General features: G+C 41.3%; 4 protein-coding genes across 7 annotated transcripts in view; 2 read left to right on the forward strand and 2 right to left on the reverse strand.

Moving 5' to 3' along the window:
* LOC104933862 (A disintegrin and metalloproteinase with thrombospondin motifs 20) overlaps positions 1-4,074 on the forward strand; it is a 78,959-nt gene extending 74,885 nt beyond the window's left edge. For both annotated transcript variants that reach the window (XM_019272658.2, XM_010749396.3), the window contains exons 37-39: positions 793-884; positions 1,060-1,164; positions 1,445-4,074. In XM_019272658.2, coding sequence (XP_019128203.2) covers positions 793-884; positions 1,060-1,164; positions 1,445-1,534 — 287 coding nt within the window. In that variant the 3' untranslated portion in view covers positions 1,535-4,074. The remainder of the gene's footprint in view (positions 1-792; positions 885-1,059; positions 1,165-1,444) is intronic.
* Positions 4,075-21,310: 17,236 nt separating this feature from the next.
* Positions 21,311-23,067, reverse strand: LOC104933863 (uncharacterized). Its single transcript, XM_010749397.3, has one exon. It carries the CDS (start codon positions 22,877-22,879, stop codon positions 22,049-22,051), a length of 831 nt encoding a protein of 276 aa, XP_010747699.3. The 5' UTR covers positions 22,880-23,067; the 3' UTR covers positions 21,311-22,048.
* A 44,046-nt stretch (positions 23,068-67,113) lies between these two features.
* On the forward strand, positions 67,114-92,182 carry LOC104925408 (prickle-like protein 1). 2 transcript variants are annotated; one of them, XM_010739021.3, is made up of 8 exons: positions 67,114-67,461; positions 85,420-85,623; positions 87,416-87,529; positions 88,346-88,486; positions 89,324-89,527; positions 89,754-89,940; positions 90,025-90,894; positions 91,016-92,182. In XM_010739021.3, exons 2-8 carry the CDS (start codon positions 85,435-85,437, stop codon positions 91,879-91,881), a joined length of 2,571 nt encoding a protein of 856 aa, XP_010737323.1. In that variant the 5' UTR covers positions 67,114-67,461; positions 85,420-85,434; the 3' UTR covers positions 91,882-92,182. The 2 variants fall into 2 exon arrangements, with proteins under 2 accessions (XP_010737323.1, XP_010737324.1); XM_010739022.3 differs by lacking the exon at positions 67,114-67,461 and adding an exon at positions 79,503-80,051.
* Positions 92,183-95,129: 2,947 nt separating this feature from the next.
* On the reverse strand, positions 95,130-111,549 carry LOC104925409 (periphilin-1). 2 transcript variants are annotated; one of them, XM_019272614.2, is made up of 10 exons: positions 111,451-111,549; positions 110,268-110,315; positions 109,324-109,397; positions 108,719-108,946; positions 108,333-108,394; positions 105,404-105,466; positions 104,911-105,074; positions 102,662-102,738; positions 102,097-102,231; positions 95,130-96,503 (listed from the first exon to the last, which is right to left on the reverse strand). In XM_019272614.2, coding segments are annotated over exons 2-10 (999 nt in total). In that variant the 5' UTR covers positions 110,269-110,315; positions 111,451-111,549; the 3' UTR covers positions 95,130-96,308. The 2 variants fall into 2 exon arrangements, with proteins under 2 accessions (XP_019128159.1, XP_019128158.1); XM_019272613.2 differs by having other exon boundaries at positions 111,316-111,510.
* Positions 111,550-113,356: the final 1,807 nt, after the last annotated feature.

The following is a 113,356-nucleotide window of genomic DNA, read 5'->3' on the forward strand; positions in this document are numbered from 1 at the left end:
CCCAGACCCATCAAGACGTTTGACATTGTGGAGAAAAGGCCTGAGGTAAGCAGATTTTATTTTTTATTTTTTAGAAATTTGAAAAATGTCTAAACAAAAACAGGTGCTCTAATTAATCCACACCCCAAATGACCAGACCGACCAGGAGACAAAAAGATAAACGGGCTAAAAGCAACAGCCTGCACTCATTTTCATCTGGATTAAAATACATTATATATGTTGGAAAATAGTTGCAGAAAACATGTGAAAAGACTTTGAATGATATATTACTGAAATGTGGAGAAATATGTCACCAGTTTTTACTTAAGGATTTTGTGGGCGGTCCTTAAAGGGTGGCTCGATGACACACTGAGGCCACCCTGAGCACATGGCTTCAGCGCAGACATGCCCTCACAGTCCTGGAGCTGAGAATACTGCTAATTTTTACCTGATTTTGACCCCTAATTTCATAAACTTGTCAATATTTTTAATCATTCAAATTTGGCTGGGTGGTTAAGGTTATTTGTTGTAAAACTTTTTATTATAATGAACTAATTTGATTGGGGATTGTAATATTTCAGAGTTGATGAGCAAATTAATTGCTGGATTTAAATTCAAATCCCCTTTTTAATGTCTTAACATCTGCTGATGTGACAGTGAAGCGACTTGAACCCCGCAGTGAAATGTAGTTGCATAAACTGTAATTGCTGAGGCCCCGTGTGGTTATTTACCTTAGAGCAGCTGTCTTCCGTCTATGTTTACTTCTGCTGTTGCACATTGTGACTCCAGATTTGTATCTTTGCTGTTTACCAGTCACAGACCTCCAGTTTTCCCAGACTCTCCTTGGTCGACCTGTTCCCTTTGCTACAGCGGGAGATTGTTATAGTGCAGCCAAGTGTCCACAGGTTGGTGAAATACATTGTGGAAATGTTTAATGGTGTATTTTTTCTGGCATATGTATTTTAGTAATTCTGCGGGGTATATGCCCTCGACCTAGGCAATAACTTCCAACAAGTCTATCACTCTGTAGTAGTTTGTGCTCCCTGCTCAGAAATGACTCAGTCTGATGTGTGTTTTCAGGGCCAGTTCAGCATTAATCTGATCGGCACTGGCCTCAAAGTGGCTGAGGCCACCAAGTGGACATCTCAGGGCAACTATGTTTCTGTCAAAGTCCACAGATCTGAGGTAAGCAGCTATCAAAAACTGTATAAATCTCTTTTTGTATGATTATATTTGGCTCTTTAGGAATGGATTATGTCAGAATACATACAACTGTGAATTTACTGCTTTATGTTGGGCGATGAAGTGAGATCGTTTGCTCTGAAATGTCATCTGAATTACCATGCCGTGTTTCTGTCTGATTCACACAAGAGGAATCCCCTCTGACATTTATGAAGCTTCTATTTTCCGCATAAAGAGCTGCCCTTTGCCCACTCTTTCCTCTCTCGTTTGTCTTTGTCTGTAGGACGGAACAAGAATCTACGGCCGCTGCGGTGGTTTCTGTGGGAAGTGCATTCCCCAAGCTCACAACGGCCTACTCCTTCAAGTCCACTGAGAGAGCATGCAGAGACCAAACCTCTAAATCTATCTGGAAGACAGTAGCCCAGGAACATGCAATAACCGTGATTTGTTGGACCCCGTAGTCACCTGTGAGTGTGGTGGAGGAGCATTTAACAGTAATCATCCTACAGTAACATCCCCAGTTCCCAAAAGGCAGCTAAAACATACAAGACACTACGTACTGTGCAGTGCTACAGGCCCACTGTTAGGGTTCTTCATCCTTACTGATATCATTGAAGGAGAGCCAGCTATTTTGGCTTGCTGATAGTGTTGCAATCACTTCTTATGCATCTTTTAGCATCATACAAAGGGATACGATACTTCAAAACAATAAGAAAGCAATTATTCTCTCGGTTCAAGAAAGAAATTCTCACATTTTTTCTTCCGGTATTCTGTGAAGTGAGAAAAAAAAAGGTCAAATGGCTACACTAAGCATTTAATAACCACTTATCTAACTGACTTGCAATCAATGATCACGATGCAATCAATATACTGTACATATCTAATAATCGTTGCAATCCTCTGGTGACAAAGAAGCACTGCAGACACACACTGAAATAGTATGTGAGGGAGGGTTGTGTTATTGTTTTATGAAAGCCGTTAGAAGAAGTAATACAAAACACAGTATTTATGTGCGACTACTAAATGGGCTACACTGGACATCATCTTAGCCTTATATAAGTTTAAAGACATAGGTCAACATTTCCGCTTATTCACTTTCTTGTTGAGAGTTCGATGAGAAGATCAACATCACTCACATGTGCGCAGTAAATATGAAGTTATGACCAGCGGTTAGTACTCCTACTACTGACATGCTCTATCCCATTTGTTTAATCTGCACAAAAAAAAGGTTTATGAGCCAGCCAGTTTCTCGATTTCTTCTTGGCATTAACTTCCTGGAGTCACTCAGAGGTTGCCAGGCAAACAGCAGCATCTTTAGGGCCTTTATTCAATCTGTTTCCAGTCTTTCTGCTAAGCTGCGCCAAGTTGCTGTTGGCTGACTAACTGCATATTTACCATCCAAAACATGACAGCGGTGATGATCTTCTCATCTAACTCTACCCAAAATAAGTGAATTTCCCAAAATGTTAAACTATTTTTGCAACTAACTAACGATATCCATCCAGACCTGCCTTACATCCGAGGTCAAACTTTAGGAGAACACGAGGAGCCTTTAGAACAACTACTGATCATTTTTGTTTTCATATTGTGTATTTCTAAAGCCTGTCTGCTGTCACCTGCGGCCAGGTATTTCACACAACTACTTAAACCTGCACAGTCCACTGACTCACGTCAGGTGAGGACAGGATATCACTGTGAGGAAAATAGAAGGTATATTTCTTGGTGTTTAATTACAGTATAAACGTTTTTGGTGGCTTTTTTTTTTTTTTTTTTTTTTAAACACGAGGATGTGTTTTTCTTTAATCATGCCACACAGCCACAAGTTCTCATCTGTTACGCCGTGACACAGTATCAGGTGTGATGATCTCGCGTCACACCCTCCATTGGGCCTACTGTAGGTACCTGCAACCCCTACCTCTCACAAACATCCATACTCTACTGAGATATGTGTTGTAATATATTTATGTTTGACCATATTTATTCTGTAATGACTGTAGATATGTTCTGTCTGATGGTTTTGTTTTGTTTTTGTCTTTTGTCTGCTTTGCTTAAAAAAAAAAAAAAAAAAGGTATTAGCTATTATTTGTAGTGTATAACCACTAACCGTTAATGAGGATCTTTCGAATGGTGCTTTTGAAATACTGGAAATACCTCGGATCTTGAGAAGAAAAACACTGGATTGTGGCTCTTTAGCAGATGGTGATCTGCCTATAATGCGTGTCATGGTCATCTCGTTCAAAAATCGAGCTGCAAGGTTGCCAGATAAACCACATCACGTGAAGCACTGAGGAAATCTGCCCTTTGAGTAGTGCTTAACTCATCATAAATGACTTTCACTATGACCACTACTACAACTACCAAGTAACCTAACATGCCGGTACTCTGACGTTAAGCTTTAACCAAAGTTAGAAGATAGATGCAGATTTTTTTTTTCTTCTCAGACAGTGCAGCTTCTTTTGATTTTAAGAATGCCTGAAAAAATAAATAAAGTCAATGAGCAGCTAGAAAACCTTTGGCCATTATTCATTTTTATGATGGTCAATTGTTCTATGAGGTCTGTATCAGAAAGTTAAAGAATACTTGATGCACTATGTGCCATAAATTTTGTAGAAATGTAATCCTGTTGTGTGTTTTGTAATAACCGTTAAGATTTGTAACTTATGATATATGTGTATTTTTAATATTCATACTTGAATTGTGCTAAATATTGAATGGGCATTGGTACTGAATAGAGTGTTCTTGTTTCCCATGCTTTATCCAAAGATGTTTTTAAGAATCATATGTACCTACAGTATGTATGTAGCCTGTATAAAAGATATGAATGGTGATGATGATGATGAGTTGATTCTGGTGCTGACTACTAATTGTACCAATACTGTATGTCTTGCTACTATACTAACGCTGTAAAAAAAATAAGTAATAATAAAGATGCTTTTCAGCTGACCCACAAGTTGATTGTATACATTTAACAAAAATAATTTAAAATGTTGATGGTTGCTTCATGAGAATCCATTTTAAGTTAGCGGTATGGCTCTATGGATCACAATGTTAGCCTATCTGTAAACCCCTTTAGTCAAGAGTGAAATATCTCAATCCAAAAACTGCAGTTCCTCAAATGGCCACTTGAGGCTGGCCACAGAACAATCTCCATAAGCCCCTATGTTAAAATGTACAGTTTTGCAGCAGAAATAAACATGTTTACAGCCTGGTGCAAAACACAGTTTTGGTCTCTATAGCTAATTTCCCTGTTCATGACAACTTAGTTATACAAAAGTTGTGCAAATTATATTCTAGTTTAAAGATATGCATATTTAACAGTGTGGCTGTTTTATTAACATGTAGGTGCAATCACAATTGGTTTCTTTGAGCACCCAGGCTTCATTCAGCTCGCCTCAAATCCACCGATGATCCACATGTTTGCCGATTTTTAGATAAACCGGGATACAGAAGAGTCAGGACTGCCAACATGGCGGCGGCTTAAGAAACACTCTGAGCCTCGAAATGGCTCTTTAGAAACCTGTTGGTAACGTCACAGATTCATCGTCCAGTGACATAAGTACAGCCTTGCAGAGCTGCTATCATGGCTGTTGTTCCCCTCAAGTGTGTTTTAAAAAATATAGAAATATTTTTGAATTTAGATATGTTTCTCTCACGGGAGACAACACACGTATGTAATTTGGGTCTCGGATTACAACTGGCTTCCAAACCAGTTATGATGTCATAAAATCATGCTCGTATGGGCACGTCTTAAACTATAAGCATACTCATAGATAACCGCAGAGAAAATTTCCCCCTTTGGCTCATGAAAAAAGCTGCATTTAGTGTCAAACTCCGCACATACATCATTCTGCACAGCGAAGGTCAAACATGCGAGTGACGTAAGGAAAAATGCATTCTTAAATGGGAGGAGACACACACATCCACACACACAATAAAAATGTCTTAAAACAATATTTTTTCCGTAAAGACTCAAATCTTTGTTATCGCCATTTCTCTACACTACAAAGAGGCCATGTGGATTCACTTAGTGGTGCAGGTTGCATTTCCACAACATGACTTTCTAAAGTTCACTTCCACTTAAGAGACACATAAACAGAGCAAATACCTTTAAATCCATTTCTCACTGAAGTGCACATACTCCTGGGTTCTGGAAACAGCTGAGGATGTCAACTGTGCGATGACTCATCGCAATGTTAACTCAAATCAAAGAATGAGGTAAGTTCCCAAGCTCTGAAAACTTTACCAAGAGGTGGAACGCACCATTTTTGAGGAATTATGTCACCAAAATGACTCGATAATAAAAGGTGCTTCAGTTAAAGGCAAACTGTTTATATACACAATCACTTTTCTAGGGCTCATTGCACAGAGATAGCTTTTTACATTAAATGAAAACAGATACTTTGGTCCCTCAAGGACCGCTTTGATTTCTTGCCAGAAGCCTGCCTTGTTTCCTAAAATCTAATCTAAGGATTTGGAGGAGTCCCGAAGCACGACAACAACTCCCCTCAAAAGCAGTTTTCCAGTGAAACATATAGACTCTCCAGGCTATGGACAAGTTAGGAAAAAATCTTGCCTGGCTTGCTTGCTGTGAGCATAAACCAGACATCTTTAATGACTGAGGCAAAAAAACAACAAAAAAACACAAACCTGCACAGAGAATCCTCATAAAAAACACTAATGGTTGATGTTTACCATGTCTGCTTTAAAGCAACAGCGTAGGCCTTCCAGTACAATCTGCAGCTGTAACCTGTATCCAGATAAAGCTTCAGGTGGTTTCACAAAATTTAAGTGAACTACAGATATTTTTGACAGGTCTAACTGATGAATATTGAGCACATCTCACTACTTTAAAAGGGATATTTCAGGTGAATTATGTTCCATCTAACTAGTTACCCAAGAAATTTCTACCCTTAAACTGAGCAAACAGTGACCCCTACTGGATCAAATAAGATCTTACAATCTCTGCCCCTGTTGGAAACATCCATCCTATCCCAGCTGTCTGGGCACATAGAGACAAACAACTATTCACACTCACATTCACACATACGGCCAATTTAGAGTCACCAATTTACCTTTTGACTGTGGGAGGAAGCCGGAGTACTCAGAGAGAACCCACGCAGACAGGGGAGAATATGCAAACTCCACACAGAAAGGCCCCAGCCGAGGTTCAAACCAGGAACCTGCCTGCTGTCCAGCTTCTGTGTGCTCTCCTTCCTTCAAGTAGCAGTTTGTTTGAGTAGGTCATTTTAGGTTGATTATTTAGTTAGTCAGTTTGTTTGTTAATTTGCTTTTAGCCAACTGAAGGGTTAGGGTTAGGGTTAGTAATCTGCAATCTTTGTTATTGGATCTCATTGAGTTTGATGTTGCACATAGGTTTTCTGAGACATAACAGAACAAGTGAAGTTACTTCTAGGCACCATTAGCTCACCATCAAGAACTTAGGAATATAGCAGGAAAGAGTATCTGCTGCTTGCAGAACATCAACAATTAGCACAATAACAGCAACGGTCTTCATTGAGTTGTCTTCTGGAACGTAATGTTGACTGATGAACCTATTGAACAGTGATTAAAAAGCCTGAAACATTTGTATGTACTTTCATCCCAACTGTTATTTTATTCGCGTACAGGGCAGGATTGCGGTGCAGTGGTTAGCCTCACATCAAGAAGGTTCCTGATTCGAACCCTAATTGGGGCCTTTCTGTGTGGAGTTTGCATGTTCTCATAAGTTAATTGGTGACTCTAAATTGCCCATAGTTGTAAATGGTTGTTTGTCTCTATGGCAACCTGTCCAGAGTGTACCCCGTCTGGATGGATGTTGTTAGATTTGGAGCATGAAGACTTGTCGCTGTAGGAAAAGCACACATATTACTAATGCTGCATTCAGGTGCCCCAATGATTCATGTCAGCTGAATGGAATTCATCTATCAATAACTGTATTATTTACACTTCTTCTTCTACAATCATGTCAAAATGTGTTTTTTGTATAAAGACTCAGGGTGAATCTTCAATATGCAGGAAAAGACTTGATTTGTGAGTAAATAGATTTGTTGACTTGCATAAAATGCCTCTAAAAGCGAATATACTTGTAATCAGGTTTATCTCTTTATTGCAGTTTATAATCTAACACATCATCAATCTAATGCAGTACGTTTTCTGTAAACATTGCAATGCATCTTTGTTACTGACCAGTAGATGGTGGTAAAGCATCACACAACCACTGGCTGAATTACTTCCATGCTTTCCCATAGAGGCTCATGCAACATCAACTTTGTGTCGACTCGGCTGTCTCTGCCTTTGTGGTGTTTGTGACGTCCTGTTGTGTGTTGGTAGAAACTTGCAGCTGTTCATTAGTCTGCATACACATACTGTCATGTGTGAGTTCTGTGTGTGTTCTGTAGGTAATTTCATTCATTGAAGTAATCTGGTGATTGGATATCAGGTCCAGTTTTGTCAGATTTTTTTTCCTACAGAACCATCGGGCTTCCAAGCTCAGCTGTTCGCAAAACAGTTTTCACAGTGAGAGTTGTTGCAGTAGGAGGACGTTGTTGTAAGCAAGCTCAAATCTTCCTTCACTAACACACCACCTATCCATCCTATAGTGGAACAATTGGCCTTGAACGGTATCAGTTTCATCTTTTGATGCACCATGTCTGCTTCAAAATCCATGAAAACCACACACGATTACACAGTTATCTCCCCTGCCAACTGGCCTATCAGTAGTTTTGGGGGTAGAAGCCGTTGGCACTCTGCCTCACGGGTATTATAGACTGTACTGTCAGCCTAGCTGCCAGTGCTTTTGAAGGAAATCCTGTCAGCTTTGACTTTAACTGGCTGAGACTGAATGAGGTCATAATTCACAAGTCACATTAGGTATTACGTTACATGTCTAGTGTCCATTTTGTAACAGCTGCATGCAATGTGTGGTGGACTGCAGCCTCAGTCCAAAGCTGACCACCTATTCACATGTACATGGCTGGGTGGTATGCTGTCGGAGAGAGGCCTGGTCCAAGTGGAAGAGGTATGAAGGGGGTGGGGGGCGGTTGGTGTTGGGCCCCCTGGGGTCTTGCATGTATGTGCCAATAGACCACATGCACATGTGGCGTGGTGAAAAATTGACTCGCATTGTTTTGATCCATGAATTTGAGACTCTGGCGTGAATCACACATTAAGGCTAGCTGTGAGCAGAAGACATTCACTGAAGGATTTTCATATTTGCTCATGAGTAATACCTCAAGATATCTTTTGAGTCACATTCTGTGGCCATTGAGGTTCAAGTAGTCTATTCGTTGCACAAACAGAGCTGTAGTATTCACAATGAACAACACTCATAAAAGCCTGCTGACAGTCATTTAGGAAATGCACACATTATGACCAGTGGCAGTGTTTTCGTAGCAGAAAATACTTTCCCATTGTAAAACTGTAGGCTGTTAAGCAGCCTGGAAAATGTTGCCCCATGTCAGCATAGTTAGATGAATGAAGCGAAGGCCAGACATAGCTATAGCTGTGAGCTGTGGCCGGCCTTTTGTGTCTGAAACTAGCAGGCAAGACACTGGATAACAGGAGATGGAGAGGAGGGTGGGGTGGGTGGGAAGCTAATTATTTTTAACAACTTAACACTCCAATCAAATAAGCTCTCTGCAGATTTTTAAGCGCCATTGTGGCTCACGTCACCAGGGTATATTAAACCTCTTAACAGAATGTCGCCTTTGTGCGCCTGCATTTCACACTAACAAGAGGCCTATGAGGTATATACAGTACAATCCGGTTACTCACCCACACACACCCTGTCATGTGATGACACAGACAACAGGCCGTATAAGCCTGAAATCCTCCCCACCAAAAAAAAAATCCCATATTTTCTGTCTTGTGGCTTCATCATTTTGGGGGGTTTTCATATTGTGTGCGAAAAAGAAGCGACATGCCGCATGTGTTCAGTGGAAAAGTTTGCGAAGCTTATGAAAAAGACGTTAGCGGTCATGAGGGAATTCTTGTCAAGGTAGCTCAGAATAGATTATGTCCATTTTTCCTTACTCAATTGTTTTCTTGCTGCAGAGGACCAGACTAGAGGGGATGCATCAAACTTAAGACAACAACATTGACAGTGTTACTAAATAGCATGAAGCATTGGCTCTGTTTATGGTCTCAGGGACTCCAAGTCCTCTTAAACAACGCCACAATAATACTTTACATTGTTTTATCACCATGATACCTTCAGGAAATTTTTACCAGTTTTACGAGTACTACATAAAAAAATATGAATTTGAACTTGTGATTTCAGGAATCCGCTTCAGAAAATGATTGCATTACATCTGTTTGCGATTTCAGCTATAATAGAAACACAGCAGATGTTCATCTGTGATTGATGTTGACAGATTTTTTTTTGTGCAATCTAACCCCCCCAGGATCCAAATTAATCTATTGAAGTTCAGTTATTGCAGAACAGCTTGTTCATAAGAGGTCTAACATTGTACAATATCTCTGACTTTTTTTGGCAGCATATCTGTGAGCCCCTAACATAAAGGAAGTGAAACCAATGTCAACATAAACAGAGTCCAGTGATTTGAAACAGATACTTTTGTTGTCAAATGCGATACATTTTCCTCCTGCCAAAAAAAAAAAAAATGCTGTCCTTGCTTTGTCTCAACTAAGGGGGGCACTGTTGTCCTCAAGTGTGCCCTAAACTAATGTCTGATATTTTACTGCTAGTATAAAACCCCCTAAAATAGTGGAGTAATAAAGAGATATTCTGGACATTTGTAGAGGCAACAGGGAGAGCAAAGAGTGTATCAGTCTGATCTAACAGTGGTAGGTAAAACCATTTGGAAGTGATTTATGTCCTGTTTTGCGCTGATCCATAACCCCACATTTGACAGGGTTAACTCACATCAGTCACTTCTCTCTGAAAGTCCTCTGCTCTCAGAAGCCACTTTTTTTAAATAATAGGTTCTGGTTTCTTGCACCCAAGAGACATGTAGACTAGCCCTCCTCTGTCATAGGAAGATACAATCTCTGCACCAAAGAAAAATGGGAAATTCCTAGACACTTAAATATTTGGTTGCGCACTCTATCACCGGGACTCAATGAAAATAACTTCTGTTGTGATTATCAATCATTCTTTCTTTGCATGCGGGTTGTGATCGTATTTAACCCACAAGAAAGCCCCACTATTGTCCAAGTGTTCATATTCATTCTTCAAAAGGGCCCTCAAACCCCCAACAGTGTACTTCCCCCTTCAAAACATCTCCACCCCTCTGTCTACCTGCTCTAATTAAGAGCCAGTCTAAGGGCTGCACTCTTGTGTTGAGCATGTCTCTCTGTCTGAACAGTGCAGTGTGTGTGTGTCTGGCTATCTCTGCGTCTATTTGTTTGATTGTGTGTGTGTTAGAAGCACACACACATACACACACACACACAGCAAGTCTATAAGTGTGGTAAGAGGGGCGCTCATTACAGTCTGTCTCGTGTAGTGCTACTCAAACACAGACAAAGCCACTTCAATAGACCAGTACAAAAGCCAATGAAAAGCTTTTATCACACTATTGGCCCTAACAAAACACTCCAGCCTCCATTTGCCTTCTGAGGATGTTCTCATTTTATAATGGAGCATATTCAAACTGTACTTATATTAATTCAAAGTACTTCTTTAGCCATTCACTTAGTGTCTGTACTGAGCCTTGAGAGGAGGATTTAGGTAAGGAATAACTGTTTTAAGAACTTAAGTGAAGGAGTAACAGAGACAGTGCACTGAAAATGAAGAGGGGCTGCCTTAAGAGTCTAGATTAGATGGACACAAATACACACCTGTGCTTTACATGTCTCTGTGTTTAAAGCAGATTTTGTCTCTCCTTCTCTAAGCGTTGCATCACTGATAGCAGGTAAGTCCAGTTGGACCTGGACATCAAGAACAGGCTCCAGCTCTGGGGACTCATTGGAACGAGGTTCTTCACTCATGTCAATTATCGTAGACAAGAAGCCCACAGAGCCTCCATCAGTGTCCAACCAAGGCTCTTTCAGACTCCAAACTGCAGTCTGGCTCTAACTTGATCCACATGTCTGTTCCACTTCCAATGATCACAGTATATGATAGTAGACCTGATGAGCTTTGGATGACAAGAGGGATCCATTTAGGACTGAAGGAGTAGTTTCTGAAGAGAACGTAGCCCAAGAAACTTCTGTTTTCTGTTTGTGTCATGGGTCTGTTTTGATTTGAGTTTCTTTTGTTGCACTTTTGATTTCACATCTGGAGTAAGCAGGTTAAGAGCAAATCTCTGTGGCATCATCAACCCTGCAGGCCATCTCTAGAAACATATATTTGCATATGAATGCAGATTCTGTAGGCAATGGACAAGATTTGGGCCGTTTTAAAATCTGTTGACCATATGCACCTATCTGTTTATAGAGAATAGCAGCAATGTGTCTTCCTCATGATCCTTGAGCATCAAGTGGCTACTCCAGTGGCTGCAATGGAAGCCTAGAAACACTGGCCATTGCCCCAGAGGCTAAATTGTGAGACGATAGCTAGATAGACGATTGCTCTCGTCACACCTGTAGTCGCATGAGGAGTGATACAATAACTTAACAGGAATCTTGACAATGTATTTCTTATTTTTCTTTAGATAACGTGACTTTGATTGCCCAATGTTAACCTTTCCTGTTCGGCAGTACAGGGAAGACAACGTCCTCCTGGGTCAGAGTTTGCACCGATAACTGAAGCTCACATATTGTATACTGTTGCTTCTGGCTGCACTCGAGTGTAATTGGCTGTCTTGCAACAACTGCATTAGCATTGTTGTCCTTGTGAGCTAATGTTCTTCGGCAGGCAGGATTGATCTGGAATGTCTTTAAAGAAACAAAACAATATTCTTGAGGTCAGACTCTGTCTGCTGGGACAAATGCGTTCTCTAAGCCGGGAGTAAATCAAAACGGTGGCTGTATTCTTAACATTCACATCAGAATACTCCTGATCCATCATCTTTCTGCTGGCACTCCAAAAAATGAACTATGTAACCACGTTCTGTGCTGAAGTTTCCCTGTATTGCCTTCAAAGCAACCTCAAATTCAAGCCTCATGCCTTAACCCTTTAGCATTGTTCCCATTTTGCATATGGGCATCACAGACAACGTTGAATGAAATATAACATGCCCCCGTAAGAAAGATTCATGAGCGCTTTACGTGCCATGATGGCAGCGGGATTTTTTTTTTATTCAGTTTTAGCAGTCCATATGGTACCACAGCTCAGCAACGTACTACCCAGCTGCTTGTGACACATTTACTGGCACAAAGTGAAGCATCAGTGGCCACGTTGATCAGCCTGTCTGTCTGCTGCCATAAGGTCAAGCTTCGACTCATATTAATTGGCCCAGAAGACTTGTTAGACACGCGATTAGATTTCTTCTAATTAGACGATCATGCTTGATATAATATTAACCCTTGCATACTGATTTGTAGATGAAGCCACCAATCTTATAGTAGTGTATAATATGTGTTATTCTGATATATCAATGTGTTTTTTCTTCCTTTCTTTGATTATAACTTGTTATAAACGGCTCATACTTTGTACCTGTTGTTGCTGCGTTTATGAATATGAAAGGTTAATTGCAAATTGCATGTGTCTCATGTAGCAATTTAATCTTTAACCTCTCTTTTAGAGATATTTTAATGTCTGCTGTTTGCCTTGATTAACTTGAATTTGTGTGTTTACTTTTGTCTGGGCAATTCACTCAACCGGTTTGTCTCCATGGCAGCAATAAATAAACTGCAAACACATCCCCCCCCCTCCAAAGCTCTTATCTATTTTGTTGATAAAGTACTTTTCAAGGCAATTTTCCTGTACGAGGTCACTGCAAAGAGCAGAGTACCTTTCAAAGATATTTGAAGAAACCAAGGCCACACAGAGAGACCATTGGAGTGCTGTGTTAATGCTTAGATAGATAGGCACGGCATAGCCAAAGCAAAAACCTTGTGTTGTTAGCCCTCTGTCGCACCTTTACGCCTCTCTCATCTTGAACTATTGTTGTATGGCCCTTCACTGACGTGCTATTATCCCTGCATGAATCCACACACACAATAAGGCTTAAAGGGATCCTTTTCTCTGAGAGGAGATAGGCCCAGAGACCAAGACAAAGGCTTCAAACTATCCAAATTATCTCTTCTGGGTGTTCCTCTAAAGGTATTATACATATCTGGGAGAATCATCTTAAATGCCTTTGCTCAACATGTCAAATCAAAAAGTCTAATTGTGCAAAATGCACATCATAAGCTGTGGCATGTATGTATTTTTATTTATTTTTTTGCCAAGTTGTAATTTTGTGTTGCCACACACATGCAATATATCTCCCAGAAATGTTTGATCTTTGCATGGATGTTGAGTCTGTGCACAGAAGATGCTTATTAGAGCAAGAGGTGGAATTTTTCTTCCATCTGATTTATATCAGGTGCAAGACCATGGATGGGTAATTTGGCTGATAGAAGCATTTTTATTACAGAGCTGTGTTTGTAGTGGAAATGATAGGCCAGCTTCATAGCATTCGTGCACTGGAGTTTACCCTCATTCTTTTGTCTACAGCTGATTCTCCTGGAATGTTTGTTCAGGCTCATCCCCTAAATCCGAGCTTCACCTGGAATTCGTATCAGCGCCCAAAGATGACAACAAGCTGTGAGATACACCTGGTTAGGGATAACAACAGAGGAGATTAAACGGCATCATTTAACCACTGCAGACATCTCACACAAGTTGCTGTCACATTTCCAGTTTATTTAGAAAGATAAAAAAAAGAGGCATACGGCTAAAAACATGGACAGCAAAGCCGAGTAAATACAGGTAAACATATCACATGATCTAAACAAAGGTTGTTCTAATAGAATTGGATTAGTAAACTCTAATGTAAGGAAAAGTATAGACACAAGACTGGCTGCATTATAAAGGATAATGATTCAGTTTTAAATGTGTTTATCCAGCTGGTTTCCATTCTGGCTGTAACTGAGAACGACTGCAGAATCACATTTTTAGATTTGTACAAAATGATAAGAAATGTGCACCTAACAGCAACAGACAGTTTCGAGTTGCCGCATGCTCATAAAACCAAAACGAATAGGATTAGAGAAGTTATGAAGAGAATTGCTTCTATAGAGTTTAAGATGATTTCATTATGCACTTGGGAATGTAAGACGAGCAGGATTTAGATGATTTAGACTTAAAGGAGCTTGGTTGTTTGCATTAATATCTAAAAGATACAGTATATTCACTTTTCTATTTGGCAACGCATGTCAGATTTCTCACTTGGCAGAGAGCTGTTCCTGCCACCAAAAATATGTTGTGAGCTACACGCGCTCTGTGGTGATTCACATCCTGAAATGTGGAACTCGTGGTTTGAGGGAAGGAGGTTCTCCTTTTTCTCATGTTGACAAAAACGGCTATTATTTTACTGATGTAAGGAATAATAAAAACAGAAAAAGAATCCCGAAATCTATTGTTTTTTTAACCAGTGACTACGCAATAAACCGCATTACAGCAGTTCTTTGCTCCACTGAACTATTTTTAAAGTATATGCCGAGAGCCGTGATGTTCTGTATCGTGTCTGTAGACCTTGGTTCTGTCGCATTCCTTCACTGGATACAAATGGCAGCAGCGCTCCTGTCTGTCAGTCTGTGTTTGACAAAGGGCTGTTTTCCCAGCCTTTTCTCTTCTCGCACACCAGCCTCTTTGGCTCGGAGCAGCTGCAGAGGCATTAGAATGAAATTATGGGAATATTTGTTCTACTCGCTGTCAATTACAGTCTGAAACATTGATTCAGTCCATCTCTTCTTCCTGTGTGACCCCCGTATCTCATGTCATGGATATATGATATGGTATCAAAGTGATTTATACACGCATTCCTAACCACTGCAGATGCCAAATTTGAGAGTCAGCCAGCTATTTCTCATTACAAAGTTGGTTTTAAGGTGATAATTGGGAATTTGCCCCTCAGAAAGGGGAGGCGGTAGCCAGATATCTCCTCCGTGACCCCAGTAAACTCATGAACTCTATTTTAATGAACCATTGTTTTAAAAGTGCAGACATTAGTAAGGCCTGAGCATAAATTAATCCAAAAACATGTCAAACCTTTCAAGGGATTATATACCCTTTCCCATTTTCCTTCCAACGCCTTGTTAAAAACATGTGCTCTCTGCAACTTTAAGTCATCCATGAAGAAAATTGTGATTTTTTTAGGCTGTAGATCAGAGACATGCTGGAAGCCTATTTGTCATGGGTTTACATGGAATCAACCTCTGCAGGAGTCTCTTCTACTATGTCAAAGTAGACAACTATGGAGTATTTGGCAAGAGTGCGAGGAACAAACTGAGAAACTAGTCTGCTAAGGAAATCCGGTAAAAAAAAAAAAGAATCCTTTTATAAACAGAGATTCAACAAGCTGTCCTTGTGTAACCATGACAAAGAAGCACACACAACAGTCAAACTTTCAAAGGACAGGATGTGTTGTCATACAAGCTTTTTGGTTTATACTTTATTTCATCTGAAATGTCAGGTGACCTCCTTTCCAATGAGGATACTCAGCCTGTGCACAATTAACACAAGCAACGTGTAATACTTTTCAGGCTCTTTTAGGACTGTACCAAAGGGTCCTCTAGCTGGGGAGTCCTGGCTTTAATCACCAATGATTCCATGTGTCTATACCAGTGATGAAGACACTGGAAAACCCCTTCTACAGCACATCTCTCTTCAATTTTTATTTCCTTTCCTGGAACTTATTTATTTTAAAGACTTACTGTAAGGTCGCATGAACTATCAACCCGCTGCAGCTCTGCCAAGTTGTAATGTGGTTTGTGCATATTATTCTTTGGCGAAGCAGCGCTGAATTAATAACCAAACCATTTCATATAGTATAGATAGGAGGCGCTTGAACCCGCTAAGTTCAAACTTAGCCTCTAAGGTAAGTATTTATTGAGTACATTTAGACATTGTTAAATGAAACCAGGTTGCACTTATGGGTGTATTGTAGAAATTGGATACCAGACTTAAAGATGGCACTCACTCACTTGAATTAAAACTGCATGCCTGGCACACAAGCTTTTCAAGCTTTGGCATACTAGCTACTGCACATGTGCATTAGTGTTTTCCCCACCGGGCTTGCCCACATGTACCTGCTTGGCCCCTACAGACTTAACTTTGGGATGATGCCACGCCGATACAATTTAACTCATTTTTTTAGCCTGCAACCTTACTGTTTCAGTGAACCCTCAACTTTCATGATCTCTATTTTTAGTGCCCATAAAAGCCCATCACAGACTATCTGCTTATCACCAACTAGTAGGCTGGTTAGAGACAGGAAAACGCTGGTGAACATTGTGGGAGCCAAAAACAGAGTTAGAGAGTGAGACCTACATTTGTGAGGTGGACAGAAACACAATTCCAATGTTGCCAACGATAATGTTGCTCTGTAACTGCTGGAAGTTCACCATATCAACTCGAAAGGTGACGGCATGTCACTGTTCACAGCTTGTTCCTGCTGTCCACGAGTGGCCACAAGAGAAGATTAATTATTGCAGGTTCAACGATTGTTTGGCCTCTCAAAAAAACAGTTGCTTTTGGAAGTTATATTTCGGCTTGTGATGCTGCATTTACTTGCTACTAAATGCTTTGATACAATCTATTAACAAGCCATATTGGAGTCGTGAGATGTTAAAAAGCTCCAGCTCACTGAGCGTTGCCTTGTCTTCAGACATCCAAAGTCTGTGAGGTGCTAAATCATGCTGAGGTCTGGAAAGTATTCTGCCTCCATTAAAAATCAGCTCAGCCTCAGTTTGTGAAATTGATTTGGTGTGTTGCAGACAGCCACAGACTGAGCCACAGCCAGTCCACAAATTGCATATGTGGTGTGAAAAAAAAGTGTGTGAAACAAAGTGTGAGGTGGACAGATGGAGGAGAGCAAATAAATAGGAGCGGTGCGTTGACAGATACTGTGAATTTGATTCTTGTGGGGCATTTAAAAAGGGATTTAACACCATTTTAATAAACGCAATGATGTGTTCAACAAGACCACAACCTAAGCTTTCCACTCGTTTTCCACATTAAATGACTTTTAAAGGGTTTTAAAGTCATTCTATCTCTGTTTCATTTTCAAAAGTACACACATTTTCAATAAACTGGGGTCTGATTGGAGGATCGTGGCTTCAGCCAAGTCACTGCTTTAAGTTTCAAGAAAAAAGACTGAGGTCAAAGAGTGCTACGTTGGCTCAAGAATGCTAATAGGTCATAATCATCTCTGTATTTTCAGGCAAATCTGATGAAAAAGGCCACGGCGCTGGCTGACCTCTGATTTTCTGATTTGGTTTGTACTTTCCCCAGACTTGGCAACCCGTGACAACGAGAGAACTGTAATACGAATTATCTGACATGAGCATAAATACTTTCCACGGGTAATTGACCCTTTTCCTGGACACACACACTCTAAGATCAAAAGGGTATATCCTCTAGACTCCAAGAGCCACTGATTAAACACATTTCAGAAGTATTTCCCTTCCATTTCCAGGGCAGATCTGGCAAAGGCATATGAGATGTGTTTCATTATGCCGTATAATGTCCTGTGTGTGTGTAAGTGTACTGTACATGAGAATATGGTATGTCTATGTATGTGCATGCCTGCCTCTGTCTGTCTATGTATACGGTGCACATTTTTAGCTGGTGAGGGGAAGTGACGAGGCGCGTTGCCAGCCGAGTCTCAGTGTTTCTCAAGAAAGACAAATGGCATTGTTCCAGGAGCAGATACCAGCTTTACTGCCAAATCCCTGCCGGCTGGACTGAAATTTCAGCCATGTAAAGAGAGCAGGAGTGGAGTGGGGACTGACAAAAGATGACATTGGCCTGTAAGTTTTAGGCGATGACGCTCAGGGGGATTCCATTATGTGGCTGTCACACAGCATTAGGCGAGACAGCAAACACTTTCATGTGTGGATTACCATTTACCCATTGGAGATAATAGATATTTGCCTTAGCTAATCCGTTCCTCTATTGATTTTTTTTCCCCTTTAATAACTTCTTGCAAGCAAGCAAATTTTAATAAGTGCAAGAATGCTGACATGTAAGAAGCTTTAACAAAGAGCTGTGTTTGTAGTTTTTTAATGTAGTTTTCCACACAAATATGAGATGAAAGATTATCTTTGACAACTTTATTTCAAACCAGATATATGTAAACATACAGTGTGATTACATAAAACTCCACGTAACGCCACGTAAAGTGAATGCAATTATCAGCTGAGCTGCTTAATCCAATAAAATGCTTACACGAAGAATAAGATGATGATGAATATCTGTGACTCAGACAGAAGACATCAAAATTTCACAATTTTTTTTCATTGTGACACAATATTTTTTATGACATACAAATTAATATTTAAAAAAACAAAACTAAAAAAAAAAAGCAATGTTCAGCAATATTTGATATTTCTATTATTGTCAACTAAACTTTTCTTTAAAAGATTTTTTTTAAGTATAAACAAGTATTCTTTGTGTCTCCAAAGCCTAATATAACTTTTCTGTGCCATATATCACCATTAATGTCCCAAAACTATAAAGCACACCAGTCAGCCACACTGTCACATGTTCCTTCATTATCATGAAGAGTCAGCCTCTCTCACATCCTCATGCTATAAATAACTGCTATAGCACCAAATGTAGATTAATTCCCAGCTGAAATTTGTCCCCAACTGTGTTGTGTTTAACAGGTACTAGATTGTGTCAGCCTTACCCTTTAATCTAATATTACACAAATTTTCTATTTTGTAATCTATTATTTTTCACATTTGTTCACTGGGCATTGCTCAATTTATAAAACAGACGTACATTAGCTCAATAATCCATAATACAACAGATAAGCACATATGTAACATTAACGCCAACCGTTTCTTATATCGTAATATGAACAACTCTTAACGCTGCCACAATAACTCCTAAATTTTGAACATTAACCACAAAACTTCAACATAGATAAGCCATAAAATCACATTTAAAGTTGCTGTCATGATTAATTCTGTTGATGCCATTTTAAAATGTGTTTTTCTTCGCTTTGTCGCAGTTGCATTTTTTCAAGCTTAAATGTGTCTTTTTGTCTTTGTTCCTCTTCTTTATCCGGTTCTTAGTTCCTCATTCAGACATTTGGTGTCTGGGGGCTCTTCGTCCTCGGCTTTGGCACTGGTGAAGGTTGTACTCCTTCAGCAGCTGTGGATAGCTGTGAAGGCTTGTTTTCAGGCTGAGCTTCAGGCTGAGAAACAGTCTCGTAGTCCTCAGTCGGGTGCATGGTCTCATAGACTCGGCTGGTGGAGTCCGGCTCTCGTTTGCTTAAAGAAAGCATCCTGAGCCCCCCTTTATCCTTGAGGCTTGTTTTGTTGCGTTTGTAGCAGCAACATAATGCAATAATAATGATGACTAAAAGCAAAATCAGAGCAGCTCCTCCTGCAGCCACCGCCACAACAGTTTTGGATGGAAAACAAAGCAAAGTTGGACTTTTACAAGTTGGACGAACAGTGTTGCTCTTCTCCTTGCTGACTTTGTTTGCCACACTGCATGTAAAGCTCCTCTGCCCTAAAAGCTGTGCCAGTGATATGCTCAGTTTTTGTTTTGTTTCACTTATTAAGGTATTTTCATCGAGTGTCCATGAGAACACCAAACCCTGAGGATCGGCTACATAGCAATTTAGATTAACAGCATTTGAGTCACAGGTATAAGTGACTTGAGGTTTTGATACCTTGTCCATTATGCAGAGCTCACCAATCCACGTTTTAGCCAGTGTACCATTGGAATGCAGCACGGTTGCTTCGTAAGTCCCTGCACTTGAGGATTGGATGTTCTTCAGGAGAGGAGATCCGGTTGCAGAAATGACCAATGAATTTCCGACAGACACTTTGCCTTTCTCTCTGTAGAAAATTAGTTTTTTATTATGAGTCCATCTCAGCACATGTAAGTTTGTCAGTCCATTGTAGACAAAAGGCAAAGTCAGACTCTGTCCAATAGCAGCATAGAGGTCACAGGTATCCTTTGCTGCCGGGAGCTGGATGAATCCACACAGAATGATAACGCCAAGTGTGACAGCCAAACACGCCATAATATACTTGAGCGTTCCCTTAGTCCCTAATTTATAAACTCTGACTGAGAAGCAGTCCTGCCAAGCTGAGCCACAATAAATCTGGCACACTGACTTCCCACCTCAAGCCCTTTTAAAAAGAAGTTGACCTTCAGTGGGAAGGAAACTCTGTTAGTCAAGAGTCTACTCTCAGTTCTCTAAATATGGCAGAAACAAAAAAGGATTGACGAAAAATGCGGGACAACTAACATTTTCCGCTCACATGAATAATTCACATTGATATAAATATATGCGACTTGTGTCGTAATTCAATGCAATCACTCCATGACCTAACAAAACAATTGTTGTGAACACATTGCTAGGTGAATCATAGCAGCACATGTTCGTTCTTCTATTTTGGAATTAAATTAGTCATAACTAACTCTCAGTTGAGAATAGGTTTTTACCATATATATATGTTTTCAGTTCGTGATTTTGGAGTAACTGGAAGAACATTTCAACAACGCATATACAGACAATGAGGAGAGAAGAACAGGGTTAGAAAATGTAGCATGTAAGGGGTCGGGTTAGGCTGAAGTCAGAGTAATGTGTGTATTTGAAAGATTGCTGTCAATAAAAGAATAAAGAGCACGGAAAATTGGATTTAATTGAAAAGATAGAGTCAGAGTCAGGGTTTGGCTGAAATCAGGTTAGATATTGTTAACAACTCTTCCTGCTGTCAGAGGCAACTGGCTGTCACTCAAAACTCCGCCTGCCGGTCTAACTGTCGTGGCAGACCCATCCAACACAGTGACAGATGTCCATCTGTTGACTACACTTTGTTAGCCAGCTGCCGAGGGCGAGTAACTCAAACCCACTCATACTTCAACTTGTAGTATGTATAACCACTAGTATGACCATGTAGACCATGTGTTTGTGTTTGAATCAACAAAAGATAAAAGGTAAATATGTAATGTGATTTCATAAAATTCAATTGTTAATCTTTAATTTTTTAAATAAAATTCTTAGATGAAAAATAGGATAATGATGGATGTTTGTAACTCAGACAGAAGAGGACATATTTAGTATGATAGAACAGTTTTAATACAATATCAATTAATATTTACAAAAAACTTAGACTTAAAGTAATATAATCCCCAACTAATAAACAATTTTCTCAATTTATTGTTTGACAAAATAGATACTAGATTGTTTTTGTTTGTGTTTATTGTCAGCCGTACCCTTTTATCTATTATTACACAGTCATATGCATTTTCACCGGATATTGCTTCATTTATAACACAGACGTACAGTGGCTCAATAAGTCATAATAAAAACAGATAAGAACATTAGTACGTAAACAAATTAGAATCTTACATGCATGATCCGCCCATGTCTGCATTGGTTCTCTCCGGGTACTCTGGCTTCCTCCCATTGTCCAAAGAAACTTAAAAGGTTAATTGGTGACTCTAAATTGCTTGTAGTGAAGTGAATGTGAGGGTAAATGGTTGTTTGTGTCCTGCGATAGCTGGCGATTTGTACAGGGTGTAAATCGGGTGGGATAGGCTAACCCACCCACCATAACTTCTAAATTTTAAACATTAACCAGAAAACATAGATAAGCCATGAAATCACATTTAATGTCGTTGATGCGTCGTGATGAATTCTGTTGATGCCATTTTAAAATGTGTTTTTCTTCATTTTGTTACAAGCTAAAATGTGTCTTTTTGTCTTTGTTCCTCTTCTGGTTTTTAGTTCCTCATTCATTGTGTTGTGTCCGGCTTTGGCACTGGTGAAGTCAGTCGGTCTGATCTTCAGACTGAGAAAACAGTTTAGTAACATTGTCCGGGTGAAGACTCGAGGCTCAGGGGTGGAGGGTTCTCAATCGGGTGCATTATCTCATACTCTGGGTTGATTAAAGAATCCATCCTGAGCTCCCTGTCATCTCCAAGACACGTTTTGTTGCGTCTGTGGTAGTAACATAATGCAATGATAATGATGAGCGAAAGCAGATTCAGACCAGCTCCTCCTGCAACCACCGCCACAACAGTTTTGGATGGAAAACAAAGCAAAGTTGGACTTTTACAAGTTGGACGAACAGTGTCACTCTTCTCCTTGCTGACTTTGTTTGCCACACTGCATGTAAAGTTCCTCTGCCCTTTAAGCTGTGCCAGTGATCTGCTCAGATTTTGTTTTGTTTCACTTATTAAGGCATTTTCATCGAGTGTCCATGAGAACACCAAACCCTGAGCATCGGCTACATAGCAATTTAGATTAACAGCATTTGAGTCACAGGTATAAGTGAGCTGAGGTTTTGATACCTTGTCCATCATACAGAGCCGGCCAGTCCACGTATCAATGAAATTCACAGTTGCTTCGTAAGTCCCTGCACTTGAGAATTGGAGGTTCTTCAGCAATAGAGATCCGGTTGCAGAAATGTCCTTTGAATTTCCAACATACACTGAACCCCAACGACTGTAGAAAATGATTGTATCATTATGAGTCCATCTGAGCGTTTTGAAGTTTGTCAGTCCATCGTAGACAAAAGGCAGAGTCAAATTCTGTCCAACAGCAGCATAGAGGTCACAGGTATCCTTTGCTACTGGGAGGCTGATGAATCCACACAGAATGATAACACCAAGTGCTACAGCAAAGCACACCATGTTATACTCGAGAATGTTATATTATTTCCTTTGTCCTTAATTGAATCTGTTGATTTTTAATCCCTGATCGAGAAGCAGTCCTGTCAAGATCTGATAAGTTTTCTATCCGCAATATAGCACAATAATGACTCAAACCTCAAACTTCAAGCCCTTTAAAAGAAGTGATTCTTCAGTAGGAACTCGAATTAGTCAAGAGTCATCTCCCTAATTCTCTGAATATGACCAAAAAAAGGATGTCAAAGGCGCGTGGCAACTATTGTCTTCCGTTGACACAAATAACAGGAACATAATGATATTTGACTTATGACGTAATTCAACCCCCACTTGAGTAGGTTTTACTATTTCTTCCAAATATTCAATTTTTAGCTCCTTAATTGTAGTAGTAAGGCCCACATCAAAGAAAAGTTTTATAAATAACTCCTTGTATGTGGTCAGACTTAAAAAGGTCAAGTGAGTAACATTTAGAAGAGGGGGATCTATCAGAAGAAAATAAATGAAAAAAATAATATTCATAACTGTGTTATCACCTATCAATTTAGAAGAGCTCATTATATCTAAAGAGGGAGTAGGTCCTCTTGTTGTACCACCATGTTTCTACAGGAGTGTAGACCAAACGAACAAAGCACCTTCTCTTGATAGGGACTTTTTGTGTTTTTTATGCCCACTGTAGTATCTCAGAGTATTCAGTCGGTTGCAATAAACAACGCCTTTAAGAGCAAATACTGATTTGTGAGGCCTGTGGGGTGTGTTTCTCTAAATCACAAAATGCAATTTTAATTCTCAAAAAGTTAAGCAAGATATACCATAACTCAACATTTATGTACAATATGAATCCGTGCTCATTTTGAATAAACATGGAACATGAATAATCTTGTCAGATTATTGCTCCGCACACAGGATGCAACCAGAAATATACAGTTTAATATTTTAAGCAAGTTAAGATAGGATATTAACTTATTGTAATATTATGAAAGGAGTTCAGAGATTTATCATCAGCCTGATATTTCCCTGCTGGCTTTTGCATTATTTATCCTGGTTATTGGTTTTTGCTTGTCAAAGAAAACAAATGACTTATTTGTCTGTCCTAAATTGGTTTAGTTGGTGGTGCCTTTTCTGATAAATCAGCTGAATAATGGGAGGCCACCGCCTCATGTAAATATCTGTTTCAAATGCTTTTGTTGTGGTGCCATCGGATGAGCGGCTCAGCCATAGAGTGTGTGTATTTTGCAATTAGGGACGGTTGCCACGTTTAAAATTAAATTGAATCATTCCAATAAATCATCTCTTGAGAGAAGAGCTCCCACGACAATCCTCTTTCTTTTTAACAAACAATAACAGACGCTCCAGCCAAATCCAGGAATATTCTGACCACATTTGACTCAGTGGATTTAATCCAACAAATCTCCAAGTGGCACATTTTCCTTTGGCTTTTAATTTGGAGGATCCCAAAGTCTTAGTTGGAATTTTTTTATGTTATTAAATTAAAAAAACTTGCTTTTGAAATATACCCCAATCACCATAATCAAGTGGGCTTTCTGTAAATCCCCTACAGCATTTCCAGTAAACCAGAGTCATTGTTCAGCTAACATCTAGAAATACCCATGTCATTCTATAATTCATGACATCTACAGCCCTCCGAAGCACTGCTACAACTGTTGGCTCGAGCTGCACTAGAATGAGTCCATTTTGCAGCCTACAACTATAATTTCATGCAATTAGCAGTGATTCACAATCTTTCTGTAACTCTCAGCACCTTCAAAGATACCCTTAGCAAGAAGAACACCTGTTTCTTTTAGTTTCACCATCATTACACTTTTTCCTACCCCGAGGGAATAGATTGATGTAAAATGTCAGCTATTCAAGGGGGGTGTTCTGAGAGCTGAATGCAATGAATTCCTTGTTACAAATGTTGTAAAGATTATATCTCCAAGAATTTTCCCTGCCAGCTCACAAATAGGAACATGTGTGTAAATGTGGATGGGAATTTGTGGTTCACAGACGCAGGCAAAAAGCACGGCGAACACATGGTATGCTTATGTTTTATATCATAGCACACATGATCCAAAGGAGGTGTAAAATCCCAGCTCACCACCTTTGTGATCAGTTTCTGCAATTCTGTACCTGGCAAGAAAAACGTACGCAGAAATGCACTGATGGTTGTCAGCTGGAAGACCTTACTGATCCAGCTTTGTACGCAGTTGTGCTGTGCACAGCAAATCAATCATCATCTATCCATTGGGAAAACAGTAGATCTTGTCTGTTTTTCGTCATATTAAATGTATGCCTGTGGATCTCAATTCTCATAAATCAAACACCTTTCACTAAATTACTGCTTCCAATTAGGATAAAAGATTTACTTTATTGATCGCTCAATAGGAAACGTCTATTTTCCACTAAAACTCACATATATAGGCCCAAAATACAACCACACACACAAAGACACGCGAATGTGGAGAGATGGTGGAGTGATGGGCATCCACATATCCCTGGTAGCAGTTAGGGGTTTGGTACCTTGCTCAAGGGCACCTCTCCAGCTACTTGTCCACGTTTCACCCTCCGGTTCCCAAGCCCAAGTCCATATAGACTGAGCTACTGCCGCCCCCATTTAAGAGAAAAGTCTTAGTGACTGTAAAGAAGCTGAATCATCAGCCGAAATAGTTCACAAGGTAGGAAATTTGTGTCCATTCTATATAAACCTCTCTCCACTCTCTCCAACATGAAAAGCACTTCAGCCACACGGCGAGTGTTTCATTTCAAATTCAGTGTGCTGGACCAAAGCCAGACCAGTGAAGAGCATCACTGTCCAAATACTTGCAGCCCGCACAGTATGTAGATACATGCTGGCTATATTATTTGGGGACACTTACAGCACCATTTCATAAAAGCGCTGTCTGCAACTTGTTAAGCTACAAATGATTTTTCCCATTCACAATCTAGAAAGCTAGAGTTTTCAACCTAACAGCTCTATAAAAGTCCATTTAACAACAACAACTAGAGATAAAATGACTATGATCATGTTTCTTGACAGGAAAATAAATAATCAGGCCTCTTTTTATTGTATAACACCACACTATGGTGTTGAACTGGCGGTGTGTGATTGGGCCATCTGTTACAATGGTAAAAGGAAGCAACTGACCTAATTCTGTCATGCAATGTGACATCTTCGTCTTATTTCAGGAAGTATTTTATCATACAAGAGATGAAGAAGAGGAAGTGGGCTGCGCTGAAGGTGTCCTGTGTCTGATGACATAATGTGTGAAAAGTTTCAAAATTTTCCATCTTCAGTGTACAATGACTCAAAGAAAAGAGACACTGACGCAAATATTGTTGGTGCTCTTGGAGCTTTACGGAAACAAAAGCTGAAGTTGACCCAGTTCTTATTGATGACTGTCCAGGGTATTCTGAACGTGTTGACTTTGCCTATGATGGCTGCAATCATAACCACAAAGTGCTCCCCTTCAGTCACTATGATTTTATGCAAACGGCACCCTGTGTGCCTGATGTCAAATCAAGCCCAACCGTTTTATTATCCCTTTTGATCCCCTTCTGTAATATGCCCTTTTAATTGGCTACAAAGTAAGGTCTGAATAGACTGGGCATGGGTTAATTGGCCCCAGTTCCTGATCCCTCAAGCTTTCAGGCAGGGAGCCCGTCTGCCTTAGCTGATGTTTAATTCAAGGGCCCAGATGGAGGCGTAACAGCCTGGCTGTGAGATCCTTGACTCACGCTTCCACCAGACGTGGCTGTGGCTCTGGATTTCCCCAAGGGAAGAGGGGGTCTTTGTGGCCCCTCCTGTTCTCCCAAAGTCAATATAATTGGGGACAGTGTTGTCACTCTTAAAACTAGATGGATAGATGATTCCCATGCGCCACGGTCACGCTAACATTTATGATGTGCTTGATTGTAATAGAGCAAAACTTCTGTGGGCTGCAAATCCTCTTAACAGCGTTGTCATTTAAGGTACTTGAGAGACACCGGAGAGGTGGAATCTACCATTGCTTTATTATGTTTGCTGTACTATAAACTGTACAGAAGATGAAGGTTTGTGTGTAGTTTGTAGTACAAATGCATCACTTTAATAAACTTAACAGTTAATTGTCTGCACTAATGTGGCAGGCTAGTGTTAAGATGCTGTCCGCTATCTATCAAATTACTGGTAAGCTTGCAGCGGGTATGTCTCTAAGATAAGCATTAAGGATAAACGGCCAAATATAACTCCTAATCTTTTGAATGGATGTGCACTCCAGTCAGATCAGCCAAAGTGTGTGTGGGGTTAATTATAGGAGGAGGTGTTCTTCTGAATTAACTTTAGATTGAGAAGCTACAGGTCAGAGGTTAACTGAGTTGGGATCCTCCCAGTCCATAGACATGCAAGTTAGGTTAACTGCATTCTCTAAATTGCTCGTGAGTGTGAATGGTTGTTTGTCTCCATGTGTCAGTCCTGTGATGATCTGGTGATCTGTCCAGGGTGGAACCCACTTCTTGTCCAATGTCAGCTGGGATCGGCTCCAACTCCCTGTGAGGCTGCAAAGGATGAACGGTTATAGATGATGGATGGACCATTCGACACTAAAAGTAATCTCATTAGCCTACAGTGTGTGCACCCAATAATCATATTAGCTCTTTTTACATAATCCTCACACAGCTCTATCCCATTAACCTTGTAATTTTGTTTGGATTATATAGGAACCTCAGTGTTAATGGACAAAACGTTTATTCTCCTCAAATCCTGACTGAAGTAGAGATTTAGGGGAACAAAGAAGAAATAGTAGAAGTAAATATCTCAAGTCTGTTGTTCCTGGCGACCTCTGAAGTTGGATCCTTGCTTCCCCCGTGTCATTAAGGCCAAGAGCACTGTAACCTTAATCCAAAAGGGAAATCCCATGAAAATGTTTACCTCTTCCTTGGGTACAGTCCAGGAAAATTTCCTCATTTAAAAAAAAAGATTTTCTGTCCTTATGCAAGGTTTGCATCAGCTGCAGCCTGTCCTGTTTTGCTCGGTATGAGTCATTTCAGAAGCATCTTTGTTTAGCGGTTGCATCTGTGTTATATCAGAAGTTGTACTGAAGTAACCTGTGAGATGTTAAGAGCTCCTTTAGTTGTTTGTGTATAAGCATGTTGCAGAGTATTGGTGATGATGGCTGATGTAAAATGAACTCTTCATATCTTCCGCGCAGGCATCAGAAGAACAAGGAAACAATTTGTCAGATGTTTAACTCAAGAGTGGGATCTTTTCATATGTACATCATTTTAATGTCTAGTCATAATCCTGCATATCTCTGTTTCCGTCCCCCGTTCTTCCTTACTCACATTAAGGCATGTTTGAATGCTTTCACAGATTGCAGTCCCTGCAAGTTAAAGTCACTCCCACTACTTCCCCAAAATGGTTGTAGAGAGAAAAGCCAGACATTTTCTTTTGACAGGGTTCAAGAGATCACAGTTTATATTTCCTCTTGCATTACATGGGTCTCTAAATTGTCTGGTTTTGGTGGTAGTGGAGGATACTGTGCTTCAAACACAATATAGGCTGGGGCTTATCATAGTTGACTGCTCTGGTGCCGCCGCAGAGGAGGAAGCCGCTTATATCATCTTTGTTTTGCTCTGGCCCAGCTGTTTTTGCTCACCGGGTTAACCAGCTATCTGCCAATGTTGAGGACCTTTGATGTGCGCAGGGAGGATCTGCATAGAGAGGAATCACTCCTAAACCTACCTCCCATCAGACTATTGGAGTTCAAGTTTAAACAACTCAGAGAGATTGTTTTTGTTCCCATTTTTCCTTTTTTTTGAAGGGGCATCTGTTCTGTGGTGCCTTACTAGCCAATGAAAACTGAGTAGGTTATTTAAGTGGGACATTTTGTGGCTGACCATAAGCTCTGGACATGAATGACTCCATTAAGTTAATATAGTTGTGTATAATTAAGTCCAATCAGAAAAGCTACATTCCCTACAAGTGTAACTTTATATCAAAACAATCCCTCAACAATTATTTATTGGTTTATATAAAAAGAAGATTTGTAGGCTCTTCAAAGCCAACTTTTAGGAATTCTGTTAAAGCAAAGTTTGTTCGACAGCTGGGTAGAATGAACAAACACTTGTCTGCTGAGATTTCTTCACAGATTATACCATTTGTACATGCCTGAAGGTCATCCTTTGGTCTACACTTTGCTTTTATGACTAATGAACACTTAATCCTCTACAGATGAATCACCCCACTTCCAGGGCCTTTCCTTTTGTTTTCTGAGCAATGCTGCCAAACCTGACCGTTTTAATAAAGGCCATTCTTCTGCTCTGTGATTTTCACTTTTGTTCCTTTTATCCTATCCCTTTGTCTTGTGCAACAAGTTTCCTAAGTATAAATCTAAACTAACAATCTTGTCTTCCCCTTAATTACTGTTGTTGCAACTGGGTTTTTCATATATGTGGCTTCTCTGCTTATTTTTATGGCTTACTTTATATTGTACATGACACTTTTTAAAACTGTTTACTACAATATGCATACCATCTTTCATTTTCGATTTCCTTCCTGCAGACGAATACTACCAAGCTGTGGAACGTTCAGCTCTCGGTGATGTGAAATGTGGAGGGTTTTGGACAAAGGCCTGTAAATGCTCATGTTTCTGCATAGATGACAGTGTTGAACAAGCTTAAATACAGTGTGCGACAGACAGGTCATAATAGACACAGTACCAAGTTGTAAATCATTGTACAGCTGGAGGTGAGAAATTGCAGCCTGCCTAAGTGCAATGAAAAATGGACAATTTCATCGTGTTGACAACCCACAAGAACACATCGTCAGTTTTATCTATGGTTGAGGTCTATTGAAGTCAAGGGTCTGAGACTACTTCTTTGTCAAGCAGACAAGTTGAGGATTTCCATCAGAATTTAACCGTGGTACTTTATACAGTTTGTACAATCTAAGTTTGGAAACATGATGCCATGTGTTGACATTTCTAGTGGAGTGCCAGGTCTTGGTGCACTTTAAAAAGGAAAGGTAATTAAAAGTCAAAGTGATTTAGGTAGCCCTACATCTCGCCTGACTTTCCCTTTCTTATTAAATAATGCTAAGCAAAATAGTTTTGCAGTTTCATTATTTAAAACATGTCTGATGAGTCACACCTGGTGTTTTGATTTCAAACACCTGCCCACTAATCATGAGTGGAGTTTATAAAGGAGGGTAGACTTACAGTAGCTTTTCTTTTCTGTGGGAGGCCCGAGAGAGCATGGGCCTCGCCTTTGAAAGATTTTTTACTCCTAAAGAGTTACAAGTTTGTAAGAATTTGGGAAGATATATATGTTTGGTCACTGATAAATCGTCACTGATAGATGAAACTCTATATGATTTAGTGACTTCTAGCAGTGAGGCTGCAGAATGAATAAATACTCTTTGCCTAAACCTTCCCCCCTAAGCACACAGGAGAAACTATGCTGAGACAGTTTGGTTTGTCTGTTCTGGGCTACTAGCAATGTAACACGGAGGACTCTGTGGAAGAGAACCTACTCCCTCTGTAGATATGAAGGGCTGATTGTAATGTAACAAAAATGCAATAACTCTCTAAATAACTCCACATTTCAGTAATATATTGTTCAGTCTTTTCACATGTTTTCAGAAACTATTTTCCAACATATTTAATGTATTTTGACAGAAATCTCGGGATTGTCTTTTATCTAAGTTATGAATCTGCATGAACATGAAGTAAAAATGTAGACTCGGAAATATGTACTGAAGCTTCAGAAGGGCGCAGATCAGAAAATGCACACTCTGGGCACAAGACAAACAAAAAAAGTGGCTGTAATATAGCACAGTGACAGATTCTTAAACAAAGGGTCTGAACACAGTGCTGGAGTACACAAGCTTCATAGTACTCCAGGTCTGGCAATGCCACGAGCTACGTCTGTATGTCAGGCCATCTATCAGTCTTCATTCCTCTCTTCTGCTTCCTCCTGGCTTAGATTAGCTCACATGAAGACAGGATGCCATATTCTCCACCTTCTTTGAATAGCTTAAATCCTTTGATGTGGGTTCAAATGTGAGAAAAGATCAAGAGATCAAAAACCTACTCGCATCCAAGAGATAAAGCTGTGGGTCATGTCTGTCAGTTGAATCTGACAGAGCAATAGAAAGGATGTGTTCATGGTTTGGTGATAAGGTTCCAGGGATTTTCACGAGTGAGACTAGACAGTTTTATAATAGGGTGTGGTCCAAACTGATCAAATCCGCGCAAACATTTTATTTACATACAAGAAATTCCTCAGCAAAGGGGATAAGCCAAAAGGAAACCAGTAATTCTGAAAGTGATTGTTCTCCTCCCAGTGCTTTGAAGTGTTTGGCCAGTGTCTGCTAATGTCTTTAATGTGAGGACAACACGGATGGAGCCTTTCCAGAGATTAGCCTGTATCTGGTTCAACATCGTCCAACGCTTTCAATCTCGCTGCTGAAAGACATACAGGCTTTCATGGTTTTTGTTTTGGCAAAGTGACAGCACAAAATGTAATATTTTGAATGTTCCATGTAATCAGATATGAAGGGATAAAAACAGACATGCTGAAGGACATGTTTGCATGTACAAAATTATAGCTTTTACCTTCAACCTGGGGCATTTTTTCGTGGGTATAAACCTTTTGAATGAAGAAAACTCCCCTTGACTTGGTAACACATTATCATTTCCACAGACATTTAAAAAGCTCCAGAAAATCCAAATTACTTTTCAGAAATGACTGCCTGAAAAATGTGAAGTATTCCCAGAACTCAGATTCCGAGAAAACAGATTTCAGGATAATTAAATGCTGAGGTTGAGTTTGTCTAACATTGGGAACAAAAGGCAATCTTCTTCCCTCACATACTTTCGTTTGCCAAAATGTACTCACAGAGTTCATAAAAATGTATCTTGTCTTGGATGGAGCTAATCTGCCTGCAAATACAGTTTTAGTATATAAAGTTTATCACCAAAAAGGCTGTCAAAAGGCCTCCTGTAGAGTGTGTCTTATCTTTGCAGACCAGAGATTGACTTAACACAGAGCTTAACTTCAAATGATTTTTAAGAAGGATATGGTGACCAGAAAGAAGAGGTCATCCTTTCTATTTAGCCGTGACACTTTCATGTAGGTTAAAGAGCTTACAGCACCCCTGGTATGGTGCCCTGCCCTTGGCAGCATAGACTTGGCTGTCTGTGGATACAAAGAGACAGAAAAGGGGGCTAATGCAGGAAGAAGGCTATTCTGTCAGTTCCTTGTAATCCTTGTGCTCCTTAATTCATGGGTTTTAATCAGGCTGTATAGCATCAACCTCGCCAAAACATTCCTTGAATACTGAAGCTTCTGTGTTGTAAAGTTAAAAGAGAGAGGAAGAGCCAGTTGGCTGCATAAATGGCTCGAAAGAAGATAGTTTGTTGGTTCTTGGCCCAGAAGAAAAAAGAACAGTAAGATTTCCCATTTGTCTCTTACAGTACATGAACAAACTGCTTTTGTTCTCAGGGCTGAACATCACTTCAGTCAATAAAGTCTTTTACTGGAGAAGGATACACACCTTCAGAACAAACAATGATCTCAACATGAATTGATTTTGCAGTGATTCCATTGGGAGTATTTGATTTCCCTGTAAATTCTCAGTTTTAGACACCAGTGTAACCAAGTCTTTACTCTGACTACAATCCAAGTATATTTAAATCCTCTGAAAAACGTTTGCTTGATCACTGCAGTGAACAGAGCACAAACTGTACACATGTCTGCAACAATAAAGGACCCTCATTCACAGCTGATCCAAGGCCATTTTTAACATTTTGTGTGGGAAGCACTGAAGCTGTGTACCCTTCTATTGTGTTTGTTTAATTACAATCAGAAAATAGTTGCTCTCAGTTTTGGATATGCACCAGTGCATACATAAAATTGCTTCTTGCTCCAAAAGGTAGATTTTCTCAATCGGACATCAGTACAATCAGTAAAACGCTCTGCCTGTTAATCAGTCTAATGAGTTAAACTGAAGAAACGCTGGCATGTTTTATACTGCTAGGAAAAATAAAAGATGTTTTCACTGACAGGGGAGTGCAAAAGTGAACACGGAGCATATTCCTCAACATATTTCAGCTATGCCAGAAGGAGCCGAGGTAAATAGGGGGAAATTTCAAAGTGGGTTGTACCTACAAATCATGGAGATAGTGGGCGCAATAGTAAATCTTGTCAATGGAGAGTTTAAAAATGCGACTTTGTCTGCCCCGCAGTGGAATGCAGCGTTGTCTCTGATAAGAGAGAGGACTCGTTGTAAAGCCTGAACATGCCATGGAAGCAGACGCTTTCGAATCATTGCTGATCTAATGATATGCTACACTTTTACTTTGCATGTCTGCCAAAAGAGAGCGATCGAGAGGGAGGGAAGGTATGAAAAAGAGAAACCCCCTGTTTAAAGCTGCATTTTATACTGTAGAAACATCACTGCAGCATCTTTGAATATTTTAGCTAATAATATGTCTTGTGGCACAATTGTTTTTAACTGGAGCTGCAGACACAAAAGAGCCTCAGTTTATTTTGGAGTAAACTTTGGATCTCATGAGCCCATGGCCTTAAATCTCAACAGAGATTCTGGGAACGTTACCTGCCATTTCTAGTCAAAACTAATAATTTACAGAAAATGAATGAAATCCCTCTCTTATCTGTAAAAATAATGAACTAAAGGCCAACAATGTGTGTCATACTGTATGACCTATCTTCATGACAGCCATAGCTGCCAAGTGTAGTTTAGCAGCCACAGGTAACACAGAGTTCAAAGATAATCTGGGGGTAGCAGAGGTCTTATGAACTCTCAGTGTGCTGTGTTTGTGATAACATTCCCAAAAGCCTTTAAAAAAAAAAAATGTCGCCCATGTTTCCAAAATTATCCGAGAGCGATTTAAAGTAAATTGGTGTTTTTCTTTGGACAATGGCAAAGACTGCTGCTCTCAGGATACTCAAAATGCAATCAAATTTGGCATGTTTGTAAATGCTGTTGTTGGATATTACATTGCAAATTAAGGTCTCTGCACTCGCTATGACTCAGGTTCTTTCCATGCGGTGGTGTCTAGAGCAGAGTTGCGTAAATCCCCCTAAGTTCTGCTGAGTAACCTGGCATTTAAATCTCAATGCTTGTTTTGGTTAGAAACCCACCATTTTGGCTGGTTTAATGCGAGATTTGGTATAAATTCGCACATGGTATCATAACAGGAAAAAAATGTGCACAAACAAATCATTTTTAACTCCATCTATTCAAATTAAGTATAATCTTTTCTTGCCTGCACTTTTTAAACGAAACAGGAACTGTTAACATTCTGTTGTCTAGTTAAGCTGCTTGAAGCCAAGGACTTCTTAATTTTCTGCATGAAAAAGTCACTCCAATTATATGTACAGTGTCCTTCTGCATGAAAAAGTCACTCCAATTATATGTACAGTGTCCTTCCGTCCATCTTCTCCCGCTTATCCGGTTACGGGTCGCGGGGGCAGCAGCTTCAGCAGGGAAGCCCAGACTTCCCTCTCCCCAGCCACTTCTGCTAAATGCGTTCCTAGGCCAGCCGAGAGACATAGTCCCTCCAGCGTGCCCTGGGTCTTCCCCGGGGCTGCCTCCCGGAGGGACATGCCCGGGACATCTCACCAGGGAGACGTCCAGGAGGCATCCTCACGAGATGCCCGAGCCACCTTAACTGGATCCTCTCAATGCGGAGCAGCAGCGGTTCTACTCTGAGCTCCTCACGGATGGCCGAGCTTCTCACCCTATCTCTAAGGGAGAGCCCAGCCACCCTGCGAAGGAAGCTCATTTCGGCCGCTTGTATTCGCGATCTCATTCTTTCGGTCACTACCCAAAGCTCGTGACCATAGGTGAGGGTAGGAACATAGATCGACTAGTAAATCGAGAGCTTCGTCTTTCGGCTCAGCTCCTTCTTCACCACGACGGACCGGTGCAGAGTCCGCATCACTGCAGAAGCCGCACCGATCCGTACACAAAAGATTAATAAAAAGGTTTGAACAGGTTTAGACAGAATTGTGAGATGCAGTCACTCTGGTTGTACTGTTGGACTTGAGGTTTCTAATTTCTAGTTGACTCTGTACTGTCAAAATGCCACTCTGAAGGATTGAGCATGCTTGAAATGAACCGCTGTTAGCAGCTGTTCCGAATGGGCACGCTTGAAGGCGGCCTGAAATGTCTGCCGTCATCGAAGAAAGCACGGTGCGATGAATTGCACAAATGGGGATGAAGACATCTTCAGTCTTAAGAAATTCATAGTGTTGCGCTCAGTTGCACACACAAATGTAACTAATCTATGGTGTGAGGAAATTGACGTGTCTGCACCTATTCCGCATTGAAAGGTGTGCAAGGATAGGGTTTCACAGATCGTTCAAAGATCCAGCAAACATGTTGAAGCAAACCTCAATTGAATGCGCCTAAAATCCCCTATTTTTCAACAAACATGACAACTATTACAATAAAACTCATGCAGCTGCTGATGAACCGCAACAACAGAACACTTTATTTATCTCCAAACTGTCAGCCTTTTTGGCTTCTATTGGAGACATGGAGCTATTATTTACACATTTCCTGCCAGTCATGCTAGTTGTTGAACTTAACTAAAAAACTTTGGGTCTGTACAATATATAGACACTTCTTGGGGATCAATAGTGCTCGACCAGCTGAAAGCAATAACACCAGAGTGAGTGAAAAACACCGTAAGGACTGAGTAATTTTTGTGGCATAATCAGACCCAAAGGGAGTGTTGTTGATTATGTCAGTGTTGCTTATTCGCTGACAAACACTGCTGAGTTGGATTTTTGCTGGGGCGACTCAGAGATTTATGGGTCTACATATCTTACACAAGCATATTTAACAGAAGAAGCATGCTCTGTAAGCTAGTTGATTAGGAAAACTGGCAGGGTGTCTTGAACTCAGAACAGCTGGTGGCAGTTTAGGATCCAGTCCACTACACTTTGTACAAACTAATCTTGAAGCTCAAATAGATAGCCGAGTTTTTCCTCGGTTTTCAACGTGCTGAGCCAGTGAATTAAGATTAAGAGCCAGTGTAAGAGTGACCTGACCGTCACCAATCTAATAAAAGTCAAGTGTTATCAGGCTCTCAACATAAGCTTACCCTTGCGATCCTTTCTACTTCTCTCTTTACAGGTACGTTGACCCGGCTCTGACCTTGCAGCCATTTGGTGAGCAGCTCTAGTTTACATTAGGATCAGGGTCAAGAAGGGAGAAAGGACCATGTACTGTAGGTCAAATGTCAGCCTGTTGATTTCATGCTCTTAATTTCGACTGTCACACACATTAAAACTGGAGACGACCAGAGAGTTAACTTAAAGCACAGTTGTCTTTGATTCTTTTACTTAACAAAGCCGAGAATTTCCTGCAGCCTATCATGGGTGTAACTGTAGCTTACAGCGAAGCAAAACAATTGGGTCTGAAAATCTGCTAGCACAAGATACCACAGGTGTGATGTTAATCTGATCTGCTGAACCATTTGCTATCCTCTACATCTATATGTTCTGACCTGCGTACCTCCATATACACATTAATGGGAATGTGAAGAGTGTGGAGGCTGAAGAACAAAGCCTAGAATAAGAATACATGCATGAATCAAGGTGGAGTAAATACTGATGTATTTATTTTACACACGGGATATAGATTTCTAAACGATTCTGGAACATTTCTTGAAATCAAGCTGCAAACGAAGGCACAAGGCAGAACACTCAGTAATCTTTGTATTCAATTCAATCAATTTTATCGAAAAAGTGTTTCACTTTAATTTCCATGGCTATGTTCTCTCAAAAAGAGAAGTATATCACTTTAAGGTTTACTTTTTGCTTTACAAGGATTTGCCTGTCACGGCGTGCATTGAACTAGGTAGATGGATACACATTTGTCAAAGTTGAGCATAATATAAATAATAATTCACTATTCATAGCCACAGACAAGAAGGTCTGAAACTGGATATAGTTGGAGTTGCGGCGTGGCTGTGGAGCCAAATATCTGCCATCAGCTACAATGTAGGTAACGTGTATTTCAGAAATGGAATTACCTGTTGGAGACAATGGAACAAAAGCAGTCTTGTATTGAAGATGAGATTGTCGCTGTCTATCACAAAATGAATGAATGACTCCAACTCTAACAGTGGGGTAAATGAAGCACACCCTGATCATCACCAAATATTTGTGTACTGTACAGCACTACAGTAGTGCTATCGAGGTCATTCTGCAATCTGATGCTGAACTATGAATCAAAACCTAGGTAGGTATTGTGATAAGACTGAGGTTTACCAATAAATCCAGTTTTAGTTATGTTATGTTCCTCTTAATATGGCCTAATGTTTTCATGTAAACATTTAAAGTTGCATGTTATAATTTATATATTGCTACATTGAATCCATCTATCTAACTCGACATGTCTAATAAATAAAAGTTTGTTTCTATTTATTTTATGAATAAGGATGAATTGAATTGATAACACTATTTTTAAAATGCCTTGACTCATGCTGGGTCTCTAAGGAGATGACAATAAATGTAATAAAACCAGAATAACACTGCCCAACCTGTGCCTATTTTAGGTGAATTGAGTGTCCCCTGGGAAAATAATAATAACCAAACAAAATTAGGCAGAGCGCAGCCAAGTGATAGCATCACATTTTACCCGGATCTGAGCAGTTCTCCATGGACCTAACCACCCAGAGGCAGCAGCCCTTCACTGTGGCCCACCCTGGAAACTTCCTGTTGGGTGACTCCTCTCTTCTTTAGTTGTGGGGAATGCTGAATCTCAGTGGAGAGTTTGCATTAGGCAGCCTTTTTTAGTGCCAAAGCTTGGAGGAGTGGAGGTGGGTTTGATGTTATCAAAAGTGCTGGTTGGTCACGGTTGGTGGGGGGTGGGGGGTCGTCTGGAACATGGGCAGCAGCCCTCTGTCTAATGACCCTCTGTCGGCTGGTAATTGTTGCCTTGGCTTATGTTCAAGCCTTTGTGCGTTCCAGGAGCCAGCAGTCATGATCAAAGTTGTTCTTAACCTAGCAATACCTTAATCCCTTCAGTAATAAACATGGCTCGGTGACAGAGGCCGCCCTGATATCACCGTAGATTAAAGCAGCCCTCCAAAGCTCCGGCTTCGTTATTGATATCATGCATTGTGCCTTTAGTCAGATAGAAAGGTAGAATTTGCTCAGCCCAATCAACAATCAAGTCCCACCTGGATCTGAGCCACGTTGGTACTGTTGGTTTGCCACTGACGTCCTAATGATACTCTGCTCAGTAGAAGGGCTTCTCACACAGAATCCTTCTCATTGACAAGATGAATGGAGCCATTCTTTATATGAATATCTTGACTGAGATCTTTACTGAGTGGGATTACAGATGGATCAAGGCGATTTCATAAGAACTTCAACGAGCCGTTTAGCAATTCCATAGATTCCAATGATACCTGGAGGTGATATGGCATGATATATAGTGTTTCCCAGTGAGCGGCTGTGAGTTTGGCTTTGCTCAGGCAGGCACAAATGCTTCATAATTGGACTGTTCATGAATAAATGAGTCAAATACTGACTACTGACTAAGAGGAATTATGATTAATACAGGGATGTATGCTAATACATACAGTGATCGCTCAAGGCGCTGACATTCAGCTATGAAGATCACACATACCTTAACATTTAGGGCAACATACAGAGAATGGCTTTATTCATCTTTAGTGTTGGTGTTATAGTTGGTGCCATTAAAAGATGTGATTTATGTTCCTGCATAGAGTAAACCATACCTAGATCATTACATTGATTTAAAGTTATTATTCAGTATAGTGCTGGGTTTTTTGGAGTAGTAGAGTTGGTTGTGAACATCTTTTGTCGAACAATAAGATTCCAGTACAATCCTATGAAGTCAGTGGTCAATGCGAAAATTGGTGTGAGATGTGATCTTACCAGACCTTTTTAGCCCGCTCCTTAGCTTTACTTGTGGCTAGTGGTTTGAGGCTACATTAACCGCTACAAGCATAACACAAATAACAACTCAAGTTGTATTTTACCATTTTTAAGTGTTCATCATGAGTCAGATTGCGATGCTAAATCAGTGGACTGCTCTTTACACACTCCTTTGCGTCATACTTCGCTGTGGATTACAATGCAGTGGTGTGTGAGGAAGTTACAAAGAGAGTGCCATGGCATTGAAGCAGTGTAAACTCTCCTGTCTGTCTCTTGGGTACCCTCTTGGGGGCCCTCAACACAGTGAAATAACCTTCAACTGCTTCAGCAGAGCTGCCTATTGGACAACAGAGGAGCATCTGGTTGTACCAGGCAGTTCCCAGATGGAAACATTTGCAACTGTGAATGAAGAATAAAGCAGTGCTGATAGGCAACATTCACATTCATTCCAAAGCTTTTCTTTTGTGAATAACGTATCTGTAACTGTATCTTTGCTGCATTTGATTATCTAACTCTGTAAACTCAGCGATCACAAATCTTTCAGTGTCCTCCAGGACACAAGCCTGTTTTCTGTAGAAACCCAGTACATTTTCCCTCCCACAGTGTAAACATGTTATTGTGGCAGACAGTGTTTCAGCAAACACATGCTCACTCAACTGGTCATCGGATATGACTGACAGCGGTGGTGTGAGCCCAGGCGCCAATTTACGACTCTGAATGTCACACAAATATGCCACAATACTCTGAGTGTCGCCACACTATTTCTCTGTGGAATATGTGGTCTATCTTTGTCCCATAAACCAAATTTGGCTATTGTAAACATAATTTTTTAATATCTCCCATGATACCAAATTTCCCAAAACTTTTATTCATTAAGTAGAGAGCATGTGGACTACAGTGGAAGCAATAATAGAGTTACAGATAGATAAAGATAGATGATATGAGAAACTCACCACATGTATGGATACAGACATACTGTAGACAGTGTATGTCTCCATACCAGCCACAGCACCGGACACCTGTTTTCACTTACACAACATACCAGTATCCACTTGCTTAAGCCAATAAACAGTTTGAGTGAATTATTGTACTGTAAAAAGTAAAAGTAAGCAGTCAGCACTCAGTTTTCCTTTTAGTGTTTGCAAATGTTAACAATTTTCCACCTCTCTGATTAAAAATCTTCAGATGTGAAGCTCCTCGCAACCTCTGTGGATTTACGGTGTATATACATATAAATAACACAGCGGGGGGGGCAGGGGAGGAGACCTACTTCTTTCTCATTTGCACAGTCGATGCAGCGCCAGGCAATCCTTGGTGTCCAAACCAAAGATTTCTAAACTTGAGTTTACCTCTTGCAAAACAGTCAGTCGCCGTTTCTTTCTTCTGCTTTTTTGGTTAAAATTAGAACTGAACTCGAAACAGTTTTGAAACATCAACAAAGTGATTCATTCTGAGATTAACAAATGAAAACACATAAAAAGATCATGTGGACATCATTCCCAGCAGCTACTCTGGATTTTTTATTATTTTTTTTTAATACAACACTGTCCAGCCTACAGTAAATGCGTTGTTGTGTCATGAGTGGTGCTCTCCTTTCATTCCATGTGCTGCAGAGCGTGGACGCTCCATATAGAGCCCTGAAGTTCTTGGTGGGTTTTGTCCCGTCTCACGAGCCCGCTGTCACGACTATCATCGCTCCAGAACAAAAGGCATAAACAGCAAGCTCTTTGGTATATTTCTGTGTTTGAATTCTTATGATTTATTATCCAGCTGCCCTCAAATATGTTCCAACTTGGCAGCGACTTCTGCTGAGGATTAACAGCAGCCGTGGCTAACAGGCAATTGAATATTTATATACTGCTGAGCAGCAGCAAACAAACCCCCTTTTTGAGGGTCAGCAGTGTGAGCTGTGAAATCGTTCTATTTATGCGCTTGTTTACACAACGCTCACAATATTTTCGTGCTGAATGGATGCAAATTCTATCTCGGTCATGACCTGGCTCAGGGGTTAAGTGGTGACGAAATGCATACGCATAAAGTGTAGAGGGACAAGTCAAACAATCTGCTCTTTCTGCATAAAGGGCTTTGAAATAGGGGTGGTCACCCTCTGGTCAAAATGGCCTTTGGTACCGACTTCAGCCAATGAGGGCAGTAAAGGCTGCGTGTTGTCTGGAAACAGTGGCCAGGCTTAGCAGCCGCAGAGCAGGGATCTCTCAAGTCCCTAACCTGAAGGTGTGCGTATTAACTTCTTGTCTGGCTAATCCTTATGCCATAGAGAATAGGAGGAGGATTAAGACTTTAACCCCTTCAGAAAGAGAGTCTCATTCTCGATCAGAAAGGGCCCTTGGCCAGCGTCTCTCTGCTGGAGCTCCTCTTGGACTCATTGTCCCGTCACGAAGGCCAGCTGTCAGTGTCCTTGGGATGACGAGATGAATGAGAAGCCCTTGAGCAATGTGTCTGCTCCCTCTGTTTACTGAGGGACCTCTTGCTGTGTTAGATCATGACTTCTTTTTGTTGTTTTTTTTCTTCTTTCAGATTTCTCAAATTAAACAAGGGAATATTATTTTCGGTTGAACTCATCTCGGCCAGTAAACAAAATGGTAAACGCATGTAATGGTTGTGGCTTTGTTGTAATTCACACAATATGAGCATTTAAGTGTTCACACATTATTCTACCCTTGAAGGCACACCAGATTAATCAGGTAACATTGTTATCTGGTGTTTATTTAGGCGTCCGTTAACAAGTGAAACAGATAAACAAGCACCGCCTAACCCTATCAGGTGTCAGGAGTGTCCAGTACTTCCAAGTTAATGTGGATTTTCCCACTCAGCTGATTATAATTATGGTCTGAACAAGGTAACGTGAACGTAGGATAACTGGTCACAAGCAATAGAGGTTAGAGAACACTGCTCTTTACCTATACATCGTACATGGGGGTAATTTCAGGGCTTAAATAGAGATGTGTAAAGACAGAAGGAGAGCTGATTGCTATGTGTTGCTACACCTGCACTGTTTATGAATGACTGGGAATGTTCAACAGTGAGTTCTCTCAGCTCAGGCTGTAGGTGGTCTGGTCCAGCCCTGCCAGCCACACAGCTGCAGCACAGCAACTGTCACTCACTTCACACCATGTCTTAACAGTGTTTCTGCATCACAGGTATTCACCCCCTTGGGCTTATATCATGTGGAACCTGAGTGACTGAGTGATCAGTGATCAAAATACAAACTCGCTGATAAGGCTGCTGGGTCACCAAACCGAATCCCTCCTCTGGATTGCTTCAATGTAAGGCCAGTCAGTGAACCAACAGAGCTAATGTGTAATGTTTCGCTTCACCGCTGTGCAATTGGTGGTCTTCCCTCCCCTCACCTCCTACCTCCTACATATCTTGCTTGACTTTTCTCGCTGTTTCACATTGGGGCACCTGAGACCCCGCATGCACCTGCATGATCAGACTTCTCACTGTCAATCTCTGGGGTTCAACACACGGCCAAGAAGAAATACCACCAATGGGAGGATTTCACACAAACAGATGTCCTGAGAAATCCCTCACGTAGGCTTTTTCATAGTCACCCTACAATCATCCAGGACTGTCAAAGCTCCCATTGATGGTGTAATCTTGAGATAACAGTAAACTGTCTGGGACTGTGGTTGGCGGTAAGAGGAGTGTTCATTACATGTAGTTGACTCAGCTCTTGCTAAGCGGGATGAGTAACGGAGGATGGTGGAACCCAAAGACCAGCTGTTTTCCCTGATGGTTACCGCAAAGGTCTGGACCCTATGCGTGATCCCCATCCTGACCTGGAAGTCAGTTCTGCTGTCAACAGCTCTTGGGAATGAACATGTTCACCCCTTTCATCTCGAAGTCTCAGTGACACTGGCAGCACCCTCTCATCCCAGCAGCTTCCAGGCCTTAGAGTGAATCAGCAACTGTTGCCTGAGGCGGCAGAGTAAGTTGATCCTGCATGTTACAAAGTCAGCTGAGAAAGATTCGAGATTTTCATTGATATTTTTCCTTGAACTTTCTTTTCACATTAACAGAGAAATAATTACTATTTTCATTTATGACTGTATAATAAAGATGTTCTTCTAAATGCAGTCACCCGTCCATACATATAGACTTACTGGAAAAGCGCCTCAAGAAATGTCAGTGATATCTGCAGGATGGTTAACCATGATAGCTCCTCCTCCCCCCAAAACCGCCTGCCCACTGTTTCCAGTGCAAGTGCTCTCCATTTGTCTCTGTGGATCAAATGTCCCAGCGACTGCTCTGTTGATCAGCAAGCCTCCTTATAAGGTCGGAGCAGAGCGAGCTAAGCCTTGAGAGAGCTCTACCAGCCTTTTCCCTTTATTTACACAGACTCTGGGTGCACACACAAGCACAGAAAAAAAACCCCAGTCTATCAGACTTTCTGCAAACTCCAGGAATATCTTGTTAAAGACTACTTATATGGCACAAGCAATCGCTGCAAACTTATTTCTTTGCATGTCCTCTCAGATTTTTATACCAGAGGAGAGGATGGATACGATTTACAGTTATGTTTAACCTTTTAAACAGGCTGTGCAAAGTTGACATTTTTTTTCATTGCCATCCCATTAAAACGAGCTGTAAATGTATATGTGTGGTTCAGTATTTTAGCCATATATGAAATGGTTATGTGTCTGACATGTTGCCAAACGCCATAACTCCCCCCCCATCTGTAAGACTTCAGTGACCGATTTCATTTCATATCCCTTAAATTTATAGATTATATAGGCTGAGGTCGTTACAGCACAGATCAAAATTCATAATGTGGCTCGTGCAGAAATGACAGAGTCCCTCATAGCATGTGAAACAGGAATTTCCTGCGCTGGAGGGCTGTTAACCTGAATCGTAGGGTTAATCTGTCTGGAAAACGGTAATATGACTTTTTTTTTTTTCCTGCTTAGATTTGGACATGTGACTGGTTGAGTAAACATGTATTCAGAGAGGGCCTTACATGAACAGTACCTGCATTCAGCTCAGCCGTCTCCCTTAGTCCCCTTTTTAAACCACTTGCTTCAACACGTGGTGACGCAGCTTTGTACTGTGAAAATGAGTCTGAAGAGTCTTTAAGCGGGTTTTTAAGTTTTAGACAAACTTTTTTTAAATGCAAAACATACAAAGAATTAAACTTGATTTTTTTTTTCACCGCAGCTGCTATTGATTTTTGTCTCTCTCTCTCTCTCCCTTTTTTTTTTTAACCACTAGACATTTTTCCAGATCCTCCGCAGATAGTTAACATGCTTAAAGTCTCGCACATGCTTAGTTTATTAGTAAACCACTAATGGAACTTAAGGTAACAGGATTGTCAGACTTTGTTGCCACAGCAGCTCATTTGCCAGGACTTTACATTCTAATTATCACAAGTTGCAGTCTACCCCAGCCAATTAAAAATGATGTATGGTTTTTATGTTAAGACGAGTGCTTGGCTCTCAGGAAACACACATCCATCAAGCTAACAACACATTCATTTACCATTTAGGCTGAACATCGGGCCGCTGGTGATTGGCTGGAATGGCTGCTGTGCTGAGACAGCTTAAATCTGAAGGAAAATTCTGTGTGAGAGGGATGTTGTTGTTATTGTAATGGGGTCTCAAGTTGCATTTAATTGAAAGGTTTACATTATGCCACCATTTTTCCCTTCACCTTTATTTTTTCATGTTTTAATTTATCCTTTGCAACATTTTGTCTTGCAGCCATTGTCAATACATTAAGTCACTGATATTAAATTAGCAGATTATTCAAATTATTATTATTATTTTTTTTTTTTGAGGACAGTGCTTTGCCAAAAACATAAATCCTCTGTGCTTTTTAAAACAAAGACTCTTTCACCATTGTCTCTTCAGGTTCATTCAACCTTTGTTTTAAACCCCCACTGTGAATCATCTGCTCAAGGGGTGTCACAATCTTGCACACGCAGACATGTGGAATCATCACCATACATGTAGCTACAGGCAATGTGCATGGGTGTGTGTGTGTGTGTGTGTGTGTGCGTGGGGGGGCATGTATGGGAAAGAGTCCTAAAAAAATTAATGAAAGGTAAATTTTTATACTTACATTACAAACTTTGCACAACATGTTGTAAATTTGCTTTATTGGCATTCCAATAAGGCAAATTTGTATCAACGGACATTCCTAGTACTCAATATAATACTCCTTCTTGTAATTTTTTTCTCCAAATTTAATAAACATCGGAACGGGATCAACATCTTAACCAAATCAGGCAAGCCAGACAAACATATTCATGTCCCAAAGGTGAATTATCATGACTGGGATGTTTGTCTGCATTGTGGAGACTTGGCTTGGCCACTGAGCTAAAGGTCTCAGACATGCAGTTATACAGATAATGAGGGAGTGGAGCCGGACAGAGGACAATCAGACCTGTGTTTGTGTGTGTGTGTGTGTGTGTGTGTGTGTGTGTGTGCATGAAAGTGTGTGAGCACATGGGCAGAAACAGCCGTGAGTGCGTCAGTCCAGCGTCAAGGCTGGCAGACAGTAACGACCATCGCAACTGACGGCAGCCTTCAGCAGTCAACACGCCGTAATGAATGCATGCAAAGGAGGCACAGAAGCTCCAGTGCTGTAATTCACAGAGTTGATACATGTGATGTAGGTTGCATTTCTTATGCAAAAACACTGATGCTTGTTGACATGAATGGAAAAAGGCTGAACAGATCCACCAAAACACCTATAAGCTGCTTTCCATTAGAAAGAATCCCTCTGCTTTGAGTTTGACATTTATGAAAGTGAGTTTACAAGGCCCTTGTGGATGCTCTTCGATTCGTTATTGTGGGGTAAACCTGTTAGGAAATGCATGCATGTTTCTTTCTATGTCTGTTAGCTAGTAAAATCAGCCAGCCAGCTAGCCAGCCAGGCAGCGAGCAAAGCCCTGGGGCAGTTTGGGTAATTACTGGCAAGTCATGAAGGCCAAATGGAATGTTTACCCTACCCTGGGGTCAGCAGGCGTTATGAGAGCACTCTTCAAAAAGCCTCAACAAGATTTGCAATGGGCCACTTTGTTGTTGCTGTCCCTCTTTAAATGATGATTAGCTTTCCACTCTGGCGAGTTTAAAAGCTTTGCTACACTGTGCGCACACCTTTAACGCTTATTATGAATTCATGATGCTGTTTTTTTTGCAGTCACTTTGCTGTGACTTACTCAAAGCTTCCTGTCATTGCTGTTAAATATCCTGTATGTCATAGTTTTAGAATAATAGGCTGTAAATTATGTTCCAGAGGCAGGACACAGGTAAACACTTAGGCCATAAACAGCTTTGTTTGACAATCCCGCCCATGCCCTATGTAAACCTCACATATCAGCTTGCTGAGTATGATCTTTAAGCATAACTGTCAGCTGCTGAGGCTGTGACCTGGCCCTGGGCTCTTGACCTTTGACTTCAAGGAACTGAGTTCACTTTGTGGTGAACCTCGTAGCTCTGATGGCAGACCCTCCACTAGTTGTTGGGAACCAGGCAGACGCCTCTAGGGCCAAGGGGAGACATCAGCTTCTGTGACCATATGAGTCAGGACTACATATGGTCACAGAAACAAGGCTCAAGCCTTCCACATGTTCGATGCTGCTGAAACTTTGGATTAATTTAATATGAGGTCAGCCTTTTTTCTTGTGTCTGCACAGGGAGTGTTACTCAATGAAAAACTTTGGCATGATGATTTTTATCTGAACCCTTGCGCAACTCCTCAAACTTGCGTCTGCACTTCAGATATTATCCTGTCAAGAAACAGATACTTATTGACAAAGCTGTAGAGGGTTCATATTTTTATGATAGAATATCCTGTGGGAGCTGAAGCACCACTCCGAGAAAAGCCTCCCTTCCAGTGAGTTATGTTATGTGAGTACTGCGCTGTGTACGTCCAAGTTATAACCACATAAAACTTCAAATCAATTTATTCTTAATTAAACTTGGTCGGTGAATAGCTTGTTCCACGAGAGCTTGGGACTCGTTCGGAGAGTGTCAGAATGAGCTTGTTTCCTCGGCTGAGTTGCTGTTCTTGGCAGTAAACAACCCATCAGGTCCGAGCCAAAGTCTCTGCGGTTGTAATCATTTTCCCTTCATTCTGAGCCGCCGCTTTCGCCTTTAGCTTGTTTTCAACTGTTTGTCCAACCTACGGAGCTAAGCGAGCGTTCGTACGTGGGAGAAGTAGCTCGTCTTTCTCTTTACGCTATTGGCGTTTTTCTTTTATCCGGGCCCAAACTTTGATTAGATTGGATTGTACTTTATTCATCCCACAACAGGGAAATTTACTTATTGCAGCAGCAGAGTGTGATATACACTACAGAATTAAAGTAGAAAGGGCAAAACACAATGAACAAACAGAAGTATCTCATAACCTACACAATGAAACAAAAGAACAAACAACCAGCAAACAACAGACAATGTGCAAAAAAACAACTACTGAAGGTAAAAGTGGCATGATATAAAAATATTGTAATGTAAAGTGACCATGATACAAATAAGTTTTTGGATGTGGTATGGTGCATTATTATTTGGGCAGCTGTGGCTCGGAGGTAGAACAGGTCGTCCGGCTCCATCCCCTCCAGGGTGCAAGTGTCCTTGGGCAAGATACTGAACCCCAAATTGCTCCCGAAGGCTGCGCCATTGGTGTGTGAATGAGTACGAATGGTTAGCTCCTAAAACTGATGAGCAGTTGGCACCTTGCATGGCAGCCAATGCCATCAGTGTATGAATGTGTGTGAATGAGATACATACTGTAAAGCACTTTGAGTGGTTGGAAGACTAGAAAGGCGCCATATATGTACAGTCCATTTACCGTTATGGTGTGTGGGAAAGTTTCAGCCTTTCTGAGTTTACACTATGAATCTCCTTGTATCTGCTCATATGATGTAATGATATGAGTCAGTGTTGCCTCTGCCAACAGTCAACTGATGAAATTAAATAAATATGGGTTAAGTTACCCCCCATGACAAGGAAAGATAGGATCTGTTTCTGCTCTGTAAGGTATAGGGGAAGTGTGATGATACAGTAGCAACCAGTTCGTGGGATTTCATCTGAAAGCCCCTCTTGTTGGCTTTCCTGCTGTCCGAAATCCATGCGACAGAGATCCCTGTTAGGATAGCAGCGCCGCTTCCCACCACAACAAAGCACCCAGGGCTTCCTGCTTTAAGACCAATACTCTTGCAAAAACTATGCAAGCACATATCCGTTGGAAACGGAGCTGTGGGTCATATCAAGATCCTGACTGAAAATTAGTGACTTGTGGAAGAAGGCATATGCAGTGTAATGCAGATCTGTGGCCTCCGGTAACCTGCTGCTGGCACAGTGGAGGCATCCACAAATCACGCCATCAGTGAGAGGAAACGGAACAGGCGGCGTTGTTATGAAAGCCTGCCCTGTTCAGGGCTGTCTGTGTGGTGCTAGAATCTCAGCTCCTCGTCAGTACAGCGCATCTCTCTGGTATGAGGTCGTCTGTGTGATCCGGGGTGTCATAGGGGCAGCTACCCTAGTACAAGACAGACAGTCATGCATGCCCCTGGCAATGAGATATGCAGAGACATTTATCCCCTTATCGCACCAGCAATCACACAAACAATTTAGTAAATATGCTTGTATGACACAAACAGCTCAGTCATATATTGAGAAATGCATGTTTATGGTGACAAACAGCTTTGAGGCGACTAATTGTTAACCTTTTATAACTTAGCATGCTCTTTACCTTTTTACATCTACACAGAGCAGTTCCTCTTCCTAGAAGTCTGCCATGTTGAACGTTTTCTACAGTATTCCAGAATCAAGCAGCAATCTCCGGCGCTGGGAAAGTGCCAAAAACTGAGCGGTCGCTTGAGACTGGCTGCAGAAGCGAGTCAATCTCCATAAGCGGCTCTATTAAAACGCCCAAATGCACAGGAGAAATAAACATGTTTACAGCCTGGTTCAGGCAACGGTTTTGGCCTCCATAAGCTAATTTCCCCGTCCATGACAACTGTGAGGGGGGTAAAAAAACAATGTACTCACCCATTCAGATGTTAAAGTTATGCATAATTAACAGCGTGACTGCTTGATTGACAGGTAAGTGCTGTTACAGATGGCTTATTAGAAAACCCAGGCATCATTTAGCCCGCCTTAGGTCCGCTGATGATCCACGTCTTTGCCGTAGTGATGGGAATTCCGGCTCTTTTTAGTGAGCCGGATCATTTGGCTCAGCTCATCAAGAAGAGCCGGCTCTTTCGGCTCCCAAATGGTTCTTCATTTTACCACTTATACCTTATATAATTAAGGCAAATTTAGCACTGTTTTGACATGTGATTTGTATTTGAACGCATATATCACTTGAATTTCAATAATTTGCTCTAGCCAACTGCATTTACAGTTGTAAAATAAAGTAAATGTGCTTTGTTAATGCCCACCACTGACATACAAATAAAACCAAAATGTTTTTGGTATAGTGTAAAAAATAATATATCTTTGCACCACACTCCTCTCTCGTCTTTACTCCTGTCTCTCCTTCAGCGTGTCTCCCTCCTCTTGTCTCCTGTCACGGTCTCAGTGGTGCTACCCCCGCCCGTTTGGTGGTATGCTCCTTGTCAATCCTCACATGATTGGTTGCACAGCATGCATGTGACACCCGTAGTCAATGCCCACAGGTACTTTTCCTAAAGAGAAAAGTAAAAAAAAAGAAAAAGAACGGTTCGCGGACGGACGGGAGCCGGCTCCTATCGTTCACTTAAAAGAGCCGGCTCTTTGAACCGGCTCGTTCGCGACCAACACATCACTACTTTGCCGGGAAGCTGAAGAAGCAGTACATCCAACATGCCGGCGGCCAGCGGTGTATATTTTTGTCTTAAAAACAGCACTTTGGAAACCTATGGGTGACATCAGTCATGCTCTGTTCATTCTGTATACTGTCATTGCCCAGAATGGACAAACCAAACACTGGCTCTAGATACAGCTTTTTTGCATTTTTCATGACTTTTCAAACACACTCGGAAGGGTTCTTCATTTGGTTGCAATCTGCAGTCTCACTACTAGATGGTATGTACTTTGCTCAAGGGCACCTCTGCAGTGCCTAAGAGGTGAACTACCGCTTCTCCAGCATGGTATAATCCAAATCATAGGGGCCTGAGGAGAACATAAATATCTGTACCAACTAAAATTTGGATCACCAAAGTCAGTAGAATCAATCCTCTCAGGAACACACATGTCTGTAAAATCACAGCAAATCTGCTGACTCACAAACTAACTATGCTTTCTGCAGGTCCCCAGGTTGGATCGGCAGATTTGTGGTACCCAAACTGAGAAAGTAAAACTAAAGCAAACACACAATCATTAATAATAATAATAATAAAATCCAAACTAGACCCATAATATCACAAAATGAGTTGGATAGAAGTAACATGGCTGCCGATGTTAATTTTGTCTAGATGGAATCCAGAAAAACTGTGCAGAGAAATGTAAATGTTAAATTAAAAGTAGCACAAATTTAGACCAGGATCTCCAAAAGTCATAACAGACTGACGTGCGTAATTGTAGATGGTTAGTAAATGGTGGTATGCTAGATTTGCTGAGGGCAGAAGGTGTTCAGCCAAGTCTGATTCCGGTAAGAAGGCTGTGAGATGACACAACACGTTTAGCTCAAACCATCTGCAGAGCTGCTGGCCAGACTCAGGATGTGCCAGAGCATGCCAGCAGCTTCCTGTCGGCTGCCCAGTCCCAGAATGTCAGAGGATGTCATGCGGATCAAAGCAAAAGGCCATCAAAGAGTCATTCACATCAACGCGAAATAACAATGTCATGCCAGGCCCGATGAAGCCATGATGTGTGTATTTACAGAGTGGTTGGTCACGATGTGGTGCTGGTAAGTCTTCTAGTGTTAGCTTTACACTGAAAGCAGACGTTTAAATCCTGAATCCAGGTTGTGTGAGGAGAAGAAAACCCGGATTCAGGATTCTTGGAAAATCTGTGTAGCTTTATTTGAGGGAAGGATCAAACCGTGGGTGAGTCGCCTAATGAAAAGCTAATAAATGAATGTGCACTGGAGGAAGTCTTATATGTCCTCCATCCAGGCAGTGCTCTGATCAGGAATGTTAGTTCACTTCCTTACCTTCTGTATCTGACTGTAATTACAGACCTTGATATTTCCTGCTCCAGTTTACAGTGCTAACAGAGTGATAGGGCCCCTCAGTGAGTGAAAAACTCATGTTCATACGGCTATTTTCAGCAGCACTAATGACCAAGATTAATGTAGATTTCTCTGATAAATGAGAGATTAGGAAATATGTGTGTTATTAAGCTTCACCTACAGTTTGTTTGCTTGACCCGTGTGCCAAAATGACTTAGTGCAGAGGATGAAATGGTGCATATTTTTTGGGCTGTGCTGCATAATTGAAAAATGCTGGGTATCAAATGAAAGGCCACAATCCAGGTGTGTGTAAAAGTAAATGCTAGCACTTTTTTTTCTTTCTTTTTTTTTTTTTTTGCTGGAATGCTTGAAGACTTGAGAAAACATTTTTTGTGCACCTAGCGAAGGTGGGGGAATGAAAACAACATGGAATGAATGCAGGGCCTCAGAACGCCGTGTCCGGCATGTGCTAACGAGAGCCAGAGACCAGACCTAATCCACACGCCCGGCTCGAACGGAACAGAAGCGCTCGCATACGTTCAGAAAAGTGCCTGCTCATGCACAAACACCCCAGAAAACTGCTAATGTTGCTCAAATCTAGTCACGTGACGCCAGCTTTTCGAGCCTATTTGCTAAATATCACACTAGACTGCATCCAGTGGTATCAAGTATTGTACTTATGCAGCTTTAATATACTTAATACTGCTACTCCAGTACATTTCAGAGGGAAATGTATTCTTTAGCTTACTAGTTTTATTTCAAATCAATATCTAAAACAAATAAATTTAGAAGCTATGCATTGTTTAAAAGTACAAAGTTATAATTTGCAATAATTTTGCACAATGAATCACTGAATTCTCCTTTTATACTTTAAGTACATTGTCTTGCTTGTATACTTTATTCCAAATTGAGTTGTTAGTACTAAACATCTTAATACTTCCTTCATCGCCGACTGTACCTAGCCAGGTAAGGCATTTAAGTTTCGGATTAAAATATTCGAAATGTTTTTCAAGGAGCTAACGGATGAGTTTAAACAGTTTTCCAACATGTTTAACATCTGTTTATAGTTTAGTGGTTTGGAAAGAATTCCAGCAAGGTGATGCTCCGATGATGGCACACTAGGAAGTGGAATATCCTTCATTTCTGCCGGATGAAGTCATGAAATCTGCTGCCCTTCCTTTTTTTCCCCGACTACATTTTACACCCTCTGAGTCTCGGGCATTTAACGGCAGCCCGTCACAGACATGCTCTTGTCTGGTCCTCAAAGTAAATTGACATTGACAGTAACAAACTCACTCACAAACCAACATGTGATTTAATGAGACTGCTCGCTCTCTGCGGGTCATTCAGGTAGTTTCTTTTTGACAATTGTTGTCTGGAATAAGCTACTGACTGACCAAGCCCCGGTAGGACCAGAGGCATCCTCTTTACTCATCAGAGAAAGCCGTCCCGGGGTATGAGTGGGAGCTCTTGCTGGACTGCAAGCACACCGGCTGGCCTCAACTCAATCCTCCCCCCATCTCCATCTCCACATGTGCATTTTTTTGCACAGATGAAAAACTGTTTGGTATGCAGCTTATGATAACCTGATGAAGAGTAGAGGTATGTATGGTTTCAGTTTGTTCCTATATGTGAAAAATCATCAGGAGCAGCAACAGCAGCACACATTTCTCATTAGGAATATCATCCGATTCTTGATTCTTGACATGTTCGGGCACTTCCCCTCTGTTTCTTTTTTACCATACGAACTCAGTTATGTTCCCAAGATGAAGCAGTAACAGTCGTGCCTTCATTTAAAAAGCAAGCTGACTTGCCCCGTTTCAATCACTGAGCAGTTCATTAAAAACCCTCCCTCACATGGATACACAGGGAATTCCTCTCCTCTGAGTTCTATTGTGACCTAAATAGAAGACCACACCTACGAAAATGGAAACATGAGCTTTTCAGAGAGCATGTAGGAAAGTATATTCCTCAAAGTGAAACCATATGACTCAATCCCTCGCTATGTTTTTTAGCTGCAACATCGCCACTCAGGGGGAAAGGTGTCGGGGCACACAGAACTATTCTCAGCACGCAGCCGACTTAACGTTTATTATGGTCTTCGCACATTTTAGGCAAGCTGCGCGCGGTTCCTTTTTGCCTCTTTGCAGTTATTAATACAGTATGCCCCAGCTCCCAGCGTGAGGAGAGATTGAACTGAGACTACATTTTGCCCTTTCACAGCCACAGGTTTCTGTGTTTACATAGTTTACAAAGACGTTGAAAGATTACTGTCAAACGCTATAGAGGGGCAAAGCCACCATGTAAGTTTAGCTATTGCATGACCAGAGGGAGTCTGCGCTACATGGTCCTGTGCAAAATCAAAATATCTGCCCATAGTCTGGAGGCATGAGCATGAGTTGTTTGGGGGAAAGGTGTCATGGCAGTGCTGGTGGTAGTAGTAGTAGTAGTAGTGGTGGGATTTTTAAAGGAACAGTTTGACATTTTGGGAAATGGAAGTTAAGGGGAAGCCACTATCCTGCCTCTGTCAAGAAAGTACCCCTGTTAACACCACTGAAGCTTATTCATTGTTACTGATCTGTAAAAAAAAAACACATGTAAAAGAGAAAAAAACAGGGCTGGAGTATTTCTTGGCTGGACATAACAAGCCTTTTACACTTTTTCTCCCCTTTTTTTCATCGCTATTGTCATCTGGAATCCCACAATGCTTTGCCAATCAATTAGTTCATGTCCCAAAGGAAATGAATGAGGGTGAACTTTACACTCTTTTAGCTTTGTTTTTGGTCTGACAAGTTTCTCTCTTTTGCTGCCAGATGCTCCAATATGTTCACAAGCAAGTTCCTGTCTGCCGATCGGTGCTGAGCGGATAATGTGGAGTGAGTTTTTAAAACTTAATTTTGTCAGAAAGAGTAAACCAAACCAGTTAAGTTGTGGACCAGGCAGCTAAACAATAAGCCCCCTGCCCCCTTTCTTTTTCCTCCCAAATAAACTGTTAGTAGAAAGAGTGTTGCATTCTGCATTTTAGGTCCATCTCCACTCTATTATTGTTCACATGCATCAGTGCATTTTGGCAACAATTGAGTCTGTAGTGTCCTGTGACAGTCTCTCTTTTGCTCAAGTCTCTTGCCATTACTCATCGGTGGCATTCAATTTGTCAATGTGGTATTCGTAGTCATCTATTAAAGTCTGGCTGCAGATGCTGCACAGCATCCCTGAGCAGGGATTGCCTGTTCTCCCCTTACTCGAAGTAGACACGGTCCCTCATCACAGCTCGCTGCGCCGCTCACATCTATTAAGATACACCATCTGCACTGCAACATCTCTCTTATTTCATCCAGGTTTTTTTTTTTTTCTTAGAGTATCTCCCTTGGCTCCTTTTTTTTTTGAGGGACGATGGAAGGAGGGTGGGTGTGAGGGATGGTTTTTATCATTGCTCTCCTCTTTTTGATACTCATGCAGACTTTTGGAAAAACAGTGATCAAACCAAGAGTTTGTGACTTTAGTTATGCCTACGAATAAAGTGTTTTCTATTTTTTTGGCATAGCAATTATCGTGATGAGCACTGTAGTGCGATGTTGTACGTATGTAGATAAAGTCTGATTCCTAACCACTCGAGCTAGCTGTGCTCTTTTCTTTATTCCAAAGAAATCCAGTTTCATTGCAGCTGAAAGTGTAACATAAACAGTTCAAGCACGGCAAGCGTTTTACAGGCTGATTACGGGAATTTAATCACTGTGTTAAGCGCAAACAGACAATATGAATAAAATAAATGTCACAGATTGTTGTTTTTTTTTAAAGCAGCAACTAAATCTCTCTACCTTCCCCTTGCCTGTATGAGCAGCTGAGCTGTCAGGGGGAGGATGGATGGGCCCAGGGCCTCCACATGTCAAAAGCAGAAGTTACTGTAGCGTAGAGAGAGAGGGAGAGACAGGGAGACAGAGCTTTTGGTACACCCTCAGCTGACCCACACCCTCGCACCTCCCCTCCCTCCATCACCACCACCATCAGCTCCACTCAAAGCTCCCAGACACATAGGGTGTGGGTTGTTTGGACACAGCTGGTGGACAGGCCGCGGGCTCTGACAAAGATCAGATTGAATCAAGCATCACAGGTCCAGTGGTTCGATACCTCCCTTGCACAAAACACAAAAAAAACATACAAACCCTTCCTCCTGGTCTTGATGTTAAAATCCGTCTTTATTTGACTTTTTTTTTATTATCATGTCCTGCAAGGATGGCACCATTTTAGCACCGCTTTTCCTCTTCTTCATACCGTTAGAGCACATAAAGAGAGAATGTTCCATATAATTCATGCTACTTCCCTGCAGCACTTGAAGTGGTACTGACTGCTTGAGGGTTTGGACCATTTTGGGTTATTTCAGCTGTGGTTTGTGCTCAGGCAAAAGAGTGTAAATCCTCAGAGCGTGAACCCAACATAAATCTGTACAGACTGTCAGGTCTTCTTGTGTTTCCAATTTGGCTTTATGACACAGTACACATGATATGTGCTTTGTATTTTATTATGGGCAACCAGAGATATCTTGGAGGGGCTAGCGCAGCAGGAGTAATTTAAGATTAATCATAAACTAATAAAATGACACCTTATTAATGTAAAGAAATGCTCCATGACTCATATCCAAAAAGATATATTATACTTTTTTTGGTGGTTTTCGCTCAGACTAAACATTACATTTCTCAAAAAAAAAAATCGTTTATGTAACCATCTGCAAGTTTAGTCATCAGGGAGATTTTACAAATGACAGAGAACACCATTCAGTTCACACACAATCACCTCTTTTCTTTCCTCCTCTTCTGTTTTAATCCGTGTTTCACACACACATGCACACTCATTTACCCTGCCAGCCCAGAGCTATGTTGCTGACATCTCCTGCTTTGTGGAAAAGGAGCCAGTCAGATGGCTGACTATGAGAAAGAACAGCGAGGAAACAGTTTAAGAGACATGAGTCACTCTGCACACCATGTCGCTCATGACACCGCTTCAATCCACTCATCACAGCTTGTCTCATTCACAGTGACATATGTCTGGCATTGTACTGTGGTATCACCATAATAACAGACTGGAACAAGACTCATTTTCCTCCGATGCCTTATTGTAATGTTTAGTGTGGAGTTTAACTGCCCTGGAGGGAAGTCATGAATAGCCAGTCATGTTTGCTTAAACTTAGAGAGTCACCACAAGTTTAGGAGCTGTAAAGACAAGAGTATTACTGCAAAGAGTCTTTAGTTTAGTAGTTTGTTTAAGCTGAACACTGAACTAATTCATAGTTTAGCTGCAAACATTTCTGTCTACATTAAATTAACCTTTCCTCTGACCTGCTAATAGTGAGCAAGCTGCCAATGCCTCGAAGCAGTATAACTTTACGATTAACGTGTTTCGCAGACAGTTACTTATTTACACTGAGCAGACATGAAGCGACATCAGATTGATTATTTTGAGTCCAGTTTAACCGTAATATTTACTTTTCTTCCTTTCTTTCCTTTCCTTGTAGCAGTCAGATGCTTCACTACGTTCACTAGGTAACCTCGTCTTGTCCAGTTTTGCCAGTTTGCACAGTCAGGAAAGTCGCTAAAAGTCGCTAAATTACATCATCGCCTACTTTGCATAATTAGACATAGCCATGCATGTGTAATTGTAATGATAGGAGAGAGGTATAACATCATGAAAGAGACAAAAAAATGAGTAAAAAACACCTAAATATGTTAAATATATTCATTCACAGTCTAGGCGTGGTCTGTGCGAGGACTGGGCCGCCTGCCTGGAGGGCCCCACGGCAGCAACCGCTGCCCATTGAGAAGACGATACATCCTTTCACGTCAGAGTCTCTAAAAGTCTCCCGTAACACCAGAAACAGTTGCTAGATTTGTCGCGAGTCACTAGAGGGGTCTGAATACTCGCTAAATATATAGCGACAAAGACTTTAAGTTGGTAAAGGTCATTTGTTGCTGGGCAGGTAGTGTAGAGTAAGTTAAACAAGGTACATAAGAGCGGTGAAGTGAGCCAAAACAGTAAAGTCGAGGGCAGTAAAACCAAAATGGAGGGTTAAAATACACAGAACCCCCGTAAAATAAGAGCTGCGGAGTTATGTGATCATTTTGTACAAGCTGAGTTGTCATCTGTATTGTGCGGCTTTAAATCTTCCACCTACATAGCGAACTGTTTGAAGTGCAGCCGAAGCACTGCTTTACTTTACTTTTTTAGGACATCAAAACAAACAAGTGAGTTTGTTCAGGACTGAGTCTAAAAATAATGTTTCCCTTCAAGCAAGTGGAAAAACAAAGAAATTGCTGATCATTTTTAATGTGTTATTTTTATAAAAAAAAGAATATGATCCTATTTTTAAAGATGGATGTTTCTTGCAGCGTGATCCTTTCTTGGCCCACGCTCACTCTCTGAAATAAACCATTGCTTAATATAACCCAGAACAATATGTATGCCCTGACAATGAATTACGCTCCTAGTTTACCCTGTATTTATATTCTTCATACTGGCCTGATCTGCCCCATTGTCCAACTCAATTGCTGTTTGAGTGCCGGCTGAAAGAGGATAATTTGTCTTTATCAAAAAGTGCCTGCAGAAAATGTGAACACTTAAACCAGCTTCCTCTATCTGAGCTCGAGACCTCTTATTTTTTTCTCTCTTGCAGGCATTTTTCTAAATCCTACCCCATTATGATGATGACAGACTATATCCGCAGTGATGGACACAGCTCCGACACTCCAACCGTCACCTTGCTGACCTGAAAGTGTATAGCTGTAGTTTTTGTATGTGCGCCTGTGTGGCTGCACACATGATCCATTACCCAGTGTCTCAAATGCCTCATGCCTAAAGTAGGAAAAAGGAGGGCGATGACACTCTCCGTTGCTCCCGGCTGATCCCGCCTGGGTGCTCGGATCACTCCACACCAGTATTTTTGTGTAGGAGACAGTGAAGGAGTGTTGGGTTAAACTGATGGATAAGCACTTGAACAAGAGAAAGAGAGCAGTTGACAGGGGTGTATACACAGACGTTATGCTACACCACCTGAGTGGCAACACCTTTTGTTCCCCTGACAGCTACTCAGACTTTGCTATAACTGATCTCCAAGTGGCCGCTGCCTCTATTGTATGACGAGCTTAGAAAAACCATGATTTCTGATGGTCGTTTCTGCAGTTGTGCAGTTGGTTAATGTGGTTTATTGAGTAAGCATGTATGATTTTTGATTTTTATTTCAGTGGCTTGTTGGTCTAGGGGTTTGATTCTCGTTCAGGGTACGGGAGGTCTCGGGTTCATATTCCGGACAGGGCCTGTTTTGTGGCAGCAGTAGCTCGCTCCATTGGGACGCCACTTGGGACCCAGGAGGGTTTCCGGTTAAAGTCCGGCACAGACCACAGTATGGAGCGTAGGCTGATAGCTGAAAAAGTGCCAGTTCATCTCCTGCCAAGCTTCCCTTTAGCAAGGTACCAAACCCCAAACTGCTTCAAGGGCATTGTATTGTTGGATCGTCTAGCTACCAATATGTTTAGTGTTCATTAAATCAAAGTGTGAGTGAAAATACAGGGTTTTATTTAACACAACCATAAAGACTGTGAAGGGAAACTACAGCAGAACTGACCTCTATACGCCCTGCCATGCAGAAAAAGCCCGATATAGACTGTATATGATTATTTAAAGAGGCTGAGATATGCACATTTAAGCTGCAGAGTTGGTCTGCACTGAGGATTTTGGGTGTGCTGTCTTTTGTTCTTCTCTGCAAAGTTGGCAACAAGCTCTATCTCTAAATATATACCGGTTCTATTTTTTTAAATAAATAAATGAATGATCAAAAACAGGTTTTTAATGAAATGCGAATTTAGATTTTAAGAAACGGATTCGTCACACAGTATTAAGGGGGCATGTCTTTTGATATCACAATAATATGCTGAGCTAAGTTGCATAACTAAATTTGTTTTCTTTAAAACTTATTTACAGTTTATGCCCTGGTTTAATTTTTTGTAACATTTATTAGTATGCAAATCTAAATTTGCCTCATCAAACCACTCACACGCAGCTTATCATGTAAATGCTGACATACCTTGATTTTAACTTTAAGTCAATGCTGGTTAAAAACTAAGAAAAACCACAAAGATATAATTTAACTGCAGTGTGAGTAACATAGTGTAGAGTGTAATCTAGTGTGGAAAACTCAAACCATCATTTGATTGATGGATTTCATCACTTGGTCACAATCCATCACTGTTTCCTCAGTCACAATCACCTCATGTATCATTTCCGCAAAAAACATTTATCTAATTTTCACTCACATGGCAGCTTCAGAAAATGAGTCATAAATATTGTAATAGTGTTTGTCTCTGAACGTCACAGGAGACTGACTGTTAATGGAGCGGCATGACCCCTGACTTTATGTGTGTGTGTACGTGTAGCCACCTGCAATACAACAAGACACCTTTTAAAATGGAGTATGCTTACAGGGACCTTGACTCATACACACACACACACAGGATCAAAGGTACCGATTGTTTCCTTGGACGTCAGATTCAAGCAATTCCCTGCCTGGCACAGGTGTTGGATTATTTTCCAAATTTCAAAAGGTCAAGTGTGTTTTTGGAAGCTGATCTCAGGGGAAAGTCCTCCTTTTTGGCTAATTAGACGGATTCGTCCCTCAAAGGCCACAAGTTGGCTTATTTCAAGCTAAAGAAGTGAAATCTCTCTGGTGACACTTCTAATGAGCACAGTGCACAATAGAAATCACACAGTGGAAATGGTAATGATGTGCTGTGACAGTAGTAATAGCTAGGTCATTAAGAGTAGCACAGAAGCCGTGCACATGGTCCAGCTTTCTTTTATTGTCCCCACCTCATTAAATTCTAACTAAGTGAGAGACGCGGATCATTTTGAAAGCAAAGACGGCTGAATGAAAACAGACGACGTTCACGGATACGGTGCGTCTAATTAGTAAAAGTGTTGATTGACAGGCAAACCGTCTTTGTCCGGCAGCATTCCCAGTCATGCAGTTGATGCCACCTTATGTGTGAGCGTGCATGTGGAGACAGTATGCGAGCCAAAGAGACAGAGACTGAAAGATGGTGCAATTGGATGTGTCACCCCGTCTCTGTTCTGGGCTCCTTCCTTCAAATCACACATTTGGTCGTCAGTGTTTGGTTGGCAAAAGCACATCAAGGACACAGCGTTCACTGCCATGGAATATGAGAAAAGCAGTCAAGCATTATGAAAGAAGCAGACATATTTCTTTAGATATTTTATAGCTCCGACGTGGAGTCAAGCAAGGAGACAGTCCTCACCAGAGAAACAACAGCATCAGTTGTTTATTCGAATGCCTAAAAAGATTCATATGTTGTAGGCTGTGAAAAACAAAACAAAATGAAAATCATAGCTGTCCTGTGTCAGTTAAAATTGACACATAAAGAAAACTATGTGAAAATTAATGAAGTCAAACTGGGAATGGTTGGAGAAGGACTGGAAAAAAAAATGAAATCCCAAGGAGCTGAATTCTGTTGCCAATAGACAGAGCTGAGATGGATTAACACTTTTTGTTCTCGCTGTCCTCTCCAACCTTTAGAAGCCTGGGTGGCCGTGCGTTCTGGGTAATGTAGTATAGTTTTGGAGGGATCTTCTCTAGAGACTCATCCAGCCTTGTTTGTTCCTAGCCCAGGGATATGAAAGGTGACACCACCTGCCCACAGCCTTGTGTTTTATATATTGCTCAACATACTTTCCATTCACAAGCACCAATTAATCACACCATGAAGGACAAGTGGGCACTTCGACATGTCTCCTACATGTTATCTATATTTAGTGTTCTTTGTAATGCCTCTTTCCATTCTTGCTCATTGGCATATTTTCTACCCAGTTTCTTTACTTGTCCGGGGGTTGTTTTGACATTTCCGCTGTTTATATCTTCCACAGGCACAACAATCTGCGGCTGACCCTGACCACACTGAGTTGTCCCCCAGGCGCGGACCCATGTTATTATCATTCAGAGCAACATTCGTAGAGTGGAAAAGGATTGTCACGACCACAAATACACCAGTTTCGCATTAGGGCTTGCAGAGCTGCAGAGGGAAGCGCACACAAATCCCTCATCCTGGCTCAGCGCTTGGTCGGTGAAATAAAACAAAGGCAAGCGGCGAGCCTGAGCAGGGATGAGGCTGCTGATAAAGATCTGTCAATGGCGCATTTCCACGGGACAGAGGGTTGGAAGGAGGGAGGGAGGGATGAAGCGAGGGAGAAAGAGTTTAAGCAACTGGAAAACGGGGTCCAGAGTAAAAGCCCCAAGTTTTTAAGAGTTGCACAAAAACTTTTTTGCTGGGCAAAAAAAAAAGCATCTCCAATTGAAAAATGTTCCTCCTCCGTAGCAGGTTGGAATTTAGGGAATGGGGCTGCTACCTTTTAAACTACCTTTTCAAGACCACTCCCACCTCCCCCAAAAAAACATTCCTCCATCAGTCTGTCAGTCTTGCAGAGGTGCAGACTGAGTTGTACTGGCGCAGCCCCGCGTTGATGATCCTCAGGATACTGATCTACAAGAACATAAAAAAAAAAAACCCTCGCAAGGAAAGAGACCTTTCAGCAGGGCAAATTCCACGATCACAGGGCCACAAGTCGAAGTAAAATGTAGGAACCTATGCCTGTGCGCGCTGATACTAGAACCACGGCTGTAAATCAGGTTATCTGGCCTTTTTCAGCCTCTAACAAGTCTGTAAAAAAAGTAATGTGTGATACTTAAAGTGTCACCCAAAAGTGCGGCTGACCTCATTTTGTTAATGCATTTTTTGTGGCGGAACAAAGCTGTTGATGGTATTTTACTGAAGCAATATGACCCGGTGCTGAATTCCACAGGCACACATTAAATTACAGCCTAGTGCCGCTGAAAGCTGCACAGGATTGCAATTGAAGATGTACAGCCCCAGTTATGAGGGAAACAGACACTATCCACTGGGTCGGCCTTTTGAAAATGGTTCCCACTGCCAAGTAAAAAGAGGATAATGATAAAAAGGGATTGTATACAGCAGGGTAAAAACTTATACAAATGGCTTCCAGGCAACATCACTCAACCGCAGCAGCTCTCAAGTTTGTGTTGAGTTTCTGAAGGTGTGAAAGTTTCTCCCCTGGAGTTACCATCACACACTGTGGGTATATCTATCCATGAAACCTTGCCTGGAGTATAATGTAAGTCTTCCCGAGTTCTGTTAACAAGGAGATAAGTGCTGGAGGAGAGATCCCCCAGGAGGTGTTGGTTGCAATGTCAATGAGCCACCAACAGTGATAGAGAAACCAAACACCGGAGCGAGTGTGCTTGTTCTGATTGGACAAGGTCTGAGAACTCAGACAGGGAGTGAGATGGAGTAAAGGCATTAAGCATTGGGAATCTTTGGTGAAGACATGGGCGAAGCGGAAGGAAGGAAACATTATGGAGGCAAGAAGAAAGTAGAAGCAGAGTGAAAGCAGAAGTCCTCTTATGTCTCTTATCTGCATAACATAAGGAATCTTAAAAGTAGTGCAGGTTGTGTGCTCTGCGCTATCTCACAGTCGACAGAAGACCGGACTGGGGAATGCAGCATGCCTAAAGGAGCTTCAGTCCACTGCTGGGGAATTAATAGCAGAAGCACTGCAATGTCTGGGATAAGAATGAAAGGCTGAAGGAGGACACAAAGACGGGAAAAAAAAGGCAACAGGAAGCAGCTAACATCAGGGTCTGATCCTTTGACTATTTACGTTTGAGGCATAACATTTAGAGGGGCGTGAAAAATTCAGCAGGGATACTCGCCCACACGAACAAAGACGCAGACCAAGCTATTAGAGGAGGGAAGATAATACGTTGAAATCTGTTCAGTGGCACGGCTCGGTCGAACCCTCTCAGTGTTTGTCTTTCCCCCAGCTCCCTGGTTTCCTGCCTGGAAGCTTACAAACCTTCCTCAGTCAGCGTGCCTCCCAGACTGGGAGAGCATTGTGCACATCAACGGGAGCGATCCCTCAGAGTCTCCACCTGCACGTGTACATTCCCTGCTGAAATTATCCAACTTAAAGCCTCACAAATTGGCCAGAGATCAAAGTCATGTTATCCCCATGCAGAAACACCACATCTGTCCAGCTTTTAATAGACTTGGGGTGGTTGTATGACAGGTCTAAAGGCTCCTGTATGCAAAACTAGTACAGAAATAATACTGAATTATTCTAAATTTCCTATCTGGAGAGGCCAAAATCACAAAGTGGAACCTTCATTTGAAAGAGTGGCAGCTCTTTCTTAAATGATTGTTGAGGAGAAAAGTAGAAGTACGATTGAAGATGGTAGATATAATGGCAGAAAAATACGGTCATTTTGAATAACTCCGATCCAACGTGAACAGAAATCTCATTTGTAACCTCGAATGAAATGACTATTTTGACATTTTGGGAAATAACACTGGCTCACTTTAGCTTATCTTAGCCTAGCAGGGCTGGAAGCATTCGGAAAGAGCTAGCCTGGCTCTGTATAAGGACACAGACACACTATTAAGACAGGAGAAGGTCTGTGTTCGCACTCTGGTCGCACAAATAAAAGCATCTACCAAATATGTAAAGGATTCCCTTGTGCTACCTCCTGATTTGTCTGTAGTCCATTAACAAACAATCATAATACTAGCAACCCCCAAAAGAGATACATGGATGGATGCCAGCAAGCATTTTGACCCTACTATTATATCAGCAGCCAGTTACTATTTCTACCCAGTAACATTTCCATAATTAGCATGCTGTCAGCAAACAAGCCGTCTCTTGTTTCACTGGTTGTTTGTAGTTGTTGTGGGGGAACTCGAGCAAGACCCAATTAGAGACTACAAAAGGATAAAGTGTAGCATATCAATTATGGTAGTCTGGTATGCAAAGAGAGCTTGATCAACAAGCCAAGCGGTGTACCAATAGCCTATTGTTGTAGTACTTCACGTACACCCTGGAGTCTATGACCGCCTTCTTTGTGGGATACTACAGAAACTGGATCTGACTGACTCTCTGTATCTCCGGCTCATGCATTAACTTGCTTGTTTTAGTAATGTGATCCCATTTGTCAGTCTGTGACAAGCTGTCTAACAACAAATGAAGTCAACAGCCTGAGTAAAGTTGGGCCTTTTGGGGCTCTAGTAGTCCCTAATTGGTCACCAGTGTTTGAGTATGGACCGCAGCCAGGTGACTGGTCAAGAGGTCCAGCTGCTCTGTTGACTGGTCCCGCCTTTGCCTTCAGCTATCAGCCGTTTTTTCACCCTCCGAAAACAAACTTGTTTGTTTGTTTCCCTGCCTTTGTTTGGACTGGAGATTTCCTATGTAAACTCCAAGAAACAAGATCCATTTAGAAACTCCCAAATTGTTTGAATGCACCTCAATGTGGATTTATTTTCTCACTGTGTGGGAGTAATGTACCAGCAACGAGCAATTATCGCATATCTCTAATGGATGTACAGGGAAATGTGAGCATGGGATATGTTTCTGGGCTCGACACGGTTTCCATCTGGAACTCTTTATCTCATATATTCCAATATGCAAATACCCCAGTAGGTTGCAGGAAGTCATAACTTGCATCATAAAAAAAACTATCTCAGCAGAATTAATATACACATGCACTGCAGCTTCATATTCACTCATCCTGGGCCTAAGCAAACACACGGCCACACATAAAAAGAGTAGAGCAAACATGAAAGACGGAGCACTCCAGCAAAGATCCTCAGTGAACCTGGAAACCAAGGTTATAACTGCATTACTGTTAGTGGTTTGATGTGTTAAATAGAGATTTGTATCACTTAGACAGCCTAATTACTGTAATACCAGGCCAAATATCTCTCAAATAACTCCAGTGGTAAAACTTGTTCTTGAATCTATGCCACTGTTTGCCACTCAGCCAGATGCATTTACACTTCCTGGGTATAAAATATAGATGCAGATGGGATCCACTAAAGGTGAATGCAGAATTCCCTCAAGCTTGTAAAAATGGGTCTCCAAGTCCGTGGCCTGACTTTGAGAAATGCTCCATTACTACTCCAGCATGGCTGAAAATACAGGTTACAACAGTTTTATATTCTCTTAATAATTGATTTAAGAAAGCCTTTCATTGAAAGACAGAAAAGAGACAAGAGAAAGTAATGTGTGAAGTCATCTCCTCTCTGCGTGGGTCTACATACAGTGAATATGACTTAATCTTCTGTAATTAAAGCAGATTTGTTGGCGAGTTCCTGTTTCAGGGTTTACATTGCCTAAAGCTTCTAATCTTGTTAGAGGGATTGACAATTTAACCAACACATTCACCGCTGCTCTATACCAGAGCATGGCAAATATAAAACAGCTGCGATGGGCAAAAAAATATATATATCGGTTTGTTGACCGATTGATACTCAGCAATTCACCAGGATTACATCTGATACACGGCAATCAAGTTCTATGTTATTAAAGTCAGGGAGGGGGGGGAGTCACATGCCGCATTAATGAGAGACACGCTGGAAAGCATGCACAGCATCTTGTGTAAGTGATGCCGATGCCAAGATTTAGTTGTTGTTTTTTTCTCAATGCCTTTATAATATCTCATTAGATAAGCTGGAGATGAGCTCTCAAAAGATGCAGGTTACATGATCGAGAGGGAAGACTCGGGTCTAGACAGTCAAACATTGTGGTCTAAAGCAAAAGGGCTCCTCAAAATAAAGTCAAACATTGTGGTCTAAAGCAAAAGGGCTCCTCAAAATAATCAGTGGTCTATCTATCTGCATCAGTGCTGTGTTACAAAACCTGACATACACACCCCATTTGTTTAGAACTGTCCTCCTTTAATATGTTGTAACCTATTTTTCCTCACCTCAAGATGTTGGCAGGGTTGCATCTTTAAATTTTTCTGTCTTTTCAGTGTAGTTTCGAAAAATGGTGCAGGGAAATATAGAGCAGAATTGGGTCAAACGTCTCTAAGTTCATCTAAAACTCTCATGTCTGGTGCTAAAATTAGGCACCACAAATAAACAAATATTTTAAAGTGAGTTTAATAGTTCTTTGTGACTAATTAGGAGGTGAAGCGAATGGTTACTACTCATCTAGACTAGCTTTTCATATCTTCAGCTCTAGTAAAGAAGGTATACACAGTGTGATACCAAATACTGGTAGTAGGTTATATCCATCTGGTCCACATAAGAACTGGCATTGCAATGTGTTCCACTGCTTAATGCCAAGGCTATGTAGAGAATGACTGACATGTTTGAGCTCACGAAACCTGTTCTTACTTAACACGCATTCACACAGACAGATCTATGTGGCGGTCAATGGGTCGTAACCCAGGTCGGCCAAAGACGTAGCGTCTGTTCCAATGAAAGAGAGAGAGGCAACAAAGTCAAAGGGCACGTGATTGAATCGAAGCATTTGTCACATTTATGTTTCACGTTTCAGCCCGGCGTTTTCAGATCCTGATTTCAACTACAACAAATGTTGGTTGAGTTGTTTTGGCGGGTGGGGGCGCGGTGTCACTTTTGATGTCAGGGAAAGGCCTTATTTGGGCCTTAATTGTATTTAGGTTGTCTGCACATGAGTTCATTTGAACCTACAGGTATTGTGTCTGGCACAAAACACATGGGCCGACTCTGCAAAGCGAAATCAAATCTACAGAAAACTTTACTATCTTCTTTCTTTTAATCTTTACTATTATACTGCCATGCACTGATTTATGGGTGGTGGCCATTCTCTTCAAAAACTTTGATCATCCCAGAACATTTTGTCTGACTCAATAGCCGGCAAGGCAATAGCCGCTTTTCAATGTATGCATATAGGCTTACCTTTCATGGTCCACTGTAGTGTAGGAATAGTGTTACACGGTCTGTGTGGGAGAAGATAAAGCACATTGTGAACATTTCATATTGATTGCAAGAGGGACAAATAGGTTTGCAAGAAAAAGATCATATTTCTACACCTGGTGACAAATTGTGTGTGGATTGAAGTGCAAAGAAGGCGCCTTCGCAGGTCTGTTATTAAACTGAAACAGATTAATTCAAGTGTTTTATTGGTTGAATTACAGCCTAGATAGAGACAAAAGTTCATATAAAGGTAACGGGCCGCCTACAGTAAAGGCAACAGAGGCAGATTAACTCACTCAGTAGTTTTCAAGTACTTAAATTACACAAACAGTTTTAAACTCCCCACTGCAGCAGCAGGAGTTAAACTCTCAGGAGCGAAGTGTCCACTGGTCCGTCTCTCCAGGATTGGTGGGGGCTGCTTGTTTAAGCCAATAGGCAGGGAGCAACGCTAATGTCATCTCACTGTGACCGCCGAGAGGAGCAGCACCACACTGCGCACCGTGCGCCGCTGAAATGAGATGCGGTGACAGTGGGTTGAAGTCAGACCAGACGAGACCAATGCAGCCAGTATCTGGAGTTTAAGCTTATCGCTTTGCACAGCTCTGGGGTTCAGCTTTGCGGCGCAGTGGTGCACCCTCTCTGGACTTTTCATCTTATGCCAATGAGACGCAGCGTGAAACGCTTTTCTCACTTCAGGAATATTGGTTCTGGATACTCGGTTTACTGCGACTGAACGCTTTGTGGGTGAGTGGTTTAGTGTGTTTTAAGAGTTGTTTTTGCACATTAATTAGATTTTTTTTAAAGTAATTTCACTGATGGTTGCATCAAACTTGTTAGAAGTTTTACGCTTTGAAAATACTCAAAACGGTGATGTGGTGAAAAAAAAAATCATCCTCAGTGTTGTGGTTTTGATAGGGAGAAAACACTTTAACAATAAACAACCCAACTCCCATCAGTTGTACTCATATCCCATGGAGACACTCTCATAAACTAACCCAGAAAATGTCCCAATCCAAAGCTGCTTTGCGCTTTTACGCAGCAACATCTCCAAAGAGACACGTTTCACTTTCCCTGCGCGTGTAGCCACAGTAACCCCATTTCTCTGACGCTGAAAAAACTTGGTTAGAAACGTGGTAGTGGTGGTGGTGGTGGTGGTTGGAAGTGTGGAGTCCCCCGGGGCCTCCAGATGTATGGACTCAGCTGTCGCCTGTCACTTTAGTGACAACTGGTCGGCGCTTCGTGACCGCTGCTTGTCCGCCACTGCAGGGCTCCATAGCTGTCAAGAGTGCTGTTGAGTGAGGGAGAATGTGGTCGCACACTCCGGCAGCCTACAGTATGAGGAGTCAGTCACTCTCGCTTTCCTCCTTCCTAACCATGATGGATAAGATAAGAGTCATCCATTCTGACAAGGCATGAGATATAGTCCTGAAGTTATCAAAACAAAACTTGTAGAAATCAACTTATTTTGAGGATATTTTTTTATGTCAGGTTTTATCATCCAGATGGTGTGATCTGCCTTGTTTCAAAATAAAAGTCCAAGAACAGAAATATCCCAATCTGGTGAATGCTTTTTAAGACCGTGCATTAACCTAAAATACTTAATAGATTGGATGTTTTTGCAGTGCAGTCAGCTTTTGTATAATAAAAACAACCATGCAAGCTGCTTGGGTGAATTCATCAGTCCATATGGACCTTTAGTAGAGCTAAACATGCCATAAAGTGTTTCCTTTGGAGAACAATGACACACCCTCGAGTTTCAAACATTTCCATTCTCAGCTGTGATAGAACGTGCTAAACCTACAAGACACAGAAGAGCACTTACTGTTATATTTAACCATGGCTGTCTAAGATAATATTTTGTTCTCATTGGAGCATAGTAAACATCACCATAAGCCATTAAGTCCCGTGCATGCCTCTCTTGGGGGCTGACAGGATGACAGACCCACTTGGCTCAGGGTGAGCGCAAAAGAGCGCAGACTGGCCTGAAATCTGTCAATATGGCCACAGCTGACAAAAACAGAGCGCTGCTGATCCCAGGACAGCCTGACAGCTATGTGAGAGGACAGACCCAAGAGGTCCTATGGTCTTTATTTGGCCACATTGGATGTGATTGTGGAAGCGATTTGATGTACTGCAGGGCAACCCAAAATTAAAATAGACTTAAATAAACGGAATCCTAACTTGGAAGTGGCATTGCTGACATTGTGCAGAACCTGTGGTTCATCTTCCTCCTTTGCACTGTCAAAGTGTAACTCACCAGGTCAAAATCTTGCTGTAATTGCACCAGCCACTTTTAACCATCATGTCAGTGATAAATATATACTTTGTTTACCCTTGGGACAGTGGCCAGTAAAGAAAGAGGGTGAATAAATAAATAGAGTGAGAGTGTTGTGGAGAGAGACAGAGGGAGGACGAAGCACAGAACCAAGGTGGTGGTGTCACCTAGTGGCTAGAATAGAGGTTGACACCTTTGCTGCCCAGGAGACACAGAAACCCATCAGTAGCATTGCCTTTACAGCCTGACACAAACAACAAATAAACAATAAAATATTGTGAGTTTTGAGCCATATTCTTTCCCTAAAGCTCAGTCATTGTAAGTCCTCACGAATTCAAAACAAGGGCACCTTGTCCTACATCTGAGACCCAGCATCTAGTGCACGTTCTGCTTCGTCATCCACCTTCTTAATAAATTATTACCAATGACGGATGGATCAACATATCTGCTTAAATCTGTGTTTCACACTTTCAACAGCTGCAGTCATTTTAATATTGAAGTGATCTAGCAGGCACGACATTCGTTAGGAGCTTATCCTTTCACTGCTGGTGAGAATTTAAAGTTATTTATAGACCAAATGATTTAATGGTGTGACACGGTGCTTGTTCACAACTCATTTCAAAAAGTCTCAAAGTCAATCAAATGTACCATTAATAGAATCATAAGACTTCAAAAACACTTTGGAAATAAAATAGCCGGCCTTATCATAAAATGTCTTGGACACAGCTGATGGAAAGTGATCAGTTCGGCCAATTTTATGTTTACGAGTGCTCATTTAATAAATGTGGAATATGTTGATGGTTTATTTTAGTACCAAAGCGCATAGAGACTGGAGTGTTTTGGACTTCTTGGCAGATCTTGTATGAGCACCTCATAATGCACCTTTCAACTAGATAAGCTGCCTATAACATCAGCACACTCGTGCCATTGCATTAGAGCACAGCGAGAGTGGAGACAAATCACAGACATGAAGCCTCAGTCTCATAGACATAAACAGTGAGGTATGTCATGATGTGTGTGTGTGTTTGTCCAAGAGAAGCAGATGAACAGAGACAAAGTGGTCACCTATGTGTGTGTCTGTAGGTGTCGGAGAGTGTATGTGTGTGTGTGTGTGTGTGTGGCAGACACCCAGCTGAGTGTGAATGAGCAGAATATAAGTCCCAGTGCCCGTGTGTATACGTTTCCCACTGTTGATTTAAAAGCCCAGTACCAGTGAAATGTACACAGAGGCCTGTTTGTGCAAAGCTAGAATGAATCACCCTCGCGTCCGTGTAAATCGCCTGCAAGCCAAACACTCTGGCAGCCTTTTATCCCCAGACGTGGTCCAGCTCACCGCAGCAGGGCTAAAAGCAGAGCGGGACAGGGCCGTGTGTTGTGAGGAGCTGTCAGAGGAGGCCAGTCTTTCATGGCTCTGGATGGGGAGATGTGGCATGGAGTCGGGTTGCCATAGACAAACTCCAGAGAGCAGAGCACGTTGACTGTAAACTGTTTGTGGTAGGTTGGCAGCAGGCAGGATGAAGTATGGCTTGTTTAAACGCCGGTGGTCCCTGAATCTGTGGTCACTGGGCCTGGCTGAATGGACGGTGGCCTGGATGGTCAAATCTAGGGCACTGTTACACTGCGGTCATAGATATTGGGATAACCACTGAGGATGCTACTGTCTGTCGGAGCGATTATAACACTGTGCTTGCCATGTGGCAAACGTCCCCCTCTTGTAACTTTCAAACAGCATCATGTGTGAGAGTCAGTGAGATCTGCCTGCAAGCAGTGGCACACATTGGATCCACATGCTAAGCATTATTCTAAAGTGATTAAAGGTAGCTAGTGATTTAGCGCTTCCAGGCACAACTCTGTTTATTAGGAGCTGCAGGATGATGTTAGAGGAAAACGGGTTTGGCTCTCACACTGGAGTTTAATGCCCCAGCAGATCTCTGGTAACCACACAGCATAATTGCGGGACTAACCATCAGACCACCACGATGATGAAAGTCATACTCGACACACATGTTTCATTATCACCACCATGTATAGGCATGATGCTCAGCTCTGGATGAGTACTGCGTAATAACCACGGCGCAGCGCTACAAACTGGTTATTATCGACATGTCTGTCTTTGATAAAGGGGAATAACAGATGCAGAGATACCAAATGTCAGCAACTTTAGTGATGGTTTAGTTTTTGGAGAGACATGTCTGCATGCATTAGTGCATGTTTTGTCCTCCCTCCTGTCCTCCACATCTCTAGGGATCCATCCAAGCAATCACAACATCAAGGGCTAGAAGCAAAAGAAAACATATTAGCCTGAGATAGTCATTAGAAAGCTCAGCTCATTTCCCCGGGACACAACAGGGGATTCAGTTAAAGCTTTTCCGGACCCGTAGCTGGAAATATGCAAAATACACCCCCCCCTCCTCTCCTTCCTGTGGCTCTTGTTCCTCCTGCTCTGCTGGCATTGTCACAGTCGGTGAATGTGGATGATATGGAAAAGGTCAACAGGGTTTAAAAATGGACTCTGCAGGGCGAGGGAGTTTTGGACTGACAACAAAGGTCTTTCCTGAGACTTTTCATAAAGGTTACAGCCGGGACAGTCAGACACTCAGAACATTAACTCATTAAAACTTTGATCTTGTCATATTTTACACTTCCATTAATCAGGTTTGCAGACAATTTTATGCACACAAGAGCTTGGCCATATTCCCAAATCACGTAAAAAGCTGAATTTAATTATAATAACTCATTTAAAATATTGCATACAATGCATCGGCAGATGATTAACACACGAACAGTGAGCAATAAATCAATATATTATTCCCTTTAGGCTTTCTGGGAAGAAGATTTAACCTGCTGCTTCATGTTTTCTCTGTTTTCCACTAGAGGTCTGTTAATTCTGCTAACATGACGGGATCTTCCATCCAAGAACACTATATCTATATACCACGAGATATGTGCTACAGCACATGATTCACAGTCATAATAAAACACATTTTTCCCCATTTCATCTAAAGCATTAAATTAGCTTTGCTCCAGCAGTGTTACACATTTACATTATTACAACACATTGACCATATTCAGTAACAATCATCCCACAGCTTGTACCAGGGTTAGGGTTGGATATCAAAGTCTGATTTGAAGCCTTGGCAATGCTTTTTGACAGACCTACTATGAATTAATCCACACTGACATTTACGCATGCTTCAATGCATTCGCACAGTATTTGAAATATGGTAGAACATGCAGGATTTGGTGAGGCTAGGCTTCACAGAAGACAGGAGTCATACGGCAAAAATGAATTCATGCCAGAGAGCTGGAAAAAGTTAAAAAGTAAGTTAGTAGTAAATGCTGGGAAAGGAGAATATTCATATTTGTCTTTATTATACAAAAAGAATAACAAAATACCTCATAATCTATGACTTATGTCTTTAGCACCATAAATAAGGTGGTTTTGCTCTCAGCATGAGTTAGTTTTCTGTTCTCAATCATATAAAACGGAGCCAGGATTCTCTGACAAATGGATTCAACAATCAAAATCCAAGCCAAAGCAATGTATTCAGTTGATTTTTAAAAACTAAGGAGAATTAAATGAATATACATGATTGTGTAGACTTGCACATAAATAATGTAATAATCCAAATACTTTCAGGAAGACTGTCAAATGATTGGTAACAGAACAACTTTTACGTACATATTTATTTATGAATGCTGTTCACAGGTGTGAGTCGTGACAGCTATTACTGAGTGTATTATCGCTGGATTTATGTTTAGCAGACGCCATGTTGTAATCTCATATAATTCATCGCTTCACACCGAGGAAAAGTGTTATTGTTTAAATAGTCATACATCACAGTGAAGGTAGATGTTGCGGGATAACATACAGATGGGTCAATATTGACCGAGGCTAACTGAGGACATGTCTTGCAGAGCAGCAGCCTGAGGCCCACAATGGGCCCACTGAGCTGACACAGAAACACTTTCGTTTGTCCACAACAAGCTGACGGCAGCTCCTAGTGAGAGGCCAGTTCAAAGAGCCCGATTTTTGTTTGCTGTGCTCGCACAGTTCCTGTTAGGGGTTGGGTTCCCAAAGAAAACAAGAGCAGTGGCTCACCAGATGTGTACATCTGTGCATTTCTGTCCTGTCTGCAGGCTAACACATTCGGAAAATGTTTTATGACAGTAAAAATTAGGTAAATCTTCAAAAACAGCTTCGAGTTTATGGAAAGGATTATTATTTTTTAAAAACTTGCTCTCTCTGTCACATGTTCCTTTATGCTGGCCCATGCTGCTGACTGAAAATGGTCATTAATGACCTCAGTATTAGCAGCCCCAAGAATAACACACTGGCAGAAACAGACGTACTACATGGATGGTTTCTAAGAATAAGCTCTGCCCTGGAGGACTGGTATCCCTAATTTGGGGGGTGATAAGGCGACCTGTTGTGTCCCTTTTTCCATTGCACACATACATCATGCCAACATGTACACTCACACACACTCACACACAGATGTCAGGCACTAATGACCCCATGTCTGGCCTGTTTATCTGCTAAACTGAGTGAGGCCTCTAAAAGGGCTTCTGATTTAGACCTGAATACACATACACATGCATACAGTACATAACATGCACACACAGCTTACAGACTTATTTCATCTAACAAAAACAAGCTTCTGTACTGCACAACTCGCCTAACATTTGATGATTCACATTACTTTTTAGTGCCACAGCAATCCCTGGTTACCTTTTACCTTACATAAAAATAAAAGAATTAAAATAACTCCACGTAGTGAGGTATGCAGATCTTAAATTTGGTAAACTGGTGTTGGATCAGTTCCAATAATCTGCAAATACACTAAATTGAGGTACTGAAATTGGTATTAGGATGGAAAAATTGGATAAGTGCATCCATATTTGGGTGTTTACTAACCTTTGCACCTGTAGACTAATATATATGGTAATATACAGTATATATTGCACTTAGTAGACAGTGGATAGTAGAGAGCAGAAAGGAAAAAACAGGGTCAGAAATGACGTGCAACAACATGCAAGATCCTGCGTCATACAGGGGAGGTTGTGATTATATGGTCAGCGCTTCGCACAGCCTACTGTACATGTGCTCATAAAGGAACTACAATCATCAGACTAGTTTTCGGTCTCTGCCAACATACTTCTTAAAGAGTGGAAGAAGTCAAATTGTTGTCACCAGTTGTCACCTTAAATATATATAATAATAGCTTACAAGTGCAAAAGAATTCATGCCATAACCATTAATCTACAGACAATATATCAACACAGAGAAAGACAACTCAATGTGTGAAACAGATGCATAGATAATAAGATATACGTTTGCCTCCCACCATGTAGGACCTCCATACATGTATAACCTCTTTGTCCTCTTCAGGAATGCGAACACATTACACATACGTATGACAAAAACCATAAATAAACCCTCAAAGTCAAACCAGACTAAATATCCAGTCAGACATCTCACTGTGAAAGTGGGTCCAGAATCTAGAATTTTTGTTGTCGTGAGTCACACGAGGAGGTGAAAGGGTCAACAACATCAGAGCAACAGGAGGCCTTACAGGAGAGATCATTGGGCCTCTCCTCTGCTCTTTCTGCTGTTTTTACTACCACCTTAATGGCTTAAATTGTGTCCAATTAAGCAGTGCTGGAAAGAAGCATCCCCGCTCTTAGTCGTCAGAGTTCCCTCTGTGCTGTGGCACTGGAGCATGTGTTTAATTAGAACGCTCTAAAAAGACTGTAACGGAGTGTTTCTCCAGGAATGTTAATCATTAGTGGGATCCTGACTGAGCAGCTCTTAACTGTTTCAGAGTATTGTTGGATTCCATGGTTTTCCTTTTGAAGCCATGCGGCTCAGTAAAACGCTTCCACGTGTGGGAATTGCCAACTTTCTCTTTCTTTTTTAAGAAAGAAAAAAAAAATCTGCATCCTCTCATCCTACAAAGACTTGCACATAGCACCCCGCCCGATTATTGCCCTGTTTTGTTACGGCGGTCTCATTCATGTGTTCGTTTGAGCCCGGGGCTGGATACACACAGGAAATAGTTTTCTTACCATATGAAGGATATATGGTTGAACTTCGAGGAAAGTTGAGGAGAAAAGCCCAGATGTGTGAGGTGTGAGGTTTAAGTGGCGTGTGAGTTAGACTTTCTGAATGGGCATGAGGTGTGAGGTCATAAGCTAAAAATTTAGTGAAGTCTTAAAGGTCACAAGTGTTGAACCTGGACATTGACGGGGGTTTCAGCAGGAGTGATTAAACCTTTTCTTGGAAAACCTCACGTTTTTCCTGGTCGTGGGGAACATTTCAAGGTTTCAATGAAGACCTGTTGGTTGAACCCATTGGTTTGAGGTGTTAATAGGGCTGTTTTGTAATTTTATGTCTATATTCTTTCCAGTTTGTCCACAGACCACACATGACAGGCTTTCCCCTCTGCTGATCCAATGCTTTTGTCAGCGCAAGTGAGTAGCGTAAGCGCAACCCATTCATCCTTGGTCCGCTCTGTGTGCAGACAGCCACAGGCTTTTGTTGAGTTATAGTGTCCTCAAATAAAGGGGCTTCCTCCCTTTAACAGCCCCAGGAGCTCTGTCGCCCCACTTCCCATTGTTCCCAATGAGGTCCAGCTTTTACAACTAGGTGAGAGGGTGTCAAATTGAGGGTGAAATATGAGCTGTCCCAATCGTACATCTCTGCGAAGTTTGGCAAGACAGTTAGACAGCGTATGTACTTTTAATAAAGTGAAGAAACAACTTTGTTTGCTGACACCGGGCTTTGTTCAGGAAAAGATGTGTTCAAGTTGAGTCAAGATGTGTGCAAGTTACTCCAAGGAAACTGGACATTCATGTTTGATTACATCATAGGTGACACAACAGGGTTACAGCAAATTAAACACAACAGAAATAAATGGGTAGATAAGTGGTGCACATAGATTGCTTTCATGAAATCACACTGACATCATCTAGTGCAGCAGCTATAATGTTGTTGCTTTTATACATTGGCATTACATGGTGGAACTTATAATTGAATACAGTCAGCTTGGTTATGGACGATTTAAGTATTGTGACCTTTTTTTGTCAGCTAATTAGATTTTCTGTTGGGGTTGAAAAGTTCAGATGTAATCGTATCTCATTACCAATTTAGTCCAATAAATCTCATATCCTTTACTTGTTTTATTCTATTTTCTTTTAATTCAACGTATTGAGAAACGCGTGAATCTCCAGTGAGGTCAAGTGTGACATGAGTAGATATTTCTCTTTATTTTTTTTACAAAGGTCAGAAACTAAGCTTAGATCTAAGACTTGCCCTCAGCTGCCTCCAATGTGTCAGAGCGAAACAGTAAAAGGGGTTATGTGAGGGTTATAGGGCTAACAAGCCCACAGTCTGACCTGAGTTTGTCAGCGCCAATCTAGCTAAGTCAATATCAATGCGCTGACTGCTCCACCAGTTGACCTTTTCCTCCCTCTTTCAAGGCGTAAAAAGGATTGTTGTTACAGTAGAGTGAGAGGATTTTATTGGCCTTTATAACTGAGGCTTTTGTTGGGTCTGTGTCCTGCTAATACCCGTTGGCAGGTCATTTAAACCTTGAGAATGCCTACATTTTATAAGGTAGCTCACACACCAGTGAGAGCTGCTCTCAACAATGGTCATCAGTGATGGTAAGTTAGAGACTGACCTTCCCTTTGCCCCCTTTGGTACCCTAATTTATGGTAATTCTTTGGACTCAAATTTGTCTCATTTAAACCTGCTACCTGATGTTTGACATTCTTACTTTGAGATACAGCATTCAGCTTTGACTAGACACTTTTGTTTTATGGGTCCCCTTTCTTCGAGGACGTGTTTGGACCAGAGAAGAATGTAGTTTTATCGTCGGGGGTTGGTTCTGATGATGATCATCCCTGTCCTGTCATTGTCAGGGCATGCTGGTCATGGAGTACCTCGCCGCTAGCACAGGGCGTCTTTTTTTTTTTCTTTTACAGCAGTGAGAAGGTGCAGACCAGGTGTGAGGTGCTGTTCAGGTCATTGTGGCTATGACAGGGGAATGGGCTGTAAAGCCCCAGGGCCATAGATTTATGAGTCATCTGGTGCTCTCAAAGGTCAGAGGTCAGGGATGCATGACTTGTCCAACTTAATATTATTCAACTATCTAAGGCGAACCTTGAACTCCGCGGCCAGCTACTTCTAACTATAGATCTCTACAATCTCAGGATGTTGTTGTTTTGATGCAGAACAGACTAAAGGGTCTTTAAATAGGGGTCCTCACCTTAGTTCATTGTCAAAGGCCACTGATTCTCTTTCGCAATTTCACTGTAAGAAGTCCCCACAATGTGAACTTAAAAGATATGTGATCGCTCCCTTGAACTTTTAAACCTGTCTCTCAACTTCTCTTTTAAATCTGAACTGCAAAATGAAAAGAAACTGTATAAGAAACAACGAATGCTTCCTTTGATCTTCAGATGCGAAAATCAACCGAATAAACAGGTGATTCATTTTGAAATTTTGGGGAACACTGGGCAAAATTCTGTTTACTCACCTTGGTGTTGCTGAATAAGCTCTGCAACTTTTGTGTAGATTAGTTTACCATCTTAGCTTTGCATTTCATGAATGCCCCCCTCCCAATGGCAGGATGCTGTGATGTCCCTCCCCTCTAAGAATTGCTAATGGAGCAGGGTGCAGAGTCTTTAGGACTATTACAAAAGCCTGAGGTCTACTGTGAAAGGATGCCTCTCCTCCCTGGCCTTGGCTGCTACAATGGCTTTGTCCACACATCCACACACAACTAGACTGCATGTTCCATGCAGACGTCTGTAAGCCCCAGAACGTCATATTTTTTTTTTAAATAAACTTGTGTAGATAAGCAGATGAACTTCTTTTTTTACTGAAAGGAACATCAACCTTTCTAAAGCTGCATTTCTTACGTTTAAATGAGTGAAATGACATTCACCAATACACATAAATGTGCGGTGCGTGGGCATGCAGAGGATGGAAGAAGTACTTCTCAATCACATGCTGTCAGCCATGCCCAGGTAGGCTAAGCAAAGAATAAGTGGCCCTCTGTTTGAGGCAATATTTTAAGGTTAAAGAAGATTTTCTGACTAGTTGGTATGTAGACAGTTGTATTTAGTAACATATCAGCTGAACTAGAGTTGAATATACTGTAAATTAGTCTTAAAAGTTTAAACAATAGGCAGACTTGTGCATATAAATCATCAGATCTACAGTGCTTGTTTCATTAGTGTTGCTGCTTTCCAAACATTTTCATTGCTTTATAACAGAACTAACCCTTGTGAACCCAGTTATATCAGCCCCCACAGAGTAAATGCTTCACGCATGTGTTCTTGTTCACAGAATTACACCTTGACGTCATCGCCACAAAATTAAACAGCTGTTAAAATGTTAATAAAGAAAGCAATTCTAGCTGTTTAATAGATTCCTTGCTTCCCAGTAAAATGTTCTAGCGCTTTGTTTCACAGTCCTAAAGTATGTTAACCCTCTACAGCAAAACCCCGTGTTGAAAAGGACAGACTTTTTTAGTTCTCTTACGTACAATAACGTGCACTATAAAACATGTCCTTTTAGGAGAAAGTAACACTTTGCAACCAAACAACCACAAAAGGATGCGAAAGGTGCAACTGTCCAGAGTTTGACCTGAACTGGTCACTTTTGTTTTCTGAGGCAACAGGAAGAGAATCGTGTTCTGACATTCCTGCAGAGGTGAAGGAGAGGCAGAGGTCAGCTGCGCCCCTTCTGGGGAGTTTCACTGGATAAGTGGATATGTACATTTGGATTTTATTTTATAGAACACACACACACACACACACACACACTGAATGTAGCTTTGTTCTTCTGTTTAAAGTTTTCATTGTCTGGGGATATAAGGATAGAACTGAATTCAGGCTAGTTTCTGTAGCCTGTTGGTGAACTACTTTCTTCAGTCTTAAATTGCATTGATTCCCACAACATATCTACATCATGCATTTTGCGTGACCTAACAAAGTTGAGCTGAACAATATTGGACATTCAGAGCCCTCACTCAGACAATGTTAAGCTGATAATAACGGCTTTGTGGTTTGAATTATTTCTTTGTATATGCCTTCTGTGATTCAGAAGTTGGAGGCCTGATGGATGGCCTCAATTCGACTTGCTGACATCATGTTCAGTTAGAGGGAAGGGTTATGTGAGGCTGAGCCAGGATGTTGTCCATGGTAGGAAGTAATTATTATTATACATTTTTTTTGCAGAGCATCTTTTGTTCACTCAATCCAACAATCACTCTATAATCATAAAGCTGTAGTTATCAAACAGCTCTCTGTAACTTAGTGACATTTTAGCACGCAAAAAAAAGGGGGAGACAAACCACCAGATAAACCAAAGCCTGGCTGTAACGCTCACCACCTTCCCCACATCTTTGAGCTGTTGATAGGGAAGAAGAAAGAAGAATGTCATGTGAAAGCTGTTGTGGAGATGCGGGCGGTCAGTGTGGTAAAACAAGCTCTGCCATCACTGATGTGCTACTAACTACAGTTCCTGTGAGCTGGAGCTCTACCGGTGGTTCTGATTTGGAAGCATATGTTTGAAGTACGAGGAGGAGGGTCAACGAAAGGAAGAGACGCCTCGCTCTTCCATAGCCTGCCATGACTGGCTGCTCTGAGGTTATAAGGGGCCGGGCTGAGGTTAAAGAGGGTTGGGTTGGGAGAAGGAGGAGGAGGGGGTGTGGAGGAGGAGGAGTGGTGGGCAAGAGACAAGGGTGGGATGACCATCTGGTTGAGCTCCTCCATGTACACGCACACGCACACACCCCTCTCAAACACTCTCTCCCACGCGCTCAGACAGACATCTCCCTGGCTTTTTACAGTCTTAGCTTTGATATGGGCTGTTACTGTGCTGACAGCTCTGATAGAGAAGGCTGACTGCTTCTGTCCTGGAATTAGTGCTCTGAGGATCTTACATAGATATGGAGCCCAGAGGCTGGAGAACAATCTAGGACTGGATATAGTGGTGATAAGATCATTCTTCTTGCTCACCTCAGGAGAGTTGGCCTACGCTGAGGTAAGACCGGCAGACAAATGACTTCAGATGTAATCTGTTTTTTGTTTTTTTTTACAGAGGAATGTGCTTTGTTCAGAGTGAGGCTGACAGAATTACTACTTGAACAAATGGAGATGTTAAAGTCTTGCACTATAACTCATCCTGAACTGTCTCCTGCTACTAGATGAAACAGGCTAACTCTGATGCAGACGCGAGACTTCCAACATGTATGTAGACTTAAAATGTGCAGTAGGGTATATTGCAGTTATTTTGCCAAGATGTTACAATTCTGAGATGATTCAAACTTTGATTTTCACTGAAAATGAAAAATCGTGATGAGTCATTTGTTGGGATCTGTACCAAAGCAATATTATTTTATTATGTCTGGAACAAAATTTGTAGTTCACAGCATCTCTGCAGCACTACAGTACATCAAATGCTGTCACATATTTACTTCTATCAAAAGAAAATCTGGGATTTGGATATTACACTTTGCTCATTGTGCAACCATGATAAGAAATTGTTTGGATTCCTTACTTTAATGAAAGAATGGTTTATGTCTTATGAATCGTGTTGCATGATTCATAAGACATGCAACACATCACATGTACAGATGCAACTTCTGATCTTTGCCTCGAGTCAAAATCTACCTTTAGAAGGACTGATTCCCACTGAGGTGGCGTGAAGAGTGCCAGCATTCAAAGAGTTGATTTTAGGTCCCTTCTACTGCAAACTGAATTTACGGGGATGTAAGTGTGTTTGATGTCTGCTATGTGACAGCAGCACGTGTGTGTTGAGTCTTAGTTAAGTCTGGCCCACCACATGCAGGTGGTCTCCATAGTGTAGATCTCTGTGGGGATGTCACTCCCATCCATTTGGTCTTGGAAAAACACTCCCCCAGCCATGAAAGGATGCCTCAATAAGCTGACCAAACTACAGCCATGTAGCACCTCAGCACTGCATAAAACCAGCTCGTCTCTAATCAGTCTCACTATGGACTGACTTTCCAGCAGCATTTTCACCGTAGGACTTTTAAGCTGACTGGATTCAAATCAAACAGAATCACCATGAATCCTATGTGCTGTTTTTCAGACCTTCGTTTTATGTTGCTCAGTTGGTTTATTGGATCCTTTAGTTACAAGTTTAACCTTAAATGCTGATTAAATTAAGTGCTTGTGGGAATATGCTGGTTCCCGAAATGGATCTAATTACCTACTCAATCTGATTTGTTAGATCTTTGTTTTTCATAAGGGATACAATATATTTAGTCATTTGAAAATATTTGTGCAGCATAAAAGGGTGCATAATTCTGAAGTTAAGATATATGTGACAGCAAAACTCAAATTTGACTGAGTTGAAGCTCAAGTAAGCAGGGACTATGAACAGAAAATCTTGTTTTTCTCTTCAAGTAGAGCCTATCCTGCATTGCTAAGCTTGCATGAGCCAAGTTAAACATGTTGGGCCGGTCCAAGCTGACAGAGAGCACTGTGTTGGGTTGTGTGCATGTCCATCATCCACTTCCTAGAGGAATATAGACAGTAATTCAGACCAGAAGCTGCTTATTTTTCTGTGCACTCTCTCAAGGGTTGTTAATCCAATGCTCCAGTGTCTGGATTTCGGGCGACTCTGGTTAAAATGTTGTTAAATACTATTTAAAATGTCACTGACAGAGAGGTTTGTGAAGTGATTAATAACATTACACTGTAGTTAACACATGATGCAGGGCCTCCGCGGTGCTTTCTTAAGTTTGAATAGAAATCTGTCGTTAATTTGTTTCCTGATGAATCAAGTTTGCACCCGCTTGTTCATTGAGCTCCCGTTATAAAGAGCTTGTTAGAATATAAGCTTTCTGTGCAACAAGAGTCATTGTGCACTTTTTTTTCTTCAACAGGACAGACCTTTTCTTTCATTCTAAATATCTTGAAGGGTGTTTCAAAATCTTCAATCACTGAAAACCATTCAAAGCAATCGTGTGTTCCAGCTTCCCTCTTTCACCTGCCTTGACTTACATTTCATTCTCTTTTGTGCAACAAGGCACATTAACATTTTCATACATGTCAGTCACCCCATTTTGGCCTCAGTCTGATAGCAGCCCCCACAACCCTCTGGCCCTCTGTGGGCAGATCAGTCAGATATGCAGGCCTGCAGCTTCCAAAGCCATGTTAACAAGCACCTTTACAAAAGAGCGAGGGCCTGTTAAACATTCAGGACTGCAGGGGTCTAGCTAGCGTGGGAGGGGGGCAGGGCAGGAGGGAGTGGAACAGTGAGAAGGGGAAGAGTACAAACTAATCTTACAAACCATAGGTCCCTTGTTGGAAGAAAAACTTTAAACAGCCAGCACAAGTGATGAGTCAGTGACTTGGCAAGTCAGTGTAAGCATAGTTAAGTTAGTTGGCTCAGTGCTTCTGTCATTCAAAAAGTTAAGGGAGCATTCTGGATGAAGTCAGAGGAAATGAACTGCATGACAACTGAAGGAAAAATTAGCATGCAAGCAGATGTGGTTGTATGGGAAAGAGTCGTTGCCTCACATCAAGTCGTGTGCATCCTTTATTTCTATTGGTGGACTGTGCTTTAGTTCAGGCCTGACATTCTTGAGAGTCAGGTTTGGCCGTGTGATACATCCTCGTGGAGGCTTGGCCAACATGTAAAAGCAAACATCTTTTTTAACAAATGTAGCGCATGATTGAGTCTGTGCCTGATAAAATGTGAGGCTGTGAAGCCTGGAGTCTCTTGGCTCCTGACAGAACCTGCCTATAGTTAGCTATCTCCCACGTGAAACCCAAGCTGCTCTCAAACAAGGCCACATTTTTGCAGGTTATTTTGGTCTCATTTGCAAGTCAATAGATGCGAATAGAACAAGAGAGTGTCTTATTTCTCTCCCCCCCCCTCTCTCATCTGAAGACAGGTTATCTGGGTTGAGGACTTTAACTGTCATGTATGAGGAGATAACACACCACATCTTCAGGAGTGGAAAAAAAAAAAAACTTACTTTACAAAGGCGCCATTGTTCAGGACATCAGGCGTTTTAATGGGACGTGTCATAAGCCGATCCGCCTGACTTTACACTTTGTGGAACAATGAATGTATTCCAAAAAAAGCTCATAGATCCACTGCAGACTACAGGAAGGCACGCCAGTCAGTGGAAGTGGCGACGCCAAGGGGAGGGGGGGCAGACTTGTCCTTGAGGAAGATGAGTTGATATGAATGACCAATAGCTGCCAGGCCTGGCATGCCAAGTGTGCAGCAGTTAATCATTCGCAGAAGGGTCTGGCGTGCCACTATCTCAGAAAGAGTCATCATTCAGCGTGAAGTCGCGTACATGAGCATACAGCTGACTCCGACAGAGTGTTAATGTTGCCGTATGTGTGTGTGCGTGTGGACCAGCATAGCCTATAATCTATATATGCCTGCCCGCATGTGTCAATGTTGGCTTCAGCATAAATGTGTGCATTCCCTCTTTGTGTATGCACACTCCCGGAGGCAGCCAGGCATATATATCATTCCAGGAGAGAGCGCAGATTTTCAGGGCCCTTTACTGTCACGTCAGTGTTCAAAGGCTGCACTCGAGTGCGTCTGGTTTTCTCAGCTGTTTCTCCGCGGCCCATGGTGCCCTTGTTGGCCATAGGGGGTGGAGGTTTTGGGGGGAGGTGGTGTAAGGGCCAGGCTGCTGGACACTGGCTGGGCTCCCATTTGATCTCAGCTAGAGTCCCTGGCCTGTGAGAAATGACCACAACTGGACACACATTCATCATCTCCATGTCTGCTTGGTCCTGCAAAGCTTAGAGCAGCTCAGGAAGTAAAGTAGGCCTACAGGCTTAATTTGGTTTGTAACAATTATTAAATTAGCCTAAACGAATAGTGTTTGAATTGATTTGCTTCAGAAAGTTGAACTCTGTACTGTTTCCTTTTGTCACAGACCTCCTTTTAGTTTGTCACATTGCAAATCTTCAATGCTGATATATCACTTAAAGTGAGACAATGTCATTTGTAAAAGAACACACTCTTTCTCTTAGAAATGGAAGTTTTAATCTAATTCAAAAGCAATAACATGCACTCATGATAAATTCAATATTCGGTGGGGTTTTCCTGATATTTATAGCTTAATTTGGTCTGGTATGACCGGTAGAATTGTGGCCAGTGTTAGAAAGATTAATAGATATATTTGTTCCCAGAATGACCGCTGCTTTGCAAAATGGACACACAGGGTGTTTGCTTTAAAGTTTTACTTGACAATAAACATTAATTCGCTTATTTTTGTACTTCACCGAGCTGTGCTATGGTCTGTTTTGTTATAGTCATGTCTGCAAAAGTACTGATGTATAGAAAAGAATTAGTGTCTCTGGCCACCACACACATAGATCAACACTGTCCGTCTTTGATCTCTTAGCTCCTAGTATCAGTCGACCCCATCCATCCATGTCCCCGTCTGTCCATCTTTCCCTGTCCATCTACTTCACCTGTCTGGCATTGTTCTGTCCATCTAAGAGATGAAAGGATGATCAGACAGTCACTGCAGCAGGTTGGAAAACAAACCAAGTCCAAATAAAAAGCGAAGATGAAGGGAAGAGACCAGGCATGTGGACATTCCCCATATGGTGGCCAGTCCTGTGTTTATACAGACCACAGGCTCAACTGATCAAGCCAGCATCAGATCCCATGTGGTGGCCCCTCTTGGGACATAGTATGGTGTAGCACCTCAACAGGCTGAATGATGACTCATTCAGATCTTAGCTTTATAGATAAGGTGAAACAGCCAGTGCCTGGTGTTGTTCTTTCTTTTGACTTGATGGCAAACTGAATTACAACGTAGGAAAGGAATGTGAGGTCTGTGAAACATTGCCCAAGACCGGGAGAACGTATAACTTACCCTGGACTCACTGTATTTACGAAAAAAAAAGCTAAGTGCTTGTTATTGTCACTATAATGAGATTGGACGTCACCTCATGAAGTTTTTGGAATTTCCTAATGGTCTCTATATCCTCAAAAGCCACATGAGGAGGGCACATGTTTAACTGCTACCACAACAGCAGTGAAAGGGTATAGTTCTCTTTATGAGTGTCTTTATGAAGTAGACTCATCACCAGAAGTGAACCAAGAAAAGCTTGCCCAGATACCATAATGGGCTTTTGAGGGGGGGGAGTGTGGGCCTCATGAAAGAGACAGTGATTTTGTGATTCAGCTGGTGGTTAACATTCAGCAGAATCACACACATATGAGAGAACTCGATTAGATGGTGCGAGGACAGCATTGTGTGTGGAGATCGGTCGATATAATGACTTGTTAACCAACATTTCGTTTTCTTTCCACCCTCCACTTCCTATCCTCACCCCAATTCCTCCCTCTCTCCCACATCTTTTTTAAAATGTATTTCTTTTCTTTGTCTATCTAGTAAAAAGAGAGTCTGATGAGCCTGGCGAGTGCAGCAGTGTCGGCGGCTGGCTTCCAGGGTGGGGCACGCCAGCGAGACTTGATGATGGAGCAGAAAGTCAGTAAGCTTACAACTGGCTTCCAGCGCAGCTCCACCTCAGACGATGACTCGGGTTGCGCGCTTGAGGAGTACGCCTGGGTACCTCCTGGCCTTAGGCCAGAACAGGTGAGCAAAAATATTGTTTACAATGCAGTGTTCTTATTGTGACTGATAACTAAATTAGTAGTTTGGATTTGACCTCATGGAACAAACTACAGTATGATGATGTTCCCTTTAATTGTGATTCCTTGGTTCACCAATCATTATTTCTCAAAATCACCACAATGAGTAATGGTGTGTCCTCCTCACAAAGAATAAAAACAGCTCTGACCTGATTTAAACTTCCTTCTAGCCCATTTGCCTGGCCCAGATAAATGATATCCAGCACATTACAGAATAACATACCAGCTCAGAGTCCCAAGTCTCTGAATAATGGTACCTGTGGGACAGACAACTTATTCCATAAAACTTTTGCTCGGTCCCTTTGTTTGAGGCAGACTTGTCAGGCTGTACCAGGCAGCCACTTACAGGCAGGATGTGTATACTTTTATTTACAAACTGTGGTATGGCAAAGTCTGCTTGCGATTATCAGAGATCTGTTAAGAGGAGGACTTGGTGGGCCGAGCCTGGTGCTGCTGGCAGCGTCAGGAATCAAGGGGCCGTCTTTTTTAACAAGCCTTCTTCTCCACAAACACAAGCAGGGCTGTTAGTTGTGTCCGCAGGGCAGACAGTGTGATGTGGCACTTTTCCCCCAATCTGCTGCATTTTCTCTCCTCGCTTCTCTCTCTTTTCTTGCTGCATTTCTCTCTTCCTCTCCATGTCTCTCCATCCCACTTCCCTTGTTAAACAACACACATGGAAGCAATGAGGGGGGAGATGGGCAAAAAGAGATGGGTTCACAGCAAAAGAAAAACCTTAAATCCCAAACACGCAGGCCCTTTTGTTTTGGAAATGTATTGGTCAACTGTAATGCCTTTACTGCAGCCATTGCCCTGAATGGGCCATGTATTATGGGTCATCATTACAGTGAAGAAACACATAGGACTTGGGTGATAGCTGACTGTTCCCCAGCCCCTGGGGAGGTGGATGAGGGGTAATAGCAGCATGAAAATGTGCATAATTTATGGTGGGGGCAAACGTTGGGTTGATTGTCAGGGTAAATTGCTGTTACCGCCCCCCCTCTAGACGGCCAAAGCTGCAGGAAGCCCCCACAACACACAAGACAAGCACACCCCACCTCTTTATCTGACTGACTGTAATAGCCCCTCCCTCATAAAGTTTAGTTTTCAGTGGTCAGCCCTAAGGGTCAAAGTGCCACTGTGACAGTCTGCTTTGTCTTGTCCCTATAGAGACAAACATATAAGTGGAAAAATACAATCTGTAAACTGATTTGACCTGTTGACCTGTTGTATAGTGCAGATTTATGGAAAGCAATGATTTCTCAAGTGCCATCATCAAAGAACATTTATTATATGTGTTGGACTTTTGGAATAACATTTCAAAGGTTTAGAAAAACTCAGGCAAACACTTTGATTCCACAAAGTCAGTCTTCCATACTTTTTAACAAAGAGCTCTCCCAGATTGTGTCTCATCACAGATTGATGTGTTGGTTCTCTGGTTTCTTGGAAAACAAAATTGTGTTAATAAATATTGGCTGTTCTGTCCAATGGATGGTTTAAAAAAGCTTTTCTCAACATTGGGAACAAAAACACAGCTATGTGTTCAGATTAATGACTGCACATACTCAGATATATATCATTTGGAAAGGGTTTCATTTGTCTTGTGTGTGGATTCACTGAACCATTCAGTTAACCTAAAATGTTAATATACATGGAGAGATGTTTTTCTGTATTAAACCAAGTATTTTGTCTTGTGGCTCTCTAAAGTGTCTTCTTCCATGATTGCGTAATTTCTCTAGGTCCAGTTATATTTCTCCTGTCTGCCAGAGGACAAGGTTCCCTATGTGAACAGTCCGGGAGAGAAGTTTAGAATCAAGCAACTCCTCTACCAACTTCCACCGCACGATAATGAGGTGAGAATATTTTGTGTGCATGTGCGTAAATGCACGTATCATAAAATTCATCCCAGCAGGCCCTCTCATTTACACCACAGCTGCAGAAAACATCCACTCTCCATTTTGTTTGAGTAGCCATAACCCACAGTGTTAACAGCCTCACCATCTCCATGCCATCTAATGCCCGCTAATGTGAACCCCTGGCATTCACGTTGACATCACACTAGGGGATTTTTGTTCCACAATCTTGTACACATGTAGTGTGGGCACAATGTGACTTTTGACTTAATGATTTTATGATGTTTGCTGGGAGCCCCCACCAGCAGGATTCCTGTCATAGCAGTGGTTTTTACGAGGACTGCTCAGCGGGAGAGAGGGACGCTGGTTGAAAGAGGCTTTATGTGATGCCACCACCGCAGTGGCACCACAGTTCGACTTGGCTGTCTCTCTTCCTTTGTTCCCCGTCCTCTTGATTTCACTCTAAACACAGGCCTTGTTTGTGTAAACGTCTGCTTTCCCTCTTGTTAAGGCTTTGGGAAACATCAAAAAAGCCTGTTGTAAAAATGATGTTCTCAATCAGGGACTGTGGGTGGAGATATGTAGGGGGTGTAGGAAGGGCAAGCTGGGGTCAAGAGTTGCCTTTGTCCAGCATGCTCTGGTATGCACTCTGCCCTCTCTCATACTCACCTAAGTTTATAACCTTTATTAGTGACAAGCAGCTTTGCATTTGGATCTTTCAACGGGTGGAATATGAAAATGTCACTTGAACAATTAGAACAAATTATTCATGATGCCATAGTATATCAATTAATTGTCTTATCGTTTTCCTTCTAGGTGCGTTACTGTCAGTCCCTCAGTGAGGAGGAAAAGAAGGAGCTGCTTATGTTCAGTGTCCAGAGGAAGAAGGAAGCACTGGGAAGGGGCACAGTAAAACTCCTGCCCCGCAGCAGCATTCTGGCCAGCATTTGTGAGCATGTACGTTCCCTGTCTTGCATGTATTATGTACTTCTTCAAATATGGAGAGCACTGGGTAGAGTGGTTGTGGTATGAATTAGTTTTTTTGTTATGTATTCTTTCAAAATCCAATCTTTCAACTACAGTTTTGAAAAAAAAAAAAAGATTTGCCGTCTACCCCCTGTATATCCCCCACCATGGGTATTTGGCTAATCTGGATAATTTTTTTTTGCTAAAACCCAGAGGCAAAGCTGAAATAAAGATCTTGGTGTCAGCAATGCTTTTTAAGAGATCCCTAAACATAAGTTGGATTTGCAGCCATGCAAACTAAAAAGACCTCTCTGCTGAGTGGTTTGGACTGTCTCATGACAGTGTTTTACTTAGTATTTAAAATTATTGTAGAGCAGCCAGATGGTGCCCATAAACCTTGTCAAAACAATCTGATGTAGCTATGACCTAGATGTCCATGCTTTCTCTTGTTTTCGTCTTTTTTACTGGCAGAGTAGTTGATTTGAAGTCATGTCCTCATATGATACAATGGTCAGGAAGACGGGTCAGGAAAGAAAAACAAATTGGACACTCTGGGACTGCAGTTGGGACAACCCAATGGGCTGGCACATACAAATGGGCCACATATTTACGCCTTCATCAACATAGCAAATGGACCTGGAAACCATATAATGATCTAGTTCCTATGGGCCCAAAGTTACTTTAGGGGCAAATTTGGGTTTGAAGTGTCCATACAGGTGTGTGACAAATGTTACCTTTACAGGGTTAAAATTACTTTATTCCAAAATATTTTGGAATTTGTGTAATTTCAGAGTCAGTATTATAATCATGTATGTTTGCCTATTACAGTGCGGTGAAAACATCAATGGTGGAGAAATGGCAGTGTCCGCCTCAAGGGCCGGCCCTGGACTGTCCTGGCACCCGGCATGCTTTGCCTGCTCCACATGTAGTGAACTGCTGGTGGATTTGATCTACTTCTACCATGATGGAAAGATCCACTGTGGAAGGCACCATGCTGAGTTACTCAAACCGCGCTGCTCAGCCTGTGATGAGGTAAAACCACAAGACTGAAATACTGAGAGAAAACATTGTAGTGGAGAAATAACATCCAGAGTCTGAAGTTTGTGGCCCTTCAAAATTCCTTTGGCATAGTAATAACATTTGTTATATATCCACTGTCTTGAATAAATCCAACACAAATATATAGACTGATGACTGCAAGAAAGGCAAAAGATGGCAGTAAATCTATGTCTCATTCAGTGAATATCTATGTCTACAGATCATCTTTGCTGATGAGTGCACAGAGGCAGAGGGGCGCCATTGGCACATGAAGCACTTCTCCTGTTTCGAATGTGAGACAATTCTGGGGGGCCAGCGCTACATCATGAAGGATGGCAGACCATACTGTTGTGGCTGCTTTGAGTCTCTCTATGCTGAGTACTGTGAGGCTTGTGGAGAACATATTGGTAAGATAATAACTTAAAGCACATATCATGATTGTCTATCTTTAGAGTACTATTGCTAACCATCTTAACATTCCCGTTTTCCAGGCGTTGATCATGCTCAGATGACCTATGATGGGCTCCACTGGCATGCCACTGAGAGTTGCTTCAGCTGTGCCCAGTGTAAGAGCTCTCTCCTCGGCTGTCCCTTCTTGCCACACCAGGGCCGTATTTACTGCTCCAAGGCCTGCAGTCTAGGGGAAGATGTACATGCCTCCGACTCCTCTGACTCTGCCTTCCAGTCAGCACGCTCACGTGAATCCCGCCGAAGCGTGCGCATGGGAAAGAGCAGTCGCTCGGCCGACCAATGTCGACAGTCGCTTCTCTTCTCACCGTCGGTAAACTATAAGTTCCCTGGCTTTAGTGGAAACGCTGAAGACACCCTGACTAACAAGCTTGCCCACATGAACTTATCTGATGAGCATTTCTGGAGAGGACGTGGTGAGGAGGCAGAGGCACCTGAGGATCAGGAGGAGGAGTGGGCTGAGCATGAAGACTACATGACTCAGCTGCTACTAAAGTTTGGGGAACATGGGGTCTTCCAGCAAGCCAATGACTCCAGACCCACAGATTTCTGGATCTCTGAAAAGGATGCCAAGATGAAGCAGGAAACCTCAAAAGCTGGTGGCAGTGGTGGAGTAGGAAGGGGCAGCTTGGCTAGTAAGAAGTACCAGGCTGACATGTACTGGGCCCAGTCTCAGGATGGGCTAGGGGACTCAGCATATGGTAGCCACCCAGGGCCAGCAAGCAGCAGAAAGATCCAGGAGTTGGAGCTAGATCATGGGGCTGGAGGAGGCTTCCAGGGAGAGGAGCCACAATGGTATAATGACTCTTTGGAGTGTATCACGGACGAGTTCAAGAAGACAGATCAGAGTGTCCGAGACTCTATGGACTCACTGGCACTCTCCAATATTACTGGTGAGTAGACACGACATGATACATCAGATCAACATGAGAAAATAAGCTCTTGTGTGATGGCAATGGTTGATTTCTTTTTTCCTTGTGCAAACATTTTATAATTTTCCTCTCTCTATTTCAGGGGCCTCAGTAGATGGTGATAGTAAAGACAGACCTTTGGTATATTCCCTGCAAGGCTTCCATGAACTGGAGACAGAAGACTGTGAGAAAACCAGTAATATGGGAACCCTCAACTCCTCTATGTTACACAGAAGTGCAAATTCCCTGAAGAGCCTTGTATCTGAACAGGAAGAGGATGTGGAGGAAAATGTTCCAAAAGAGGACGAGCTGCCTCTGCCAGAGGACAGACCCAAACCTCATGTCCCTGCCCTCAGGAGGACACGTTCACAATCTAGGCCACAGCAAGTCAAATTTTCTGATGACGTGGTGGACAATGGCCATTATTGCGAACCCCCAGTGCGCCAGCCACCTATGAGTGAGCGGACTCGCCGGAGAGTGTACCACTTTGAGGAGCAGGGCCAGGAACTTCACTCTGGTCGCCACCATCACCACCACAGGAGACACCGCAGTCGCAAGTCTCGTTCTGACAATGCTCTTAACCTTCTGCCCAAGGAGAGGCCCCAAATGTGCTACAAAGTGGACCATAGAGGCAATGCCCTTGGACCCAAGGGGCACCAAGCCTTCCACGGCCACCCTAATGCTTCTGCAATGTCAGACTATGGGCTACAGGGCCCAGCCATGGGGAGATTCTTGGGGTTGTATGGGGATGATGATGACTGGTGCTCCACATGCTCTTCTTCCTCCTCTGATTCTGAGGAAGAAGGCTTTTTCCTGGGCCAGCCCATCCCTCAGCCTAGGCCCCATAGATACTACTACACTGATGACTTGCCCACCCCTGTGACAGGCATGTCCTCTCCTCCTTATGGCCAACGGACCAAGTCCAAAAAGAAGAAAGGGCACAAGGGGAAAAACTGTATAATTTCATAGACTTTCATTACTCTCTTATCCTCAGCTTTGGGTAATGCTTTGCCACTTACATTTGCCTTCCATGTTCACTGATTAAAATGCAATAACAGTCTGCTTGCTATTACAAAATTCACATCACGCAGTTTACCAAGGTGTTTGTGTAAGACACAAATCCTTATTCTGAATCTTCATAGGTGTACATGTGGCATTACAAACTGCCAGAAGAGTAATTTTAGAATAATACATATTTATAAACACATCTAAACTGTGTTAATATAACCCAGTGAAGATATTAATGTATATATTGTAGAATTAAAAAAAACCCAAAATGGCTATTTTTATACCCTTGAGCTCATGACATGCTGTGTACCAAAATTGCATTAACATTTAACTATTGGCAGTTTATACAGAGCCATTTTTTCCATGAGGGTGCCAGAAATGAAATGAAAAACTGACTCTGACCCAAGCTCTTCTAATGTGTTTTCTTCCAGGCTTTTGCAGCGCTAACATAAAAGAAACACTGTGTGTATTAAAAGGCCTATTTGAGTGGTGTATTTATGGGTCACTGTACTGTAAGCAAATCATTGTAATCTGTATAAATGTACAAACTGGAATATAAGGCTAAGATAGATGATAATTGTAATAAAAATATCTATATATCATGATCTGTGTTGTTTTTCCTGCCCCAAAGTATTTAATGGATATTAAAAATGAGGACAAATTTACTTAAAGCCATTATTCACAGTTTATCATAGAGGATCAAAGAAATGAGCAAGTATTCACATCTGAGAAGCTGAAATCAGCCTGAAGCTGAAGCTTGCCTGCCGAAGCCACAACTGTAAGAAATTTATAGTAGCACATCATATTTGTGAAATATGTTACACCCTGGTCAGCAGGGGATCCATAGACCAAACTGGGGTTCTTCGGAGTTGTGGAAGGGGGCCACTAAATTATTCAAGAATGATTATTCTTTCATAATTTTGTTTTTTTAACTTTGTCATAACGTGTCAGTTGAGTCAAAAGTATCAATCTAGGCACTGCATTGGGCACCACTTTGGGCCACTGCCCAAATTAGTCCAATGATTAGTATTTCTAACATCTGTAGAGAACTGTAGAGACAAGAGGTATTTCAAAAATCATCTTGAAGAAGCCTTGTGTGAGAGAATGTACATCATTAAAAAAAAGTATTAGTCTTTCAATAGATTTTTGGTTTTATAAAAAAAAAGGTTGCAAAGCAGCATGTGAAAAATACCAAACAAAGAAAATGGGCTTGCTATTTCTAGATTTAACAAACTTTGGCAAAGCTGAAATTAGAGCATGTTTATTTTGAGCTCGTCAGTCTCTCAGTCTCTTAAGACTGGTTGTTTGGTTCCCTGGTTTGCTAGCTTGAATGCTTGGACTCGGCCCTCTCTTAACACCATGTCTTGGATTCGGCTTGTGTTTCCTGCCCAATTAGAGGTGGGGTCCAGGCGGTTCTTGGATGTGTGGCGAGGATACAGATCCTGGTCCCATTCTGGGACTGGACCAAGGGCCTTCAACGTGTGTATAACAGGTTACTCCACATGCCACCCTGTTCTGACCTTTTCCATATGGTGGACCGCCAGTTAAAACAACAGTGCTGTTAGGCTTGAGTTCCCAACACCAGTCGCCTGGCTTAAGATATGGCAGATAATCTGGGATCCATCCTGGTCTAGCGTAGGTTATATTCTTCCAAGTCTTTGGATTCAAGAGAGGAGTATAACTGAATTTTCTGCCATTGTGGCTGTACAGCTGCAGGCGGTTTAAAAGGCCCTTTACAGGGCCTTGCTGAGTAGGAGAAGGGAGGCTCCTAGACAGAACCCCCATCGGTTTAGAGTAGCTGTCTTCTGGTTGAGGAGTTGCAAGGTTTTCTTGACTCACTGGGGTATATATTTCTGGGGCAAGGATGGAATCCTTTATATTCCCAATTTGCTTTCCTCCCTCATCTTCTTGATTCTCAGTGGGGACAGAGGTGGAGTTCACTGAATTTCGAGGTTGATGTCTTCCTTTTTGTTACTCTAAATCCTCTTCCAACTTGACTTGGGTATTTGATAGACAATATTTGGGGGCACATTAGTGACCTGTGTCCAGGGATTGGTTTCACCTATAACTCTGTATGAATGCTAAATTGATAGTTAATGCAATCTAAATTAAGTTATTCTATTGTTAACAAACAAACATTTTACGAATGACAGTTTATAATCACCTGAAATCAAGGATTGCCGTTTTAAAACACGTTACATGCAATGAGGTCTAATTTAAATAAAAACACTGGTTTTATATACTTAATATTAAAAATGAAGGTAGAGAATTAAGTAATTTAGAAATAGGATATTTCAGAATTGTGTAAAATCAGTTTTGGGTTTCAGTTATTTCCTGTTTTAAATTGAAAGAGTATTTCCTCATGAGATTGATTCACTTCACTTCCTGTCTTTTCCCAAACGTTTTGATAGTCTGCCAGGCCCTTGATTAGATTCTCCTGTTTCCCATTACCATTTCCTCAATAGTGTATTTAGTGTTTGAGTTTCCTCGTCTCTCAGCTTGTTTTCTTTCTGTGTTGGGTCTTTTCCTGGTGTTTCTGGATTTTTAATCCTTGCCTGCTCTTTAGACTTTTGATTTTCTGTCTCCCAGTCAGATTTGTTTGCTTGTTTCAATTACTTTACTTGACCTGAACCTGCTTAACTATACTTAAGCTTTTCTTCAGATTTTCCATGGCTTTTCACACACAGTGTGCACTTTGTTCCTATCTGATATTTTAGCTCCGGAGGATTTAAAAATGTATAATGTTGGCATGATGTTTTTGATTCTTGATTTTAACAGGTTAGTGGAAACAGACTAAGAATCTCCATTTTTCTCCACTCATCATCAGTATGGTTCCTTGGTCCCTGTTGATTGTGAGGGACCTGGGCTTGATTCCAGGGTTTAATTTGGAGTGGCTAGCCCTGTTATTAGATCCTTCTTCAACTTTCTTCCAGGGTCTGTACTATTGAGGCTACACGGCCAAGAGCAGTGTGTCCCTGAGGCACCCTGATTTTGTGGTTGCTCCTGTTTTATCAGTTCTTTTGACAAGATGAGAGGGACAATATCATCTTTTTTTTCACTTCTGAACAGAAGGCTAATGTAAATAGGACTCTTCACCTCCAACACGTCTCCTACCACAGTTAAAACTAATTCCTCTTTTGAGGGAAAAAGTGTAAAAGAAGCCATATTTGAGCGGATAAAAGAGGTCAAAATGGACGCAGCATTTGTCTTTCAATAGATCAAGTGATCTACTTTTATTTACTAAAAAGATATAAAACACCATGTGCAAAATCCCATACAGAACAAAATATATGCAATTCCTTGATTCAACATATTTCCCTTCCCTCTGTCTGTCTTTCTCCCCTATCACTGTTACTTCTCCAAGAAAGCGTGCAGTTTAAACATTTCTGACTATTTATCCTGATGCTTCTTTCACTTTCGGTCCTGGGATGTCCAGCAGACAAGACCTGGGTATTGTTTACCTCCACAACCAGCTGACTGTCCTCTGCGGACTGAAAATACTACCTGGACCGAAGTCAAATTTCAGAGAAACTGAGGCGGAGATGAAGGGGGTGTAGGCCCAGAGACAAATGCAGAGCCGGAAGAAGGTATGAACACTATCTTCCATCTCATCGAGAAGAATGTAGGGTAAAATCGACGGCTTGCCACGCCGACCAAATTTCAATGGGAATACCATAAATGCAGCATTATGTGCTTGCACATCGAAGTGTTCATCATTTTACATCCATTCATTCTTACTATATAATATTTAGGTGTATCCTTTTAAAGCAATCTGTATCATATTGATCTTACATATACTATGCTGCTACTAATCACACCACTACGTCACTTTGCTTGACAGAAAAAAAAGACTTGCTTGAAAAAAAAGACACTCAATACCTGTTTCAATATCATCGGCATGACAACGACACCAAACAAGTGTCTTCACTTGGTCTCATAAAGTAATACCAGACAATGAGTCTGTTCCTGCATGTTTCTCTGCAGAGTAGTTTGATATTGAACTGATAAACCATTTGTCACATGTAATAAAAAGGTACAATGATTTATTATCATTTATTAATTTTGTTAAAGATGTCATATATATAAATATATACACACACACACAGGGTCCCCACGCCTGCTTTATAACACTGTGTTTTTGCCTATATGTATGTAAATGTTTAAAAATTGAATATAAAGAATCTCACTGGTTTGACAGAATGTGCATGCATGATTTACATAAACAGGATGAAGTTGTTTTTTTAACAAAGCTAAAATTAGAGCATGTTTCTTAGTTTGTCAGTCTCTTTACCATGGTTTCCCTTTTGCTAGCTTAGGGTAAGATGTACTCTTGGTCTTGATCGTTTCCTAACACTTATTTCGGATTTCCCATATTCCACATTATTACTTCAGTGTTTTTGGTCTGTGGCATCTAATACCTCATCCAGCTCCTTCACAAAGTGCCTAAGGGAATCCAGGCAGCGGTGTTTCATCTCCAACAGGTTCTCATCCAGTGGAGCCTGCAGCACGTTATCCAGACTGGGCTCCTTGGCCACCAACATCTTCACCACTGTGCGAAATGTCTCACAGTCCTGCCTGTAATGCTGCACGAAAACAAAACAAATGTCAATAATTATAATGATATAGTGATGTGTATATAGTGGCACTTTAACAATATAAATGGCTTATTTGAATATTTAGTTTAATTTAAGTCCTATTTTGCAACACACGCCTCATAATGACTGAATATGTTGAAATATATACACACATTAAAGACAAATATGAAATTGCATAATTTGAACTGAGCTCACAAATAAGTAACCCCCTTTGTCTGACAGCTCTTTGAATTTTGCAGACTTCCTTCACAAAGCCTAAATTTAATGAACACAGTTGTGGTAAATCGGTGGATTCCACGAGACAGGCGTGTGAATGTGTGTGTGTGAACCTATTCAAGTGTGTGTCCGCCAAAAACAAAGGCGACATGAGGTGTCAGAGTGTGTTACTGGTGCTGTAGCATTCTTTCACACCACATTGTAACAAACTCTCACATCCCTCTCAGATTTTTTTTACTGCTGACCCAAAATGGCAGTTAAGTTCTTTATTAGAGACCCAGGTGCAAGCTCACAACATCTTTATCACCTGGAGAGAAAAGGCTCAATGTGGGGCCCTGCACTGAAGCCACCTAGAGGTTTAGGGCTTACACCAGCCTGTCAAGGAGCAGTCTGGGACATCGGGGTCCTTCAGGGTTGAGTTAATGCAGCACAAATCACCTCTCCTCTCAAATTAGAGTCACTGGGGGCAGACATAAGACTTCTCTATGGCTTAAAACAACCACTCTCTTTGCCACTACAAGTAAGAAATCAAATCCAATTACTAGTTAAGATTAGATACATGTCTACTTACCAATACAGGATATTATATGTGGCCATAAAAGATACATTTGCTTCCTAAAACATCTCTATAAAATATCTATTTCTAACAGAATATAAAGCTTTTTATTTTATAATGGGCTGTAGGTGAGATCATCTGATAAAAACAACAAACAATCTGAACATCAATTTTATTGAAATGTCAGGAGATACGCCCTACTTCTTCAACATTTTGGTTGCAGTTTCCTTAGAGGAACTGTATATCCGTGTCATGTACAGACCGCTTAACCATTTAGGGAATGTGGGTGGTGCAGACTTGGGTGTAGAACATTAGTTGACAATATCTCATCAAACATTAACTGTCTGTTAAATGCAATAAAACACAAGATATCAGCTTTGGCGACTTTGAAAAGAAAAATGCTGCCTGTCAACTTTAATCAGTGTCCAGCGTTGAGCAGATTGTGAGGTTAACCGGTTAAAAGGCTGTATTCCAGGGTTCTGTCAGTTACGCGGAAATTTAAAACCCACAACTGCCGTTTCTTTGCCTAGAAACACATTACATAATGTGTATCTGGGCTAACTCATGACCGTGTATCCATCAATTTGTATTGTGATCATGAGAGCTTTTGTAAGTGTATTATATCACTGTCACATACTACATGAGAGTTTCAAGGTGGAGCGAAAAGTGTCCAAACCGTGTTGAATTATACGACTTCCACTACTTAGGAGAGAAGGAAAAGAAAACACAATGATGGACTGTGAGTTTACAATATGTTAAAGAAACAAGATCAAGATGATCTTTTCCGTCAAAATCTGGGAGGGAGCTCGGCTGGGTGGTGCTCTGAACACACGGAAAAGGTCAAAGAAACAAAAAAAGAATATGGCATTCAGCTTGGAACAATAAGGACGGAAACAATTGGCCGCATGGGACCCGCACACCGTGTTTCCAAGCAAAACAAAGATTTAGAGTACCTATTAAAAAGGGGGAAAAGGTGCATTATTTATTATACAGACCCTCCAGGAATTCGCGATGTTGCGATTTGCAACTTCAACGAACTTCAGTGAATCCCTGTGAATTCAGGGCTGTGTTGCAATTTTAACCAATCACTGCGATTTTTCCGCAACTGCTGCGCAATCTGCCCGGGGGATTGAGCTCGGCGGGTCAGGGACGGCCGCACAGTGTGGGAGGATCCCCTCACGGGGGACGGGGACCCCTCGCCCCCGGCGTGACTGTCGAACCGCAACTTATCGTAACTTTCACTTCCTCCCGCAACAAAAACGCAACCAAAATGTAAAAAGCACCGCAACTTTCACCGCAATTTTTTTGAAAACCTCATGCAGTATCAGGCATTTTACTACTACTACAACTATTTCAAAAAAGGCCCGCAAAATCCTGGTGGGACTGATTATAGCAAAGTATTCAGTATAATGCCATGTAAAATTATAAAATACACAGAAATTGGCAGGAGAAAATGAAGGGTCTCCATTTTCTGCACTACCCGCTAATTACAATGATATCCAAAAACGGAACGCCTCCAGCCCCTAGATCACTTCATTTTTCCTTTATGGCTTTTGAAAATTTAATTTCTCTCCCTCTCTCGCCCTGATAATTCCCCTGCTGAACCAGCTAGAGCATGTTCGGATAGTTGTTGCACACCTAATCTGTTCATCCCTGCATCCCTAACCCACATTCTGTGGTACAGCATGTGAATTTGGAACAATGTTCAGGGGGAAAAAAAGAAATGTTATTGCATGGTAAACTAACTATTTTGACTATCATAGCAATATAGGCTACTATCTACTACTGTATTGCAACCTGCATTGTATACGCACACACACAGATGAAGGCAAGTCACGTAAACTCCCAACAGAAATATCCCAGACTGTGGGAGATGTTTGGACTCAGACTGATGATTTAATGTCTGCAGATCATGTCAAGCGAATTCGCGGCCCCACATAATGATAGTCTTCAGCCGCGACCACAAGGAAGTGAGAGACGCACGACACGTGTGGCCAGCTGAGCTCAGGGTCAACGTCATTCAACAGAGGTTTCCTTCTGTCTGTCTACAACTTGTGTGAGCTGTCCCTGCCCGAGCTACTCCGAGCCTTACTATATCGTCTTAATTTAACATCACGCGGTCGAGTTTTCAGGTGGATTCCCACTACCACTCTCTGGCATGAGTGCCGATTTCTCCTTTGATAAACATTTTCACTAAAGAGAGCATTATTTAGCAGGGGCAAAAATTGGTTCCAGGTTCGAAGATGTGAGAGGAAACATGGGCTAAATGAGACACAAACATGTGGTGTGTGTCCCACAAACCAGTGCCCCTCTAATCACTTAGGGCTGATTATGTTTGCCATCTTTCAAACAAAACCTTCCTAAGCTTTTTCCGAGCTACAGCCTTTGTTGACAGTGATTACATTTTCACTTCATTATGTCCCATATACACAGTTTTACACACATGAAAGCTCTGAAATAGGATGAGGAAAGGGTTGGAAGACGTGGCCTTATTATGAACTCAAATTAAGACATTTCCCTTGATGCCACTGGAGCTTAGAAGACTGTGAGCTATCATGTGCTTCCATGCACATGACTGCGCATATAAATTTGTGCGAGATGATGAGCATCACTCCGTATTTATTAAAAGTACTGGACAACTTCAAACGAGACAGCTATTTCGGTAAAAAACCTCTCCCATGTTCCTTGGACAAACAGGAAGGGTGATTTTGACCTGAGCGTGCTCTGTATGTTGTGAGAAAAGGTTGCAGGGAGGCTCTGCCTAAAAAAGGTCCCTCCCTGCAGTGGGAGCCATGAGCTGATATTTAAGCCTGATACTAAAAGGGGCCACACAGGACGGCCGGAGCCCCAAGAGGAAGAGCAACACTTGGGGCCTTAAGGAGGAGCCTTAAAAAAGCGGGCTCCTGCCCAAATCGGATGTTTGTGGAGGTCCAAATTGTGAACATACCGACAGTAGTGTGCACTGGGATAGTGGGTGGGGGTTGGGAGGTTGGGGGGTTTTGAGTGAGATTATACATAAGGCACTCACATGGACATTTAGTGAGGCTCGGTTCAAATGAGCACTGATGCAGGCAGGGGTCCTGCATAATAAGGGAAGTAGGGTAATGACTTGAGGGCTGGTACACATTAGAGGATATTAAAAGAGCCATTTTAATCACTCAAGCTGCAAACCGGACCTCTCGATGGAGGGGCTAATAGTTGAAATGCATAGGTTTCATTTGTGCTGATTGAGATGATGAATGGACTCTGAAAATCACTCCCAGGCACTTAGCTACGTTTCGAATGGATATTTTCTGACTTCCTATATTGTTGTTGTTGTTTCACGTGCTCAGATCTGTTCTGCGGTCAGTCCTAAGAATGATAAATTGCACCATTTGTCATCTGTAGCACCACAAAAAAAAAAAAAAAAAACCCAAAATGAGATACTGTGACGAAGATTTACAAAACAACAACTGCAGGCTGGTCATTACGCCTGTAATGAAATGATTTAACATTTTGAAATATCTTGTGAAAAAGCAGTCTGGTTACTGTGTTGATGCATTTGTTTGAGGTCTCAAATTTCATTTAAAACCCCGATACACCCACAAAAGGTATGCGATACAACAAACTCTTACAACAACTCAAACAATAAGCTACGCTGGTGTGACAAATCCATTTCCAACTGATCTGACCCCATGCTAACAGAGTTGTGTACACAACCCAGATCAGGAAAATAGCCTCTTTAGGAAGTTAATTTTGGTATTCAACACACGTTTTACACTAACTAGCTATGAATTGAGGCTGTTCCTTCAATCCAGCATAAGGAGGTCTGAGATCCTGCCCTGCTCACTACATGATCAGCTCAATTGGGCGATTCACAGCAGCGACGGCTCAGCGTGCTTGTGACTGTGAGCCTGGGGCAGATGTTACAGTAAAGACACAGTGGAGGTTTCTACTTCTCACCGCGTCTGTAGAAGAAGTTGGAAATGGCAGGGTAAGCATGTGTGTGTGCTAATGCCAAGAGACGTACCACACTTTGGGTGGGCCGCCCGTATCCTGCAGGGCAATTCCTGCCCTGCTTTAACGGGAACAGATAAGTGGCACTGTAGTACAGAGCGATGAAGGGGAGGGAAAGAAGTGCAACTCCAAATAGCAGGCCGCAAGAGGCGTCACAACCCGGGGTGCTAAAGACTTTTCTGCTGACTTATCCTCCTCCTCCTTCTTCTCTCCACCAAAAAATGTTTCTCAAATACAGTGTTTCTTAAATATTACAATTGGCAAGCCGAGGCACATTTATACACCCTTTACATCAATCCCTTGACTCTCAGCCTAATCATAAATCCAGTGAGGATTGTCTGGATGCATGTCTCAACTCAAGTTCAGGGTAAAACCCATACATGTAACGTGGGGCAACCGCACAATAAACTGAAGCCATTATACATCTGTTCTGTGACTCCTATGTCCCAGTTGTAGTGTACAGAATGGCTGCTTATATAGACAAAAAGCTTTGCGTATAAGTGCTATTTAAGATTGTAGGGAACTGTTCTCTGACCTGTGCCCAATACATAAATGCCATGATTAAAGAAAGGCAGTGAGGTGTTTCTCATACGTGAAAATAGACAGAATAAAGCTGCTTTATTATGACGATAATGTCACTTGATGCTAAAAGTTTCTCATGGAAACCAGAAAAATCCAATTTATGAAGCTATTACACCCAGTCAAGAAGTTTAGATCTCAGAAAGACAATGGATACAATCTATGTTATGACATAAGCAACAAAGAGACAGAATACACAGACGTTGGGTCACTTCGTGGAGCAAATCTTACTACCTTCTCGATATCCAGAGCCTTAGCTTTAATGGCCTCCGACCGGCGAGCCTTGAAGTCGGCCTCTGGTGTCAGCTTTGGCTCCATGCTGGCAGCCGCCACCTCCTCCGTCTCTGCTACAGATGCAGCAGTTTTTTCCTGGCAAGCCAAAGGTTAAGGGTCAGAGCTGAGGTCACCAGGTTTAGAAGCGGACTCTGATTTCAAAGTGTCTCAAATAGAGACAACTCTGCTCTCTTGCGGGCGTCGAGTTCTTGTTTTGGGTGCACGCATGCCACATGTCAACAGTATGAGGAGCCATATACAGTACATCTCACTGATTAAAGGATCCTTGTAGCCAAAGATCAAAGTAAAGGGCCAAAGTAAAGGCCCAGCGACACAAATAGATAATATATATGGTTATACGTACAGTATAACAGTTCTTCTCAATCGTATTGTTGATGAATTCAAGAATTTATACATTAATTAACTCACAAGAGTATAATTCACAATTTGTTTTCAGGCTGTTACAGTATGTGCAAAATGTATTTCATGTTTCTTGTTTTAATTGGCCTCAGATGCTGGTTTTTACCTTTGAAGATCCTGAGCTGTGAGGAGAGCCCTCAGCAGAGCTGCTGGGAGTGTGGCTCGTCGGCACATTGGGCTTATCTGTGGATGGACAGATGGGAATTAAAAGGACAGCAAGCAAACAAGCAGATAATCTTCCTACCGTGCTTAATTATTTCAAACGAAACATTCTGACTACTAAAAGAAAAAAGAAAAAAGGCTGTTCTAAAGAGCACGACTGCAGTATTGTTTTATTTAACTTTGCTCTGTATTAAAATAAACCCTGGGGGTAATCCTGGTTTTTCTGGGACGCATGCCACATTAGCTGCAGTATCCCAGGTTCAGATCTGGATAGGGACGTATATCACATTTTATTCCCCTCTCTCGCTCTACACACGGTCCTCAGCACTCTCCACTGTGCTCACAACTGCAAAATATATACCATAAAAAATGTATTTTATTTTTTTAAATACTCTACAGGACAATTACTTTCTACTGTAAAACATCAAACAATCACTCATTTATCATGGGAACATGTTATGAAAGGTATTATGCTGCAGCTGAAAAATATAAATCTGTTTTTTTTTTTTTTTTGCAAAAACTCCCTTGTTGGATCCTCCCACACTATAGTGGTCGACGAGTTCAGCAGTGCCTAAATTGAAATATTGTCCTCTACTGGCTCCAATGTGTCTAGAAAAAAAAACAAATATGGTCGAGCTGTTTGTTTTTACTGAAGGAAGCTCCCATAGTGATAAAAGTGAGCCAAAGTAAAACCTCCATTTTAATTCGAGTCCCTCAGCAGGACTATGAAGTCCCCTAATTGTACTAAAAATGGTTGTTTAAACTACTTTCCCAACAGGATTTTCTTATATTAATGGTGTTATTAATAACTTATGATGAGATGCAGCTTGGAGACTCATTACAAGATAGCTTGCAAGAAAGCTGTGTAGTGTAAAAGAGTACTGCGATCTGCAACTTGGAAAGTCATATAATGTAACAAAGGCTTTAAAATAAGCAAATTATTACACTGCATGTAAGCGTGTTTTCTGATTACCCGCGTAACCTGATTACTTAAGTGCGCGTAAACACACAGGAAAAGTGTGACCCCGGGCCTCTATCCACATGTTCGATTCCAGGGCCCCAGCTATATCTAGTTTTAAACGTTCTGTAGGTGACATTGTAATTGTTTCCGTAAATGGAGTTCAGTCCACAAAAAAGGTCCTGCAGGCCTTCAACTGCTCCTCTACTGCTAGTTCACCAGAACCCTGTACCGAGCCTTGCAGGTGGTGGGCCCCCGTAGAAGCAGCCCCTGTGTTTCCCGCCAATAACAGTCCATCATTGACTATTATTTAAATTAAAAGATATTTTAGAGCTTTTGTGTGCACATGACCAAGCTCAGTATTCATCACTAAACCTATTTTCTGTGCTGGGCCTAATTAGTATCCCATACGGGGGTGGAGGTACAACGGTTTTCTCACAGTTTTATTGCGTCTTCAAAGGGTGGTACAACATGGAGCTAAGCTTTTAACATATTAATGTGTTTGTGCATCTTAGAAATCAAAGTACTGGAGAAATACTGTCCACACTGCTTCGTCTCAGACTAATAATATCGCTTACGTCAGATCACTTTACAACAAGATTTAGCAAAATGTGATTCCATAAATTTTATTAGCTGCGCATTGCTAATTAAAAGTTCTAAAACCTGTAAAAGTCACCAAAGAAAGTAAAATGACAGACCCGAAGTGATTCCGAAGACGTCGTTAAGCCAGCGCATGAACTACTTTCTCACTGGAGAAAAAGGTCACGTACTGAATCTAAAGCCAAACCACCCCAATAAACTAAGGGTATCCTTTTTCCCAGCCTTGAAAAGTGCGTGTGGTGTTAGTGTAATTAACATCTTAACGTGTTTCAGCCAGCACACCCTGACCCTTCACATTACGCACCACCTCCGAAAACAGATGCTTCACCTGGAATGGCTTAATACCTTTAACATTGTAATTATACGTATGCCTCTGTAGACAGGTTTGACCTTTTCTCAGCCTATTTCAAAAGTGTTATAAGATAAATTTACATTTAGTTTGCTTAATTGAAATTCAAAAACACAAACCTGGATTAAGGTGATTGCTATAAAATCTGAGGTTGAATTGTTAAATTGTACTAATTACTAATAAATTAACACACGACAGGAAGCTTGAGAAAGTTTGTCTAGACTCGAAAAACAAATTCATAAACTTGAGCTGTTTGAGGTCCTTTGAAGATTTTTTCTTTACTTACGCTTTTTCTGGGTGGGCTGTTGGACATAGCCTTTGTCCCTGTCAGGGGAGAAGCTCCTGTTGCTGGTGTTTGATCCAGAGCGGACTGGTCGCTGGGCTTCCCTGTTTCCAGGAGAGCGGTCCCGTTTGACAGGTGGAGAAATCCTGTAGTCGCTGCGGTCTTCTCTGTGAAAAGTATGCAAAATAGTGGTGCAGATATTGGTGACACAATAGAAGATTTAGCTTTAGATCAACGATTGTCTATTAATGCATTTATCCACGTGTATTTGCACATGATAGCTTGAGGCAGGAACACATTCACCTTCTGATGGAGTTCGGCCTTTAAAGATGCATTTCTAGACTTTACTACTGAGCGATCTTGCTTGGACTGCTTTGTTTCAACACAATTTTCAAGTGTTGCAATTTCAGTGAATACAATAGCTTCTGGTCAATTTGGATTTTTTGGGGAATTGGAATTTGGTTTCAGTCATTTGGGTTTTCTGTCTGGCACTGACCTTGAAGGAGGGCCTGATCCTCTACCTCTGTTGCGGAAATAGGTGCCACCTCGGCTATTTTTCCTGAAAAACATCAAAAATACAGATAAATCAACGACTGTCAACGCTGCTCTGCAAACTGGTTGGCGAGTACAGCTCGAGGCAAAACATGAAACATGATTCCTCAGTGACTCAAAAACATCTTAAGTGCAAACTCAAAAAATGGATCATTTTCATCACTACTGTTTAAGAAGAAAAAAAACGGTTGGGTATTCGTCAGCGAGTGCCTTCCGATGGGTAATGGAAACAGAATAAATCAGACAAAACCACAAAGACTTCAAAATTCAGACTCGGTGGGGCACTCTGGCACACTGATCAATTTGTGGAATAGAGGCAATCTTCTACTTTGGCACAAGCAGCAGTTGGCTGACAGTCGGGCCAATTTTGGGCTTGTTTCACTACTATCTGTTTTCAATTGGAGGCAGACTCATGTTTAAGCCTAAATATAGAGCTGGAGTCACAAAGCACTGCCACCAACCCTGTTATTCACCCATGTAATGTAGTCCTGAGCATTTATCTAACACGTGATATGCCTAACACAAGTACTGAAGCTTAATTTTTATATATTGCACCTCGTTTTACAATTTTTTCAGACTTAAAACTCGTGTCTGAACGGCAGCCTTTAGGCCCAGAGGTGACCCAAAGGCACCTGGTTGTCATGACCTCAGCATGAACTCGAGCAGCATCTCAAACAAAGAGCAGGTCTAACAAGGCCTCAAACTTTTACGACTCATGGTCTGTTTGAAGTAGCAAAGACTAAGCCTGCCATTTGCCATCCACGCAGTACACAACGAACATCAAAAGACTCAAGATAATAGAAAAAAAAAAAAGAGTTGTGTACTTTATTTTGGGAAAAAAAATATTTTACAAGGAGCAAATCAACCATTACCAGCCAGACGTTCACAGAGAAATTAGACACATTTAAAAAGGCCATGTGTTATTGCAGGAGCAGGGATCTGTATGAAAAATAGATAATTACTAGACAGAGACATTAGCAGAACAATGCAATAAGAGACTCTTTATCTTTATTTCTATACAGATCCTCTTTATTCCCTTTGCTTTCTTTGATAACTGCACAAAGGCCTGACTGAAAATAACAATAGTTTACTGGGTGGATTAAAGAAAGTTTAGAAGAACAAGACGTGGCTGCATTTAGCACGGTAACTTTTGACAGTTCATTACAAGGAGCTTGCAGCGACGGTTAACTCATTTCATAACCTGGTGGTTAAGAGAGCAAAGCAGAGCTGCAGCTGACCTTGTGCAAGAATGAATCCTATGGACAGACTTTCTGCCTTGTTGTCTGTTTAATAGGATGATGTGAGAGCTGCAAAGCTGCCTCTTGACAGTGAACTTGCAGCATAAACTTCCCCTGACCCCCAAACACTTAACTTATACTGTTCTCATGAAATGGACTGATTTTTATTACATGGGTGCCATAAAAAGTGCAGGTTCAAATTTTTTTCAAGCCTGTCTTAAAACAACAGTCAGGTGTCCAAATGTTCAGCGAAACAGTTTTTGGTCGTGGTAATCATTCCTCCTGTTAGTACTGGCCGAGGGCCACTCCTTATGTGCTTCCAATGTAAATGAGGGTGGGGGTTAAAATCCACAGTCCTCCTTCTGTTTATCTTAAGTGAATATGAAGCTTCTGTAGTAAGCGAACGACTTCAGGTGGGTGTCTTTAAAAGGTAAAGTCTTTTTCGTACAGAATTCCTTCCAAGTGTTTCCTCCACTGTAGGGTTAGTAACTCAAAGAAACGGGTGCAAAAAAAAGAATCTCACCTCAACTTCACATTTAACTTGTGTGAACTTTGTTCTAATACATACAGTATGTTCGTACTGCACATATCTTTTCGGTCCAACCTCAACAAAATGTGTTTCATGTTTGTTAGAAAACTGAGCATTATGATAAATGTAAATTGTCAATGGTCTGGTTAGGCGTCTAAAAAAACTGAAGCAAATCTGAGCTGAAAGTTCAAATGCAGTGTTACCCATTGCCACGAACACTTCATCAATAAAAAGTGTGATGGTAACTTTGGTATGCCTACAGAAGTATTTGCAGATGTATTGACAGGTGGCAAAATAAGACTCAATGAATTTCAGACAATTTCATTTGTCCAGAAAATGCAGTTCTTTTTTATAGTACGCATGTCTTTACACGTAACTTGTTCCTAACTTTCTATGCACCATTACAGATTTTAGGTTTTAAGACTTCAATTTTAATTTAATGCAGAACCAGAGGAGACACAGGACACGGACTGCTCAGAATAACTGAGATGCGTGTGGGTGTTTGACTGAAGAGGGAGTGGTCCAGCTGTTTTTCCTCTCAGGGTGGGGTAAGGGGTGTAGGGCAGGGGGAGTTTGGCTGAGTGAGTAGACACTAGTGCCCTTTGTCCCTTTCTCTAGCCTGGTTTGACTCCTGGAAACGAGAGCCCAGGCCTGTAGACTGTTAGTATGCTCAAGTGGCCAGTGGGAGAGCTGTGCTGTGTAGGGTTAAACTCCTTTAGCTTATCTTAAGAGCAGTGCGGTCACAGATGACTGAAATATGCTTCCATTTCACAAAGCTTTACTTTTCTGCCAAGGCTTTTTGCAAACAGATTGTAATAACTGATATTATATCCTTTACTTATAGATGGAAGTAAATCATTGAAAAAAAAACAACAATTTAAAGTGATTTTTTAAGTTTGGTTAACCCATTTTCTTTCCAATTATGTTACATGCAAAGAAAGCCACACACCATGAGGGTCATTAAATCTCCATCACGCTTATAATCTTCACCTTTCACATGCTGAACTCTGCCTCCACCTAGAGGCCAGTTTTGTGTATTGCAAAAGATTCAGTGAAGCGATTGACGATTACACACAATCAGTATATGATAAACAGAAATGACTTACCTTGGGACTAAGTGATGCCTCAAATCATTTCTGCCATAACACTGTTGGGAGTACGAGCCATCCTGAAAACAAAATCACAATTACAACATTCTCAAAGGTTCCTTGTGGAGTTTTGACCTCTAGTAGCCGATGGAGGTGTTTTTCTATGACTGGAAATTTCTGCCCTTGAGGTTTATTGTTAATAACATTAGAAACTACAAAATGGGCAACAAGAACCAATTAAATGAATGACATGCCATCAACTGTCTGACAAGTTTCTACTTAATTAGCTATAAATGAGCAGACTATTCAACACTGTAGTCTGTCCATCATCCCATCATTCTTTTTTTTTTTTACACTTGTCTATGATTTAAATGTAGAAACTAAGCATACCAAGCTTATCTTACATTTCGTGGGGGCGAGGAATATCTGCGAAAACTGCCATAGTTGGGGTTATCGTCAAAAAATCGATCACTGGGTGGGTAACTGCCTTCGCCGTGAGGATCTCTTGCGTCCTGGTAACCTCGGGGACCACCGTACAACTTGTCATCGTTAAAGCCTCTGTCAAGCTCCATCCCTGACTGAGACATTGGGTTTCTCTTTTCAACAATATTGACAACTCGATGGACCGTCACCTGAAAATGACACAATCATATTTTGTAATTTTGTTAGGCTAAGCAGATTTGGATTAACTCAACATAGTAAATACAGTGCTGTTCAAAGGGTCTCCAGAGTTCAGGGTAGATGGTATCTTCCAAATTCAGAATCAAAACATGAATAGTTTTAAAATATAACACAAGATGAGATGTGGGGGTAGAATGTTTGATACTTCCATACTCAAATAAATATGTCCTAATGTACTGGTCCTGACAGAACAAAGGGAACGGCTTGGTTCGTAGCATTGCAGAACATGAATAATTGCATTTAAACATAATTCAGCCAGACTGAGACTGTTGGGCTGAAATCAAACAACCCTTTTTGGCCATGCAAAAACAACAACACCTTCTCTTACCTCTCTTGTATCCATTTGTGAAAAGCGCTGTTCATATTCCTCTCTAATTGAGTTGCGACCACGCCGATATGCCACTACGACAAAAACAAAGTGTTTGTATGTTAGTCAGAGTTTATCGTACGGCTATAAAGTCAGTAGAACGTGTAACGAGGCTTTGAGAAAGTTTTGATGTGAACTGGAATAAGAATGAATAATAGAGGCAGCGTGGGTGCAGTGTCTTTATCAGCAGTGGATTCGGCTTTCAAGCTTTCCATGTTACTTGCTGAGCCAAAATAAAAAGAAACTGGGCAGTCAGTGTAACATCCAGTGCAGGAATGTCTTGATGGAAAGTCAGACAGCTTCTATTTTGACATTTCCACACATTCTCAACAGGCCTTGCTCTGTTGCCAGACCTGCATAATAAGACCACTCAGGTGCTGACAGAGGATAGGAGGTAAAAAGCTGTCATCTGGACTTGAGCAAAGCAATTAGGCTATACAATAGATGGACAGTTTTATTCCTTCACTCATACACTGACATGATCCCCCTCTTACTAGGAAAATACATCACTCACTGGCCTGTCAGTAGACTTTGGAAAAACTCTTCAGCAGGTTTTGAGAATTGGAACATTTCTCTTCAACAACCGTATCTGTCAAAGTCATTTCTGGGGTGAGTGTGTGGACAAAAACAGGCTATTCACTCAGAGGATAAGTGTTTTATTATCTATAAAAATATTTTGCACATGCACATTTCCACTGAGGTGATCACTGGTCAAGCTGCCCAATGTTTTCCAGATTAAATTCCCAAGATTTGTGCTGGCCTGCAGTTGAAATCACTAGGAAAACCTTTTTTTTTTCTTATTGAAGAAGAAGAAGAAATAACAATGAAAGAGCAAGAGGCTCCAGGGACAGATCTGACTGAGGTTGAACTTTATAGGAGAAAATAATGTGGCTGTATCCGCTTACTGTTGAAGGGATGATACGCTCAAGATGTCTTCACAGAGAACGACGAACCTATGAGAAGGAAAAAAAACGCGTTAGTCATGTTAGGTCCCTTGTAGGACAACTTAAGACATAACTCTTTACTAAAGAGGTATGTCTTAGTTCAAATGTTCATGCATTTCCATGCCAATGGATATTTCCATAAAGATTAATAAAATATAATGGAAATGAATTCAACTCTTTGTTTCTTATTTCAAATGCATTGTTTTTTGAACTGCAAATGATGAATACTCATTCAGTGAGACAAAAAGAAATGTGGAAAAAGTGCATCAATACACATAAATTAAAAATGCATCAATAATCGTTTTATAATCGAATCGTAATCGAATCGTGATCGAATCGTGAGGTGCCCCAAGATTCCCACCCCTACTCTTTAGCCTGGCTTTTACCTAAGGTGCCTGATCATTCACTGCTTTTAGAGTTTTTAGGTGATGATCACTCCCTGGTGCTCATTTACTGTACAGGTCTTATCTACTTTTACTGCAACTATTCTTAAATTATCTGTACAGGTCTTATCTACTTTTACTGCAACTATTCTTAAATTATGCTTTTTTTTACCCTTTAGGTCTTAAATTTTCTTTTTATTTGTTTCATTGTTGTAGTTTTACGCTTTTTTACTCTTCTTCTAATCTCTAGTTTTTCATGCACCTGCTCTCTTACTTTAAGAACTGTTAGTTTTTTTATCAACTTCTGTTTTTACTGTATGAAAGGTGATATATATATATAAATACATAAAGTTGAAGTTATAAGCTCAATTTGGACACATATACTTAAACACATAGATACAAGAGCTGACACACACACATATATCCAAAATAAATAAATACTTCATAGTGGTAAAAGTGCGTTTAGCTGAAATATGTGATATTATTATTATTATATGTGATATTATTATTATTATATGTGATATTATTATTATTATATGTGATATTATAATCACGGTATGGATTAGCACTGTTGTTAGCACACCGAGCTAGTAATCGACGTAGCACACGCGAAATAAGACACTCACCAAATACTGATGTGAATCCGCCCTGACCAAAGCAAAGTGCGTTTTTTTTTACATATTTCTCATGTGACTAAAGGTCACGTTAACTTAAGTCAACGTTACGTGCGAGTGAAAGCAAAAAAAAAAACACAAACACACCACAAGTGTTTATCCTGAGGGATCTTCTTCTTCGCTGGGGCAAGGTGCTTCCTGAAAACAACGCGCTGCTGCCCCCGTCTGGTGGCGACTGGACTGTCCTGTGTTGTCCAAGTGTGGAAGATATTTGACGTCAATAAAAGTAGTAAAAACTTTATTTATAAATGCTTGACAAGTGAATTTACTTCTTTTATAAATGTTTTAATGCATTAAAATAGTTCTGCAGTCTTGCTGTGGTGCAAAACAAACAGCCTGGTTCATTCTTACCGGGTGGACGTCCCCTTCCGACATCACACATCAAGCACTTGAACGCCTCGCGCTGTTCCTGAACGTGCAGACGCTACAGTCCCAGTACCCATCGTCGGAGGATGGCTTAGATTGTCTTTTTGGCCTTGAGACAAAAACAAAAAAAAAAAAACTTTTAATTATGTTAGATAAAAACGACCCGAACAGGAAAGAAAGCGACTCTTTAACAACCAAAAGGGAGCTTTCGGTTGAACAGTTGCCCCGCATTAAAGGAGCAGCCAGCCGCCATGAACAGTTCAGTAAAAAAAAAAAATGCTCCATCCATTGACCGAGCTTTCTGTTTATCAAATGTCCCGAGAGCGTCTTCGTTTAAACACATAGCGACAGGTTTTTACCTTTGGGGCTCTTCTTATCTCCCATTTTTAGGAAAACGTGTACTCAGTGGAGTTTTAAAAAAAAAAAAGGGGTCCAATGTTACAGGTTGAAGGAAAACGCATTTAGCGCTAGCTGCTGCTGCTGCTGCTCGCCTCAGCTGTCGTCGAAGGCGGTCACGTGACGCGCGCTCACCCAATCGGCTGTAATGTAATCACAACAACACGGAGAGAGACGCGACGCGACGCTTTGTAAAAAAAAAAAAAAAAAAAAGTGTTGCAGGATCAGATGAACCTCCTTGATCCCACACGAGAAACTCAACTGTCACGAAGCAAGAAGGGGAGTGAGTGCAGAGATAACACATGCACAGTGTGGTGCTGCCTTCATTCTCAGCCTCTGAGACAGTCACCATGTGTAAAAGGAAGTACTGCAAAGTGGAATGAGACACACGTAATCAAAGAAAGTGATGAAGTTTGATAGTATGTAGTACACATAGCTCATAATTCAGAAAGAGTTCTATTTGTAAGACTTAAGATAAGTTTTAAGTTAAGCAATCTGGGCTTTACATGAATTCTTTCTGTTATATATTTATTATATATTCACTTTTATTTATTATTTGGTTAGTATTATTTGTCTATTTCTATATCTTAACCGTCAATATTATATATATATTATACTTATATATATATATAATATCGTATATCTATATATATTCTGTGTGTGGGTTGTGTTTCTTTATATATATATATCTATATATATATATTATATATATTATGCTTTACTTTTATTCTATTGATTACCATTAAACATTTTAATAGTTTTATTTTTTAGTCTGTCTGTCTGATCTATCTATCTACTATCTATCTATCTATCTATCTATCTATCTATCTATCTATCTATCTATCTTCTATCTATCTGTCTGTCTGTCTGTCTGTCTGTGTCTGTCTGTTCTTATCTATCTATCTATCATCTCTCTATCTATCTATAATTATTTTATTTTACAGCTACAGTTAGAAACATTTCAGATTAAAAAAAGACATACTATATTGAGTTAATCCATGTTATGGATTCAGTTTTCCCACTGGTCAGATTTAGCTCCACATTGACAAGCTGCACCATTAAACGCTGTTTATTATTATTATTATTATTATTATTATTTTATTATTATTATTTATTATTATTACTATTATGACTGTTGTGATAACACTGACAGCCAGGGTCCATACTGTGTTCATCAGTACTTTGTGATACTTCATTTTCAATCCGCTCCCCCTCTCCACCTTTACAAATC

This window comes from Larimichthys crocea, chromosome XXI (genome assembly GCF_000972845.2).
Source record: "Larimichthys crocea isolate SSNF chromosome XXI, L_crocea_2.0, whole genome shotgun sequence".
NCBI lineage: Eukaryota > Metazoa > Chordata > Actinopteri > Sciaenidae > Larimichthys > Larimichthys crocea.

Bases quoted from the DNA above. Each gene is read 5' to 3' on its own strand.
- LOC104933863 (XM_010749397.3), bottom strand. From the start codon at position 22,879: ATGGTGTGCTTTGCTGTAGCACTTGGTGTTATCATTCTGTGTGGATTC.
- LOC104925408 (XM_010739021.3), top strand. From the start codon at position 85,435: ATGAGCCTGGCGAGTGCAGCAGTGTCGGCGGCTGGCTTCCAGGGTGGG. The intron at 89,528-89,753 runs GTAAAACCACAA...CTATGTCTACAG, and splicing joins GCTGCTCAGCCTGTGATGAG to ATCATCTTTGCTGATGAGTG. The intron at 89,941-90,024 runs GTAAGATAATAA...CCCGTTTTCCAG, and splicing joins GGCTTGTGGAGAACATATTG to GCGTTGATCATGCTCAGATG.
- LOC104925409 (XM_019272614.2), bottom strand. The intron at 108,947-109,323 runs GTAAGAGAAGGT...TGTCATTTTCAG, and splicing joins CACAAATGGATACAAGAGAG to GTGACGGTCCATCGAGTTGT. The intron at 102,232-102,661 runs GTAAAAACCAGC...TTGGCTTGCCAG, and splicing joins ACAGCTCAGGATCTTCAAAG to GAAAAAACTGCTGCATCTGT.